Source organism: Pollicipes pollicipes, unplaced genomic scaffold (assembly GCF_011947565.3).
Source record: "Pollicipes pollicipes isolate AB1234 unplaced genomic scaffold, Ppol_2.1 Scaffold_7262;HRSCAF=8765_pilon_pilon_pilon, whole genome shotgun sequence".
In the NCBI taxonomy this organism is placed as follows: Eukaryota; Metazoa; Arthropoda; class Thecostraca; order Pollicipedomorpha; family Pollicipedidae; genus Pollicipes; species Pollicipes pollicipes.
This window is the reverse complement of record NW_023597055.1, coordinates 20,446,472-20,569,150: the sequence shown is the minus strand read 5'-3', so window position 1 is coordinate 20,569,150 and position 122,679 is coordinate 20,446,472. Positions and strand designations below refer to the sequence as shown.

General features: G+C 52.2%; 3 protein-coding genes, 1 long non-coding RNA gene and 1 other non-coding gene across 5 annotated transcripts; 2 read left to right on the top strand and 3 right to left on the bottom strand.

The window, feature by feature from the left end:
* The first annotated feature begins 5,150 nt into the window (after nucleotides 1-5,150).
* On the top strand, nucleotides 5,151-48,801 carry LOC119114292 (peroxidase). The gene is made up of 15 exons (XM_037238489.1): nucleotides 5,151-5,272; nucleotides 15,810-16,467; nucleotides 21,118-21,263; nucleotides 23,635-23,893; nucleotides 24,156-24,361; nucleotides 36,156-36,326; nucleotides 40,735-40,908; nucleotides 41,871-41,989; nucleotides 43,301-43,403; nucleotides 44,946-45,143; nucleotides 45,486-45,622; nucleotides 46,042-46,209; nucleotides 46,640-46,845; nucleotides 47,536-47,705; nucleotides 48,489-48,801. Exons 2-15 carry the CDS (start codon nucleotides 16,313-16,315, stop codon nucleotides 48,692-48,694), a joined length of 2,418 nt encoding a protein of 805 aa, XP_037094384.1. The 5' UTR covers nucleotides 5,151-5,272; nucleotides 15,810-16,312; the 3' UTR covers nucleotides 48,695-48,801.
* Nucleotides 48,802-51,182: 2,381 nt separating this feature from the next.
* On the bottom strand, nucleotides 51,183-80,435 carry LOC119113546 ((E3-independent) E2 ubiquitin-conjugating enzyme). Its single transcript, XM_037237844.1, has 31 exons — nucleotides 79,978-80,435; nucleotides 76,217-76,390; nucleotides 75,225-75,383; nucleotides 73,999-74,133; nucleotides 71,455-71,573; nucleotides 71,087-71,237; nucleotides 71,031-71,055; nucleotides 70,602-70,721; nucleotides 69,766-69,938; nucleotides 69,067-69,145; nucleotides 68,396-68,525; nucleotides 67,889-68,036; nucleotides 67,767-67,801; nucleotides 67,231-67,342; nucleotides 66,506-66,565; nucleotides 65,542-65,660; nucleotides 64,838-65,005; nucleotides 63,874-63,940; nucleotides 63,324-63,359; nucleotides 62,928-62,986; nucleotides 62,576-62,660; nucleotides 61,800-61,896; nucleotides 61,291-61,401; nucleotides 60,740-60,903; nucleotides 56,101-56,222; nucleotides 55,487-55,626; nucleotides 54,612-54,712; nucleotides 53,874-53,974; nucleotides 52,301-52,362; nucleotides 51,984-52,087; nucleotides 51,183-51,383 (listed from the first exon to the last, which is right to left on the bottom strand). Exons 1-31 carry the CDS (start codon nucleotides 80,188-80,190, stop codon nucleotides 51,309-51,311), a joined length of 3,444 nt encoding a protein of 1,147 aa, XP_037093739.1. The 5' UTR covers nucleotides 80,191-80,435; the 3' UTR covers nucleotides 51,183-51,308.
* Nucleotides 58,884-58,955, top strand: TRNAW-CCA (transfer RNA tryptophan (anticodon CCA)). The gene has a single exon. It is a non-coding gene; the product is annotated as a tRNA-Trp (tRNA).
* On the bottom strand, nucleotides 61,341-63,294 carry LOC119114228 (uncharacterized). The gene is made up of 4 exons (XR_005096000.1): nucleotides 63,250-63,294; nucleotides 62,576-62,660; nucleotides 61,800-61,896; nucleotides 61,341-61,401 (listed from the first exon to the last, which is right to left on the bottom strand). It is a non-coding gene; the product is annotated as an uncharacterized LOC119114228 (long non-coding RNA).
* Nucleotides 80,436-81,809: 1,374 nt separating the features above from the next.
* Nucleotides 81,810-87,655, bottom strand: LOC119113780 (protein BUD31 homolog). The gene is made up of 4 exons (XM_037238017.1): nucleotides 87,520-87,655; nucleotides 84,748-84,870; nucleotides 83,328-83,494; nucleotides 81,810-82,561 (listed from the first exon to the last, which is right to left on the bottom strand). Exons 1-4 carry the CDS (start codon nucleotides 87,611-87,613, stop codon nucleotides 82,511-82,513), a joined length of 435 nt encoding a protein of 144 aa, XP_037093912.1. The 5' UTR covers nucleotides 87,614-87,655; the 3' UTR covers nucleotides 81,810-82,510.
* Nucleotides 87,656-122,679: the final 35,024 nt, after the last annotated feature.

Below are 122,679 nucleotides of genomic sequence, written 5' to 3'. Positions count from 1 at the left end.
CACCACCACCCCAACGTTCCACATACACACCCCCACATATACGTCATCGAATCCTTGTGATAACTTGTTGTTGGTATAAAGGTTAGAAATTCACAGCAGTTATTGCACGTAAATTGGAGTGGCTGGTGATACATGCAATTCAGATCTAGGTAGGTTTTCTACTCCTTCGTCATCTTACATATGCTGCCTTCGACCACAAAGACTCAGAAAAAAGTATCGAAGGGTTTTCGCAAACCTATCTCACGCGTAACGAACAGTATGTATCAAACTGGTTTTTCACCCATATAGCCTCAACATCAACATTCAGCTTACTTCGTAGATCATTTCGCAGCATACTTGCATGAACGAAGAACTTAACCAAAAAGAGGACCTGTATATCACCAGTCTTGTATAACTCTGAGTGCACTCTCGTGTCGGATGGCATGACTCGCGCTGCCGCGTTGAACGACGCATTTGCTCTGAAATTTGCTGTTCTCGTGTGCAAAACCCTCCAGGTGCGCCGCGCCACCCAGCCAAAGCACTGAGTCACCTGAGGGTCTCTGAGGCGGCCGCGCGATCCGCGATAACTGTGGTCGGTCCCAACAAGGCCTGTGGGAGTGACAATATCAGTGTATCAGTACGGAGGACTCAGTCGCTCCGCTCACCAATATTTGTAAACTCGCGACAAATTCTGGTTTGTTACCCGGCGAGGTGAAAGCAACCAAACACCATGCCATTTTTCAAGAAAGGCGACAAAAGGGAGCCGTCACGTTATGGAAGCATGTTCCTGCTTTCTCTGTTCGGAAAGCTACTGCAATGGGTTTCGGAGTTGGAACTGCTCCGCTACGTATCGCCTGTGTTGTGTCATCATCAGCATGGTTTTTTTCCCAGGCGTTCGGGTAGCACGAACTTATGTGATGACCTAACGTCTGCTTGGGTGGCCATGTCGGACGGATGCCAAACGGACGTCATTTACATTGATTATAGTTATGCTCATGCTACTATGTGCTGTATGTTATTGTATTTTATCTAAACAGCTTCGATGGTTAGAGGAGCACTGCTCTGTTGGCGTCAACATAAAATGAATTAATTAATAAATAAACTAATGAATAGGAGGAACGAGTCCGGCTGCAAACCGGTTGGCAAACCTTTTATGTGAGACCTTTTTCATTGTTGCTAGCCCATAATCCCGGAGTTCCAAGTACTATAAATCCTGAAGTAAGCTTAAATGATGTTGATTTATGTGAGGCTATTGGGACGGCTGACCTATCTGCATTATTCTTTTATTTATTAACTTTGCATTATTTGCCCCAACTGCCCCGCTAGGCAACTGCTTCATGTGCAACAAGATCATGCTGAAAAGCAATGATTTGTGGAAAAACGTCACGGTTGAGGTAAAATGCTTCTTATCCTACTTTTTGTATGAATTCCGTGCACTGATCACCAAAATCTTTAAAAAGGACTTCGTGAATTCATCTGAATTATTCCTCTACTGTAAGTAACCACCCGACATAGCGGCATCTAACGTAAAAATACATCGTGATATCACTGGTCAAGACTCAAAGTCAAACGTTATAAACCTCCTAACCAGGCACGCAAACACGGACCTCTGGCGGATGCTGCCGTCGGCCGAGCTAATCAGCCGATAGCCCTCAAAACATCAGCTCTCAGAGTCAAACGCCATAGGTGCCCACATTTTCAAAACTATTTGGCGTTACGGATGATCATACTCATTCTGTATTAGCCTTCGTCCTGATAGGAGGGAGGTCGATGCGACCCCTCTTAGGTTTTTGTAGGATTCATCTCAGGCATATTGTGCACGCGCACCCCAAACTTCCAGTACCCTATGGACCTCTATTGCGCGTGTCGTGGCACGAAAATGTTAATTTTTCTGGTATCGGGGCAGCGGCGGTCTTTGAGGCATACTGCACGGCGATCTACGGCCGGCGCGAGCGGCGGACGGGAACCGACAATACCGCAGAACGCAGGCGGTCGGCGACATTGTTTCATTAACGGACCCATATATCATAAATGTATGCTCAATTTTTAAATATGCGCCATCGTTCTCAGAATTGAGCCGGAAACACGCGTGTTTAAGGTGTGTTTCACCACAAAGCATATCGTTCGCGTGATGTAAAGCGGAAAAGTGCGATGCTCTGCAAAATAGGCAGTTGTCCCGGTATAACAGAATCATTTATTGACGCATCAAAACATCAAAACTAGAAGCAATCTCAAGATCACGTTAAGAAAAATTCATTAATGTTTTCCACTAAGCTCTGTATTCATTAGTTTGGAATCGCCAGAGTATAGCGTCAACCTCTATCCGACTCCGGTCACCAGGGGACACAGGGGTTATATATCTGTCAGGGTTATATATCTGTTATATATCTGTCATCGACCCCTCTTATCAGTCCACGTTATGGAAAACGGCGGATCACGGCAAGGGTAAACACAATATTAAATTTATCACTTTTTCAAGCTAAATGATGTACTGTACGCTAGTCATTCTGAAAAAAGCGATCTGAAAACAAGCACATGGGCAGCGTCGTCCCGTAGGAAGTGTGCTATAACCTCGCCTCGGCTTCATCTAGTGTTTCTATTGAATTGGGTCCGTCGGACGACGTAAGCATCCGCGGGAACTCCGTGTTTGCCTGTCTTATGAGGTGGCTTATGACGTTGGTTGACCTTGAGTGTTTTCCGGTGATGCCAACATGTGTTTTACGTCAAAGACCGCGGTGCCAGATGGGAACTTCTAGCAAGTTGAGTATTAGATGATAACTTGACCCACTGATTTTCTCTGCTTTAGTGGAAATTGTATGAACTTAAGAGAATGATTTTAAAAAATTACCCTCAAACAAGACGCTTCTCAAAAACATCCGTGCTTGTGGGTATGGCCTTGTTGCAAATGAAAGCGACATGCTTGTTTGGATATTTCGGAGAATTTATAATGGCATCCTCCCAAAATCAGGAAGGGATGACAATTGATGAGATTCTCCGTCTTATGGCTAATAAGACTGACCTGCTTTTCACTAATTCTATAGGCAAATTATGCGCATCATCCTTCAAGGAAGGTGATATCGAAGGCTGCAGGAAATGTTTCTTCAAACTATGTTAGGATAAAGAACAGCTCACGTTTCATCCGGCGTCAGAGCCCACACAAATCCCATCAGGATATCGAAGACATATTTGAATTTGTGCTAAGGACGGGTCAAGACATTCTAAGTTTAAAGCTCTGCATCTTTCCAATTTCCCACCTTCCTGTTTCCTTCGGCAACAGTGGCGTGATGTGACTCGTCTCCTTGCTACCAGCTCAAAGATGCAAGCCAAAATGGTGCTTCTTATTGCAAGCGTCGCACCCAAAATACAGCGACGAGTTAAGCAAACACCTGCACACAATTCTCAACGAGCTTCCTTCAAACTAGAAGACAACAAACACTGCATCAAACCTGGAGATCATTAGACTGATGGTTTCTTTTTTTGGGGGAGGTACTCGGTTTCATTTTTCCGCTGGTGATGCCACTCAGGTAATTGTTGTACCGCCTTAAATAACTATGTTTTCAGATAAAATGTTCGCCATCCTCACATAACCACTGCCTTTGTGATGGCGTTCCAAAAATATGCACTGATCCTGTCTGATTCCATCAGCTCACTTCTTCCTCCGGCCCCAGTCTCTAATTCAGTGGCGTTGGAATTTACGGAAGCGAACGCACAGCCGCACCAGCAAAGGTGGCGGCTAGCCGGTGCCGTCCGCTTATTATGCAAACACCAGTCAACGACCTACGGCAAGATACTGGCGAGCGTGTGTGCAGACATCGATAGAGGCGTTGGGATGCCTTGAGTAGCTCCTTCGAGAAGTTGAGACGCACTGTCTGTAGGTGGGAGACACCGCAGCAATAATAGGTGGGAGGAAATCCGTCTTCGCAGGCCTGGGTTGGGCCACACGGAAAACACACACACACACACACACACACACACACACACACACACCCACACACACACACACACACACACACACACACACACACAACACACACACCACACACACACACACCACACACACACACACACCACACACCACACACACACATACACACACACACACACAAACGCAAACACACTCACACATACATAGGCACACTATTTTAGCTATTAGCATTATTTCCAACGCTTTTCACAAGCACATTGGTGCATGCAAGACCTTGCTAAGAGTGACGCCTGAACCGGGGCGCCCCTCCTTTCAGGACGCTCCTGGGTGAAATCAATGTCGACGTATCTAAGATCATTTTCCACGCCATATGCTGCATCATATCCCCCGGCTTGCTCCCGAATTCTCCATTGTCCTCATGTAGGCGAAATCTTTATTTAAATCCGTGCCCCATGCAAGACAAGAACGTTTTGTGACAGATACGGGTGCAGCACATGCGGTGCAGTACATTATATCGCGCCGTTTGAACCTACCAGTGCACTGGTAGGCCAAAAATATCTTGCGACGAGACTCTTCTCAAAGTGGGCGTCGGTTTTCCTTCGAAGATACATTATACAAAGATGGTCTTTTCCTGTTGCCTAGTTGCTTGCCATTGGCACAGCACCGACCTAACGTGGGTATTTGACTCTCAGGTGATGCCCACCCTCCCCTCATGTGCTTGGTCGTATGGTTGAGGGCTCGTAACGGTATTCTGTCCCGGGCGGCGGGCCAACGATTCAGAAACTTTTTGCCCGTTCCGTGCGGTGTCATCCAGTACATAGCTCGCCGTGGTCGCCACATCCACAGGCGGTGGCGATGACCGCCGCCCTGATCCGAAGCGGCCACCGAACCCCAGCTCGCCGCCCGTCTCCGATTTCCCCCTGCTCTTCGGTAGAGCTTCACTGTGACCACGCACGTATTGCATGGCCCTCCTGGTGGCAGAGGGGCCGGCAGCGCTCGCCCTCCCAACCTTGCCTCTTTTTAGTCCCGATGGCCCTCGCATCCTACATACCCCACACGCTGCAAGCGCCAAACTTGACACCCCATCAGCCACGGACCGCGCATCAGTGCCCCCCCCCCCCCCAGGTGCCGCTCCTGGCAACGCCCCTGCAGGTCACATGACCTCGGGACACTCGAGACGGCCCGGCCGCGTCGGCGGCCCCGGCAGCCAGGTGGCTCTGCCGCCGGTACGCAGACAGTTGCCGGGCGCGTTCACCGGTGGAGGAGGCGCGAGCGGGTACTGCCGGCGCGCAGGTGTGGCCCTCTCGTCTTGGACGCGGCTGGACCAGCCGCTGTCTTGTAGCGGAGCAGGAGTCCTTGGAGCTCCAGGTAAGCGACAGAATGTGTGTACGATGATGCGTGGAGTATGGACAACACTTGAGCAGGTTTTTGTGGCCGTACTTGGTCAGCGGTGGGTGAAAAATGTTCAGATATTTAGAAAAATGTTGAGATTTAGCAAGAATGCTTGAATATTTGTCTCCAAGCGACAACATCTGGAGGTGGTGCTAATTCCCGTGAAAGCTGTGGTGCAGTCGCGTCGCGGCCATGCCTGCCATACCGCTTACCATGCCATCGTATACCTGCCGTACCACCATTTCTGCTGCCCGCGCGAACGCCGCGAAGTAGCGCAGCCAGAAAAAAAAAACTATCTGGCCATCAGAGGAGCCAGATAAGCTCCAATAGTCAATTTATCTGATATATCCTAGTGTTGACAACTAGCATAAATCTGGGTATCGTGACCAGTAGGCAGGGCCACCGTTGTTGCCCTCGGCATGTAAACCTCTTGTGGATTTCAGAATAAACTTCCCATCGCTGTTGTCCACGCTAGGCTAAACTTCCCATCACTGTTATCGACTCCAGGCCAAACTTTCCATCGCTGTTGTCGACTCCAGGCTAAACTTCCCATCGCTGTTGTCGATTCCAGGTTGAACTTGTCATCGCTGTTGTCGAGCGTGCGTCTCATGCGGCTCCTAACAAAGCATTGGCGCATGGAAGCATCAACGAATCTGACCGTCCATTGTGCAGGGTCTTTTCCGCCTTTTTCCGCTGTGAAGGAAAAGAGCGTATGTTTCATTGGGTCAGAATCGACCTACTTAAATATGTTGATCGATACATAAATATGGCTGCGTTTCATGAAACGTGGTTGAAAGCGATGCACGATTGGTCGAAGTGGGTTATACAATGGGTTATTTTGGGGGTTCGTTTCATAGTTGTTTTTACCGCAGCGGTTTCTACTTGGAACAAAGTCGGAATTGAACAGCGCTCGACGCATACGCTTGAAACCGTACAAATGCTCTTCTATTCTCACTTTTCAAGAGAATGTTCCACATTTGCACGTAATTTTGAACTGAAATAGCCATTTTAAAAGACCATTCGGTGCAGTTCACAGCCCTGCCCCTCTTCAGACCTGAACCCCTCTAGTTTTTGGGCCGCACGTCCGCACAGACTACTTCAGAGATACTATTTCAAGGTCACCCAGTCATCCATGACGCCTTAATCGTGCCATTCAAATCCTGCCATTTCATTAGCCATACGGCGAATAGAGCCGAAAGAATGTAATTGTCGAGTCGTTCATGCCTGGCGTTCGTGAGCACAATTTCCAGATATGACGGGGCGCAGCGACAGCACTGACTGGCTTATGCAAACAGCGTATCAGATGTTTGTAGGGCGTGGAGTGCATTTGCGAGGAAAATATAGATACGGATGTGACAGTGCTGCTAGCCTCATTCCTCGTAACACGACAAGGAGAAAGAAGAGATAAATGTGTGGATTTGACGTCCACATACTTCCATCGAAACAAAGACCAGTAGTAAATTCAAAATTGCCTGCCGATCCCACTCGCTTTTTCACTTCTTTGAGAAACTCGAAAAAGTGAAACTTTTTTGAAACAGTGGCGAAACAGCTTTTACAGGTCACCAACATTCAGGCGATTGAACAGGGAGAGTTTACGCAAGTTTACTTTCGCCTAAGGCTTTTCGAGCACAAGTAAAAAAAAACAGGCGCTCACAGCGACTCCAAATTTTCAGTATCTGTTGGTACATGACTTTAAAATCTGCTGTGCAAATTATTTGACATTTAGACATATTAAGGTTAGCGACTTAGGTCAGGTCGAGGAGGTCAACCTCTCAAAAAGTTCGACCACGCGTAACTTTTTGTGGGTTATTTGCGCGTGCTCAAATTTGGCGCATAATAACACATAATGGTACCGACAATTTTGCATTTTATATTTTTCTGAAGATGCGAGGTCATGCTGCACACATGCTGAGCGCAAAATAGGCAGTCGCTAGCTAATTCCACGGAATGCGAATACTCCACTGAAAGGTTGTTGAGAGTCATGCAATGCCATATGAGGTCTTGCAACAACCAGTGACCTATATTGCCAGTAGCAGAGAGGCTAGATGATAAAGTGCGACGTGTGTAATCACCTCCTGATTGTGTTTGTGAAGCTGAGGACGCCTAATTTCTTGTACCGACGTACCTATTTTCAGTTTGCTACAAATATATTGTCAAACATCAAGGACCGTGTATAGCGTAGACAACAGCTACGCGATCTTAAGTACCTGTGGATGTCCAATACACTATTTCTGACCACAAAAATATTGTACTGAATACATAGCACATAGACCAGGCTAACCCATAAATTTTTCAGCGGGGTGGGCTATGAATTTGACCTAAGGCGACCTCCGATAATCTCTGGTTCAACACAAAGAGTGGTGTTTTTTGTGTCTGGATTAGTTTTGTCCCGTAGCTGCACCTAATATAATGAGCTCAGTCAGAACCGCATGGTGAAAAAGTATGTTCTTGCAGGCCACTGGTGAAATAATTTTTTGAACGGTGACCAAATTTGACCTGACGCACGTGGGGGCTCAGAATGGTCGAAATGAACTGGCCACAGTCTTAACATTTTTCCGTACTTTCAATAAGCGTCTTGACGTGTTAACAAAGGTTTTAACCGCATCAATCGGAACAACCGTTTTTTATTTTTCTTGACCTTTGGTGACCTCACGTTTGACCGAAGGTCAAAATTGGGGTGCCTTCTTCACGATTTGGCGAGACCTTGGAAAATGTATCCTTACGGCATCTGGAAGTTGGAGATCCCAGGGAGAAATCAACCTCGCCCCGACCGGGCGCAGCTGTCTCAGACCCCCGGCCGGGTGCGGGTGAAGAGATCTCGAAAAACGGGGATTATGTCCGAAAAGGGTTGAAGACCTTTTTGTCACGGGCGAGCCGCAAGCTTCAGCCGTCCCAAAGCCGTTAATTTACAGTGAACCTGGGGTCTAAAGCGGTACAGACTGTGGATAGATCGCAACGAATGCATTAAAATGTAGGCACTTACTCTTCTCTTACAAATCCCTTAGGTACCTTGTGCATCCCTTAGGCATTATGCACGCTAGCAACAGGAGTGTGTGATTCCACGCCGGCTGACCCCATTCCCGATAAATGCAGATTAGAATGCTCCACCATATTTAGGAAAACGGGAGGGGTGGTAGTCCATTCATCACATTTTCACGCCCATCGTGTTGTTTTTTTTGCTCGAGAAAGAAGCGTGATCTCATGCTCTACTGCGTGTGCTAATGAAAGCCAACTTTTTGCTTCAACGTAAAAACTTACGCTATCCTGCATTCGCGCTTGGTTCCGTTTACGTCATAGACTGTCACCAGTGCGCCGTCACTGACTTTCGGAACGCACCGAAAAAGAGCGGCACGTTCCGTCGCTGGCCCTGAGGGGTGTGGTGTTATGGGGAGCTGACGTTCGTGGTCCAACCGGTTACACTGGGTCTTAACTGGGGCTTTGTTTGGTGATCAAGGCGAGGATCTGGAGACACACACCACCGACACAGTGGCATCAACCTGCCATCAGGGACAGGGGACGGACACAGGGGGCATCAGGGGCCATGCGCGATGCCCCCAGCATCCTGACGAAGCCCCACTTTCCCTTGTTTGGTCACGTTCTGCCGCCGATGAACAGCGGCTAAGCCAGCTTCACGCTCGGGCTGTATAGTTTCAGGAGGGGGGGGGGGGGGGGGGGGGGCTGCCCGCTTCGCACCCTACCCTTAATCATGTGTTTATTTGCGACTTATGACACCCGAGTCGGCGCTGACTATTCGGGCCACGATTTCCAACCAATTGCAAAAATAGTACGATATGCATATCGCCAAAAGGAACCTCCCTACTTGATGTCTCCTACGGAGTTCAAAGCAACGATCTCGCCTCTGTGGAGCCGGCGATGTCAAAGCGTGGCGGTTATAAAAAGCGCATCTCTTCGCGTGGCGAGGTTATAAAAAGCTCCAGCGTGTGGCGAGACCGACCGTCCCAGCCAGTCAGCAGCCTTGCCACCATGCCAAGGCCCGGAACCACTGCCATCTGTCGGTGGATTTCGACACTACGCATCTCGCGCGCGGCGTGTTGCCGCGACAACGCCGTGACCACGACGTTTGGTCAGGCGCAAGGCTGAATAGGGCTAATGCCGACGAAGAATTGCTTCGCCTAGATTTACTCGCAAGGGTTAGTTGCAGCGCGTAGTTAATTGGTATATATATATATTGCATGACAGAGCGACACTAATATATATATATATATATATATATATATATATATATATATATATACATTAGTGACGCTCCAGCAGAAGAGTGGAAAACAAACTGGACTCGAGTCACGGTGCAGATGACGGATCATCAAGCGAATTTGATGGTCACCTAAGGGAGGCGTCGTGTATTCCCGACGAGCGCGAGCGAAAGTTGCATCATGAACGTCCTTGCCGCGCCCCTGCACATTATAGTTGAAATCGCCACTCCGTACACATGACGAACGAGATGGAGCAATTTATGGCATGTGTCTGTGTGCTTGGCTGCTGGGCTATTTTCCCATGTTGCAATCTGCACTGAGGGGGTAGTTAAGCCCCAGTGGTAGTTAAGAGGCTTTTAACAGGCGAATTAAAACGAGTGCTCATGCATATTTCAAGCCTAGATTTATTTCATGACTTGCGCAGAAATTCATAGGACGAAGTTCTCTGTTTGTCTCTTATCACTAAAGACAAGACAGGGGACGCTTGCTCTGTAAGTGCTTCAACCATAATTTTTGTGGTTTTAATACGAAATATTACTGACTCCCTGTTACAGCTTGTTCCCTCCTGCATGAAACAAGTACAACTTTTAAATTACAAGCATCCGAATGCAAAACAAAATAGACATTTACGGAAAAATAACTCCCTCTTTATATTAGATCTTTAAACTGCAGGTCCTGAACCTTTTGTTTAAAGTTTCCGAACTTCTTATGAAAATATTTCCCATCTTGCATGCTGACTGCAAACGATTCTTTGTATTTGTGTCGGGATGCGGATTTTGGAGTCCTTAGTGCAGTAGATAATTGCTGTTTATTCAGCATGGAAAATTGAACTTGCATGCGTATCTGGCAAAAGACAGGCAAAGATCATGTCGGGTGTCTGATGGAGTTAAACATGTCTGAAGTGGAGGAAATGCTGGTAGTTAACGACTCTTCACGCCCGTTGTGTCGTAAAATCGTTAGATTTTTACATAAACATGACGAATTTCCCTCGATGGCGAGTGACCTGATGTGACTTCGAAATTCTCATTCGCAATGCATGATCGTGGATGTAATAAAATTAGCTCCCACCGACCACCGCCTCGTGTCACTCACAGTTTGGGTTCTGGGCAGATCGTTACGTTAAACAGTTCCGTCATTGTGACTTCGGCATGGAGAATGTGGCCATGAAATTGTGCCTTGGAATGTCCAGATTTTGTGCCCGGTTGTGTGCAGGGCTGAAAAAGGGGCCTTTTCTGTCACCGAAGAAATTCGGAACTGTCTGAATTGTCATCTGGAGTACAATCTTTCAGAAACCGTTGCAGTATATCTCTAAATGCAATAAACCACAAAAAATCAATCGCGCCTATGAACGCTATAAATGTACGGCTAAGGCGTACACTTACAATTATATATATATATATATATATATATATATATATATATATATATATATATATATGCGTAATAAAATTAAATGTACGCCGAAATTCCATTTTAATTGGCCTTGGTCGCCGCGTGGCCTATGGAATGGCAAAATTTGAATTACATTATCATGACGCCATGAGTGCCGAGGCTGCTCTGAAATACTCTCCCCGATGTACCTTCTCCACTTTCGCAAGACGTGTAGCTCATAAACGAGGGCTTAAGATGGACAGAATTGTGAACAGAACCGAAAGGTCTTCAACATGGTCATTTTGGCTGAAAATCCTATATCAGTCTGGAACACTCCCTTTAATGCGCCAAGATTTAGCCCCCTCGGGGTATTTTCGCACACACTTGCTATGATTGTGTTGTGGTCTCTGCTTTGAATCCGTCATGCCCGAGACCTCGAGACCACCGAGACCGCGTCGTACCGCCGCAGCGCGCGAGTACGGACAGCTTCGACGGAGAACCAGAGCCGAAGCCTTGAAAAGCCGAGTTGAGGTGGATAATCTCGCCCGCCGCTCGACGGAATTTGCCTTCAACAAACTGGAGCACTTCCGGGATCCTGCAGATATGCACGAAATTTTACGCAGCGGAACGGTAATATAGCTGTTTGCCATTGTCGACTTCATCCAACGTAAGCCGTAAATGAGAATCAGGTGTGGGTTTCAGTGGTAGAGGTATCCAAATTGCGACATTCGTGTACTACCCCGTCGGTTAATACGCTTAGAATAGGACCGGTCCCGTGGTGCCCGGATCAAAAGGCGCCTAGCCGCGTATCCCTAAAACCTGTCTGGCTGGCTGACTCCGTGTTGACTTCCGTTCGCTCCCTCCGGTAACCATCGGCTTTTAGCCATATACACACCCGTCACCGTGGTCAGAGTCTGATTTCCGGGACACAAGGTTGATAAAACAAAGCAAGTAACTGATTACGTCAATTGAGAACAAATATGAATGTTTGTTCACATTCACGAACGCATCAGCAAATCTTGGCAACAAAATTTAAATACAAATCACTATGTCAGAGTGAGGACGGCCATACGTTGTCCCATGTGTGACGCAACAACATTATAGCTCCCACAGATAAGATAACCAACATAGTGGATTGATCAATTCTCACATTATCGATTTTAAGCATGCACATGTCTGAGTACTCAAATTAATCCAAGTTACTCAGTAAAATACAAATGTGTGAACTGTCGCCCACCTTACATCAGGCTTCAAAGGTCTCAATAAATATTCAGGAATAAGCGGTGGATTAATTTAGCCGATAACTATCGTTGGCTATAGCTTTTAGCAAACAACCAAATGGTATCACTGAGAATGAAATTAGACGTGTTACACGTGTGATGGACCAGGTCTTTTGAGTGGTCTTAAAACGGAAAATCTATCTTATTTAGTGTAACGTTTTGGGAACAAGTCTCCCAAGATTTTGAAAGCACAGAACGCACCCAAACTTTGATATTCACCATTACACCCACCGATAACCCACCCATTTATCGTGTCTAAGGCTTAAGTGTTCAATTACGAAAAGGCAGGACACTGACCTAGGGCTAATCTTTGTGCTTTGATAATTGCAAAGAAGGCACGAATGAAGCTAAGTGTGACTAAGAGAAGCACAGCCAGTAGTATTGTATGGCATCTCTCCAGATGTTTTTCAGGCATTTCTTAGACTTGTTACACGGGCGGGTAGCTTTGCCCATACCAACGATCGTCTGGTACGTGATCATCTTGACGGCGTTCATGGGATTACAGAGCCCGTGAGGGCCGTTACGTCCTGGTGATTTGGTCACGCATTGAGTGGTAATACAGACATGGAGGGGGCACGGACCCCCCCCCCCCCCCGTCAAATAGGCGGCACTCCCCACATGCTCCAAAACCTCTTCTCTGGCCCATTGAAACACTGGCCCATCGCCTCATATTACAGTGATATCAAATAGACAGATACTGAAAATGGCCATCCGCAAAAGCTAGGGTTTTGACATGTTTATCTGACGTGTTAAAGGATTGCGACCTGTCTGCAATAACGTAGTGATACATTTACCTGAACCTTGCTCGGCTGGAGCCCCTTGAGCCCAACATCAAGAGGCCCACCCAGAAAGGAGCCACCGTGCGAAGGGCTCAACAACTGCCTCGATTAAAGGGACGTAACCCATGGCACTTTTGGCTTTGCGCATGCGCATGATCGATTTACAGGGGGCGGCGCCACCCAACGCCGTCCACAGCGTCGGAGTTGCTGTGGAGAGCTGATGGGCACCGGTCTGGCTGCACCCTTCACCACCGCCCGACCATGGTTCGTTGGAAGAGTTCAGGATGTAGAATTACCGTGAAGCATACATTCCCAGACCTGAGGCACCCACTGATTTCGCTCCTGAATTGTTTTTCTGTCAGCTTCTAACGTACATTTCTAGTGTTTCGAGCGTTTCGGCATTTTGCAGCGTCTGTAGCGATGGGTGTTGAGCTTTTCTTGTCATCACATTTAATACCTCCTAGCAAAGGATCCCAGCGACGTCATAATTAAGAAAAACGTTGCCTGTTGCAGAGTAGGGATGACAGGGACGCATATCCTCGATTCATGTGCTTGTGGTGGGGCTTAATGCCACTGGAGCATGTGTTTTTTCCCTTTGTTGGATAACACGGGCCTTAGAGCTATTTGCTGTGACTTAGATTCACTTGGCATAATGGCACTGCTCAGCGCGGAGCAAAAGTCAAAAGCTGCCAATATGCATTTGTCAACGAGATCCAGCGCTGTAAAACATCTGACAGTTCATAATTCACTTAAAATTAAGCACGCTAAGAGAGAAAAGCTGGCGTGAACATGACGGGTGACTCTTCCCACTTCAGGATGCCGATGACCAGCCGAAAGACTGACAGAGCGGGGCCGGCCAGCAGCCGCATCCGAACCCCTAGATGTTGAGCTGTGGGGGTTTCTGAAATGTCTGATATGCAGGAAGAGGAATGAGAGCCTTGGTGCTCTATCCTAACCGACCTGGTGGGGAACAAGGCCTCACTTAACATTTAACCGGCAGCACATGCCGTAAAGAGTTTCCTGAGAAGTGATCAGGTGTGAATGTTGAATAACAGAAAGCCTCGTTGTTAAATGAATCGTTTGCTTTAATACATTTGATAGAGTGACTTCTCATTTTGGGCTACGGACAACTAAAATCCGGGCATGTTTTTCTACATCCTCGTGTGATTCACCTAGTTCGAGTAAAGATGTTGGTCTTGCATCGGGTTAAGAAACAACATTGCTCGAATGAAGCGAAGGAGATGTGCTAAGCCGCTAGTTTTGTGCTAACATGACCATATATGCCAACATGCAGTGTATTTGTAGGCCCGGATTACAAGTGAAAGTTGTGACATGTGTTACAAATGTTGTTGTAAATGTGGTAGACATTCTGTCGTCTTCTCTATAATCAGGCTAAACCTCTAGCAATGGCGATGGCCCTATAATTCTCACAGGGCATGTGTTCCAATACATGTACCGGTGTTGACCTCAGGAGAGCGCGGTGAATGAAGTCACCCAGTTTGGTCCCACGGGAGGAAACCAAGGACGGGATTAGTTACAGAGCTCCACTGAGCTCTCAGTAACAGGGTCATATAGTTCGTAAAGAGTAGATGATCCACTTGCAATCAGAAATATGGCTCCATACGAAACATGACGATGGCGGTGCGAAAGCTTACCCTGCGGGGGCGGGCAAATGAAAGACGTTAGAAGCTGACGGAAAACTGAAGTTTAGAAAACAAACTCAATAAATTTGCAAGTAAGCTGCATATTCTGCATATATTTAATCCCTGAGTACCCAGCTTTCGGTCGATTTGCTCCACTTGGTTGTGGATTTTGATCACCTTCAGCGGACGTTTAAGTTAGCAGCGGAGCCGCGGGTCCCCTGTCCCCTGACCGACCGCATTGTACCCAGCCAGTCCAGCGCGCGTCTCCTGCACCCGGACAAACCCTGTTGTACCCAGCCAGTCCAGCGCTCGTCTCCTGCACCCGGACAGACCCTGTTGTACCCAGCCAGTCCAGCGCTCGTCTCCCGCACCCGGACAGACCATGTTGTACCCAGCAAGTCCAGCGCGCGTCTCCTGCACCCGGACAGACCCTGTTGTGCCCAGCCAGTCCAGCGCTCGTCTCCCGCACCCAGACAGACCCTGTTGTACCCAACCAGTCCAGCGCTCGTCTCCTGCACCCGGACAGACCCTACTATACCCAGACAGTTCAGCGCTCGTCTCCCGCACCCGGTTATGTGTCCGAACATCATATCAAATTACAAAACACATTGGAACACACGCACATCAAGTGGTTTGAAACCATGACAAAATCATGACATCGAATCGTCCTGCTGTCGCTGGGTGGCTGAACAGGTCAGAAGTGATGCATGACCCAAGCTGTTTGTTTAAATCAGGTATTCTTTCTCTGACGAGGTTGGCTTTGAGAACTCGTGAATGACTTTTGTTTGGACATGATTATAGAATCCATGAGTTAGGTCATAACGTAGGAGTTTTTTAGTGTGAGTTTTGCATATTTGGTGTCCTGGCGCTTTCTCCTGCAGGTGCATTGCTATGCACCGGGATGGTGGTCAGTCCAATAAAGGGCCGATTAAATGCACATTAACCTTTTTATATTGCAAAACTTGCTAACATATATATATATATATGTATATATATATATATATATATAGGGTTATACAATATATAACGCTCTTTCGCAATCTATTGCAGAAGAGCGTTAGCCGGTGGAAGCTAAGCTCGAAAGACTTTAGGTCTCCACCTGCAGAGCGAATGAATGGCTTATGCACGCATCACGTCGTAGCTATGAGCGATCTAGAGCAAATGAGATGTGCGTGGTCACCGTTGGATCGTTGCGATTTGTATGCTCACGAGTCTTCTCTTTTCAGATCGTGCATCGCTTCCTCACGTCACCGAAGCCAAAGACAGTACAAACTGAGACACGCCTGCCTCCATCTCGTCCGGTGGACTTCAGCGATCCCTCCTCCAACCGGCGCCTCCGTCCTCTACCTCTCCCTCGCGATCTGTGAAGAACACGCTTTTGGAGCAAGAGCGTGTCCGCAAGCGACCTTGGCAGTGAAGTGGCTGTGAAGTCGTAACGTGGGGTCCCGGACGTCGGCTCCCACGAGGGGGGCGGTGCGGCGGCGCTGCAAGTCTCTGGCGGCGAGCCGTGAGCCAGCGCGTGCCAACGGATCGTGAGCGGGTGCGACGCCGTCGGGCCGCGAACCTCGGTAGCCGCTGACGAGGACTGAACACAGCCCGTTGGGACCTTCCGTAACGGAGCTAGCTAGCGCTCAAACCGAATCCCTGGAGCGACGTGCCGGCGTTGACCGCGGGCAGACGCGAGCAGAACCGTGACGCCGTGACGCCGTGACGCCGTCAAACGTCCGACATGTCGCTGTGGACGTCGAGCGCGGATGAGCCGGTGCCGGGGCCCAGCTGCGAGGAGTCCGAGACTCTTCCGCTGAACCCTCGCCAACAGCAGTTCAACCTGTCCGGCGGCCGGCGGCGACACGGCGGCAAGACGCTGGGCATCGCCATGCTGGGGTGAGTCTCGCCGTCCGGCTGACGGGCTGATCTGCAGGGATGCTCCGGCTGACGGGCTGATCTGCAGAGATGCTCCGGCTGACGGGCTGATCTGCAGGGATGCTCCGGCTGACGGGCTGATCCGCAGGGATGCTCCGGCTGACGGGCTGATCTGCAGAGATGCTCCGGCTGACGGGCCGATCTGCAGAGATGGTCCGATTGACGGGCTGATCTGCAGAGATGCTCCGGCTGACGGGCTGATCTGCAGGGATGCTCCGGCTGACCGGCTGATCTGCAGGGATGCTCCGGCTGACGGGCTGATCTGCAGAGATGCTCCGGCTGACGGGCTGATCTGCAGAGATGGTCCGATTGACGGGCTGATCTGCAGAGATGCTCCGGCTGACGGGCTGATCTGCAGAGATGGTCCGGCTGACGGGCTGATCTGCAGAGATGGTCCGATTGACGGGCTGATCTGTGGGAATGCTCCGGCTGACGGGCTGATCTGCAGGGATGCTCCGGCTGACCGGCTGATCTGCAGGGATGCTCCGGCTGACGGGCTGATCTGCAGAGATACTTCGGCTGACGGGCTGATTTACAGAGATTTACGTCACTTGCTGAGATGATCCTGTTTGTAGACGTCACTTATAGGGACGATCCTCAGTGGCTGACGTCACGTATTGAGGCGATCCTCAGCTGTTGACGTCCCTTGCCGGAACAGTCTTCAGTTGTTGACATACCTGCAAGGACAGTCCTCAACTGTTGATGTCACTTGCAGGGGCAAACCTCAATTTTGATGTCACAATTAAATATTTGGGAACCGAATCACGGCTGATTGTGAACTGCAAAAACAGTTTTCATGTTGAAAAGTGTGGAAAATAGTTTGAAGGGTAGAACTATAACATTGAAGCTCCGCGAAGCATGTAAAAGTTGTTGGAATAATAAAAAATGGTCAATAAAGCATGAAAGAATTAATGTGCGGCGTATAATAAAAGTGTTGAAAGCATACGTCGGAACGATCACTTGTCATCTAAATGAAATTTAAACAAACCGAGGCTTGTCAAGGTTTTGATGGCGCAACGATCACTTGCTAATTCACAGAACACACTGTTTCAGAACACACTGTTCAGAACACACTGTTAATTCACAGAACACGCGCGCCCGGGTGCCCGGATGGATATCATTCGCTCGTGTGAGGGGGTCAATTTGGCCCGGGAGATCTCAGGAATGAAGAGAGCTAGATACACTAAATTCACAGGGTGTGTTGACCTTTACGTGAACTCAATTAGGTGTAAGTTTGAGGTTCCCAGGTCAAGTCTTTTGGGTCAAATAAGGTCAAACAAGGTCAAATTCCAGACTGGACTTCAAGGGCCCCTAGAACCTAGAAACTGTTTCAAGCAAAAGTGAACATGCTCATTAAAGGTCAGTGACCTTGTTTGACCTTTTGAAGGTCATGTTGACCAACATTCATACACGACTGCAATGAGTTTTGCATTTGAATAAGCGACCAAGATTACGCTAGGCAGTATGACTGTTCCTGTCCCTGTTGACCTGGATCATTTTAGGTCAGTGACCTATTACGACCTTTAAGAAGTCCATGGGAGGTGTATAATGCAGTTCCTGTTCTCAATAAATTCGAAATGGGCGCCAGAAAATACCCCATACACCATCCCTAGAGTAATAAAACAGGTTGGTTTTGACCTTGGTCTGACCTTCATAACTGACCTTAGATCAATGTAATCTGCTTATTCAATTGTTGTGTTGCCTAAGAAAGTATTTCAGAGATGTATGGCTTCGTCTAACACTCCGTTGTTGGATCAGATTGAAGGATTCCTTAGAGATTGCGTTCGTTGAAACCATGGCCTGAGTTTGACCTGCTATAGGTCAGCGACCTGACCGGTTACATCTGAATTTTTGATGTCAGACAGTCCGCTATTCAATTGTCTATTGGCGCGGCTACGTCGCGCAGTTCGGAAACCGTTCCGGATAAATTTTCGGTGGTCAATTTGACCGCCCACCCGAGCGCGTGCTGAAGATAAGCTGCCTATAGCCTGACCAGGCTGGCAATGTCGATCGACGAAGTCGATGTACTTATGGTTGCACATGTTTGGGTAGCAACGACCACCAAAAAAACAGCAAACACTCACGTATATGGGAAGATATTGGCCAAATTAAACCGCGCTGTACCACTGCGTAGCATTGGGCATTTATCGGTATCGTTGTGCACCCCTGCGTAGTTTTAGCTATATGTCTGTGTCCTCTGTGTACTCCTGCGTAGGTTGGCTATTTGGCGGTGTCCTCTGTGTACCCCAGCGTAGGTTGGCTATTTGACGGTGTCCTCTGTGTACCCCTGCGTCGGTTGGCTATTTGACGGTGTCCTCTGTGTACCCCTTCGTAGGTTTGTTATTTGACGGTGTCCTCTGCGTATCTCTGCTCAGTTTTGGCTATATGTCTGTGTCCTTTGTTGGTCTTGATCTCTCAATTCGGCCATTTTCATGGCTCTTGGCATAGCCTACAGCTTGTATTCAGAACCGGTTCCTGATGACTTAAGCAGTTTCCTGGTGATGAGAGGCGCACCCATGAGTCGGCTTACACGTAAGGCGTCTGCGCCACACAATTTGTTTTTATCTGCATAGTACAGATTATAAGCCGGGTTACGTGTCGCGCAACCGAGCCAGGACCCCGAGGCGACGCTCCGCCGCGCCAGCCGCCAGGATGTACTCCGAATCGAAATCGATAAACCGGTCCGATGGACCGTGCCTGCGCCAGGATCCTGGTTTAGCCTCCGGCTACAGTAGCAGGACGCGGCAGCGGAGCACGCTACATTAGCAGTACGCTGCAGCGCAGCAGGCGGCAACAGCAACACGTGTTAGCGCAGCACGCAACAACAGCAGCATGCAGCAGCAGCAGGACGATCGCGGCGGCGGCAGCAGGCGATCCATGAACCCGGCCATGCGATCCCAAACCGCGGCCAGGCGATCTGTGAACCGTGGTCGGGCGATCCATGAACCGTGGCCACGCGATCTGTGAACCGTGGTCAGGCGATCCCAAACCGTGGCCAGGCAATCTGTGAACCGTGGCCAGGCAATCCATCAACCGAAGCCGAGTGAAACGTGAACCGTAGCCAGGCGATCCGTGAACCGTAGCCAGGCGATCCGTGAACTGTGGCCAGGCGATCCAACACGTGGCCAGGCAATCTGTGAACCGTGGCCAGGCGATATCAAGCCGTGGCCAGGCAATCCAGGCAAGGCAATGACGTGACCTGTAGCGACCGCCGCCGCCGCCGCCAGGGGACGCTCGCTGGCGGCAGAGGAGCGGCGCCGGCAGGCGCTGGCTCAAGCTCGCGGTGGTCGCCCTGTTGTTGTGCTTGTTGGCGAGTGTGGCCATGTGTGTTGTGCTTGTTGGCGAGTGTAACCATGTTTATAGCCTTATATCTAGTCGAACAGTGTTGCTGGAAACATATGAATGCAGCTGTCCGGCTAATTAGGCGTTTTCGGATGGGTTCGATTCTGCTGCTACTGAGAATAGGGACAGTGTTGGCGGAGGCGCGCCGCACTCCGGGAACGGTCCAGACAGGGTTATGGCATTTAAACAAAGGCTCTATGATAGTTTTTGAGGGAGTTCTGGAGATACGTGATGGGTGCCATATGACCAACGTAGTCGGTGCGCCCCAAAGCCCGAATAATCATCTGTTTGGGAGCACGTATCTCCAGATACGTGCTCCCAAATAGACTGAACTGTGTTGGTGGGAGGAATTTTTAAGGGCTGTGTTGCGGATGCTTTTGTCAACGTATAGCCAGGAGCGTGGTGGGTTTGTCTGCTGGTCGGTGCGTCGGTACGATACGTCGCCCGCGACCTTGTATGTTACACCAATGGGCTCCCATAGGGGTAAGTTTGGCTCTGTGCTAATGACACGTCATGTTCTTTCAAATTAAAAGTCGCCTTGCTTTTGTGAGGATGCAGTGGCGTGGTAGTGGTTGGAAGCGTCATGCAGATTTCGTCGAACGTTTTGTAGGACTGATTCTTGAGAGCGGTGCTTATCATGGATAATTGCACAGGCTCTTACGCAGTCGCGCTAAACGATGCAGTGCAGTTCCGCGGGCGATATTCTGCCGTTTTCTGTCGTCACCACCGCCATCCAGCACCGCCATCAAGGAGGGAGGAATTGTAACCTGCCATGGAGCATTCTGTCGCGGCTGACCTCGCTAGTTTGGGCCTGCTGGCCAGCGGATAACTAACAATATTTAGGGAGCCACCCCAAGCTGCTATGCTGCTAAGACCCATGCTGCTAAGACACGATGAATAGCACACATGGGCTGTCCACATATGGGCTGGAGGGATTCATAGGAGTAAACGACAGGTGGGCCGAAAGTAAGCACACACTTTGCGAGTGATATGAAGCCGTGGAAGAGGGGTATATCTACCACAATTTGAAAACCTCATGCGCCATGGACGTTACCCCCCTGCGCTGGCTGACTTACACGCATTTGGGTCTCTCCGCCCAGAAAAATTCCAGATGTTGGCGCTTTGCTCGTTGAGCCACAGTTGTTGCTTAAAGCCTTATTGTGCTCGGTAAACGTCATTTATCAGTAGTTATGGACATTTTCCATGGTGCTTCTTTTTCCAGGTAGTGTTTTCGTTCACCCTTTGACGGCCTCTGTTTGTGTTCCCCAGGCTGATCACCACTGTGGGCCTGTTCCTGGGGCTGGCATTTGGTCTGACATCGTCACCGAACATGCCGTTGACGCCGCAGGAACAGCAGGCAGACGACACAAACGCCGACTTACTGATGCTGACCAGACGCAGCTGGCCAATCAGAGGTCAGTGGTGGAGCGGCCGTCCAATCAGAGATCGGCAGAGCTGGCAGATTATTGGAGTGGCATGCGAATGGCATATTCCGGTTTTTTAACTGATGGATGCGGATCGAAGACCACTTAATCTGTAAAACGGATTGACTCAACTCAGGGCTGTGTCGGCGGCTAACCAATGGGAGTCCAGTGATATGTATGCTTTCTAATGAGGGAAACAGAATGCATGTGACGGCCAATCAGAGACTGTTGATGCTGCTACCAGCAAGTCACGGGGCATTGATGTGGATGCAACTCGGCCGGGCGGGCGGTACGAGTCGGAGGAGTATTAAGTAGCCACGCTTGACTCGTGCTTAACTCCGGATGCAGTCGCGATCGACTGCGGAATGAACTTACGTTTTGCGGAGCCGGGGTGGACTCGACTCTTACAGCTTATTTTGTGAGAGTCGGATTTGAACCAGCCAAACCATGCACTGCTATATCGACTCAAATATGAATGTGAATAGCATGATACAATAAAAGGCTGGCAGTCCTTTAACATCCGGCCACTTGGGTGGCAGGAATGTCGATATTTGTTCATGCTATTACACCCGCAGCTCGGCGCTCGCTGCCCACTGCCATTTCGTTTGCTCAAATCTGCCAATCAGCATCAAACTGGGCGGTGGTCAATCCAGCATCGAGCTGCTTCAGGCTTGACAAACGAGCCGGGCGGCGGTGATGTCAGATGCCGGTAGTGCTCGCCGCCTGCCACCGGCTGCAGGGTGTCTCACGGAGCTGTGTTTTCCCAAGCACTTTAAAATGGACACGTGACTACCCTTGACATATCAGATCCGGGACGGACCCTGGTATCCTCTGGTATCTGGTATCCGCCAACAGCTGGGACGGGACATCCCAAAGCAGTGCTTAAAAGCGAACCTCAACAGTCTCAACTGCGCTTTCGGTGTGCTGCTGTTCGGGTGCGAAGAAGGAACCGGCAAGTCTTCCATTCTGTCTTCTGGATGAAAGCTGTTGGTTGCGTCCTCATTTATTTTTATCTTCTTTCATCTTATCTTTGTCCACTTTCATTTGCATCCAGCTGCGTCCGTTCCGAAAGTGAGCCAGTCGCCTTTTGTTTAGCTCACAATAGCATTGATGCCGACCTTGGTCAGTATTGATGACGACCGGATTGGATACTGAGCCTCTGGCACTGTTCTCTGAATGTCCCATCATTCAAGAGAGCGGGCTTCGAACCTAAAGTCACATGCTTAAATTGCATTTGACAGCGTTTCCGCTGCGATAAAAGCACGTTTAGTTTTAAGTGGAGTAAGGGAATGTAGGATATACTAGTGTGCATATTACGGACCTTTCGAAGGGGCTCAACGAATTGTGATCATTTAACGAGGTTCATACCGTCACGCAGTAGCCCGTGTGGTCCGGCGCTGTGGGTGCTGTTAACATCACCCGGTCAAACCGCACTCGTCTGGGAAACCAGAGGTACGGGGTTCGATTCCCCGCGGTGCCCGCCCTTCTTGCCAGGGTGAGAGGCAGGCGACGCCATATAGCCTCAGCAGCTGAGTGCGCCGTAAACCCCCAGTGACACACACACACACACACACACGGTCAGACGGCACTCAGTCAGAGCGGTAGCGCTTCCGGGACGTGCGTGACCTCTGGTAGCGTCACCAGCCAACAGCTGACGTATTGGGTCCCTGTCGAGAGTGCTACCGGCCATCAACACTGCTGATGCCTCTTTGTCACCAATAGCGCAGACTCCCCCGATCTTCTAAGGCTACCCGACCCACTCAGTTGTACAAACCCTGACAATAACCCTTGACCCTCACAACTGACGATTGTTGAGCGGCGGTTTAGAACCTGCTGCTGGGCACAACTTGGCCTTCACAACTGACAGCAACTTGGCCTCACACCATAACTGGCATTGCTGATACTGGACTCCTTACCATTCGCTGCTGATGTTTCATCAGTAGAATGTGACCCCTGGCCCCTTTCCACTGCTGTCCATCGTTCACATTTTCCATTTTTACCGGGGCATTTTCCTCCACCCCCGATCCCTGCCCTGACCACTGCTCGTGACCTCTGTCTCTGACCTGTCCTTGCTCCTTGCTGCTAACCTTGGCCCAGCGCGGTCTTTGACCTCTGCTCCTGGACTCTGCCCCTTACCCCTGCCGCCTGGCCTCTACCTTCGGCCTCTGCCCCTTAGCCTCTACCCTTGGCCTATGTCTCGTGGCCTCTGCCCCTTGGCTTCTGCCCATTTGCCTCTGCCCTTTGGCTTCCGCTCTTTGGCCTCTGCCCTTTTGCCTTCACCCCTTGGCCTATGCTCCTTGGCCTCTGCCCCTTAGCCTCTGACCGTGACCTCTGCCCCCGACCTCTGTCCCTGTCCCGACAGAGCCGGACCACCTACTGGGCGCTGTGCAGCCGCTGGAGGTCTCGAAGCCGTACCTGAACTCGGTACGAAACCACAGTCTGCTGCGGCTGCAGCAGCTGCAGCGGCTGGAGCAGCGGCTTGTACGGCAGGACGTGCTGCCGCCGCCCGGCTCGGCCAGCTTCCGACACCAGCAGCTGTTCCTGAAGACGCACGAGACGGCGGTCCGCGGCGCCAGAGACGGCCTGGTGAATGGCTGGGCCGGCAGCCGTATCAAGCATGAGTGAGTGAGGGAGCCAGGGGAAAGGGTTGGGGGGTGGGGTGCAAGGAGGCGGTTGTACCGGCTCAGTGGGAGCTTAGCTGTGTTGGCTGCGACGGCGGTAAAGCATATGGGAGCGAGGGTTCAGAGTGGCTTATGCGGCTTCATCGTCAACGAGCGGTAGTTCGCCGCGAGTGGATCAGCAACGGCGCCCCGTGACGAAGTTGCTCTTGCTCCAGCGTGAGGCCACAGTGCACCCACAGCGTCCGCCCTCCGTGTCCGACAGCCACAACATGACGAGGCGGTGGTTTGAGCGGACGCGTCAGCTGGTGCCGGTGCGACAGCCGGCCTCCTGTCGCGTGCCGCCGCCCACCTGCGACGCCAAGGCGCGCTTCCGCACCGCCGACGGCAGCTGCAACAACCTGCGGCATCCGCGCTGGGGCTCGGCCTTCACCGCCTTCCGGCGCGTCATGTGGCCCGACTACGAGGACGGTGAGTGGCCGCGAGCCAGCCGTGCGCCCTGCGCTGGGCCCGCGGCGACCGATCCGGGGCGTCGCCCTAGACGTCGCGTCTTAGTCGAGCCCGGTGGGGAGAGGCAGACCTGCGGTGTGAGCAAGGCGGTGGCATTGATGGGGGGGGGGGGGGGGTACTTGTTGCTCTGCTTGTGTGATAGGGGTGGGGGTAGGGGATGGGGTTAGGGGTGAGAGACGTATCGTGATGATCTGGTGTTTGTACAGACACTGGTGGGTCGACTGCTTGCAGATTGTGTTGTCCCAAGTCCTCAGTCGCATGATTGTTCTTGCCCCAGAACACAAAAGACTTTGTGATTATAGTAATATATGGGGGTTGTCACACATCTCCGTCGTGAGTAATCAAGCATTGTAGTTTTATTCTAAAACACGTTTTAGCACAGAATGTGCACACATTCCCACAGCGTTCATCAAAGCGTGGTAACGTTAGTGCTTTATATCGGGGTATATGGTTTATTAAATTGGCATCAGTTCTGCCTGCAAAACTTCAACTGTCTACTTCATGCTCAATGTCTGTAACACGCCCTGCTTTGAAGCTGACCGGTCAACGTAGACGGAAAAGTTCGATTGCGCCGGTTGCGTCGGTGAGGAAGAGCTGTTGGGATTACAACGTCAAAATCGTCGCATTTATTGGGAAATGTCATGAATGGGTTTTGCGTCGGCCTCCGTAAAAAGCGACCAAGAACTGGGAGGCGGCCTCATGAATAAATATAATGTGTATTGGGAATTTGACCGCTGGGCGTAACCACCACTTTGGACGGTGGCATCCGGTGTTTCTTAGATAATTTAGTAGACTAATTTTGTTATTGGACCATGGAATGGTGAATACAATAACAACCGTAATTTTAAGTCGTGGTTGCGTCCATGCTGTGACCTGGACATCGGACACGAACAGGAGGTCACTTGGCCAGCTTTGTGAGCGTCACAGAAGGGAAGGCCCGAGTGTGAGCTGGATTGTTTGTGACCCTGCCGGGGAGTGGCATGAGCAGGAGGCGTCCCGCTGATAATCTGTGAGGCTGATAACGGTGAGGCGGTGCCGGCCTCCCTGGAGACGAGATAAGAGATGACACGTGTGAGAGAAGAGACGAGACGGGTGAAATGATGGCGGCCTTTGGTTGGCGGCACGAAAGATCCACCTCTGATCTCTTTGCGCTCGTGTACTATCCTAAATTGGGGCGACAGTCACTCTTCACTATATCACTGTGTCACTACCCTATTCGCTATGTGCCCTATGTTAATGAGAGTGATCGTTTGGATATAACAATATGTGCGCTCATATTTGCTATGTAGTTGCGCAAACCTAACGACAATTGTCTGACCTTTAGATCTCTACATCTCACTGTAGTCTCACATAAGAGCAAAGCTCTGCCCATTGTACCCAAAACCTTTGAGAACAAAATCATGATAGCCATGAACTCAGTGGCAAAGTTATCTGGTCACATAAGTTTACCGATCATAAGTAATATGGTCCGGTTATCATGGGCTTAAATATAAGATTCCCTATGGTTTAGCAACGATAGCCAATGTCACGTGTGCTGCTGGCGTTTTAGTTAATGAATGAGATGCAAAGAATCATCGGCTTGGCACGAAGCAGTTTGACCGCCAAGTATTTTCGAGCTTCGTCGTGGTCCGTGAGGAGTGACTGCAGCAACCATGGGGGGGGGGGGGGGTAACGCAAATATATTGAGGCTAGTCCGCTGTGTCGTAAAGCGTAGGTTACTCACATGTTGGCACTTGCTCACGTAAGAGTCGCACACAATCGCGTGATTGGGCATACGCACATGACGCATTTGCGTGCAACTACGTTCACCACATACTTAAATGTCTGTACCAAGACACAGCTGTATCTAGGCTTTGTAACACCGTGATATTAGACTTCGCAACATTAAAATGCTCACATGCGCTGTTACTGCAACGCTTCTTTGCGGGTCACGTGACACTCGAGAAGTTGATGGTCGAGGCTTCGCCACGGCCGTATGTACGTAAGGTACGCATGCACATGAGGTATAAGGTACGGGGTAAGACACGTCCATAGATATTAGAGACATGCCATCCAGGGCACGTCGAGCTGCTAAGGACCGGGATGGACGCCTCTGAGTCGAGCTGGAGGCCGATGTGCACGGCCCCCAAGACTGGAACCGTTCCGGACCGCCCGTCTGCCCGGCCGGACCGGGCGCCAGACGATGTCCCCGCTGCTGGACGGCTGGCGCAGACACTCGTCGGCCCGCTTGTCTCTGAGCGCTGCAGCCGGCCGTCCAGGCCTCTCTCGTCTTAGCGCGGGACGCGGCGGTCCATGTGGAGGGCCCGGAGCGTGCCGCTAGAGAGGCGACATACACGGGGCACAGCGGCCTGTGTAGAGGGCCCGGAGTGTGCCGCTCGAGAGGCGACATCGACAGAACTCGCCGCCATCACCCTGACGTGAGGATAATCGTGTCGAAAATCGCTTCGGATCGTGAGGGAGAAGTTTTTCAGAGAATTGTTTTCAACCAGTTGATCGAAGGAGTTGATTACCAACAAGCGAAATGGGCCACATTGGATCAGTGAGTCAGCAAAACAACCCGATGACTGACAAAGCTGTTCAATGCCGTAGCCAAGATGCAAACAAAAGTGTGATAGATTCCAATGCATAAAGGCTGCCTCCTTGAATTCTATATTTGTTCAATCAACTTTTAGTAAGGTAGTGCGATGTGTGCATGAAGACAACACTCAGAGCGGGACTGCGTTATTACATGACAATGGCCTGTGAACAGAAATCAAGTTCTGATCAAAAGATCACTCGAGAAATATTTATCAGCGCGTTACTTACACAAGAGAAAAGGTACCATGCAACAGGCTTCACCGCAAACGACCATGTGCGCTTCGAACACATCAAACTGTGCGAATTGTCCGACGTTTAGACTTCTCTTAGTTATGGATGGAGTAAACGTCCTCTCATGCCAGTAGCTTGTGTCGATTTTCTGCCGTTGCCAACACCTTGTTTCATGAATCTTGGACCAGCTGGCGCACATTGACCTGATGGGTTTTTTGTCGTGTGCCGGTGTGAGTTCTGTTTCCGTTGTTTTGCTACAAGAAGGTTCCCGGCTGGTAAGACGCTTGCCGGCCTGCCAGTTCGCGCCCCCTCCCTCCCCCCCTCCCCCCCCACCGCCTCGCCCGGGCGACCTTGACGCCCGGCGTCCGGATCACCAACCTAGACGCCGCCCGCTGGACGGGGTCCCCGAGATCAATGCTGCAACAAAACCATCTTCCGACGGGAGTGCTAGAGCATCACTTCTACTGTCAATGCTTGAGCGCGACATCAGTGCGACACTACGAAACTTATACAACAAAAATGCATATTCGTCATCGTTTTACTGCAGAAACTTGTGCAGGCCTTACTTATGCATGACGTGAGTTCCACTGCAAAGACTCACACGCGACTTTAGTACGACACGACAAAATTATAATTCAAAAACCTGCACCCGTTATTACGTCTACTGCAAAAACGTACACCGTCATTGCTCATACGCAGCATCGTTTCAGCGGCAAATACTCATACGTGACAATAGTGGTACACAATGAAACTTATGCTTCAAAAATGCATAACGTTTATTTTTAACCGCAAAACAGATGTTTTTACGCATACGCAACATTACTTTTGCTGCTAATTTTTGCCGTGGAATGCTAGATGTGTACACCTAGCGTGGGTGTAGGAACAATTCCCAGGCTAGAAGGGTGCCCCAGCTCGGCAATACTGCAACTCCGTATTCGTGGTTCTGGTGCAAAGCTTTTTCTTTTTTATGCTAAGTAATTTTTTGATTCGTTGTGTCTGATTTAATGCGTTTAAGCAAAGGCTGTAGTTTGGGTTGCCAGACCTTGATGACGGGTGTAGCTTTTTAAGTATTAGTTTTGTCGCGCAGCACTAGAGCCTTATATAAGTCACTGTAGTGGAAGTACTATTGCGTTTCAATGAACACCGAACCGCAGCTGTAGTTACGTATTTAGCCGCGGGCCCTGCCCACCCCCATCTTCGATGGGAAGACGTCTCACATTCATTCTATGTATGTTGGAGCAGCTTTGGTCGTCTTTCCCGGATTAGCTCTCAAACTTGTTTTGGAACGCCATGGCAATGCATCAAACGTTTTTTTCAGTGACATTGAGCTATCGCCGTCGTGGGTCTGACGGCCGCAGTGTTTAAGGTAGCAATAATGTACCATCATCATCTAGTGGCCACCCGCACTCCGATTTCTCCATATCAGGTGGTCTCAAGCGTTTGTTCCCTTAAAGCTTTTGGTTTGAGTACTAGCGTCTATTAGCCGTGGATTACGGCCTGGACTGTATTGCACAAATGTCGCATATAAGTATTACCGAAGAAGTAATATTGTTGAGAATTAAAGCCTGTAGGTTTTAAGCAGACGTAATTACCTGCAAAGCTTTTTGAAAAGCAGTTTGCAATTCCCTTCAAAGTATGTTCTCTACCACTATTGTCGACATATAACTCGCTGCGGCGGGATTTAGGTCGCATGTAAGTAGAAACCGCATAAGTCTTTGCTGAAAAAAATAATGACGGCTATATGGTTTTGCAGGATAAGTTTTGTTGTGTGACACTCGTTTCATGTTTGAGTTTTGCAGTAGACATAAAGTCGCGTGTAAGCAAAGATTACAAGTTCTTGCAGGAGATAAATGACGTGTAACAGCTTTGAAATACATATTTTGCCTGTAGCACTTAGTCGTGTATGAATCTTTGCGGTATAAGTAATGTCGCGTTTAAGTAAAGTGCGCGCAAGTTTTTGTGGTAGAAGTACTGTTGCGTATAATTGATGTCGTAGCACTACTGTCGGGGGGAGTTTTTACTGAAGCACTAATGTTGCTGACATCCGCTGGACGGCCAACGTCTATATTACAGTTGGTGACGTTTCCGCTGGACTGAGGTTTACGGTTCACCTTTGTGGGGTGGGGCGTTATTTTTGTATTTATCATCCGCATATGGTAGTTATGGATGTAGTAAATAATGTAGCTACTGTACACGGCTCAAAATGGGCTCAGATGAAGAGTTATAACCGGGCTTCAGAAATGAAGCAAAAGCTTTTGTTTTGATGCTTATCATGTATATCCCTGGTCCAATACGTCCTGCACTTGTCTCGATTAACACCGAACGTGATTTTGCCTTTCGAAAGCCTAACGACATTACATGGGAGCATGACGATTGCCATCTTGTTCACAAATGTGTCGGCAGTTCTGATCACAAACTGGGAGTGAGTGGAGTTCTGAGGCAACTTGAACAGTAAAACAGGACACCATAACCGGCGGCCTGTGATTAACTGGATGAACAGGTGACCGCGCTCCTGCGTACACTCGTTGCATGGTGCCCGTGGCTGGCGAGATTCGCGCCGCTCGTTGTGGGAGAGTCGTGCGCGTCATGGTGTATGAATAGTGAAGTGCATGATGTATACGCCTAATGACCGTTGAGCTATTGCGAAGGAAGGTATGCCATATGGCTGTTTAACAAGGCGTGTGCAATTAAAACCAGCATTCAATTACCACACTTTGCCTCATTTTGCAAATGTTTTGCTGGCCTCTATGGGAGTTAAGAAACTTATTGGGACGAGGTTCAGCATGGATAGGTGTTCTCAAGTAACTCCTCGTAGAGAGCATGTGGTAAAGACAACTTGCATCCCTTCACCTCAGCCATAGCGTCTATCTCCTGACGCTGAGTGGCCTCGCATTAGCTGAAGGGTCGACTAAGTTCTGCTTATTGCACCTTGTGCCAATCCTTCAGAGCCGGCCTCAATGCTTCTCACAGGTGATCAGGAGCGCTACCCGTGGCTCGACCAGATAGTGTTCCACCTGTTTGACAATGCGGAGGCAATGCTCTGCCAGAGCGATCAGTGGTGGAAGCTCCGAGATGCGACCTCGTGCGGGGGTGCTTCGGGTTTTGCGGTCGACTTTGTTCGAGCGCACTCGGACGCGGGGCGCAATGCGAGATAACGACATCGCACGGTGTCGACTGGTGCAGTCGCGGGAGACGGCGGCAGTCACTCGCCCACCACCGGCGTTTGATGTTTGCAGCGGCCTTCTTGACGGCAAACACTCCTGTTGACCGGGGCCTTCGCGAACGCTCTTGTGGTATGGGTATTCGGACCTTTTTCCAATACTCTTGAATCAGCGGCTGCGCGGTCAGTGCTTGAGCTTGCACGTGGGTTGCCCAGCCGTAACCACGGGCGTAGCGCTACGGTCCCAGTGACCGGTCAAGTGCGTTTAATGAGTGCCCGGCCGGTGCAGACCAGGCGGCGGCCGGCCGGCCACAGACCACAGACCACTCGATATCTGTCTGGCCAACCGGCCGGGTTTCCACACCCACAGCCCGACCCCCAGCGCCGACAGCGGAAGGTACCTACACGATCGTGGACGCCCCGCTCCCCTCCCATCACGAGCCTCCAAGCCTTTGCCGGCTGAAGCCGCCGCTGCCCGGCCGGTGGGCCGGGAGTTGCGACATTACCGGGCGTGTGACCTTGACGTGTGACCTTGATATGAGGTGTCGTCTCCTTGGGATCTTGCCGTCAACGGCTCAGCAGTATTGGCGCCGGCAAGGTTGGCTGCATCAATGCAGCTCAGCATTTCCCAATGCGAACAACCCGCACCTGCCAGCCAGCTGTTGAAAGTAATGACGTAAGATTGACTTGTTCAGCTTCATTACCACCGGTACTGATCCGGTAGCGGCGGTGGTGCAGTGGTACCAGATGGCCGCATTGGTCAGCGCGCGCTTGATCACGTGTCAGGACGGCACAGTCAAAGGTCAGATGTCGCAGCAGCCCCAGACTCGCCCTCATCCCTGAGCCGCCATGAACAGTGGCAAGGCACAGACGGTCTGTGACGTAGGAGGGAAGCTGGGGGGTATTTGACCAACGACTTGGGTTTGCAGGCTCCGTGGGGATTAACATTCGGAATACGCCCAAGAGGCCATACGGACAGATTTTGGCCGCTCATGGCTGTCCATATCATCCGACAGTGATGGAAGGAACACGCTTTCTTAGATCCGAGATAGGACTATCAATTTTTTTTCGGGCAGCGCGGTTAAGTCGAATGAAAACCTGAATGGTTAGACTGGTTCATACTCTCGCATGCTGCGTACGTTAAGAGCCGTGGGGACTAGGGACCGAAACAAGTCTTCTGTGATAAGGGCGTGTAATTCTAGTGGTGCACACGTCCTCTCTGGTATGCAGGGAATCACACGTTATGTAACGCAATGCATGAACCTTCTAATGCAGCACATGTCGTGGGCATTCAGAATTTCGAGCAGGACGCCTGAAAAAAACGTATAACTCAGTCAGCCACAAGTATAATGAGTACCAAGACCAAATTGCACGACGTTCGCAAACCAAAATGCTCACGAAATAAGCAGCCTACACAACTATTTGGAGCTCAAGCCATCAAACCCTAGACAATCTTCAATGATGGAAAAAACAAGTTGTGCATCGCGCAGTGATCGCCGTGCATGGTGAAAAATGACATGTAAAACAAGATATGAAAATCGTCCTCAAATTGGTATCAAACAATGTACCCCAAACAGGAAGTCCTCAGCAGCATTCCGAAGCGAATATGTGTTAGGACCTACCATTGGCACCATTCAAGAGCACGCGGTCGGCGGTCCGCCCTCCTCCCTGGCGCTGCGCGAGTGGTGGGCTGCCGCTGGGGAGGCAGGAGTGGACGCACAAGGACCGGTCCTGCAGTGGACGGTGCCACGGATGGCCCCCAGCCGTGCCTCGCCAGAGCGGCCTGTTATGTAACGCTTACGTAAGATGCCAGACTGCTGCAGCCTTTTTGCCGGAAGGGACGGCCGCCCAGCGCGTGCAGACGTTGCGAGGCAAGGTGCACAGAGTGATAACAGATGGGGACGTTTACTGCTGTGTTGACCTCGCTTCTTCGTTGCAGAGGTCCGTGCTGTCCAGTCAGAGAGCTAGCCGGGCTGCTGGCTGTGTCCAGCCTCTTGTTTGCCAAAGTGTGCAGGTTTGCGTATCCGGTAGTGGGGAATGCGCTGATCAGATTCGTGTGTGCCAGCCTCGGTCAAACGCTGGCTGCGGGTTGGTTGGATTCCTGTCTGTTTGAACATGCCGAGGCGAGTGTATTGGACTCAGCGATGATGTGACCCGCGTGGCATGACATGGCCACGTGAACGCTACCTTTTATGTGTGCTGGCATGGACGATGCGCATGTCACGATGCCTTTCAGCGGATTTCTATCGGCCAAACATGAAAAAACTGACAGTTTACTTTGGGCACGTGGCTGCAAGATCCTTGTTTTTTTTTTGCAGGGGGAGGGGACGTCTGCTTTCTATCAACAGCATGTCAGTCGGTGCATTGACCACGTTTGTCACGCACACATATTTGACTAACAAAATTTACGATTTATACCTCTGTAACTTTACCTGTACGGCTGAAACTGAGACTAAGGTGATTTTAAACAAAACTTTTTCCAGTTCACCTCCGGATTCTGCGTGGAGTTAGAATAAAATATAGGATTTTGTGCACTAACAAAGGTATAATACGCGGTAACTAATATTCCTCTGGTCACTTAAATCTCGTCCATGTACAAAAGCCTGTACAATTTCTAAAAAATGGAACGCTTAAGTTCAACATCATGGTGTACAAAATATGTTTGCCAATGGCCATTGGATATGCTCCGCCCGTCGCTGCACTACCGGTGAATGGGGCGCGGTTCCCCACCGGAGTGTTAGGGCGGTGGACTTTCTCCCGCACCGGCGAGGCTGCTCGTGCTATCCCCAGATTGCCCGGTTGAGTTTCTTTTCCCGGGTCACGAGGTGATAAACTGGTGGTCTCACACCAGGGCCAGGGGCAAAACCAAACCCTCGCTGGTTTGAATGACAGTCTTTACGGGCCTGATCCTCGCCGAGTCCTCATCTGCAGTGTTCTTTAGATTCCTGTGGATATGACAGACGGTCCGCGCGGTAGGGTTTGGCGTCAAAAAGGCTGTGAGGCGCCTTCGTCGTTTGCCTATACTCAGCTCACATCCACAAGTTTGGCTGGCAAACCGAAAAATGACCCTAGGCTCACCTGAGGGTATGCGAGATAAGATGAAGCTATTCCAAGTAACTTTTCGCTCAAAGTAGATAAACGTGTCATTATGCATTAAACTGAAAATCGGAAATCAGCCCTTTTGGCTATAGATAGCAGTGCACACCCTCGTTAATGCACAATGATGACGATGCCGTCTCGACATTTGGGGACTTGGGGTCCACATCTAGAAGTCGTTTGAGAACGCCAACATGGTTTGCAGGATTGTATATATATATATATATATATATATATATATATATATATATATATATACATAATGCTGCAAATAATTACTCACGAATCGGCACACATGTATGACATCATTGTTGTAATCTGCGTCTAAAAACATTCCAAAAACTAAGGAACATACAGATTGACAGTTACCTAGCATGACATTGGAAACGCCATTGCTATAAGATATGTAATTTCATTCGAGCACGTTAGCTTATGAATGTAAAACAAAAAGAGGTTCATCGTTTCACTCTTACCTCTATGGTATCTAGTCTCAATTAAGCTGTTTTGAATGCATTAAACACGGTCTTTATCTACATTTTGTGCTCTCAAAATGCGGCACAACGCAGTAATCCATCTGTTGCTTACTTCATTGCTCTAGGCTGCTTTGTTCGAGAGTCATGAATTTTTACACCCCCGTAACCGTGCTAGAGCACTGTGCATTTGCGTCCGCCCAGTGCCTGACCCCGCTCCTGATACCGTCTGTGGACCGCCGAGCACGGCTGAGTAGATGGAGCACGTCGAAGTGGACCCCATGGCGTTTGCAGACGCCCGACCCTGGTCGAGCGTCGGATGTCGTGAGCTCAACTCATGTAGCCGGGAAACCGCGCCGCCAGCTAACCATTGGAGAGCTGAGGGTGCTTGGGCTGCTTGGGCTGCCGCTAACCATCCATCCTTCGCCGGCTATGTGATGTGCAGAGCTGCCGAAACATTAAATTGCGGCATAGCTGACCATTTGGTAAGCCTATTTTATTGCCATTATTATCTCCCGGCCTGGTCCCGCAAGGGAATGCAAGGAAATGACTGTTGCGGTAGCTGGAGGGGATTAAGTTCAGACAGCACGTGACCTCGTTACGCTTTTATGGCTGGTTGTGTGTGGTCGGTAATCATCTAAAGGAGGAAGTCTGTGCAGGAGCGATTTGTGGTTTTCCGCTAATGCATAGCCCTGCAAGTACCTGTATACGATGAAGCATGGGACCGAGCTGTATTTGGCTAAAATAATAAAGGTTCTTTTCTTAATGATATGGAAGCCATATTAGACTTGAACCTTCATATGGTGATGGGGTATGTGTTCAAGTTGATTTTTGAGGACGAGAGGAATGTTTTTCTTCGCTTACAGGGCGCACTGGATATTTTCTTTTTTTGCTACCGCCACATCCGTGACTTTTTATTCTTTAGAGAGGCTTTCATCTGTTAAGTATACGGCGACATTAATTCAACGTAACTAATCCACTTATGCTGGCTATAGTTATTCCTGACCTGGACTGGCGTGGTAGGTTAAGGCCGTGCTTCCGTATCGAAATACACCCGTTCCGTACCGAAAACCATACGCATAGTTTCCATGCGTTAGGTAGCAATTACCAGTAAAGGACAGCGAAGCTACAATATTAATATAATTGAGCCTCACCTCGATCACAAAGAAGGCAAGTCAATGTGTGTCATGCGCGTGGATTCACGACTAAGCGTAAGACCCCAAGTTCCGCAAGTTACCGGCGGTCCCCCGTCCGCACGTGCTCGTCGTGCCCTCCTCCCTCGTTGTTTTTCCTCCTCTGGGACTCTGTACGCTGGGACCACCGTCTATGTGGTGAAAGGTGCGCTGCCGTGACATGCATCCCAGGCTGAGCTATGCTGGCAGTCGGGAGCTTAAGGCAATATCGCTCGGGACAGGCTATCTCGATGGCCACCGAACCGCGTGATGTTTCTGTGTAGGGCAAAGGACACGCCATTAGGGGGTGGGGATGGTTCTCGTTACCAGGTGGTTGACTCTCGTTACTAGGGGACGTCTCTCGTTACTATGTGACGACCTCGTTCCTAGGGTACAACTCCTGTTACTAGGAGACGGCTCTCATCACTGGGGGACGGTTCTCGTTACTAGGGATACGTGGCTCGTTACTCGGGAATGACTCGTTATTGGGGAACGGCTCTCGTTACTAGGGGACGGCTCTCGGGACGGCTCTCGTTACTCAGGAATGACTCGTTGTTGGGGAACGGCTCTCGTTCCTAGGGGACGGTTACGTTATTTGAGGGACGGTTCTCGTTTCTAGGGTGACTGCTCTCGTTTCTAAGGACGACTCTCGTTACCATCGGGACGGATCACGCTATTGGGAGGCCCCCTTTCTAGGGGCAGCTCTCGTTGTCTGCGGTTGCGAGACGCAGACGCTATCTCGGCCTGCGGCTCAGTGAGGCGGCGTTACGGGAGATTGGCGCCCGGCCCGTGCTGCCGCCACCACCTGGCCGCCGCCCGGTCCAGAGGTGTCTGAGCAGCGTCTCACGACCTGTTGCAGGGGTGTCCGACCTGCGCCACCGCCTGTGCTGCCGCCACCGCCTGGCCGCCGCCCGGTCCAGAGATGTCTGGATAGCGTCTCGCGACCTGTTGCAGGGGTGTCCGACCTGCGCCACCGCCCGTTGTCGGGTGTCCGTCCCGCGCCGTCGCCCGTTGCAGGGGTGTCTGACCCGCGCCGTCGCCTGCTGCAGGGGTGTTCTTCCCGCGCGCGGCCGCGGACGGCGGGTACCTGCCGGCGCCGCGTCAGGTGTGCCGCTACGTGTTCACGGACGAGTACCACGGCGACGCGCGGCTCAGCCTCCTCATGATGCAGTGGGGCCAATTCATCGACCATGACGTCACGGCCACGGCCGCCGGCAAAGGTACGCCGAGTCCACCACTCCAGCGTGAGGCCCAAGGTACGCCAAGTCCGCCGCCCGTGCTTAGACCAAAGGTATGCAAAGTCCACCGCCCTGGTGTTAGGCCTGAGGTACGCCGAGTCCGCCGCCCGGCCTTAGACCTAAGGTACGCCGAGTCCACCGCCCTGGTGTTAGGCCTAAGGTACGCGGAGTCCGCCGGCCTCGTGTTAGGCCTAAGGTACGCCGAGTCCACCGCCCGTCCTTAGATCAAAGGTATGCCGAATCCGCCGCCCGTCCTTAGACCAAAAGGTATGCCAAGCCCACCGCCCTGGTGTTAGGCCTGAGGTACGCCGAGTCCGCCACTCGTCCTTAGACCTAAGGTACGCCGAGCCCACCGCCCTGGTGTTAGGCCTAAGGTACGCTGAGTCCGACGCCCTGGTGTTGGCCCTAAGGTACGCCGAGTCCACCACTCCAGCGTTAGGCCCACCCGTCAGTTTGCCCGACTTGATCAAGGGTCCAGAGCCACAGCCACCGGGAAGGTGGGAGCTTCTCGTTCTGGTACGCGTCCAGAGCCACAGCCTCTGCCGGATGTGCCCTGACAGCGCCCCAGAGCCTCGGCCAGGGCACGAGGTGTTTGGAAGCGGCTAGAACGCATGAACAGTACTAATCACACCATATAAAAGTTATAATTTCGAATGTGACCTGCCAAGGCTGTCACTTCCGCGGTTCCTAGATGTGTATCGCAATTGCGATTTGGAGGGGGCTGTTGCGGGTTTTTGCATGAAGCCATTGCCCCGTGTAATTCTAACTTGTTTGATTTCTTGGGGTTTGCTGCCATATCCTTTCACTTTTAGATGTCATGTTCCATGTGCTTTATCATTAGAGATTCTAAGCAACACTCTTCACCATTTGAGGAGGGATTTAAACCGTTGGCAACAATCGCATTTAAAAGACGTGCACCTGGTTCCCTTATGTAAGGTTTAATGCTTGTACCTGGTTCCCTTATGTAAGTTTAATTAAACGACGTTGATTGATTTCGGCCACACCGCGCTACCAGACCAAAATTGGTCGTGTTCTCACTGATCGATGAGTGGTACATTACTGCGGATAATTTTTGAATGCAAGTTGTCACGAAAGGCTTAGGGCTGTCTGTTCGGTTTTTCAGTTCTTCCCGCTTGCCATGCTGCAAGGCGCTTGCAAATCTAAGTAGTATGTGAAAGGCATTTAATCTTCCTTTGTGAATGATCGTTTGCCGCGCCTAGACACTGATCTTGGATATAATGGCGCGCGTCAGAGACTGCCTTACCTCTGCGCTGGCAGTGCAGCACCAGCAGCACCAGCTCACAGTTCTCAGCCGCGCTTGTCTTGACCCTGAGCTGTCACTGCGGCACGAGCTCACAGTTCTCAGCCGCGCTCGTCTTGACCCTGAGCTGTCACTGCGGCACGAGCTCACAGTTCTCAGCCGCGCTTAACTTGACCCTGAGCTGTCACTGCGGCACGAGCTCACAGTTCTCAGCCGCGCTTGTCTTGACCCTGAGCTGTCACTGCGGCACGAGCTCACAGTTCTCCGCCGCGCTCGTCTTGACCCTGAGCTGTCACTGCGGCACCAGCTCACAGTTCTCAGCCGCGCTTGTCTTGACCCTGAGCTGTCACTGCGGCACGAGCTCACAGTTCTCCGCCGCGCTCGTCTTGACCCTGAGCTGTCACTGCGGCACCAGCTCACAGTTCTCAGTCGCGTTAGGCTGGCAGAACGCAGCAACACCATGGGGAGCGCGCTACAGACAGGCGATGTTTGGTGCCCGTAGCCACGACTTGTCAAAAGCATGGCCCTTGTCAAGGAAAGCCGCGCCCGAACGCTGCCTGATGAGACTGCTTAACACAGTAAAGTTTCCAGTCTTGAGCCCACAAAGCAAACTAGCATAGACCAAAGCAGTTGGAAGTTTTGAAAAACAAGGCACTGAAAATTTGTCCTGCGTCCTTACCACACTTACGTGAAGCCACTAGCACTCGCCATGGCCAGAAAACTGCGGCACACTTTATCTAGATAAAGGACAACTAGACGTGCAGTTGTCCGCTTCTTCAGTGTCCCAACCCAGCGCAAGGCGGTTTGAGTCCATAGGAAGGCGTACCCAATACGCACAAAGGTGCCGCTGAAGGTGATGGTGACTACGTCGTGTGTTTCAGGCCAGGGAAATGCCAAAAGAAATTATGATCATGGGTTAAGCATTTTTTTATGCTCACCATGTACAGTTGTGCACTAGGATAATCGCAATGTACGAAATGATGTGAATGATGATGAGCATGTGATAGCAGCCCGCAACCACTACTACGCTCCGTAGTATACTCTCATATACTCTCATATAGTATATGAGAGTATATATACAAAAAGAGTATACGTAGTATACTCTCATACGTAGTATGAGATTTACATTGGGTAGCTCGTACTTATTAGCTGGTCATTTCCACGAACATGACAACGAAATGTGAGTTCCTGAGAAGTTATGAGTTGCGGCGGGGTATGAACAAAGTTTTGAACGCCGGTTTATCAGAAAGCATGACAGCCATTGGCCATGGCTGATAACTTGTGTTATCCTCGTATTTCTTACAGTAGCGATGTTGGCACGGTAGGTAACCTGACTCACGTAAGATCTTTTCAGTATCATGAAATAATGAAATTGTTTTGACGCATTTAAGAGTTGATTATCTGAAAAGTTTACAAAGTCTTATCATGTCCCTGCTTTTACGTTACATTACAGTACAGTATATTCACCATCATCATCTGCATCTGCGCCATGATCGTTATTTTCATCATTATCATCATCGTGATAAAAAGGTGCGTCAAGAAAGTAGATTGTGATTTGTATAGCTATTAAAATATCCAATGTCCAGCTGTTTTATGCGACTTGAACCATACGGCACTGCCATTATCGTGACGTGTTCCCGTAAAGCCATGCTAGGACACCTGACACGTTGTATCGGTTTATTACTGTCAGTCGGCACTTATCCAAAAGTAAAACGCGTCCATACGTATTTATTCATGCCATACTTCATAGTTTTCTCATAGTTCCTAGAGAATGCTACGCATTGTGGACTGGGTCGAGGTTGACCTTGCCTGACAGGTGCACGGGGTCGAATGCGTTAGCAGTGTAGTTTTGACTTCAGGCTAACAGAAGAACAACAATCATAATGGTTAAGAATCCGCGATACAATACATTTCGATACACAAAAGTATTCCTTAATAACAACTGATTTTTTCTACTATCTCAACTGTAAGAACATATCAAATAAGATCACGGAACTAGCAGCACCATTGCACAAAAAAACATTAGCTTACTTTTTCAGAAATGAACACAAGACACAATTTTGCGGAAAGCCCTCGTCAGGTCTTCTGACGAAGTGCACATTTCCAAGCAGAGGTCATCGGTTTTCGACCGATCATGCGTGTGATGTTCGATGCACACTCCAAGCACTTCCAGTGAGCCACTTGGCAGCGGCGCCCCTGCCCCGTCGGGCCACAGGTCCGGGGCTCAGCGGCCTCCCAGCTGCTTATGGAGGTAACTGCTGCGTTTGTCTCACACGTCAGCTGTGTCGCCTTGAAACGCGCCAGCTGAGTGGAGCCCGCTCGGACCGCGTCTGGTGTTTTTGCCGCCCGCCATGCCTATTAATGCAACCGGCACAACTCCGGGCACGGGCGGGTCGTTCCGGCTCCGGCCAGTGGCGGAACCAGGGCGTCGCCGAGGGTCGGACCCAGCCCGTGGTGATCCGTGGCAGGGAATGGGGATACCTTGATTGTCGGGGTCAGGAACTCCGGCTGCCACCAGAACGGTGCATTGCATGTGGAGCAAGTGTTCCGAGGCATCCAAACGCAAAGTGTTGTCGAGGCGGTTTCGGGGCACATGTTCATGTAGCTGGATATCTGAGTGCGCTTCCGCCTCCGATGGCGTCCAGCCATGGCCGCTGCAGAAATCCCGATGGCGGGTCCCCGTGCCGGCAGTGCTGTAAGTGGCCAGGGCCGAACGCATCGGCTGCTGGCGGGGGAGCTCCCGGGCTGGTGGCCGACCGAGACACAACAGCGGCTCCACACATCAGCCAGCGGCTCCAACTGTGCGAGTGGCACTGCATGCCCTCCCAGTCTCGTCAAAACTGCGACTCACGATCGTGCCGCGGCCCGGGAATGACGCGCTAAACTCCCGCCACCACGGGGATGGTCTCTGGGACTGTGACACGGCTGTTCCGCCCACGGAGATGCGTCATTTGTCACAGTTTTCATGATGCTTTATGATAAGGTGTCCTGGACGTAGCAAACTATGCACGTCCTAAAAGCCGATCTCCTGAAGCATAAGCAGCAAATGCGTTCCTGGTGTCTGACCGCTGCTCCGTGCATACGTTATCATCGCCTTCACGCGCCTGTGCTGCCATCTGTTGCCGGCAGCGGACAACGGCGCGCCGATTCGCTGCTGCGGGCCGGAGATTGACCATGACCCGAGTCTGCTGCACCCGGAGTGTATGTCGCTGCTGGTGGGCTTCGACGACCCGCAGTTTGCCGTCTTCAACGTCAGCTGCCTGGACTTCGTGCGGTCGTCGCCGGCACCGCTCTGTCAGTACGGTACGTCCCCCGCCCCCGTCCCTTGTACCCCTCCCCTTCCCCGCTGCGCCCGGGGAAACAGCGGCGCCGGCGACCGCCACCCACGAGAATGTGGCTGCCGGGGCCACGACTGGCTTGCAGTCGCGAAAGTGTGGTTGCCGGGCTTTCTGACAGCCAGAGGTCTGGTTTTCTATTTATTTGAGGGTCCAGTCACGAACTTCCAGGAGGAAATGGATCAAAGTGAGCGAGAAACATGGACCCCAGCTGATGTTGCAAACCTACGCTCCTGACGTAGTCCTGCTACCGCCGGTGCGGCTGCACTGGAGTGTGTAACGTTTGTGGTCATTGCGTGACGTACAATGGAGCGAAGAATGCCATTCATGAGCAGGGTTTTACAGTCATGAAGGTAACAGTGCTGGAGTGCAAGTGGAGTCCACAGCACTCTGTGTATATACTTATACACGCGTGACGTATACACTTGTTTGAAAATGTACGACGGCGTGCATCGTCGGAAACATGAGAGACTTCAGGAATGTCTGGATATTCTGTCACTGAACAGCAGAGAGCCCATGCGACTGTGAGCCCGATGGAGGCCGGGGCAGGATTCAGCTGAAAGGAAGTTTTGCTGTAGGATGTAATCCATTTGTTTCCATAACCATAAACATTTGTGCCATACTGCCCACTGGAAAGTCCCTTGAACTTGCTGCGCGGTCATTTTGTTTCTCGCAATGCGGCCGATCACCAGCTATGCTCGGCTGGCACCATCTTCACAAACCGTTATCAACTGCCCGCCACCCGTCGCCACCTGTCAACACCCGTCATAACGTGTTACCTTCGTCACCACCTGTCAGCACCTGTCAGCACCGGTCGTGCACCTGCCACCACCTTTCACCACATGCCACCATCTGTGACCACCCATCACCACCCGTCACCACCCATCAGCGGTGCACCACCGCCCCCGGTGACCCCGCTCCGTGCTCCAGGCCCCCGGCAGCAGCTGAACCAGATCACCGCCTTCTTGGACGGCTCCAACATCTACGGCTCCGATGACGAGCAGACAAGCTCTCTGCGCGCGCATGCCGGCGGCAGGCTGCGGGTGCAGGTGCGGCCAAACGCTGGCGACATGACATTGCGCGACTGGACGCTAATGACATGACACTGCGGCTGGACGCTGATGACGCGACGCTGCGCAGCTGGACGCTGATGATGCGCCACTGCGCGGCTGGACGCTAATGGCATGCCACTGCGACTAAATGCTGATGACATGACACTGCGCGACTGGGCGCCGATGATGCGACACTGCGCGGCTGGACGCTGATGATGCGACACTGCGCGGCTGGACGCTGATGATGCGCCACTGCCCGGCTGGACGCTGATGACGCGACACTGCGCGGCTGGACGCTATTGACATGACACTGCGGCTAGACGCTGATGACATGACACTGCGCGGCTGGACCCTGATGATAAGACACTGCGCGGTTAGGCGCTCGTGATGCGACACTGCGCGGCTTGACGTTGATGGCGCGACACTGCGCGGCTGGACGCTAATGACATGACACTGCGGCTGGACGCTGATGACATGACACTGTGCGACCGGGCGCTGATGATGCGACACTGCGCGGCAGGATGCTGATGATACGACACTGCGCGGCTGGGCGCTGATGATGCGACACTGCGCGGCTGGACGCTGATGACGCGGCACTGTGTGGCTGGACTCTGATGGCATGACGCTGCAGCTGGACGCTGGTGACATGACACTGTGCGGCTGGACCCTGATGATACGACACTGCGCGGTTAGGCGCTCATGATGCGACACTGCGCGGCTTGACGTTGATGACGCGACACTGCGCGGCTGGACGCTAATGGCATGACACTGCGGCTGGACGCTGATGACATGACACTGTGCGACCGGGCGCTGATGATGCGACACTGCGCGGCTGGACGCTGATGACGCGGCACTGTGTGGCTGGACTCTAATGACATGACACTGCGGCTGGACGCTGATGACATGACACTGTGCGGCTGGCCGCTAATGATGCGCGCTGCGCGGCTGGACGAGGATAGCACGCTTGTGTACAGATGGCTCGGTCTACAGCGCGCGTTGGCTTAGGAGCATGGGACAGGGAGCCATCAATGCTGTGGACAACTGCGAATCATGAAAGACATGAAAGACATGCATGGCATGGGCAACACATGGTCAGTGGTGGTCATTGGCATGCCATGTATTCAAAGAGAACATCGTGCTTTTCGATCACGTCCGTTTGCATCGCTCTCACGATCGATGGAAAGTAAGCTGAATGAGGTTCACGGCAGAAGCTCGTTCCCACCGAATTTGATCCTGATCGGCGCAAGGCATGTGCTGGTTCTGATTGGCCGATATCAATTGTTTGAGACTCTGATTGACTGAACACAGACCACTGAGGATGGCCGTGAGCTGCTACCGATCAGCGCCGACCCGAAAGACGGCTGCAACCGCAACGCCTCGATGGCGGTCAACCAGTACTGTTTCCGCTCAGGTAAGGCCCATGGGCTTCGATGGCGGTAAACCAGTACAGTTTCCGCTCGGGTAGGGCCCATGGGCCTCGATGGCGGTAAACCAGTACTGTTTGCGCTCAGGCAAGGAGCAGGGGCTACGATAGCGGTCAACCAGTACTGTTTCCGGTTGGGTAAAGGCAAGCGCTTCGGTGGCGGTCAACCAGTACTGCTTCTGCTCAGGTAAGGGTCTAAGGGTTCGATGGCGGTAAACCAGTACTGTTTCCGCTCAGGTAAAGGTCAAGGGCTTCGATGACGGTCACCCCAGTCCCGTTCCTGCTCTGGTAAGGGTCTAGGGCCCAGCCCGACGTCGGCCGCCGGCAGCAGCGCTACGCATTCCTGAATGGCCTGCCTTTACCCAGGAGCTGGAGGTTGTGCAGGTCCGGACTCTTATCAGATATTTCTTTTTCTGGCGAAGGCTCAACAAGAATTATGTTGTTTATTTGTTTCCTTCCAGCCTGCCATAAACATTCTCAGTGAATTCATTCAACTTCTGTTATAGGGTCATTAGCTACCGAGACATCTCGTCTTTCTGCGTACTGCTCTAGTCTGTTCATGCTGAAGACAGTTGACTACAGCGCGCTTGGCATCGTTTGATTTGGTCACATGTTCCCAGGGCACTTGTAGCGGCATCTAAAGATTAGTATCGAAGCGGGATTTACGAGGCTCGATGGATGAGCGGGGGCGGAGTGATACGCCAGGTTTTACCACAGGCTTTAATTGTACTGCCGATGGCGTACCGAGTCGACCTTGGCGCTTTCCATTAGACGTTTCAAAAAGTTAGCTTTAATAGGAGCTACTCATTTGAATTTTCGGGCTTGTCACCTTTGTGGAACTGGCTCCTAATATGTCATACAGTGATGGCAAACGTTCACCCTGTCACCGTTGACAGATGATGGGCACTGGTACCGGCACGAGACGGAAACCGTCATCGCTACCCAATTATGATATCGTGTCCATTAGCTTGTAATGGGATTATTATCATTATAGGTGATAAGTCCGAAGCGGTCACCAGGTGACCTGGACAGCTGTCAGGTGACCTGGCCAGCTGTTGGATGACCTTTACCCCGACGACCTGGCCGGTCAGCGGTTGCAAGTTGGCCTGTTTCGAATCAGAATGACTCACACGCGACTGCTTAGCGTATAATACTCTACAAAGCTGCTGCTGGTCTCAATGATCATCTAATTCCATGCGTTGCGAAGGGCATGTTGAGTCTCATTCTCTCGAGATGCTTAACAGCTGCCCCGAATATGCGCACGCACTCTGCATCCGCTCGCGCGAAATGCGCCGCTCCGCCCTTGCCAGACGTCTTCGTCGCAACCCCAGCTGACCCGTGACTCTGTGACCCCGTAACTTCCGCAACCCCGCGGTCTCGCGTGGCCGCAGGCGACTCGTGTGTTAACCGGCAAATCTCACCCCGTGACCCCCGTGGCTCCCGTGACCTGTGACCTCGCGTGGCCGCAGGCGACGCGTGTGTCAACGAGCAAATCTCACCCCGTGACTCCGTGACCTCGCATGGCCCCAGGTGACGCGCGCGTCAACGAGCAGATCTCGCTGACGGCGACGCACACGCAGTGGGTGCGTCAGCACAACCTGGTGGCCGACGAGCTGGCCGACATCAACCCGCACTGGGACGACGAGCGGACGTTCCAGGAGAGCCGGCGCATCATCGCGGCCATGATGCAGCACATCACGGCCGCCGAGTACCTGCCGCTGCTGCTCGGTACGGCTGGCGGGGCGGCGCCGGCGGCGGGACGGCAGCGCCCCAGCCCCGCCAGCCTCGGCGGCGGCTGTCGGGGTCGAGGCACGGGAAGGAGAGGGGGAGGGGGGGGGGGGGGGGGGGGGGGGGGGGGGAGGGGGAAGGGGGCAGCGCGATGAGAGAAGCGGGATTCAGACCTCTATAGCGGCTGTCGTGAGATGGGATGGGTGTGGGGATAGACATGGCTGTTGTGAAGCAGGCACAGAGGCAGCGTGTGTGTGGTCTATATGGAAATAGCTTGACGATGTGCAGGATAGCTGGGTCATTATGATCGTATCGTTACTGACCTGTCCGCCCTTGCCTCAGGTGAAAAGCTGGCTCGCTCTGCCGGTCTGCTCCCGCTCAAGGAGGGCTACTTCTACGGCTACTCCAACACCACCGACCCCACCATCGCCAATGTGTTCGCAACCGCCGCCTTCCGGTTCGGTCACAGCCAGATCCAGGTACGCTCTGAGGCCCGCACACCAGTAGCCGGGTAGTTAGAATTTAGGGCGCGAGATCGAACGATGTTTGGTTCGATTCCCGTCGCGGAAGCATTTCACTGACTTCGGCATACGCCAGTGGGAGGCACCGCAATGCATCAGAACCCATTCACTCAGCTGAGTAACCTCATAGGTACCATGCTCACGCTGCGTCCAGCAGATCGGCGCCAAGACAGCAGATGGATCCGCATTATCAGAGCTAGCCCCCCCCCAGGCTAGCCGCGGCGCATCCGTGACGACAGAAGCCGCCCGCACGTGTGACCTGTGCCGGCATGTGATCCGGGTGTGCCGGGACATCGTGCGGGTGTGAACCGGGGCGCGTCAAATGGCTGCGCGCCGCACGCCCGCCACTGACCGCTGGTTGCGTTCGTCGCGGGCAGGGTCTGATCAAGATGATGGGTGCGTTCGACAAAACCGAGGACTTCACGCAGCTGCACCGGCTGTTCTTCAACCCGACGCGGCTGTACCAGACGAGCAAGATGGACGCGCTGACGCGGGGTCAGCTCAACACGTGCAGCAGGGCGGCGGACGCTCACCTCACCAGCCAGGTCGGTCCGCCGCGCGCGGATCAGCACGGCGGGCGAACACGGGGAGCGTCGCAGCGCGGGGTGAACGTGTCTGACGCGTCAATACTAAGCTGTGCGTGCGACAGTTGGTGCTGGGCGTGTTTGCGTATCCACACTGTAATCGGGAGAAGCTGCGACGCACTCTATCAAATCGAGTGTCGAGAAACGCTGAGAGCACGTTAACGCCACGCAGATGACTCAGAGCTACTGGTAGTTTATTTCGGAGGCGAATGTGGGGGACCGACCGCTCGTTTTGTTCGGTGTTGACCCGTGACGTGCTTGCCGCTGGCGGCCGCCGACTGCAGCCTCTGCACCGTCACGCCCTGCGACTTGTCGCGCCCCGGCGCACCCCGTCCACCGCCGCGGGCGCCCCACGCGCCGCCGCCGGCGCTGACGCCAGACCCGTGCCCAGATCACGATGCACCTCTTCGAGCCGGATTCCGCGCCGACCGGGCTCGACCTGGGCGCCATCAACGTGCAGCGGGGTCGGGACCACGGCCTGCCGCCCTACAACGCGTGGCGGCGCCACTGTGGCCTGCAGCCGCTCGCCGACTTCGCCGCTCTCCGCCAGATGGCGCTGCAGCCGGCGCAGGTCGACCGGGTGGAGGAGCTGTACAGGTGCTCACGGCCGGACACAGGACGTGCTCCGGGGCGTGCTCCAGGACGTGCTCCGGGGCGTACTCCGAGGCGTGCTCTGGGGCGTGCTCCGGGGTGTGCTCCGGGGTGTGCTCCGGGGCGTGCTCCGGACGAGGAGGGACGGGAGGAAAGCGGACGGTCTTGACCGTGTCGGAAAGTTTGGGTGCGAACCGTTATGGGGCCTTGGATCTATGGGACTGAACAAAGCTCGGAACCTCCGTACTTTTTTCGTGGGGAGGTGATCTTGCACTGAATCTTCGTCAACGCGTCGACAGGAATGGCCCGATTGTGTTAATGTGGATGTGACATTACGCTATCCTACAAATCAATATCGCTGGTGTTAGCTTCTAGTAGGACACTTCGCTTACCGCGCCTCCGGGGTACTTCTATGACCGTGGTAGAAGTTTGCACTGTATTTCGCAATATTGACTGTTGGTGTGACTGACTGTTGACTGTTCGTGCTTTGCTATGTTCGCGTTGAAACCCAGTTGATCACATCGCACTTCAAGCCTGGCTAACATCGACATAGCTCACTCCACACGTTGATTTGTTTCTATGTTTCCTGATGCGTTTAGGTACAGTGACGAAAACCACACAGTGCGGCAGGGTATCGGATCAAAAGCCACCATTGCTGTGTATCTTGAGCGAGCGCGTCCGCATCTGCCCATCCAGGTCAATCGACCACGTGGACCTATACGTGGGCGGCCTGCTGGAGCCGCCGCTGGAGGGCGCTGCCATCGGGCCGACCTTCGCCTGTCTGCTCACCGACCAGTTCGTGCGCATGAAGACGGGCGACCGGTTCTGGTACGAGACCGGCGACCCCCTGCTGCGCTTCTCGCCCGGTGAGTGTACCCCGAGGAGCCGGCGGCCACGACGCCGCCGCAGGGGGACGCATGCTCGGCGCCCCGGCTCGCTGAACACCATCATCTCGTGCTTCTCGCTTGGCACTGCTCGCGTTGAGGGTGTGGTGTCAGCGCGGGCCGGGGCGGTGTGCTGTACCCCGATGAGAACTGCCGAGGTTAAATAACAATTATATTGAACATCCGCAGACCATAGCTGTCAAGGTCACCGAGATGACACCATACCTTTATATAAACCGGGGACACTGGTTTTGGAACGAGCGCGTGGGGCCGACGTCGTTATGTTAACGAAGCCATATACCATAGATGTTTGCCCAAAATGCATAGTTGTTGTATATCCCTGTTGTAATCTGTATTCGTTGTACTGTATCACTGTTGTAAATCACTGTTGTACTGATGCGTTTGGATAGATTTCGTGTCACTGCAATGCACGGTCTCCTGCGTATGAGGTTGTAAACCTGCCAAATGATCAGGAAAATTTGACCTATGACCTGACATAATGGAGTCGGTCATTGGCCAGCCAACGTATAACTTGCCACCAATCGCGAGATCTCGTTGAGACCAATCCACTAGGTTTTTTCTAAGCTCATCTTCATGAGTTTTGAAGCGGCAGGGGTCGCATCGCCCCCCCCTCTATCTGTCCGCGCTATGAATAACAGCAGCTCTGGGAGAGGGTGGGCGTGAAGACAAAAGTGGTCCTAACTGTGCAGTGAATGCGATCAGAATGTCGTGAAGCCGTTAACCGACTGTCTCGTCGCCGTTTAGACCAGCTGCGCCAGATTCGGCGCGCCAACCTGGCCCGCGTTCTGTGTGACACGTCCGACCGGCTGGAGAAGGCGCAGCCGCGGCCGCTGCTGCTGCCATCTGCCGACAACGCGCCAAAGCCGTGCGGCTCGCTGGCGCTGCCCGTGATGGATCTCTCTTACTGGGAGGAGCCGGCGCCGCGCGCCACGACCTGCAGCTCCTGCTGACCACGTGACCTGGGTGGCACCCCAGTGGGGCGCGGCACGCGGCGTGGTGCGGTGGACGCATCTGGCTGCCATCGATGACTCACTTATGACTCGCGGGGAGGGGGCGAGGAGGGGAGGGGAGGGGGACTTGCAGCACAGGTACCGCCGTGAATAGAGCCGGGAGAAACAGCGCCATAACACGAGCATTCGTCCCCACCTCTGGTGCAGACGCCCACTCGGTAGCGGCCTGAAGGCGCTCCGGTACCCGGTCTTCCTCAGCAGCCGGTGCTGGTGTAGCATTCCTCCCGCGTATACCGCATATCCCGGCGTATCTTTCAGTGGTCCGAGATTTGTCACTGGCTCTATTGGGGCTGCAGTCTTTCGTCGAGACGTTGCCGTTGGACGCTGGTTGCCGGGAAGTAAACCTATCGAAATGTGACCACCTGGGCATGCCGTGCCCACAAAAGCCGCGTAGGACGTTGAACCTGCGGTGCAATGCGCAGACACACTGCCAGATTTTTGTTCGATGCAGCTGTTTGTACGAGATTGAAATCATACGTTGTTGATTTGTGTCATCAGTTTCAGCGGACTCGCCTGCTTTTTCCCTCTGGTCTGTGCAGGAAGCTCACGGACGCGCGGTCGTTTTGTTACCCTTCGAGCAATACTGCAGCGACGGTTGATGGCAGTTGTCCATCATTCCTCTTCTCCAGACGGGTGTGTTCGGCCCAGTTCCGGCAAGTCGAGCGGGCAGATGAAATGCACATTGTGTTATTGCAGTGGCAACGATACTGCATGCGAATCAGCGCGCTGTCTTGATATGATATTATGTCCATGGCCGTGTTCCCGCCATGTTCTTTCGGTTAGCGATGTGCCTGAACGCCCCAATACACAAACACTAATTGTGATAAGCTCGGGTGCTTCTGTTTTTGCCAGCTCGCGGGTCTCACGGCGTGAGGTCCACCGTCCCGAGCCGCGGCTCCAGCGCGGGAGCAGGCTGCGCGGCCGGCCGGTGTGACCGTGGTGCAGGCCAGCGAGGCGGCGGACAGGGGCGGCCCCCTCGGTCGGAGGGTCGCGGGCGGCGACGCCAGAGGGGGCGGGAAGGCGGGGCGGCGGACAGGGGCGGCCCCCTCGGGCGGAGGGTCACGGGCGGCGACGCCAGGGAAGGCAGAACCTCCCCCTCGGGCAGAGGGTCGCGGGCGGCGACGCCAGGGAAGGCAAGACGGCGGACTGGGACGGCCCGCTCGGTCGGAGGGTCGCGGGCGGCGACGCCAGGAAAGGCAGGACGGCCCACTCGGTCGGAGGGTCGCGGGCGGCGACGCCAGGGAAGGTGGGACAGCGGACTGGGACAGCCGCTCGGTCGGAGGGTCGCGGGCGCCGACGCCAGGGAAGGCAGGACAGCGGACTGGGACGGCCGCGGGCGCCGACGCCAGGGAAGGCAGGACAGCGAACTGGGACGGCCGCTCGGTCGGACGGTCGCAGGCGCCGACGCCAGGGAAGGCAGGACAGCGGACTGGGACGGCCGCTCGTTCGGAGGGTCGCGGGCGGCAACGCCAGGGAAGGCGGGGCGGCGGACTGGGACGACCCCCTCGGTCAGTGTCGCCAGGCGCCAGGCGAGGTGGCGGGAGTCGACCACCAGGCTGGCACGAGCCGGGAGCAGGGCGGGCATCGACCAGTGTTGTCAGTGAGCGGCCAGGATTTTGATATGGGAAAATGGTCCAGTTTCATTTCTTCAAGTCACTGGCACTTAACTGTCTACAGTTACTAACGGTACAACCGATGAGTTTCAATCAAATCTTTCACGTGATATGAATTATTCCTCCCCGCGATTTGTGTGTCTGCTAGGTTTACTCGGTCCTCCGAGGGCGCAAACTGACCGTCAGCTGTCAGCTTGCAAACCTTCCGGAATTTTGTTAATGGCGCACTAAGTACCGTCAGCTGTGTCTCCCAGCACGACGAACCTAGTGTCTGTTCCCAGACCCCTCCTCCGCATCCAGCAGAGCGAACAAACAGCGGGCAAGCTTAACAGGTTTATTCGCAATAAGATTACACCGCGGCGATTAAAACGCGCGAGTGCGCGCACCGCCCGTCCTCACTTCATGATTCGCCGAACCAAGAGCACCACACACGTTCAGTAGTGAAGCCCAGGCCGCAGCCGGGCGCGAACCAGGCGCGGTCGCAGCCAGCGCGAGCGCATGGCGCGCGCCGCGTTTTGGCGCCAGCGCCAGACTCTGCCGCGGCCACCGGCGGGCCCCAGCGTCGAGCGAGAGTCGACACTCAACGGCCGGTCCGCTCGCCCCTGTCAGGGGCAGAGGATCCGGTTCCGCCATGCGCTCTCGGCCCTCCGCCGCGCGCGCCGGCGGCCGCCGTCCACGCGGCGGCGCATCCACGCGATCAAGTGACGCGTCCACACGGCCGCTCAGCTCCACACGTCCACACCGCGGCGGCGCTGGCCGGCCGCCGCGGTGTCTCAGCCGCGCAGGGTGTGGAGGGAGCGCGTGTGTGAGGGGGGGGGGGGGGGGCAAACCGAACAGCACAAGAACACGCGGCGCGCGCGCCCGCCGCCCGCCGCCGTGGGCGCCGCACCAATCCGTCAGTGGAATCATTGGTTACAAAGGGCCCTAGTGCGCCACCAAGGCTAACTGGAGGCGGCGTCGGCCGGCGGCGGCGGCTGCGGGGCGGCGCCGTCCCGAACGCCGTACTCCTGCAGCGTCTGAAACGAGCGCCGTCGTCAGGGCGGCCGAGCTCCGCGGACGGGGAGGCGTCCCAGCCCGAGAGCTGGGTCAGCCAGCCGTTCTGTGAGCGCAGTGACCGAGGCGGGAGCGGTCGGAGGCCAGTGCGAGCCGCCACGCAGGGTCAGCGGCCGAGCGGGAAAACGGCAACCTGGGCTTCGGGCGCCGCCCTCCGTCGGCCATTGTGAAGCCGATCCCTCACCAAGACATCACAATACCGTGGGATCCACCAATACCAAACGATCAATGCTTCACACCCATCCACCCCAGGGTGTTACACGTATCCGGTTCACACCATTACTGCCGCTGCGGCGAACGGCGCCACATCCGAGGAGTCATTCAACCTAGTTACATGAAACACACGGCCTGCTATATTATTCCCACGGCGGCTTCGTGACTCCATGCCGCACACTGCCATCCTCGGGGCCGGCTCCTCAGACATTTGCCTATCACAACTATGGCACCAGGGACTCTCCACACACGCCACGGCAGCTTATTATGCTTCTCCGCGCCCACACAATGCGGGGGCCGGGGCCGGGGCACCGCAGTCTCGTCCGCCTCACCCGGCGTCGACAGCTCACCTGTTCGAACGTCTTGAGCGCCTTACGCAGCGTGATGCCGAAGCCGCGGGAGGCCGGCAGCAGCGGGAAGTCAGGACGGTCAAACTCGGCAGGCTTGCCTTCTGCTGCCGGGCGTGCATGCGGGGGAGGGGGGAGGGGGGTCAGAGGTCAGCCGCCGGCCAGCATGCTCCCACCGGAAGCGGCGGGGCCGGGTTTGCTCAGTCTCAGCAACACACATGTAACGAACAGCGACGAACCCGTGCCAGACCACCTTATCGAGCGTTGTACCCAGCCCTTATCCCCGGAGCCACACTGGGACAGGTCGACAGCAAACTCACCAGTCGTCGGTGTGCCGCCCGCCTCCGACACCTCCAGCCAGTGCCGCAGACGCGCGATCAGCCTGAGGCAGATCAGGTGACATCGATCCAGGTCACGCCGGGTCAGGCAACGTCAGCCCAAATTGGGTTAGGTTCCGTAAGGTCGGTCGGGCCAGGTCAGATGACCTCATGGGGAGGGCGCAGGGGACCGGAGTGACGCTCGAGCCGGCACCAGACGGCGGGACCCCCACGGCGGACACCTGCAGGGGAGCCGGCATCCCCACCCGACACGTGACAGGCGACGCTCAGAAGCACACGGCATTGACTCAAACGGCGCACAGATGTCACACATTAGCCACAATACCACGAAAGTGGTGCCAGCAGTGCAGGTGGTTGCTGATCACTTATGACTGACATGCATGTCTGACCGGCTGTCCGTCCTCGATCAATCAACTCACACCAAACGCTTTCTCATTGGCATCACCCATTGATGGTGTTTCCCGACAAAACAAAACAACCACACAAGCATGGCTGAGCCGTGCATTTGACCCCGATATTTGAGAGGAGACTGACCAGGCTAGCAGTGGCCTGCGCCTGACTAGTGAGGCTAGCAGTGGCCTGCACCTGAGTAGTGACCGGGGCTAGCAGTGGTCTGCGCCTGAGCGGTGACCGGGGCTAGTAGTGGTCTGCGCCTGAGCGGTGACCGGGGCTAGTAGTGGTCTGCGCCTGGGTAGTGACCGGGGCTAGCAGTGGCCTGCGCCTGAGTAGTGACCGGGGCTAGTAGTGGCCTGCGCCTGGGTAGTGACTGGGGCTAGTAGTGGCCTGCGCCTGGGTAGTGACCGGGGCTAGCAGTGGTCTGCGCCTGGGTAGTGACCGGGGCTAGCAGTGGTCTGCGCCTGGGTAGTGACCGGGGCTAGTAGTGGCCTGCGCCTGGGTAGTGACCGGGGCTAGTAGTGGCCTGCGCCTGGGTAGTGACCGGGGCTAGCAGTGGTCTGCGCCTGGGTAGTGACCGGGGCTAGCAGTGGTCTGCGCCTGGGTAGTGACCGGGGCTAGCAGTGGTCTGCGCCTGGGTAGTGACCGGGGCTAGTAGTGGCCTGCGCCTGGGTAGTGACCGGGGCTAGTAGTGGCCTGCGCCTGGGTAGTGACCGGGGCTAGCAGTGGTCTGCGCCTGGGTAGTGACTGGGGCTAGCAGTGGTCTGCGCCTGGGTAGTGACCGGGGCTAGCAGTGGTCTGCGCCTGGGTAGTGACCGGGGCTAGCAGTGGTCTGCGCCTGGGTAGTGACCGGGGCTAGCAGTGGTCTGCGCCTGGGTAGTGACCGGGGCTAGCAGTGGTCTGCGCCTGGGTAGTGACCGGGGCTAGCAGTGGTCTGCGCCTGAGTGGTGACCGGGCTAGTAGTAGTCTGCGCCTGGGGTAGTGACCGGGGCTAGCGTGTGACCTGCGCCTGGGTAGTGACCGGGGCTAGCAGTGGCCTGCGCCTGAGTGGTGACCGGGGCTAGCGGTGGTCTGCGCCTGGGTAGTGACCGGGGCTAGCAGTGGCCTGCGCCTGGGTAGTGACCGGGGCTAGCAGTGGCCTGCGCCTGGGTAGTGCACTGACCTGTGTGCGCGAGTCCGCATGTGCTCTCCGACCTCCTCTACGAACACACACGGCGGGTTCTTCAGGATCTCTGTCAGAGACTGCACCAGCTTCAGGATCACCTGCGGACGAGCGGTGCTGCTAATCACGTGTGAAGTGTGACAGTGCGACGCAGTGTAGAGTGAGTGGACCAACATCCAAAGTGACGCGGCCCGGAGTGCATTAACACCCATAGTGTGATTTTTAATGGATCATGCCAAGATACAAACACTGCAACCACCCGCAGCCGGGCGAACCGGCTCCACGATCACCGGCGAGGCACGGGGTGCGACTGGTAACACGCGCGCTGACACACTGACCGCTGTGCGTGTGTCAGAGTCTGAGGAAACTTCGATGCTGGGGTCTCGGCTTATACCATCTCTTTCGCAGGCAAAATCTGAAGCGCAATGACGCCCTCAAGGTGGCACTTGTGACTTAAAGCGCTGGTGGAACTAGGCACGCTTTCCTTAAACACACCACCCACATCCCACTCCCACCCTTCACCCACCCACGACTCTTCTCCGTTCGGGTATACGAGGATGGTCGGCATGACCTTGAACAACCGTTATGTTACGTTGTCATCAATTCAGAACAGTCACTAGGGCCAACACTCCATGGCCTACAAAACTTCTCTGGGCGGGAACTGAACTCACACCCACCCATCCGCAGCCGGCCGCCTCACACCACACGGTCGCCGCCACCTGTGGTCCGCCAACTGACCATTTCGTTGTAAAGCCGGCTGTTCTCGGCGCCCTGCTGCGAGCCGCGCTGTTTCTCGTAGCCGGCTTCGTTGTAGTATGGCTCCGACGCCAGGATTAGACCTGTCGGCCGATGCGGGGTGCTCGTGGTCGCTGCGGCCGCACAGAACTAGGCGCCAACCGGACACGGCCGCACCGAACTAGACGCCGACCGGACACGGCCGCACAGAACTAGGCGCCGGCCGGACACGGCCGCACCGACCTAGACGCCGACCGGACACGGCCGCACCGACCTAGACGCCGACCGGACACGGCCGCACAGAACTAGGCACCGATCGGACACGGCCGCATCGAACTAGACGCCGGCCGGACACGGCCGTACCGAACTAGACGCCGACCGGATACGGCTGCACTGAACTAGGCGCCGACTGGACACGGCAGCACCTAACTAGACGCCGACCGGACGCCGCAGCACGGAACTAAACGCTGACCACACACGGCAGCACTGAACTAGACGCTGACCAGACACGGCCGCACAGAACTAGACGCTGACTGAACAAGGCAGCACAGAGCCCGGCACACCAGTCGCTGACTTCTGTGGCATCGAGTAGCATCGCGGGAATGCACCACGGCGTCGAAAGCTGAATAGCATCATAACACACGTCACAATTTATGGGTACTATCAACGCATGCAATGACGCGGGTTCCATGGATACTGTATTTTCGTGGACACCGGGGGCCGTGAAAGTCCCAAGCGTCAGGAATCGAACCAGAGCCTTCATACACAGCGCTCAGCGCAATACGCGCACAGAAACAGTAGCATAACCGCACGCTCGGACCCCACGATGCACCAGCATCATTAGTGACGTGCTGGCGGAGGCACGCCACGCGACTGACCTTGTATGGAGACGAGCACCTGCATGAGGCTGGAGGAGGACGACCAGACCTCCGATCCGCGGCCGCCCCACGTACCCAGCAGCGAGACGCACACCTTGCCGTCCTCGTACAGGTTCGGGTTCAGCCGGTCCGAGCAGTAGCTGGGGCAGCAGGCAGTAGACGTCCATAACACAGCCCAGCGGCACAACGCCACACACGGCCCGCGATCAGCTCGTGACACGACTTCAATGACCGCCGCCAGGCTCCGCCGCTCGGGGCTCCCGGGCTTCACGCCATGGGGTCATGACGTCAGAGCGAGACAGCGCAAATAAAGGATGCTGCCTATCACGTATAGAAACGGCCTGTCGGGGCTGGTCATTGCACTACATGATAACAATCCTGACACATGATCGCAAGCGAAGAGACTAGGCCATCTGAGTACACACCTTCGCATAGCGACCGGATCACTTGCGACACACTGCGAATGCAGCGCGACATGAAAGAGCCGACGCCTGAGGGCTCTCAGACCAAGACGCCCATCTGTGCGGGCTCTTCGACAAAAACACACATAAAAAACACCTCCGAGACCGGGAGGTCGGTTCAGGAACACCGCGCCGCCGCCAGGCACCGCTGACCTGATGTAGTGGAAAATGGGCGGACTGCGCGGATAGTCCTGCGACAGCTGCACCTCGAAGAAGAACAGGCCGTCCTCGTATGGGGTGCGGCGCGGCCCAGTGATCATCACCGAGTACAGGTCCTGAGAGGTGAGGTCAGCATGGGGTCAGCAGAGGTCGGCATGGGGTCAGCGAAGGTCAGCACAGGGACAGCGGAGGTCAGCACGGGGTCAGCGCAGGTCAACACGGGGCCAGCGGAGGTCGGCACTGGTTCAGCGCATGTGCTCGGGGCCGCTGTTGGCGGTCCTTACGACGGAACACGGTACAGCAAACACCAGGGAAACGGGTACGGGTCCCGACAACAGGACACAGCTGGTCACATGGCACCGCCGTACTGTAAGAAATAGGCTGCGCAAAGGATGCTATTACGGCACTATCCCAAATGATGCACCACATGACAATGATGTGAGCGCAATGTGGCGCCGCCGAGAACAGGTAACGACAACACAAATGGGTTTAGCGAACGGCCAGGACAGCTACAGACAAGAGCCTCAAAGCATCACGAGAATACCAGTCACGAAAAATAAGTCACCGGTATCATGAAAAGGTATCATGTGGAAAGGTATCATCAAGGAACCATTATTGTGTCGAGAAAATAATTACGATATATGTAACGCATCTGATCCGACCTCGATAACTGAAAGCATAATGGAAACAGAACCGTCTGAACGTGGCGTGCGTGAGCCCGAACATGGACTGGAAACTGACATGATAGAACTCGCGCGACTAACAACTGATTGTGGTGAAGTCCTGAGCGCAAGCCCTCCGACGCAAATATTCGGGGCTGGCAGCACGGGCACGGGCGTCACGCGGTCAGGTGACGGAGCCATGGTCCCGACGTCTCACGCCAATGCGTCACACTACACTACACTAGTACACACACGCCACCGCCAGTAGCAGCAGTGTCGTCCATGCAGCTGTTTTTAAGGCCTAAGCCGGACATTATCAGGACATAGAATCGCGAGGGCTTCAGAGCACAGTTCGGGTCCACCCCGCCCCAGCTCAACTCCAAATGCATATGAATCTAACTGCCGGGCGGAGCAACGCAAATCGGCGGATGCCGTAAATAAACGAGTGCCGTCCAAACCGAGAGATTTGCTCCTCCCGGATGCATGATGCGGCATGGTTCGTTGTTCAGAGACGAGGCGGGAGCCACGCAAATCGGCGTGATGTGTCTCACCGAACTTTCTCCCCCTAAGAAAATCCTGGCCGCCGCCTCTGCTGCTGGCGGAACACGTGCCACGAGTTCCGCCAGCAGAAGAGGCGGGGGGACAGGGGCAAGCCCTCTTCCCAAAGTTTGTAAGATGTAAAATCTCACCTGAGACGGCGCTCTGTACACCCACCGATGGTCTCACAAGATTTGATCAGCGCACTGACATTGCACACGACGATGCGTTTTTGAGGCTTTTGATTGACGCTACACACAACTTGATCTGACCAGTCTATAAGACTTAAGTACCTAAGTAGTACATAAGGCCGTGGTCCCGTGCGCACAACGCTTCTAGTCGTAGGTGCTCTTTTGTCTCCCCTGTTTTGGGGAGGGAAGTGTTGGCGGTGTTGCGATTGTGTTGTGCTGTTGCTCTGTTATATGATCATTTGGTGGGCCACGTCGCATGCGCCTGGGCAGTCGCGTCGATTAGTCTTGTTGACGCCTACGTGGTGTACGTTACGCAGCCCGTAGTCCACGCCTAGACAACAAAATTTGCTACACTTCGTTCGAACTTCGAAGGGGGCGTGAGCGCGTGGAGCCCCATGGGAACCACTACCGCGTGGACACGACACGTCGGGACCCCCATGTCCGAGTAGCGCCAAAGAGCCCCGACCTGGAAACAGGAGCGGCCGTAGCACCCCAATTGCTATCACCTTTTGAGAGGCCCCTTTTCCTAAACTTATAGCACAGAAGCTAACCGTAGAGTACCAAAAACTCCGATAAATGAGGCCCCCAAACCTGAGGTACAGAGCAATAAATCGAGCTCAGAAGACACTGTTCCGCATCAAGAGGCCCGTTTTCTGCACTACGAGACCGCCTTAATAAAAAAGTAGCTCATGCTCTAGATCAGGAGGCTCCTGTTGTGCTAAGAAGGCCCCGTTACGAGCTAGAAGGCCCCACTCCGGATAAGAAGGCACCCTTCATCTTCGGGAGGCCCCATTTCTAGAAACAGGAGGCCCTTAATGCATCAGAACGCTGAGGTTCTGGATAAGGATTCCCTGTTTGGAAAAACGAGGCCGCTTGGCTAAATTTCGGGCCTCCTTCGTAAATTGGAAGCATCCTGTCCCAGAATAGGACGCCCCTCTTTGATTCAGGGGCCCTTTTCTGCAACAGGAGGCTACCGAGGCTACCTTTACACTACCGAGACCCTTTACTGGATCGCCAGAAGGACCCATTCGGAATTTTTAATTGAAACTGTTTTACTTAGATATAATAGGCCGTAGCAGTTAATTAAACAAGGACATGCCTTCGGCACCCCTGCCTCTTGAATACGACGCTGGCCAGGAGTGAGGATGTCCTATTTCGTCCAGGAGGCCCCATGAAAATTCGTGGCGCCGCCTCTCCTTACACAGATCTGGACTGGGGAAATTAGATCCGTATAGCAGTGTTTTCAACTTTGAAAAGAGCACCAAAACGCAAAATTTTCACGCACCTAACATCCATTTTTTTCAACCATTTTCATTTCAACATCCACGCTGGGCGCGGAACTTCTGTTGCACCGATGGGAAGGTAAATTTGCCCGCCCCGGTCCACCGACTCCGTGGCGCAACGGTAGCGCGTCTGACTCCAGATCAGAAGGTTGCGTGTTCAAATCACGTCGGGGTCAGGAACCTTTTCACAGAAATAATGCCCGCAAAGGATCTACCAGACGGATTCTACACGCGCGGTTCTTACTTTCTAAATAAGGCGATCCTTCGGGGCCACGCTAGACACATCATTTCATTAAATTTGAAAATAACTACTGGGCACAGGTGTTGAACGTGATGCCCTTAAGGTGTACCTCGAGTGTTCCCTAACCGACTGTGACAATGCACAGAGACGACGGTTTCCGAAATCCTGTTGGCTAAAAAGGTATACTCCAGCTCTACAAAGACGACGGATTAGCTATGCACCACGACATGGCTACATAACAACTGTTATGTAGCCTAACTGAGCTTGCTGCAACATCCTTGTTCACGGACTGACATGTGCACCACATGCCATCATGAAGCTACATCCCCTGTATCCAACAAAACAGGCTCCACTGCGAACGCTGTATACCCCATCGCGCACACAGCAAAAGTTTGTGGAGTTGACTACTTACTGGACCAAGATTCACGTGTTTCTCTTCTTGCTTAAATCAAAATGTTTGGCACCCTCACAAAATTTTATCCACCACTGAACACCAATAACACACAAAACACCATGAGAAAAAAATAAGACAATAAAAAAACAAACAAAAAACAGGTGGTTCAGCTCGTGAACAGTTTGAGCAGCTTCTACACATCCAGATGTCATCCGCTATTGACAGCCCAACCAGGGGTGTCAATTTCTGCAAATTATTGGGGGGGGGGGCAAAAGAAGACCTGACAACCTACAACCAACCTGTTTTTTCTCACGGGATTTATCCCGCGTTATTTTAATAAAACGCAATAAATATTTCTAATCTTTGTAAACTTATAAGTCTTTAATCTACGCAGCATAGAAGTCAGACAGGGATGGATCCAGGGAGCAGACACCGGACGCACGCGTCTCTTCTGATCGGCACGTGAAGGCGCCCCTTTAGAGGCCACCTTAGGGCGCGATGACGCTCTTCTGTGGCGGTCATGGGAGGCGGCAGGCATTTTGGTCGTGGGGGACGGGGACGGGTTTAGCCACGGAGGACTTAGGTCATTCCCATATTCCAGAGCTTTTCACTTTAACCTCACAAACCGTTGCGTATCTTACGACACTAGGTATGCGAAGTTTATTGCATTGTTTATCCGCTCAGCTATTACGATTTTATCTTGACGTGAGAGCATCCATGACTTTTTGTTATGAAAGTAGTACCAGAAGCCACCACGCAGAAAGATCAAATGAAGATAGCTGTTGTGTTATGATCATCTTTTACCCACGTTGTTTGTAGTATTCCAGTCAAAAACATTGAGAGGGAGGGGGAGGGGGCAAGCCAGCATTGGGGGCCCAACTCCACATTGGGAGGGGGTCAGGGCCCTAAAAAGGACACAAATCGAAACCTGTGGGCCCAAATCGATCCAGGACCCAGTGCAGCTCATAACAGGGTAGTGCTGATCAGGATGTGTGATTCACATCCCAGACATAGTCCAGCTATAGCGGGCCTTAAATGAGTTAACATACAACTCATGTGCATTTCAAATTATTTGAAGATGATTCTCCCAGACAAGGTGGAATTAGCTGATGCCGTGCAGTTTCCCATCGCTCGATATGCATATTTCTAACTGCGTGATGATGGTGTTCTCTGGCAGGGTGTTAATCAGGACGCACATCTCGATCACAAGCAGATAACATCCACCGACCACAGCCTCCTCGAACTGCCTGATGCTGAAAGCCTCAGACAGGGCCGTGGCCAAGGTGTGAGTGTCATAAGTCACAAGGAAGCTTATCATCACTTACAATTCGCTCCTCGAATCCCTTGACGATAATGCCGTCGGGCAGGGCCCTGGTCAGGATGCGGATCTCGCGCCGGACGGCCCGCATGAAGGCGGGCGGTTCCACAGGCTGGAACAGGCTGACCTTGAACTTGTGCGCGTCCGGCACCGAAGGCAGGGTCGTGAACTCTGCAACACAGCGTCCATGACCTGAACACCGGGCTCAATCAGGGACTTTGCACCGGTGCCGGGTCATCGACCTCAGAACGGGGTCCCCATAAGGGCTGCAACCATAGAGCTGAAACCAGTAAGCGTTCAAAAGGCGGCTGCGACACTTACGGTTGAGATAATCGATCTCGATGTCAAATTCAAATATCCACCCTCAGTAAGAGACAAGACCGGTGACTTCAGCGGGGGGTTGCAACCAAAGGGACATATCAAGGTCAAGTCCGATGAATCCCTCCCATGACCGTGGCCAAACTGCATTTGACTTCGGTGCCAGTAATCCGTGACCCCTGCCACTTCAGCTTCGGCACCATACACGCTCCTCGGCGCACGCCGTCGGCGCTGACTGACCTTGACTGTGACCTTCTGCGGCGCCTCCAGCCGCGTCCCCGGCGGCGTCTGTCGGCGGCGTGACCTTCACCTCGTCCGGCGACAGCAGCTCGGCATCTTCGCCGCCCTCTCCTGCGGCGCCGGGGCGAGGGTCACCCACGCGCACCGCCGACCCGTCCCAGCACGCAAAGTATACCACAGCACAGCAGCAAGCCACACGGAAAACGGCAACGCGCTGGCTGTCTAAGCGACTTGTGCTATCTAGTCTCCGATATTACGAGATTCGGGATTTGAGAGCGACTAGGGACCGCTACCTGATCAATGAACAAGACGTACAATCAATCAGAATATAAAACTCTATAACCCTCCGATCGCAATGGTCTACGATTGCCCGCAGTCTGGAATGCCATCAATGCCAGTCCAGAACAGCTGATCAAGTGACAGATAGACGACAGACACCACAGCCGGCCCCGGGCCCGGCCCCGGCCCCGGCCCCGGCGGCGGCGGTGGCGGCCGGGCCGCTCCCATACCGTCGGTGCGCGCGTCGCCGTTGATGCCGGAGTCGTCCGCCGCCGGGCTGGCGCCGTCCAGCGCCCCGCCGCTGAGGGAGATGCCGTACCGACGCACCTGGCGGCGGCCGGGGCCACGGTCAGCACGCCGCGGGTGGGTGGAGCGACACCCCGGGTGGGTACTACGAACACCCCGGCGACACCGCGGGTAGGTAGCGCGATAGCTCGACGACGCCGCGGGTGGGTAGAGCGACACCCCGGAGACGCCGTGGGCGGGTAGAGCGACATCCCAACTGCGCCGCGGGTGGGTGAAGCGACACCCCGGCGCGCGGCCCGAGGACGCACGCGGCGGATTATCCGCTGACGGTACGTGTGGCACAAGTCGACACGTTTAAATAAAGCTGACCATAATATCACTCGTTAGGGACATCACTGACGAGGCAGCGTCCCGTCCAACCACGCTGCCTTTGCAAACATCTGCTAAGTTTGCTTGTTTAACTTTACACGTGAACACATCGTCCCCGATCCCTGAGCCCAGGCCCAGGCGTGACCCAGACAGGACCCTCGTGCATGACCCAGTCAGGGCCTCCATGCATGACCCAGCCAGAATGTTCAGACGCAACCTCCCAAGACCTTCAGGTGTGACGTTTCCGGACACGCAAACATGAACCGACCATAACCCCGAGATGTGACCCTGCTGGGCCCTCCCACACGACCTCGCCGCGACCTGCGCCTCCGCACCCGTCGGCGCCTCCACCCTGGCCCCGCCCGCGAGGGGAAGGGGGAGGGGCACTCACCACTTCCTCATGAGCCAGCAGCAGTTGAGCCTTGAGCTTGGCGCAGAACTGGGCGCACTCGTTCATGCCGGCTCCCTCCGGCGGGCTGGCGCGGGCGAGACAGACAGATCAGCCAGCTGACACGGCCAACGGCGGTCAACGCTGTGCGCCGCGCACAGCGGCACCAGCCGTCACCGGGCCGCACCAGCACCGGCGGCGGTCCGGCCGGAGGAGCGGCACCAGCCGTCACCGGGTCACACCAGCACCAACTGGCCCGAAAGCCCACACAAGTATAGCCAGACAGCTGGTGAACAAAAACGCTGTGGGTCTGTTCGAGCAACATCGGTTCCTGCTGCTTATTAGCGCACGTAACATATAGGAGGACATTAGCGTCACCAGCTCCAGGTGGGAGCCGAGGACGGGGACAAACTCCTGCGACGAGCTGATACACAGAGTTAACTTAGGAGGTACGGCCTGCTGTGTTTCGCCGGCTTCTGGTGGGCGCGATTTCACTTGGACGCGATTCCGGCGCCAGTCGGAGCAAGAATCCCCGGCGCTAGCGACTCCAGTGGCCGCCAGACCATCCGCCGACGGCTAGACGGCCAGACCACCAAGCCAACCAACCGCTGACGGCCAGACGGCAGACCACCAGGCAAACCGCTGACGGCCAGACCGCCGGACCGCGCCGGACTGACCTGGCCGTCTCCTGGTTCGGCGCGTCGCCGCCAGGGGCGTCACCGTCGGCCAGCCGGCAGGGCGCCGTCACCTCGCGCTGCGCGGCGAACGCCCGGCTCCGCTCGCGGATCTGGCGGCGGTCAGGTCAGCTCAGGTCAGCTCAGGTCAGGGCGCTGCACAGGGGACGGCCTCGTCACGCACCCCACTGCTCCCCGCGCGGAGCGCACGCGCTTACAGCGCTCTCTATGGCTTCCACAGCCTGGCCCACCACGCGATCAGATGATCACGTGTTGGGCCAGCCTGATTCTATTGGTTCCGTACAATACTGCGTTGGATACAGCGCCAATATAGTACCAATGAATAGCGATTTTAAACACCTGGCACAAAGTATAACACAACAGCTTAATCAAATGTCCGCGCACGCCTGGCACAACAGGTAACACCTTGACATTCTAATCAAATTCGCACGACGGAGATACAACACCCGAGTAGCCTGCCCGACATCGGCCGGGGGGCGGGCGGGGGTAGGGGGGAGTGGAGGAGACCCGTATGTAGGCCGGCTTCACCTGGCCAACCAAACCGACGGAATGGGCTGGGGGGGGGGGGGGTTAAGGGGGGGGGGGTACCATGTTGTCCAGCCTCACCTGGCCAACCAGACCGCCGAAGTGGGTGTCACCGAAGAACGACGTGTCCATCAGCTTGTCCAGGAACCTGAGGAAAGAGCAAGAGGCTTGACACCAGCAGTCACACACACGGCTACGACACCGATTCGACGAGGGCGGTGTTTGCTTGCAACACAAAATTGGCGGACGGGCAAATCAATCTGATCAGACACACTCAAATGCGCTGACAGACGCGACCGGCTCACCACCGGCGGACACCTGACAACCGCCACGCTCCTTGACACAGTGTCAGACTGACAGTGACGTCTCCGCTGCATACACGCACTCGCAACACTGCACACTGTCTGCCCAATGACGGCGCCAGTCCGGCCGGCCAGGCCGGAGGGGTCTGTAAACGACGGCAACATACCCGGCCTCCTCCCACCACGCGCGTAACCACGGGGGTCGGGCAGCGAGACAAACCGTCTCAATTTGTATACAGTGCAATTTTCTCTCCATCAAATATGTCCGGACATTTTCGCGTCTTTCCATTCACAATGCCACTTTTAGATAAGCTTGTCCACCACACCCAAGCCTGATTCCCCCCCCCCCCCCCCTCCATCTCAGAGCCGTGATTACACCCATACCTCCGACCGCACATCGAACTGACGCACCGTAGCAGCAGCCAGAGGCCTGTGACCACGAGGTTCCCGTGGCACTGCGACAGCGGCCCAGTCGTTCTACCACGGAGGATGTTTACCCAAAGTTCTTGTGGTCCCCAGCAGAAGCCTCAGCCTTCATTTCACACGCGATGCAAACGCATACGTGCCATGAGCCTGGAGAAGTTCCCTTCCCTCGCGCATCGGCGCTTACAGTCACCTAATGCCTGTCTACATCGAGGCTGTATCCCTCCGCCTCAGACGCGGAGATGCACGCTCTACAGGGTGTCCCGACAATATCCCCCTCCCCGCTCGATCCTCCGACGGAGGGCGGGCAGACCCCGCACCTGCTGTTCTTGTGTATCTCCAGCAGCTGCTTCATGATGAGCGGACTCTGCAGGGCCGAGTTGAGCGTGAAGATCTCCTCCAGCCGCGTCATGGCCACGCGGATCTTCTCGATGATGGCGGCCAGCTTCGGCTTCAGCCTCTCGTCCGGCAGCTGCTCCTGGTCAGAGCTGCCGGCCGGGTCACCACCGGTCAGGTCAGGTCACCAGGCCCGCGTCGGGTCAGCTCACCAGGCCCGTGTCAGATCAGGTCACAAAGCCCACATCAGGTCAACTCACCGGGCCCGCGTCGGGCCATGTCACCGGGCCTGCGACAAGTCAAATCACCAGGCCCATGTCAGATCAGGTCACAAGGCTTAATTCAGATCAGGTCACAACGTCCACGTCAGGTCGGGTCACCGCAACCGCGTCACGGGCCAAGTCACCTAGACGAGTGCCCACTGCAACGACACGCTGCCGCGCCACTGACCTGGGGTGGTCAATGGGGTACCTCGCACCCGCCACGCCGTTCGCTCGCCCGATACCACGCACTAAACGGCCCGATACCACGCACAGAAGGCGGTTCTGAACGCCACGGTGTCAGCGCTGTGAATCAGAAACGCGCCCCTTTGTGATGCCGCCCTCGTGGGGTGACGAGGAGCTCTCGGCGCGTGGTGGCGGAGGCCGGCCACCCATACCCTTCCCCTCCCCACCCCCACCACACTCACCCGACGTCACCGGCCACCATCGACTCCTCCGACTGCGTCTCCCACTCGGCCGACTCGGTTGACTCGGCCGAGTCGCCGTTGTCCCACAGCTCGCCCTCGTCCGAGTCGTACTCGCCCACCTGGTGGAGTCGGGGACACGGTTCAGTCTGGATGGACGCGGGTCAGTTCTGAGCAGGTCAGCTTGAGACGCGGGTCAGTCTGAGACAGACGCGGGTCAGTCTGAGACGGGTGCGGACCAGTTGAGACGGGTCCAGTCAGCCTGAGACGGACGAGGGCCATCTGAGACAGACGAGGTCAGTATGAGACGGGTGCGGACCAGCCTGAGACGGACGCGGGTCAGCATGAGACAGGTGCAAGCCAGTTTGAGACGGGTGCGGGTCAGCCTGAGATGGACGCGGGTCAGTCTAAGATGGACGAGGGTCGGTCTGAGCAGGTCATCTTGGGAGAGACGCGGGTCAGTCTGAGACGGAGGCGGGTCAGTCTGAGACAGACGCGAGGCAGTCTGAGACGGACACGGATCAGCCTAGCCTGAGACGGACACGGGTCAGTCTGAGGCGGACGCGGGTCAGTCTAAGGATGTCTGTTTCCGAGCCAATCTCAACCATTAGCTAAGTTTTTCCCCAACGCCACCCCCTAGCACGTACTGTGACATCACCCCACACGCGCTAGAACCCAACAGGGCGAGGCGGGGAAGATCGCGGGAGCGGTGGCACGAGACGTCCTGCTCATCTTACAGAGCTCTTACTTCCCAATCTACTGCGCCCATTCAGCGCGGGACATCTCAGCACACAGTCTACAACCACATGATCCAGCGGCAACAGTGAATTGGATGTGTCAGGGCCGGAGTCCCGGTCAGATCCACACGCTGGTGGCTGCACGTAGGCCACGTCCCGCGCCTGCGGCAACACGCTGGGACGGGCTGAGGTAACCAGCGCCAGTCACGCGGCCCAGACCGGCTCCTTACCCGGAACAGGTCTTGCGGGTAGCAGTTGGAGCTGCTGCCGTCCGCCCACCACACCTTGACCTGAGGCAGGGCGGCACCGGTCAGCGCCAGATCACAACACCCAGGTCGAGTCAGGTCAGGGCAGGTCAGACGGCCCGCAGCTCAGTGCGGTGGCACTCAGACTTGACCCCAGTCGGGTTGAGGTTTGACTGAGGCCAAGGTTGGGGTTAGCATATGGGGTTGAGGAGGTTGGAGGTTAGAGGTTGGGGGGAGGGGGGTTGGGAATTGCAGGGGTGGGCGCCATCAGGCTTCTGTGCTAGGAAGGAGCAATCAAAGCACAGGGGAAACTGGAACTGGAGACAAGTAGAAAACTGAGCCGACCCAGTTACAAACAACGGCGGATTACTCATTCACAGGAGAGGAGCATAAACAGTCAGTACTTCATGACTGTTTAACATGTGCTTCTATAAAAAACCTGAGGATGCAATCAACTAGAGAGCAGTTTCCACCACGTCCGCACATCGCCGGCTTCGTCCAACGACGAGGGCGATGACGTTGCTCAAAATTCAAAAGCGACAATAGGTCAGACTACTTCAGCTGTCATGTTCACGTTTGGACTGAAACACACCAACAGGAGGATACGGGCGTGGTGGAAGCCAAAAGGGGGAAATCTGCCCGCCACCACCCACGCACCCCACACCCGGCGCTGCCTGCGCCACCACTCCACAGCTGTGGTTCTCACTCACCTCGCCAGATGTCAGCACGTCGAGCACTTGGCCGGCGTGAGCGCAGCCGGGCGGCGCTGGTGAGCCGGCCGCCGGCAGGGGGACAGGCCCGTTCGTCTGGGGCTCCGGATCGCTGCCGACAGAAGACCGAGGCAGCGGTCAGTGTTGGGGGCGGGGGGGATGGCGGTTGCCGCGAGACGCGCTGACGGCCGGCGCTGCGTGATCAGGCGACGCCAGATGGCGGGCCAGCCCGAGGGAACACACCGCGGCGGAGATCCCGGAACAGGCCGAGGCCTCGTCCAGCGACCTGACACCCACCCGGGCTCTCTGAGAGCATGACAGACCGCTGACACCGTCGCGCGGAGACAATGACGGCGGCAGCCATCCGCGCCTCAGTCCGGGAGTCGAGCCAGAACGAGCGAAAGCCGGGCACCAACCGCTTATGAACCCCACTCCAGCCCTGTCTGGCTCATCGACGCCATTCTGATCCCAAAATCACCTCTGCAAAACATTCACCCATGCCCCTTTCATGAGGGGGAAGGCGAGACCCCACGCACCGTTCTCTGCCGTCCTGCGGCTGCGGCGCGGTCGCCTCGGGCTGCTGCTCGGCGGCGCCCGCCGGCGGCTCCGGCTGGCTCTGCTGTTCGTCGGCCGGCGACAGCGGCGGCGCGGCGTCGGCCTCGTCGCCGGAGCCCTGCTCGGGCGAGGGCGGCGGCAGGCGCGTCTGAGGCGATACGCTGATCACCACTGTGCCCGGCCGGTAGCGGAAGTCCGGGTGGTCGGAGAGATCGTACACGCTGGCCTCGGTCCGACGCAGGATCTGCGGGCTGGTCACGCACAGAGCCCGTCACACACTGGACCAGACAGCAGTGGGGCGGGGCGGGGCGGGGCGGGTGCAGAGCGAGGGCGGAGCGGGCAGAACGGGCGTTCACGCCGTGTACCAATAACCAGGGGACAGGTATGCCTCCGCCTGCGCAGCTCGCTCCGTGGTCGATACGCCCTTCACAATTGACACGCAGTGTTTCCATGCGCGAGACAACAACGCAGCGCTCACACCGCGCCCACATTTTCGGAGACCGTCGCCGCATGTGAAGCCCGCCTCACGTGATCTCTTCACAGCTCCTCCTCGCCCCCGTCCCTCCCCCCCCCCCCCCGACCTAGGGTGGCGAGAGTCGGCCGGTCTCACCTCGCCTGGCTGCCGAAGATGTAGATCTGGTACCAGTTGACCTGGGCGGTGCGGCCGGCGTGGTCCACCCGCTGCACCACGCCGTACTCGGAGGGGCCCGCCTCCGTCTTCTGCTCCACCACGTAGTCACCTGCCAGCGGCGCCGGCCCAGCCGTTAGATCCGGGTATTCCGGTGGCCAGTCAGAGCGCGTGGCACAACTGACGGGAGTCACACGGTCCTTCACAAGCCAGCGCAACAAGGCCAGCAACGACACTGATAGCTGGAACAGCCCACCCAAACCACTGAGGCCGACAAGAGCGGACACCACCGCAAAAGAGCGACTTCGATTGTGACACCTGACTAACGACAGCCACCACGGCCGTGTTGTACAGCACCCAGAATCTCAAGAGGCCTCCACCACCCTTACTAACAAATGTAAGCCTTCACCCATGACTGTCACCGCATGGTACCAGCCGGTCAAAACGCCACAAGTTTCATCCCTTAACTGGCCACTCATACATCAGACTTCAACGGGCATTGTCCGGCCATCCGTGGAGTCTGGCCTCTCCACCGAGCGGCTGCGCCGGAGCCGTGAAGCGAACCTGGGGCTGAGGATTGGGGTTCTGACTGGGGCTCGGGGCTGGCACTCGGGACTCGGGACTCGGGGACGACCGCACACCGGCCCACTCACCGGGGAAAAACTCGTGCTCGTCCAGGTGATGGGACGGGTGCAGGCTGATGGAGGGCAGCTCCTCCTCCACTGTGCCGTCCTGCGGAATGCCCCGGTCAGGTCAGCTCAGCTCACCACAGCTAAGGTCAGGTCATCTCAGGCTAGGTCATCTCAGGTGAGGTGAGGTCAGGTGCATCCACTTCAGGTCCGATTCGGTGAGATTAGTCCGGGTCAGGTCAGGTCAGGTCAAGCCTGCCCAGCTCAAGCCGCGTCAAGTCAGATACATCTACGTCAGGTCAGATCGCATGAGATTCGTTCAGTTCAGGTCAGAATGTGTTCTCAGGTCATCCCCACAGTTAAACTATGAAAGTTTGGGTCAGGACAACATAAGGTTCGTGTTGGCTCACGCCATACCGGAGCAGGTCGTGGCACACACCATGTGGAGAGCCCGAGCCTAGCACGCAGAGCAATGACGGCAGTCAACTATCGGAGACTGGCAGCAGAGCCTCGCCCGACATTCGACGCACTGATAAACCGCCGGAGTACCGGCAGGTTGTTAGCCTTGCTCCGAGCCATGGCGCGGACCATGTGGGTCGAGTCACATATGCAGACAACATTGATTGTCGCGATCACACCGCGGTGCCATCTACAAACTAAGTAGTTAGCAGGCTCCGTGGGTGGCTGGCGCATTCGCGGAGACAAGTCGCTTCGCTAACCCACCTGCCAAACGACGGTCACCCAAGAGACGGTCTTCACCGTCTCCACCACAAGTGTGTCACCGGCACTAAAGCTTCGCGTTTCGTACACAGGATGCCGACACGGTCGAGAGCGTTTCAGCTTGCGCTTCTTCATGATGTGCGTTTTCAGAGATGGACCGCGACGCGTGCGCTTGCCTGCCGGTGCAACTCACCCCGTCAACGCCATCTGCCAGCCGTACCCAACATTTAGAAGCCAACCACGATCATTCCACATGTCCTGACACCGCCTAAAGCTGGCTCCCACCCTCGGAACCCGCGCCAGTCGCAAAGCCCGGCGAGAGCCGCATCAGCGCGACGACGTCCTCCCCATACCAGCCCACGTGGGCACGCCAGCGAGGCCCAGTGTCCGCCGCTCGGGTCTTGCCGGAGACGGTCAGTAGCGGTGAGAGGGCGTGGACTAGCCCCTGGCACGGAGCGCGCGGGGTGCTGGTGCTAGTTCGCGCGCGGACCCGCGCCGTACAGAGTTAAGGTGTAGATGCATGGCTGCCAACCAGTGGAGTGCACCGACAGATACAGCCTGCGGAACATGACGGCAAGGACAAAGTGTAGGGGTAGGGCACAGAGATGAGGTGCAGGGGCGGGTGCAGGGGCAAGTGCAGGGGTGGGGTGCAGTGGTGGAGTGCGGGGGGTGCGGGGGTGAAGTGCAGTGGTGGAGTGCAGGGGGTGCAGGGGTGGGCTGCAGATGGTGCAGGGATGATGTACAGGGGCGTGGCGCAGCAGTGGCCTGCAGTGACGGGTTGCGGTGGAAGGGTGCAGGGGTGGGGTACAGTGCCAGGCGAGCCGGACAGAGCGCCGCACCTGCCGAGCCCACGCTGCTGTAGCTGCTGACGCTGCCCATCTCGTCGTCAAGCGGCTCGCCGCCGTTGGGCAGACCCGCGCTGGCCGCCGGCGCCGCCGCCGCCGCACCAGCCACCGGCGCTGTCAACACGGTCCGGACACAGGTCAGAGTCACAGGTCAGGGTCACAGGCCGGTCACAGGACAGGGTTGCAAGTCATATCAGGTCACAAGTCAGGTCAGAGTTCAGGTCAGATGTCTGGGCACAGGGCGCATATCAGGTCACAAGTCAGGTTACAAGTCAGGTCAGAGCTCAGGTCGAAGGCCTGGGTCGGGATGCGGTCCGCTCACACCGGATCACGACCAGCAACAGTCAATGACGAGGCTCGCGTGGCGGATATGCAGCCCCAGCCCAGTTGACCTCAGCAGGCGCCGCGGCCGTCGGCTCTCACCGCTCATCTCCGCCGGAGGCTGCGCCACGCGGACCGGCGGCGGCCGGAGGCCGGGCCGCCGTCGGCCGCTTGCCCGCCTTCAGGGTGTCCTTCTCCAGCCGCTTCCACTCGTCGAGCGACATGACCAGGTCGTCCTCCCTCAGTCGGTACGTGTTCATGTCGCCCAGCTGGAGGGTACACGGCTCGAAGACATTCAACATGCGCACTCTGCCGGCAGAACAAGGATCAGGGTTAGCGCCTTTTAGGCCACGCCCAAGGCGAACGCTTGCTCCTCTTTCCCGTACATAACCGGCGGGACGTCCGTAAATGTTGCTGGAACATGCTGGGGTTGATAAATAACCTCCTTCCCCAGCATCTCCCCTCAGTCCCGCTGTCCTCTGCGTCTCAGCGCCCATCCCCGCCAGCACCCCATCGCGCCTCTCACCGTTTGAGATCGTCACCGGTGATGACGTAGGCCGGCTGATCCAGGCTACCCTCTGACGTCACGGCACGACACTGCCAGTGCACGTTCAGTGACGTCACCCGGTACCGCGTCACCGTCACCTGGCGGACGGGCGTGGCGTCGGTCACATGCACATATCGCGTCCGTCACACGGACTATGACGTCAATCATACGGATGCATGACACCAATCACATGGAAGTATGACGTCATTCACACGGGTGTATGACACCAATCACACGGAAGTATGACACCAATCACACGGATGTATGACACCATTCACACGGACGTATGCCATTCGCACGGCTGTATAACACCAATCACACGGACGGACGGTGCCATTCATACGGCTGTATGACACCAATCACACGGAAGTATGCCGTCATTCACACGGGTGTATGGCAAGAATCACGCGGACGTATGACGCCATTCACACAGGTTCATGACACCAATCACACGAAAGTATGACACTAACCACGCGGACGTATGCAGTTAGGCCTATCGCTGCGTGACGTCAGTCACACGGCTGTATGACGTCAGTCACATGGCTGTACGGCGCCAGTCGCGCATAGGCAGACGGTCCGGTGGGAGTGCTGGTCCCACAGGGGCGGGCCTGAGGTGGGCGCGAGGCCTGACACACACGCCGGCGCGCCCGCCAGCGCTCGGCCGGAAGGCGTGGGCGCGTGGCGAGCCGACCGGCGCGCGCTCAGGTGCCGGCCCGGCGCGCAAGGTCGGCCGGACGCCTGCTGTCAGTGGCACGGGTCAACAGCGTCGGCCGCACACCCATCGTTCGGAGGCCGTGTCCAGCGGGGAGTCACAGCCGTGTCCGGCGGAGAGTCAAGGCCGTGCCCGGCGGGTTGTCAGCGCCGCTCGCCGGTGGCTCTTCGGCAGACTGAATCGATAGCAGTCGGCATGGCAAGGCGCTGCCATTGGTGGAAAGCACTGCACCGACACTGGTTGCGACGACTGACTGCGCAAAAAAAAAAAACAACAGAAAATAACGGCCGTTTACTTATCATATGAATGCTACCGCCGAAACGAAAACCTCTGTGCCTAACGAATTTAACACTGCCAAGCGTCTTCATCGTCTAACAACGCCAAACAGCCCCCCTCCCTCCCCGACAGATGACGTCACACCCGGGTCCAGCGAAACGTCGCGGTTTAGACGGGGTGAGAGGGGAGGGGGGGGGGACGCGGCGCGCCCCACAGCGTTGACGCTTGACAGCGGACCGGAGCAGCTCGATACCGGCCTGCGCGGCGCCGGCTCCCGGTCTGTTTGTGGCGTGCTCTGCCCGCCCCGCCAATGGGAGAAACAGAGAGATGGCTGGAGCTATTTTCGAGACCTCATCCAGGATGTACTGCGCCTGCCTTGGATGGGCCGGGCGATCCTTAACACGCAAAGCCTGCATTAACACAAGCTGCGCGTGCGCGTCCTTGACTAAAGTCACTCCAAAACATAGTATCAATCCTCCAAGTCAGCTCCTATTTGCAGGGACGCCTGGCCTGGGAGAGTGCCACAGGAGCGTATTGGCGCACCACAGTACGTCAAAGATCTGATGACGCTCAACGGCAAATCTGCACCCACGTCCTCAATGTCATGAAAGGTAGCCGTGGGTCCATTCGTGGCCCACGCCTATGTCAGTATTCCCTGCACAAGTTGTGGCGTGGCATGGCGGCTGCCGGACGGCAAATGGACCAATCATCGTTCCTCATTACTCATTCCCTCCGGACCTCGGCCGTTTGGGACACCGCACCAGCCTGCAGTGCCGGACTAAGGCAACGAGCCGGCTTTACCCGTCTCCCCCTCCCCCGCGGCTGTTTATGGCGTGCGAGTCCAGCCCCCAGACGCGATGGCACCAGACGCGAAGCACGCTGCCATCAGCCTCCTATGCGGCAGTGGCCACAAGTTGAGAACCGAGGTCCGAGCAAGCCCCCGGCTCAGCCCAGGTTCAGCACGGCTCCATTTCCACTCGCCACTCTCGACTCTGGCCGGGTCGGCATGATCTCGGTGTCCCCTCACCGCCCCCAGCCGGGGGGGGGGGGGGGGGGGGGGGGAGCGTTGCCGCAGTGCGGCAGGTGTGTCAACACTGACAGCTGACCGACGTACCACTGCCCCGCCCCCCACCCCCACCCGGTCCCGGCCGGGCGGGACGAGGAGAGGGGAGGAAGATAGTGACGGCGGGAAAAGTGTCCACAAGCGCGGGGGGGGGGGGGCAGTCCACCCAAATGGGGAGAACACTGTCCACAGGCGGGGATACAGCGTCCACATTCCCTGCATACTGAAAGCGGTTCATATTGCGTTGAACGCATTTGGATGGGCTGGCCACTAGTGATATTCTAGTGAGTCGAAGAACGCGAGAGTACGGAAATGGAGCCGATGAAGAAAACAAGTCTCATTAAAAAGAACAAAACAAGGAACTTAAAATCGCTGGTCATGGTGGACAGTGGACTTGCGGAGAAAACGACTGACACAAAACACCCACAAACTTCGCACGTGACGGACAAACCGCCGCAGCGTCACCACCGACCTTGACCAGTCTGTTGCGTTTCTCCTTGAGCGCCTGCGTGTCCTTGTTGCAGGTGAGCCAGCGGGCCGGCTCGAAGGTGCGCATCGGGCCCTGCAGCTTCTGACCCGGGTAGAACCAGACGCGGAACTCCGAGTCCTGCGGCACCGGTCGGCCGGGCCGGTTAGGGCGGGGTACACTCACACCCAGGTGGGAAGCATACGACAGTCACACGTGTATACCGGGCATCAGTGATTACGCCTGACGAGAACCTGACCACTGCTTCAGCCTGATTTGTCATTAAACTGCGATATATAAGACGACTGCTGGGCACATGCCAGTTTGCAGTCGCCTGCCGTTTGTGGGCGCGTTAAGTGCATGACCGCTCTGGGCGATCTTCGGCATCAGAAATGACACATCGTTAGATAGAAGGCGCTGGCATGTGGCGGATCACTGAGTTCAGCTTGTGTCTCGGGTGGAAGCCTGAGATATGTCAGCTGATCACCCCTCACGCCAGTCACAAGGTGACAGCCTGAGATATGTCAGCTGATCACCCCTCATGGCGGTCACGCTTTGACCGTAGCGGACTTCGGCCTCCGCCAGACCCTTACGCCATCCACTTCAAATAGCAGGGAAGGTGTGCTCCGACGACAGAATGTTCTAATGCATGCCTGCCGTTGCCTATGCAGTGCGCTTTGCGCGAAGCAGAGTAACAATGATACGGTCGTAAGACTGACCGTCAGGAATCGTGTCTGGATACAAACTCAGGTCGTGCTGGCAGTTATTCAGAGGCCAGGAGCGCTGTTCATCTTAGGATCAATATTGGCTGCATTCAAATTTTGCATAACACGCGAGTCGTGCGTAACTGATGGGGTGCTCCTGACTCTAACAACGGGCCGCCAGTGAAGGGTAACCCCCTGGCCCTATCGGTGAAGTGGCTCGTACACCGTTCATGTATCGCCGTCTGCAGATAACCCTCCCCCCCCCCCCCGCCAGCGTAGCGCGCCACCGGACGTACATATGACCCCTGCCATAGGCCCCCCCGCAGTAAGGCGCACCTGAACACAGCCCCTGTTCCGTCCGTACAGTGCGAGCATACCCTGACACCGAGAGCGACGCCGGCAAGCTCGACTTCAAACACAGTACGGACTGCGTCAAAACTGCGCTGAGAACTTGCCGTTGATAAGTGCAAGCCACACGCGTTGGACCGGCGCGCGCAGGGGCCGTCTGAGGGGCGGTGGTTAACTGACCGTGAGCCGGCGGCCGCTGGGGTCGTCCAGCTCGGCCGCCTCCTCGTCGGTGAGCACGCACACGGAGCCGTCGGTGAACTGGAGCTCCACGTCCGACGTCACGGAGTTGATGATGCCCACCCAGGCGTCCATGCAGACGGCGATGTCCGGCGCGAACTCCTGCCAAGCACCGCGGCGTCAGGTCACCAGTCACCACCGACAGAGGTCACTGGTCACTGGCTGACAGAGGCCACCGGTCATCACCGACAAAGGTCACCGGTCACTGGCTGACGGAGGTCACTGGTCACCAGGTGACAGAGGCCAAAGGTCACCAGCTAACAGCGGTTACCGGTCACCAGCTAACGGAGGTCACCAGTCATCAGCTGTCAAGGTCACTCGTCACCATCCGACAAAGGTTACCCGCCACCAGCCAACAGAGGTCACTGGTCACTGGCTGACAGAGGTCACCGATCACCAGCTGACAGAGGTCACCAGTCACCAGCTGACAGAGGTCACCAGTCACCATCCGGCCGTCACCGGAAGTCGTCACCGGCCGACGGTGGATGGGTCGGCAGTCACCAGTTATCGGCCGAATACGCCGCGCGGGTCGGGTCAGTGTCATGCAGCCGGCGACGCGTTGGTGGCTTGTGCGACCAACTCGACCCCCGGTGTGGTATGAAAGAGACAAGCTGCCTCTGGCACATGGGTAGAATGGAGCACAAATGGAACATGGCCACTCCACGCTCACCACGCGATAAACGTAGATACCAGGCTTACCGAGTTAACTATCCTTTAACAGTTCGCGCGATAAGCAACTGCACGTAACCAGGTTTCAACAGGCACCACTGCAGACAGCTGAATATAAGCAGGCTTCAACTGGCACCATTACATGTACCGAAAGCACGACACTCCCAACAACGATAAACACCGGTGACACGTTCTGTTCTGACGGGCGGCTGTCAGCAGCGCGCCGCTGCCGGACCCGAGGCCGGCCGGCCGGCGTCGCGTCTGACCTCGAGGGGGGTCAGCTCGTCGCTGGCCACGTTGTAGATGACCTGGCGGGTGCCGACCACCTGGACGGTGGCCTTCATGGTGATGGCGCGACAGTAACCGCGCTGCGTGTCCTGGCCGGGCACCAGGCGGCGCACTATGTCGCCCGGCATCAGACAGCGGTCCGACAGGCCCACCTGCCGACGTGAGGGGGGGGGGGCGGTTAGAGGGCGGGGAGGGGGACTGTGGGGGGGGGGGGGGGGAGGGTGATCATGGCAGACGCAGATGCGCTGACAATCAAGAGCAATCACAAACAAACACAGTTTAAGATATCAGTAGGGGGCGCAAAATAATATTACCCAGCAAAAGACAGCAGTGAGAAGCACCTGCCTTTGGTGTGGGGGAGACACGGTGAGAAAGGTCGGTCATAAATTATGTTAAAATGGATGGGGAGTAAGATATTGGTGGTGCTCAACAAAAGCATAATAACGGAGCGAGAGGGAACAGTGTAATGTTACATGCAAATGTTGGTTTCGAATCATGTAAAATCTTTCAAATGGATGTTTCTGAAGCTAGATTTCATTTTATTCCCCTCATGACAAGGAACATGCCCTTCATTGTTTCGCATTGCTAGCTCAACGAGATGCCAAGTGGCCGCTGGCTTTCGAACAAGTCACGTTAACACACAGCACAACGCGGGGATGGTGTGGGAGGATCGTCTGGCATAGCCAGTGCATAACCAGGGGCACATTAAAAACTGCCAAAATACCTCATATACTCTATGAACAGTTCCAGACAAGACCCCTGTGCTTGGACAGCAGGACACTAGAATCACCCAGGGGATGGGGGCCGGCCAGGAACAGACACTCCGACCATCACAGGGAGACACAGCTAGCAGCATCAAACAGCAGTATTACGCACCCACCTGGAAGGGGGGTGGGGGTCGGGCAGCCAAACAGGGGACCAGGGTCAGCCAGCAGCTCGACAGATCCCTCTGAGTGTGTTGGAGGTGACCCAACAGGGATGCTAGGACCAGCATCAGGCCAATAGGTCCACCAACTGAGGACCTAGTGAGGGAGTACATGACAGGCACCTTTGTGAGTGTGTAATTCAAATTGTGATCAGAGGTAGGACCAACAAATATGTAGCTGGTAAGCCAGCACAGCTGACAGGTTGAGAATGAGCCTGAATACTCTCCAGATGTTGATATATTGGTGTGTGATGTCCTTGCCAGGTTCTTCACTTTGCTGATGTCTGGTGTCAACATGGCAGCTCATGGCCTAACAGCCAAGCCAGAAACCAACTCAGCATTTCAAACTCATAAAAAAATACACATCTGGATGTTCACTTCCAGAAGCAGCATTCTGTTGTCATCGAGTGAGCAGCATACAGTAAAGATATGCTTAAAGCCAAAAGCAATAACAAGAATGATGCTACATCCTAACTCCCTCAGTTACCATCTTTAAGTCCATTTTACATGCAGGTGCCTACATCACTACTGCCTGCAATGCTAACATTGCATCAGGTAAGAACAACATGATAGTTAGATGCTGCTAGGGCAGAACAAAAATTAGTTGAAAGGACTTACAAACATCCTAAGATGGCTCTGGTCCCTGTCACCAGGCAAGCTCAAGGCTGGCACAACAAATGTGGTGACCATGCTTTAGGTTAATGTGACCATTTCCTTAAACATCTTTTTATCTAAATTATAATGATCCCCCAACAAAAACTACTGTAAGCTTGGGAATCAGCTGCTCATCACAATTCATGTCAGTTTATCTGATGCATGAACCAATGTGTTCATAATTGCCTCATATCAGGGAAGTAACAAATCCTCTTAATTGTAAAAGGGTTAGACCACCTTATGCTATGATAATGTTAGATCAGCACAGGTTCTTTCCTCCCTTCTGAATGTAACTCTACCTGAAACTCCCATATACAATTTGGGCATTGAAAGATGTCTCATACACTGCACAATACTAATATGGTTGACTGCATGTAAGAAACCTATACAGGTACTTCCCACCCCAAATTAGCTCCCCCACACCCATACTTCCACCTATGAAAGCCCTTGTTGCTGCAGCAGCAGCCAGGGTTGTAAAACAGCAGCCTATTGCTATCTGGTGTTGTGCTACAGTCAACTGGTGCAGTTTATGACAGCACTGGGCATACCCTAAAGAGATTTGCTCTCTATGGCCTAACATGCTAAAAAATATCAGACACAAGCAAATAGGAATGGAGTGCCTGGAACTGGTTAAGACTGGATAGGTCTAGATGAGACTGCACAGGACCAGATCAACCCAATAAAACCAGACAGGATCAGATGGGATGAATGGAATTGTGCAGAACCACCTGGGACCAGACAGCACAAGTCAGGATCAGATGGGTCTGGATGGGACCAGGCAGGACTGAACAGGATGGCATATGGCTAGGCTGGGCTGAGTCTGCATAAGAGGCTCCATTATGCAAAGCTGATACCTTTTTTTGAACACAGCTTTTAAGGTGAGCCCAGTGCAGCCAACCTCATCTGATACCACCCAGATGAGGTCTGGTCCAGTTGATCTTTCCACATCTAGAAAAATAAATTTAATGGATCATTTAACTAATACATGTCTCATGGGTTAAATGAACAGAATACACCAGCTGGGTCCAGCACAACACTAGCAGGTATACATCTGCTGTGTTGAAATCTTAGTAACTGTACACATACAAACCAGAGTAACAGCTTATCATAGAATGGAAAGAAGTGCTGATTCAGGGCATTGAGGACATGTCTGTGATAATGGCATGTGTACAAATGCATTGGTATTACTTTTTGTTACACTAGAAAATTTCTAGTATCAAGAGTGTGGGGTTTTGCAGTATGGGTATAGGCTCTTCTGGGATCAGTCAGGGTTATTTGAACTCCACAAGTTTTGAGCAGATTGGCTATTTTTGTGTTAGCCATGTAAAACAGCACCAAAATGCATGCAGATACCAACAGCATTTAAGGTGCAATCAGTTGTATATGTGGCCTTACATATAATTCTCCACAAATAGGGGCTGTGCCCAGTAATACTGACAAAATTTGCCAGAAAATATAGCATTTGACATATTCCTGCCACAAAAAAACACTGAATATGTGGTTAAACATAGTAAATAATCATCAGGACCATCAATGATAACAAGAAGCAACATAAATTATAACCATTAGCACCATCACCATCTTAGCAAAAACATGTCTGACATTTTCAGCTTTATTGCCAAATACCTGAAATTGTGCACATGTGCATCCAATTGGCTTCAAGCTAAATGCACTTACTGTGTGTTTAATTATTGCTTGAAACTATTTATGTGTATTTCTGTATGTATTTCTGCACTCTGTGTCAATAGCCAGACTGCAAGAACACATTTTGTACCAAACTTGCCCGGAATAGTAGGAGCATCACAGGAAAATTTCAGTGTGTGCGCAGAATACATCAGAGAGCTTACACATTTGATGCCCAGTCACTACCAGTCTGTGCAACAAAGCCAATCTTACAGGGAATTCATGTGTTGTAAGGGTGATTTGAGAAAAAAACACAGATGTGTTTTATAAGCCCCATGTTTTCATAAAACATCACACAGGCCAGAAACTCACATGGGCTAGTATGAGGTTCAGCACACCAATGCCTGTAAGTGTGCAGGGCATGGATGGATTATCTGTAGGCTGGAATTATGGCTCTGACAGTGTAGGCACTATCAATGAAGTATAAACAATTTTGTGAGTGACAACAGACCTTTAAGACTTGTGTTTCTAGCTTACCTTCTTCTCATGGACGACATTTTCTTCACCTCGTGGGTGCCAGGCAACCAGAATGTGTCCATTCTTCACCTTTTCCATCTCTTCTGATCCAGACTCTTCCTCATCAGTATCAACGTCCGCATTTTGAAGAACCATCCCAAACTCAAGGTTTCCTTTCTTTGTGATGCGATACACTTCATCTTCATAAAAGTAAATGCATTCATTTGCTGCCATCACGTCTAAGAATGTCGCAACTTGCAAAATAACTTAGTCCCACGCCTGGCTTCTACGCCCACAGCTGCGCAAGATTCGAGGCACCAACTCACGACGTCGGTCACGAACCCGCTATCGGTAACCGTCTTCGAATAATCGGATCAATCGAACAAGAACGGGCAATTCAGTTCATATGGTGGGGTGTGCAGAAAGCACATCGATCTAGCCTGTGCGCTACAATGATCAGGGTGCGCAATGCGCTAATGTTTTAGCTATCGCATAACGCAATGCGGAGGTTCTGACGCAGAAGAGACATATGTGACTATATTGTCTCGCATTCATCTTGCGCATTTCAAGGCCACTAAGAGATACCGTAGCAAAATATGAGTGCTGCCATGAAATGAGCTGAAGATAAAATGCGAACCACATTCCTGTCTCGTACCTTTGTTACACTCCCTAAGTGCATCTTAGACGCAGGGGGTCCGCGCAAACTAGGTAAGCCAGCATATCCCTTGCACCAGACCACAATTCAACATTATCAGAACGCTCCTGTGCCAAGAGGCATCAGCCTGGAAGCATCTCTCTATTATGTATATATATACTCCCGGATCTACTGCATGGAATGACGACGCTCGAAAAATCATCGCAAAGAATGCCTATGCTGCTGTTCTTCTTTTAATGAGTGAGGATCCGCCTTCATCCCCATAGCATGGTCAGGAGTGACGCCACTGACATCTATGGGGGAGCAGATCCAGGAGCATCCTAAGCAGATTTGAGGGACTAAATCCGAACCAATACCCCCCCCCCCAAAAAAAAAACCTTCGGATGACACCCTCTTCTTAACAGACTTACAAACTACACGGTATGTAAACCCGCCGGCATACACGCCCCCCCCCCCCCCTTGAATGTGCGAGGACAGGACAACGTTTGCCGCCTACAGAAATAGTAGAGGTGGCCAATTATCTAACCCCGCCCCCCTCCTGACGGTGTCGGCCCTGCACCAATACAATTCTAGACCTCCATACCACCATTAACAAACATCACCAGTGGGCACTCCCGGAGGCCTTGCGCGAGTTCGCATTCCGAGCGCAGATCATCTGGCAGGTTTTCCTAGCGTAGATATGCAGGGCGGTAAGATTTCTGAGCGTAGATAATCCGGAAGAAGCCCTTCCGGCAGCCGGTTCCCCAAAGTTGACCTACCACCTCCCACCCGTGTCAGCCTCAAGGTACTGCCAGCATGTGGGGAAGCCGTTATGCGAGTGTGTTGGCCGCGTTGGTCAGTCAGCCATTCTGCGTAGCCTGCTGAAGGCAGCGGCGTGGGAACTGAGCTGGAAGCGGAGGTTTCATTCGCTCCAAGTGGTGCACCTCGTGCCGCCAGCGACGCCCGCCATAGAACTGTGGCTCAAGATCAGGTGTTGTTTTCCAAAATCAGTTGGGGTTGGGGAGGGGGGGGGGGGGCTGAATCCGCCAAAAATAAACACCACCTCCGTTTTCAAGCGAGGTTTATTTTGTGTCCAGATTTGACTTCCTTTCGCAATTTGGACGGCTGACAACAAAATCCAACATCCGGGTGCCGAGGGTGGGTGGGACACCTCCAACGGAAAACAAAACCACACCCCTGATCAAGATTCGGAGACAACTTATGCTTGTGTCTTTCAAGTGACATGTATTTCACAGCAAAAGACCACCAAGCTTGGCCGTTTGCCGCGGTGGACGCAAGCATATGCCATGCACTGCAAGAATATGCCGGTATAGCACGGGGGCGAACGGGATGCCGTTTACATTCACAGGTGGAGAAGTTGAACAGCCACTGAGCCCACGCAAAGATGATCATCATGGATCCCTTCAGCGGCTCAGGCACAGGATGATGGGAGCGCCCATCAACAATCATCAGCGTCACACTTTCCACAACAGTTATTTTCTTCCAGACTTCCCGGGAGGCACATTGCGTGACTTCCTTTTCTCCTGTCCCAATGGGGTGTCCCATTCCACACGGAGGGGATAGAGACGCTCGCGAAAGCTTCCCGCCTGTCGCTTCCCACGTGTCCCATCGCCGCAGCTGCTCACCGTCCTCTGTGAGACACACAACTGCCACGTGACTTGAGGCTTCTCCCATGCGGTCACAGGCTCATCAGCGTCCATCACGAGCCAGCGAGACCACCGCTCCCACGTCAGCCTTCGCCCCTACGTGGGAGGCGGAGGAGGGCCGGCGGCCGTCCAGTGGCAGTCGCCTGAGGGCAGCGGTCCGCCCCGCCCAGCCAGCCGGCTGGGGAAAGCGGTCCTCCCTCGCCCCGGCGTCGGTCACGGTGCGGGTGATGATGATGGCGACCGTGCTAGAGGCCTAGCCGGAACAGCCGCGACAGCCGCAGTGTATGCACTCCACCACACGGCCCTGCAATACAGACGGATCGGTGTGAAAGTGCGGCCTGCGGCACAGACTCACACGACCGTCACAACACGGGCTGTGACAGAGTGACGACCGTCACAACACGGGGCTGTAGCGGACTGACATCATCGCAACACGGGATATGATGACTGACGCCGGTCACAAAATGCGCCCTGACGGACAGACGACGGTCACAGCACGGGCTGTGACGGATTGACGACGGTCACACCACGAGCTGTGACGGTCTGACAACCGTCACAGGGCAGGTCGTGACGGGATGCCGATTGTTGAGACATGCGGCCGGTCATCAAAACACGGCACCTCAGCGGACGGTCTTCTAAACAAGCAATTCAGCAGGTACGACAGCAACAAGCCACTGCACAGACGCCACGAAGGAAGCACCAGCAACGTCAACTTTATTCATCCCATAGCTCGTCAACACGTTAGCGCTACAACCCTTGCCATCGTAAACTTGCACACTATCATTTCAGACTGCTTTCCGTTGTACGTGCGTGCGATAAAGAGACTTCAACTAGCGTCATTGACAAGACGTCCGGAGAGCTGTCAATTGTTGGATGACATCGATACAATTGTGACAGCCGAAGTTCAGAACCTTACACGACCACGACAATATAGCATGACACAAATCTGCGCTGTGCTTTCCGATATGTGGTAAGATCGCACCGCCAGACCCCGCCCAACAGAAGACCACCGGCTGGTGAGACGAACTGAGACCAGCCACAGCCGTCGCCACCCTGGCGTCGCGTCTCACCTCCTCCAGCTTCGCCTTGGGCACGCGGCAGATGCAGTTGGTGGCGAAGTTGGTGTCGCGCGTCTGGATGCAGCGCAGGCAGCACAGGTTCTCGTAGCCCTGCTTCTTCCACTTGGCAATCAGGTTGCCGTCGGCCATCTTCTCCTTCAGGCAGTAGTCGTAGAGCTCTGCGAAGCACCGTTCTCATGTGAGGCCACCGTAAGGGTTTCAACTGCGGTGCGCGAACCGTCAGGGCCTGCGGGGGAGGGGGCACTCTGTACTCTACGTGAAGGAGCTGCATCTTTGTCACAACTTCTTGCCCCTTATCACGACACTAATGTAATTTAGAAGTAACGACACATATCGGAGTGATTTAACCTTTCCAGCACAAAAGAACCGCCATCGAAATCAGACGAGTTGTTGGATCTGGGATCACGTTAGATTACCCAGCTCCGCCCTCGACACGCTCCAGTATCTTTGGTATAACCTTATGAGGCAGCAGGGATGCAGCTGAGGAAGAGCCACGGAGTTAGCAAACTCCCCCTCCTGAGCCAACAAGATTAAATAGATGCTGGCACTTTAGCAGGAATTTGATTCAAGTTTGCAGGATTTTGGAGATAATTTAACACCTTCCGACAAACATTTCAGTTACACGCCTGACAGTCACAGAGTTAGCTAGCTGTCCTCTCATTATGGAAAAATGTAACTCCTGTGGTCCTTACCGCCGCCACCCCTGTTGGACGACCAGGTTAGTGAGTTCCTTATGGTCGACTGACTGATTACTGGACTTTTCGGGCGTATCGACAGTTCAGGTCATCTCAACACGACTTCACCCATCCATGAGTTTCTCAGGGATTAACATTCCAGCTTGCTTCCCGTTCACGGCGCACTGCTCAACTGCAATCCAGCCGTTCCATATGTCGAGCCAAAGTTGGGCCAGCTGGGCTGCACGAAGCCTGTTGTGACAACCATCTCACATCAAGTCACCTTATGGCGGCACGGACCCACCTCAGCAAGCATGAGCTCCGCTGGATGGGCCGAGTGACAGCCATCTTGTATCAAGTCACCTAATATCGGCATATACCCACCTTAGCAAGCACAGACTCCGCTGGACGGGCCGACCGACTCGGGATGGGGAAGGGGGGGGGGGGGGGAGCAACGATTCTGCGAAGTTCGGGCTTGCTAGGCTAGGTTTAACTTGGCATTATAGGTGGCGAGCACACAGAAGTGGTACCTTAATGATGACCCTGTTTCAGTCCGTAGCGGTACAAAAGCGCATTCTGCCCAGCGTCATTCTTTTACGCTGACTTACACGCAGGTAAAATCGACTGACAGCGTTCGGTCCAAGCGTCATGCTGAATACACGGATCCCTTCGGCGCGACCCGAGCGACCGGCAGGGCAAACTCGGCCACCGCCATTCAGCCCGCAGACGGCACGCACCTCTGGAGATGGCCTTGCGGCGGTAGAAGAGGTCGAAGATGTAGCGGGACTTTTGATGGTGGATCTTGAAGATGGGCCAGAGCGACTCGACCTTTCGCTTGCCCTCGTGCGGCTCCGTCTCAGCTGGGGAAGAAATTGACGTTGACATTGACGTTGATGTGTATTTGGATAATTCCGAATAAACTTCGGGCTATTACTATCCATCGTCGGCACGTAAATAGACGATTCAAAGGTCAAGACGACAGAGACAGAAATACGACACACAAAAACGCAATGAAACAAACGCAAAAGCAGACCAGTCAAAACTCCGCCGCACAGACGGGTCATGGCACCTTCAGAAGTCCCGCAAGAGGTTTCTTCACATGCTTTGGGGGCCACACAATCAGGGGGAGTCGAAGATAGCCCGGTAGTTCGCTATTCATCTTGGGTGCGCGAATAGAAAAACGTCGTTTCTCCATTTCAGCACGCGAACGAGGCATAAACAGATTACTCGAATGGAATATCTCGTGGTTGAGAGTGAGGACAGGCGGCGATGACAATATCTTGTCATTGTTAGGAGAGGCGCTCAGATTTAAGCGTTCCCCTTATGCGCCAATCCACTCATCATATTATGTAATGCTTAATGTCCGTGATAAAAATAAACACCAAATCGAATCAAAGGGTGGTGGGATACCTGCTTAGATCTGCAGCGGAGGCCAGCCAAGTCTCTGACGTAGGTCCGATACATGATCACACTTTTTGTGGCCGGAAATGAGTTAAGTAGCAAAAAAAAAAAAAAAAGCGTCACAGAAACGCTACTCCTAATGTTTTGGAACGCAAGCAGCAAGGAAAGAGACCAATGTAGCTCAGCATGAAGATTGCGTTGACAGCCGATGCTGTACAGATACTACGATACCTATGGGACATACACTCATTTTCTGAGTGGCTTGAAAACGTGCAGTCTCCTGGTAAGGTGAGAAGGGGCCTCAGCCCCGAACTTTGAGAAAAAGTGGGCCAAATCTGGGCAGAAACCAGTCTGTTGGCGTTTCCCTGGGGCGTCTGTCTCCATATGGCACTGTGTTCCTCTCCCCCAACCGGAACCTTTTTAACGGAACTACGCCCCTGGTGGCTTGATTAATCGTCTAAAACAGCCTTCAGAGAATTGTGTAACGTTTCGATCAGTGAATACTAGCTTCTGGCTAGAAAAAAAACATTTTGCCGACTGATGGAGACACGTTCTAAATAGCGACGGCTGATCTTGCACTGGGGTTTCGAAGGCGGCTTGGATGTGACTTGACTATGACACGGAACAACAACAATCATCAAGCCAACTTCCTGATTGTTATATTACCACACCATCGTTTAATGAACGTGATGTGCGTCGCTGCCCACCCCTTTATGACACGCCGATGACTGCACAGGTCATACCAGCTCCCAGCTGTCACGACGCAACTGAGGTTTGAGCCCTGGCGTCGACGTGGGAGCCGAGGGCAATTACCACCTGGCCAATACGCTTCTTAACGCGCGTCCGGGTGGCCGGCTGGATACCCTTCGCTCCGGTGGGGGGGGGGGGGGGGGAGGGCAAATTGACCCCCTGAGATCTCAGGAACTACGGGAGCTAGAGACACCAAATTCACAAGGTGCATTGGCCTGTATGTCGACTCACTTGGGTCGAGGTCTGAGGTTCCTTGGTCATGACATTCGGGTCAAATAAGGTCAAACAATGTCAAACTTCAGGTTGGTGTCCCAAGTGCACCCAGAACCTAGACACCTGTCCTTAGCAAAAGGTCACATGCCCATTTCAGATCAGTGACCCTTTCTAACCTTTTAAAGCTCATGGTGATCAAAATTATATGAAACTGCTTTGAGTTTTTCATTTGAAAATGCAATGAAGACTGCACAAGGCAGCATGTTCCTAAAAAAGGCTTCAACTGGGTGATTTTGGGTTGACCTATTCTGACCTTTAAAAAGTCCATGGAAGATATAAAATGTGGTTCCTTTTATCAATAAATTCGAAATGTGCACCTGAAACTATCCCTGTACAGCAAGCCCTACAGAAACAAAACAGTTTGGTTTTGACCTTCATCTGACCCTCATACCTGACCCTGGGTCAACAGAACCCACTCATGCAATGGTTGTGTTGCCAAAGAAAGTATCTCAGAGATGTATGGCTTCATCTAACACTTTACTGTTGCATCAGATTGGATGATTCCTACAGATTGACTTTGTGGAATCCATGGCCTGACTTTGACATACTGTATATCAGCAATCTTACAAGATGTATGTAAATTTTTACACCACATGATCCACTATTCAAATGTCTATATGTCTGCAAAATTTGGTTAGGTTAAGACACAGTGTTCAGAAGCCATTTTGGAAAAACCTTTGGGGAGGGGTCAAGTTGCACCCACCCGAGCATGTGCTAATAACCATTGATGCCTTTACTGCATTGAGGAATCGGCAGCCACCAATGTGAAGCCATGCTTGTGCACATCTGCCACATACCTCAGCTACATATCTCTCCACATCACAGGACTTGTAAACCACTAAGGGATGGCCAACAAGCTCCCCTTCCTTTGCAGGTCATGTGAATTTGTCACCATGGGGATCAGATGATAGCAGGCCCCAAATGCTGCTATTCATGAAGGCTGCTTAAATCACCATGAATCCAGGTGGCAGAGCACATGGCAGAAGTAGATGCACTGTCCACTCCAGACCTATCACATCAAGTACTTCCCATCACCCCATGACCACAATGTACACTACCACAGCCATTCTGAGGCTATTACTCACCCTCCCTCATCTTCTGATCGAGCTCATCCAGTGTTGGCTCTATCAGCTCCCATCCCTCTGGTGGTGGCTTCCTGCTCCGCTTCACTTTCGGCATCCTCTCAAGCTGGGGCTAAGTCAGATCCTAGAGCTGCCCCTGTCAGCAGAGGGAAGATAGCAGCTCTGTCAATATGAATCACAAGTCAACTGCAAGCTTCTGCTTGGCCCCCAAGGCTGAGATACTTCACATCATTATTAATATGGATAATCAAGGAGACATGACTCAATGGCTGCTACCATCTTGCCTTAAGTGATTCATTCAGCCTCTATTAAGCGCAACACATCACTGTGCAACTACATGACATCAGTTCACTCTGGCACTGGATCAGCAGGAAATTAGTCCTTAGAACACATTACCAAAATCAAGCACTTTGAGGAAAATCCTGTCTCTGCTAAAAGTATGAGTATCTGGCTACTCCTTGATACCAGACATGCCACATTTAGCTTGCAAATCATGTTTCCTTATATATCATGGTGGCAGAGGTGCTTCAATGAGAAACAAAAGACAAAGCTCCGATTTGGGATATGTCCTTGACTAGATATCCCTTACACCAGTCAAGAATCATATGTGCACCATGTTATGGTGCAGCAGGAGCTTGTTGAAGTTGAAAACCCATGACCATGCTGGAAGTTTAAAACTGCAATCAATAAATATCACCCTCTGAGCACCATATTTACATTCAGTACAATATCTGATTTCCCTCTTTTGTGTACTGTGGCTTGCATAACTTGGCGGTTGGCAACCTTCGACAGCAAGAAAGAGGGACAAATATTTGTCCATATTGCAATTCTTACTGGATATGCTGATGCTGATTATGTTGGTGAGGACACACCATTCATCTTTTCACATTCATACATATGTATGTATATATATATATATATATATATATATATATATATAATCTTTGCACATTTCAAGCAAGCAGTCATTTCAATCACCAAGCACTTGCTCTTTGCTTTTCAACATTACACATTTAGAATGCACATCTAAAAGTCCAAGTCACGTCTCATTAATACAGGGTCTGATTGAAAGTGAAAAGTAAAATACCGTTTACAACTGAAACCTACCTTTCCTCCAGCACTCGATCGCGATGGCTACACGATCAATGCCCAGCACCACTTAAATGCAACTCAATACGCTAAATGTGGACGCCTCGCGACTGATATACGCTCAACGGTAAACGTTGTTCCAGCAGGGCCGTAGAACGCACGCGTAGAACTATCGCCCTGCCTAGCACCAAGTGATCACACCTGCCGTGCTGCGCCTCGCGATCAACAACTTAGAATGCCGACAGAAGTGTGAATATGGCAGCACAATATGGGTGCCGAATCTGAAAGTTTTTCCGTCTCGACCGTTTCAGTGGCATGGATCGATTTCAACCTCGCTATCTTCCAATCCAACTTTCAAAGACTAAGATCCGTTTGTTACAGCTAGTGTGCTGATTTGCTTTGCTCTGGTGTTTTTAATATACAGGGAGATCATAAGTACATCGCAGACTTCGGGAGCAAATGCTTTGCGGTGCACTTGTCCAAGACCGAGATCCCGTTTTCGAGCCCGGGAGCAGAACTGGAGAATGGCGGTCGCCTCTTTACCGAGCGAATGCAGGTAGGCTCACAGACGGCAGAAGTCCTCCAGCCGCTCTGTGGTCATCGCGGACCTGATTGACGTCGCCACGGGGTCAACGCACCCGAACAGCCGCCCCGGCTCGGCCGTCCACACCGGTAGTGCGGCAAACACCCGGATGAGGCCGTAAATATTGCAAAGCAGGAAGTCCGGGCACTTGACTCGTGTCTGTATCACATATCTTAGCAGCTCCCTCTTTTCTTTCCACATTACCAGCCAGATGTGTTTGGTCTCAACGGCTGGTTCGGGGCCCAGAAACCACGCATACTATGCCACGGTCGGCTTCCTTGCTGTCCAGTTCTTGATACTTGCCGGGAGCAAGCCACAGAGTTTGAGCGACTGCTGCTGCAGCTGCCGAATCTGGCATGGAGCTGGATGAGGACACTATCTAGCATGGGGATGAGGCAGCTCCCCCCCCCCCCCCTGAAGTACTCTGCAGGATCCCGACAATCGCCTGCGTTGGACCGGTACACCGAACTTGACGTAAAGCGGCGGAGGGCGATATCGACTCCAAGGACTCGAGCTGCTTCACCCGCCATACCCATCACGGACACAAACTTCTTATCTGGCTTTTCTCTCCATCCCTGTATTAGCCTGATACAATCATCAATGTGTTCTTCAGCCTCTATAACGTTCAAGTCCTTGGCCTGGAGTATACGGGCGACTGGTTGCACCACAAAAGCTCCAGCTTCCAGCGCCCTACAGTGCCACCGAGAAATTCTGCACAGGCGTTGTGCGCGTCAGTCTCAGGGGCGTTCTGCCGTGCTTCTGAAGAAGAACACACTCTTATCTTCGTCAGGGAGGGGACCGCTGCCGTCAGCAGCTGGCAGATGCACGTCCCTGCCTTGTGACGCTCCAGACAGCGCGTAGTGCATAGCGTGATAAGCCTCTTTGGACTTTCTTTAGGGCGGCACCTTCTTGACGGCCTTCTTCAGCGCTTTGAAGTGCTTTCCGTGAATGGAAAAAGATGGCTTTATCTCCCAAGCTGCTGCTGAAGCACAAACTAAGTGCATGCATCGCACAGTGGAAAAAGCTCGCAGAGGTCGTTGTCGCGTCCGAGCACAGCTGCTGCTCCCACATTCTCACTAGCCATTGCTGGAGCTTCGTCGAACCCGCAGCCGGTCATCTTCTCTGTGCCGTCCGCCAGTCTGAGGTCTGCAACTTTTTTTAGAGCTGCACACTCCATCCTGCTATGACGCGTACCAACAGGCGATTGCCATCTGTTCGCGGCCAGTTCGGTCAGCCTTTTCATCCAACAGTACTTTGAAGAAGCTGTCTCCCACTGTTCGTCTGGTGCGCTTTGTGATGCAGGTGGCGGCGCAGTCAAGTGTCTCGTTTTGAGGAGTTAACTATTGCTGGGAAAATCATAGACGTAGGAACGTTCCAAGGAGGGGGGGGGAGGGGGGCAGGCTCAGGGTATACTCCAGAAACATTTTTTGGGAAGCAAACCCGCTGACCGGGGGAGGGGGAGGGGGGGCAGAGACGAAGGTTATTGTCCGCTCTTAATCCACATGCCATATTTTGGGAATGATTGGATGTCATTGTTGCTATGCTAGATATACATATGCAACTGTTTCTCAGTCTGCTGTACGATCTTGCCTTTTCGACTCATATACGTCAATTAGTACTTCCCAGGATTTTTTTGTCCATTTTGGCATTGTTTTCCCTGGGGACGCGAAATTCTACGAGCGGGTAGGCATTTTGGGTCATTGAGGAAGCACCTTCCTCCACAGGGAAGATGCCAAAATACGACCTTGACATAGGCTGGTCGAAATTTTGAATGCAAATCGATGGCCTGTAGTGCGTCTGGATTTCTATGCTCCTAGATTTCGCGATGGACTTTTCTAAAATTAAGTTTCTGGAGTTTTCCAGAGCGAACTTATTTTTTAGAAATAAGATTTGCCGTACCATTTCAGGCGGAATCGAATTCGGAAGTTTCAAATACTAGCTGCCAAGAAATATGGTGACAAAAATCATAGACCTGTTTTTTCCTATAAAAGTCACAGCATTAGGGCTCCTTTGCCATGTATCCTTTGCCTGAGCCCTGCTCCCGTCCGCTGTTGGCAGCCACTGCTCTCGCCCGGCTGTCCCCCCCCCCCCCCCCCTCCTCCCGCGAACTGATTTTGTAATGATCGTATGGCTGCTTTCTGCATATTTATACATCAAAATTGTACTACATATTGGTGTGTGAAACATGTATCGGACTCCTGCAGCAGTACCTTTTCCGGATGAACTTCCCTTGCGCCGCACCACCACCGAAAAATATTTCGGGAAGCTGCCTGCTTTAGACATAAATTGGTCCGGCGGATATTTCATTGCTCTTCTTTTAGCTTAGCCGGCTTGATCTACTTTTGTATGCAGGTATGGGCGTACCCAGAACGTTGTCAAGGGGAGCACAGGGTTGAAAGAAGCCTCCCTGATGATGAACATCCAAAAAATATATCCAGATACAAATTAGTTGTCAACAAGGGACAAGGTTATCATGGTTGTTTTGTTAGTTTTACCTTGTAACTGGAACAGAAACAGATACCAGAAGCTACCGCGAAATACATTGTTTACATTTTCAAGTCAATAAGCTGCAGAAATAGGCGCTAAGCGACTACATGAAATAAACCATCGGCGCTCTCAATTTAAAGTGTTTCAGCAGACTTTTTCCTAGCCGATGAAATTCATAAGCTTTGTCAAATTTGTCTATGGGCTCTACTCCCATATTAAGGACACCGCGAAGGTAGATACATATCGAAATGTGTGAAAAATGTGCATCAGCACTGTTAAGCTATGCTTGCCTGGCAATGTTCAACAATGGGTCTGAATCGGTTAGGGATACAAATTATGTGACGTAGTTTTGAGCATGTGCACTCGCAAATCTTGGCAACAAAAACCTCGATGCCAGGCGTTGCAGTCTCGATAGGCCGTGCAGCGTTGGTCCAGTGGCTTACATTGAGCTGTGGCCAACGAGTGGAAACAAATGATGATGTTTCTGAAAGAAGCACTTTTGAACTCGTGGGAAATAAAACATTACACTCAGGAGGTAGTCTGGGTGTATACTTCACCTGCGCGCTTTTTAGATTGCCGACAAGATCGGATTGGCCTTTATAGCACCACGAAGTGGTGCTGGGATGTGGTGATGGAACTGGGAAAGTAAAGGCAGACTCTTCATCATTTGTGGTGTTGTTGTGACAGCTAATCGGACAGATTAATCACGGCACCCGCCATCTGATGTGGCATGAAGTGACCAACGCCGTTCGGCTGCAGCTCAGGCCATCGCAGTCCGTGCTCCCGAGATTGCGGGCGAGCATATTCAAACATTTTGATGTAACTTATTTCAATACTCTTTATCATTTCTTATATATATATATATATATATATATATATATATATATATACTTATTTCAATACTAGTGCGGTATGTAGCCAACGTGCTCCATTACGGCTGTCGGCTGCTTTCCCAGTGCGTGTGCTTGCAAGCTGTTGACCGACCGCCTGCTATCGCACGCAATGATCCTGCTTCTGGTTTTGTCACCCTGTCCACCAGTGACGCCCTGGTGAAGGCGTGTATCGTGCTAGAGGTCGGGCACATCCACAACACCAACTAAAACTCCGCTGCCGAACATGCTGTGGCCAAGTCGAGCGGTGAGCTGAAGCGGACAAACTCCGAGGGCGGGGGGAGGGTTGGGGGGGGGGGGGGGCGTCTCTACATCAGCCTTCAGCATCGCCACATCGCGGCTCAGCTACAGTCTTCGCCGCGGGGCCTGTCTGTTCCTAAAATGCTCTGCTCTCGCGACCAGTGCGCTCACTTCGCTTCCGCCATTTCCAATTGCGACCCCACCGCCACGCAGCGCTCCTCCCGGGTGCAGAACAACCATAGCAACCACGCTTTAAAGACAGTTTCCCAATCCGCTTACCACCTGTCGACATGCTGTATTTGTTAAATCGACAGCCATACTCGAGGTGGCTTTTCAGGTTTCGGCTCGTTACAATGTTTGCTAGCTTTGGATCTTTGCATGACCCACTCACCTATTACAACACATTACAGCAAAAGATAAGAGGCGGTGCTAAGAAATGTACTATTCAATATTATCTTGCATCTAGCGTACGTGACGATAATATGCGGTACGCTAAGTGCGATGCGATGAAATACGAAGCTATAAAATTAGTAATAGGTTGGAACGATGAATCCAAGAAATGTTGCTATTAGCGACAGTGTGCGAAGCCCAGCGCACACGAAAAAAGATGGATGCAAATAAATTGTAAACACATGGGACACGTGCTGACATGCACCGATCATACACGTCCATACAAATGGCATACAATCACACAGGTAAGTAAGGTGTATCTACGCGCCTGCCGAAATGGGAAAAGGTTTATTGGGGGACCATTTCACCCACCTTGGCATTGATGACGTCATAGAAACATCATACGATCGCCGTCATATTACAGGCTGTTTTCTGCTCATGGTTGGCTTATAGCTTGAAGCCACTTGGACCCACTCTGCGTCGGGTGGGTGAATGAAAAGGCAGGTGTTCTAGTCAATGACGTACTACGAACTGGTATATCGTTTCAAATCGGCCTCGGCAGGAGACTAGGATGATTCTTCACAATTCTTAGATGTTTGCAGTTGATGTCATCATTACCATTGGCTCTTAATGCTGGTTTTCTGCCAATTGTACTGAACTCTTATAAATGCACAAACCATCAATGCACTCGTACCCAGTCAGCTCATATACCAAAAATATATTGACGACACGTATGATATCAACACCCTCTCCCACTCGAGTTCAAATGTTCGGGATGAAACTCATTTGCTGCCATGTTTGTCGTCCGTGAAGATTAAATGTCAGCAAATCCTACCCATTCGATACCGAAGACACAGCAGACGTTCACTTAGTACATGCAGGAATGAAAAGGGGCTTTTTTGCAAACAGCGAGATCTGGAACCGCCTCAGTTGTCACCTGGAGCCAGAAACTATTGCGGTATAACAATAAACGTGATAAACCACATAAACGTAGACAAGTGAAATACAATGCAAGATAACTATCAAACCATTGATTTCAGGTGTCAATTTGCATTCGATTTATCATTTGCTGGTCTTAAACTTAACTTATGAACTATTAAACTTAAAACTTAACTATTAAACTTAACTAAACTTAACCAATGAAATTATCAGATACAGGCATATTTAACATAACCAGCGTGAATGCATGTAGTTTCCTATTCAGTTCTCGGTGTCGTGCCTCCAAAACAAGGATGTTTTTTCCTATTGTTATTTACCATTTGTCATTATTTTTGGTGAAAACCATTGATTATGGTTAAGCCCCCGCTTATTTTGAGAAACTCTATTCCAGCCCCCAACACTGAAAAGAAAGTGCGTCACATCTTCGGAGAAAACTGTATTAAGCGCATTTTCGAGGCAGGCTCAGACAATTTTTCTTCCTGCGTCCCACCCTCTCCCTCATATCTATGCATGTAAAAAACTGCACTCCCGTAGCTCTACATTTGCCAATCATATGGTTTTAGAAGCACCTAAAACAAAGTCATGTTTGGTTCCGCGACGTCATTATGTAATCAGCTTGAAGCAGTAGCGACCTTCACTATCTTTGTGTTCACTGGTATTACCGGTGCAGGCCTCGGACTCCCTTACATGATCTCAAGTAAGTAGTGCGAAACCCATGCATAAGTGGTATCGGTGGCCACAAACATTTATGAGTACTTCTACCACCTTCACCTGATATCATATACAATATAACGACATTTAAAAGCGTTTTATATAACGCCTGGCTACCGGTCAGGACGTTAAGTCTGAGGTGTGACGGGCAGTGTCAGAGGCCTACACTAGCGAGGCTCGGCTGTTCCTGTCAGCAGCAAAAAGCCGCGGATAAATCCTTGACATGCGTCGCTCCAACGTCTTTCGTTGACCTCTGAAGCTACAGCTCGGGTATTCACAAGCAACACGTTTACTAGATTGGCAGGGCTTTTTCACGCTATTACCAGGGACGCTCTCCATGGCGGATCCCTAGAAAAAAAAAACGCACAGCGCCTGGACGACGGCAGCTGCCGCAGCTGCGCCAGACATGACGGCAGCTACCGCAGCCGCAATTCGTGCGCGCAGCGAGCCGCAAAATCCGGCCGCTAATCTACGAAAGGAAAGGCTAGGTTCTCGCTTATGGCTATGTTGAGGCTAGGTTCTCGCTTAATGTAATTATTGGACCGCACTGTCACTAGTTTGAACCGCACAGAGATTCATCAGTTGTACAGCTTAAGCTGTTCCTGCTAAAAAGAACGGCATCACAGATACATATCGCGAACTGCACCCCGGTTTGGCTGCGGAGCCGAGCCGAGGGACCGAGCACTGTCGGTCCCGCGCACAGGTACGGACCGAGCACAGCCGTGCCCTGCAGGCAGGCACAGACCGAGCGCTGCAGAATGTAGACAGACACGGAACGACAATGACACATTTGGTGCGCAGCTGGCGCATCCAAGGACAATAAAGTGCAGCAGACAACGGTCTCCGCGAGATTGCCACGGATTCGTTTCACGGGCGGCGGCAGGACCACGGATTGAGAGGTTGTATAAGATCGAAATGCATTGCAATGGCTCACCGCCGGGGTATCACTTTCTAAAATCGTTTGAAGAGGGGGGGGGGGAGGGGAGAAGGTAGCGGGAGGAAGCTCAGTCGAAAAGTTCGACCCAGCCCGCCCCAAAACCCGAACCCTCGCTAGAATGACTTCCCATTCCAAGTTAATGTCACCTGCCTTGTTGAGAAAGGCTTAGAATTGGGTATAATTCACGGAAAAGGTATCTTAGGAAATATTTAAAAGGAATGTTGCTGATCGCGTTGCATAACCACCACATGTAACCATCACATGTGACCAGTACACCTGCTACTGTAAGGAAAAAATGCAATAACTTACCTGGGTCACCCTGCACTTCTAAAAGATGCCACACAGTACACTTATTTTCCGTAATTCAGGTGTGATTCACTTAAAAAACAAACGTTTCAAACTTTTGCAGAACGACTTAACGTACGAAGGAGTTTGCACGACACGAACATTAGATACCTACAGGATGCAATTTCGCACAAAACATAAGGCTGATAGTGGCTAGGTACCTTGTACCTAGCAGGGATGTAATTTTGTAAAGCATTGGGGGCCGAACACCGACAACATACCTACCATTTGCTATCACCGCATTTAGCTGTCTTAAAGAAAGCCAACTTCTGTCTTTAAATTGTCTTTAAGTTGTCTTCACGTATCATCTATAAAATATAATTAATTTAAGCAGCTTAATAGTCATGAAGGGTTTGGTCCAGGAGGCAGACATTAGACCCACGTGCTCTTTCTAACCGACAAGTGAAGTCGCCCCTTTAAAGTCCGCCTTAGTGCACCGAAGGCGCTCGTCTATGGCGACCGTAGTGGGCGACGAGTAGTTTGGTTGTGGGTGACGCGGACAGGATTAACCATGAAGGAATTAGGCCGTCCCTGTACTTCAGAGTTTTTCAATTTAACATGCGCCCGGGTGGCCGGTTGGATTCCCTCGCCCGGGTGGGGGCCGGTTGGACCCCTCCTGAAATCTCAGGAACTAAGAGAGCCGAAGACACCAAATTCACAGGGTGTGTTTGTCTGTACGTAAAACTTAGGTCAAAGTTGGAGGTTCCTATGTCATGAGCTTCTGGTTAAGGAAGTTCAAACAATGTCAAACTCCAAGTTGGTCTCCAAAGTGTCCCCAGAACCTAGATACCTGCTTAAAGCAAAAGATCACATACTCATTTAAGTTCAGTGACCTTGTTTGACTCTTCGAATGCCATGGTGACCAAAATCATACAAGACTACTTGAGTTTTGCAGTTGAATAAGCGACAATGATTACGCTAAGAAGCACGTAAAAAATCTTGACCTGGGTCATTTTAGGTCAGTGACTTAGTATGAACTTTAAGAAGTCCATGGAAGATGTCTAATGCGGTTCCTGTCATCACTGAAGTCGAAATAAGCACCAGAAACTACCCCATACAGCAAGCCGTAGAGCAATAGAACAGGTTGGTTTTGACTTGGCATGACCCTCATACCTGACCCTAGGTCAGTGTCATGGTCATTCCATTGTTGCTTTGCCTAAGAAAGTATCTCAGAGATGTATGGCTCCCTCCAACACTCCGTTGTTCCACCAAATTGAGCGACTCCCAGGAAATTGACTTCGCTGAATCCATGGCCTGATTTTGGCCGACCGTAGGTCAGCGATCTTGCAAGGTGCGTCTAAATTTTTTTATACCTTACGATCTGCTGTTCAATTTTCTACAGCTGTGCAAAAGTTGGCGCGGCTATACCGCGTCGTTCGGAAGCCACTCCGGAAAATCCCTGGGGGGATGGGGGGGGGGTAGGCAATTTGACCCCCCCACTCGGGCGCGTGTTAATAGTAACGTTAATATTCTTTTTGCCCAATTTTACTTTCAAACTTGCCCTACACGCTTTGAGGCACTGGCCACTGTGTTGTAAAATGTCTAGCTGGGATCTTTTATTATCATTTTCAGGGAATTCACCGATTCGGATTTAACTTCAGACTGCGAGAGAAGCGCATCGCCGAGTGTCTTCGGACAAAATCCAAGGACAAAAGGAAAACTGAAGTAAAGTGGATAACTTCGCCGTGCGGCTTGGCCGTCAAATCCGGTACCTGGATCCCCACCTCTCCATGAAATGTTTCTCGTATATTGCTGTGTACCTATCAACACTAAAACCCTCACACTCCTCGTAATTAAAGTTGCAGTTGCTCTCACCGCCAGAAAATGGTAACAGCTGAGCGGATAAATGATGCGATTATGCTTACAAACCCATGGTTATAAGAAACCCAAAGAGCTACGAGATAATAGTGGCATGCATTTTTCGGAGTTTAACTACGCATGCCTACTTCCAAGATCGCGGGGGATATCTTTGGACACAAATAGTGATGTAGCAGCTAAAGGACGTTGCCTGTCTACGAACCCCTTAGCCGCAACAGGAAAAATGCTCGCACAAAGAGCCATACTGCCGCGAAAACACACCGATCGTTGTTGATCAGTTCCGCCTTTGGTAGAGCGTTGAAGTAATGCCGAACACATTCGTGATATGGCGAAAGGCGTGATGGAGGGTTCGCCTTCAGGGACAAGTGCTTATGTGCAAAGCAGAATGGGCCCTTTAAACCTGCATTACAAAAATGGGATGGGTATTGGGGGAGTGCGAGTTATTAATTTCTTCAACAAGGAATTCGATTCTAAATCTAAGCCAGCAAATTTGTCATGCTTTGTGTTGTGCGTTGCATATCCCATTCGATTGCTGATATACGTTTTAAACTAACGATACCGCAGCAAAATTAACATCATCTTAACATATTTTGAGGTCCCATAAGACCATACAGCAAGGAATTTCGAGTTTCAAAAACATCGTGTTAGGTTCGTAGCCTTGCATGGGTAGCAGAACAGAACATCGCATGGGATGCAAGTCCGTACCAGACCCATGAACCAGTGTCGTCAGTATCATGTTTATATTGCAGAGAAATGCGTGTGTACAAATCACGCAACTAGTGTGTAATTTGGAGCATGGAAACTAAGAATCAACTAGGTGTAGCTTGACCTATGATGAGCTTGACTGTAAGAGTAGCACGCACGGACGGGGAACACCACCATGCGTAGACAGTAGCGTAGGGGGTCCGCGCAGATGCCTGCGTGCAGCTGTTTGTGTCGGTGGTGCAACCCCTTGTTGGATGTTGGGCCAACCGGCCAGGGCTGGCCGGTCTTCGGTCGGTCCGGGCCGGTCCGGGCCGCCGGCTCGGGTCACCTTGCCCGGGGCGTCGCGCCGCACTCAGCCCCGCGTGGCGCGTGATCATTGGTGCGTGCCCATATGACCTGTGTCGGGGTCGGGTCGCAGGGCCGCGGGGAGCGGGACTGCTGGAAGAGAACAGGGCGAGTGCGGAGATTCTCGAGATGTCGGCAGCCAGCGGAGCGGAGACTTGTTGAACTCACAAGTTGGATGCATGACGAGCCGTGTCATCACACGATCTCGGCCGGGTTTAAGGTAGCACACAGCGACAGGCGCCGATACCATGCGGGCAAAGTGTATGTGAGTAGATGCGAATAGTTGTGCTCGTTGAACACGAATTGCCGCGAGTCAGAACTAAGGATAAAGTTAGACCAGTCACCTACCGCTACCGAGAAATGTCTCTTGAGTGCCTGGTGGCAATGCTCTGTGTGGGACAATACAGCGATGGCATGCAATGGAATGTGGCATGGTATCCCTGGAAAAGCTACATTTATCCGCTTTTTAGGTCCTCCATCTGAAAGGTGCCTGTTTTGTTGGCCTGACTGGGCGCATATATTTTTAGGCCTGCAGCCGAGCGGTACAGACGTAAGCGGGACATCGCTGTTTTATAAGGAGACGTGACGGCCATGGTACTTCCGCTAGTGGTGCTGTATGTAAGCTAAACACTATCATGGTGGGATATGCCTACAGGCTTCTGCGGCTTTTGTGACGATAAACAGGTGTGTTCCTCCCTATCATGGCGACGTGTTATTGCTGTTTCGGCCAAGGTTTCTGTTTGTTTTTACAGTCTTCCTTTGTTTTCCACCGCATCTCGTGTTTTCTTCTCTCCTTTGTCTAGACATTGGCTGTGCATTTACTGGTAATCATATTTTTGTAAACTTGGAATCCGGTCGTATGATTTTCTGGATGAAAAGGGAATGCCGGCTCCGACGCAAAGTGGGCCCCAGTTTCATATATTTGTGTCCGATTGTTTGTGCATGCACAGAAACCAATCACACAAACGGGTGGAACAAGTATTCACCTTAACACAGGTTTCAAGCCCAAAAGGGAATCATTTGATCAGTGCCGTTACACCAAGATGCCCCAACCAACGGCAACACATGAGACCCTATTCCCGCCGCACGACAAACTTGCGAATGTCAGCACGTTGCTGCCGACCGTGAGCAGGGGGCGGCACAGCCGCTGGCTGACGGCTTGTCATCAGGCGGCGTCTTTAGAGGCATCGGAGAATCCACCTGGAAGGAGCATGTGGGAAGAGCTTGTAGTTGATGATGGTGCACGTCTGGAAGGGATGGCAAGCGGGCAGGCAGGGCACGCGGCATATGCCATTGCAGCACTTCCGGGGATGGCGACATTGGTAGTCGTGGAAGCACTCCGGTATCACTTTGCTTAAAGGACGGATGATGATCAGCAGCTTCGGGCAGCTTCCCGGTCTCCCAGCCTCTGGAAAAAGAGAAGGCAGGTTGAAATCCTACCCACTGGTGCAGGAAACTGCAGCGGGTAATACAAATGGCGATCAAATTTGTCCCCTGTTTGGTAAGCTAGAATCAGAGAAAACTATCTGTTGCTATAGAAACAGACTTAGGGCTTCTGGCGTCATCAAAAAGGTATGCGAATACAAATCCGCGCGATGTAGTTGCAGCCTGGCTGCCTAGATCAGACATGTGCTGTTGGGAAAGTAAATTACCAACAATGCTTCTTTAGAAGTGTGATGATTTTTTTAGATGGGTTTTTGGGCCCACCACCGGCACAGCTGGTGAAATGTATTGCAATTATTGCTTTAGGACCAGAGTATTCACGACGCATAGCCGGTGCAAGGACCTTAACTCGGTCAGCCCTATAGAGAAGCTCTAACCGAAGAAAAGGTTTTGTCCAGATATCTTAACTTAAGCCGCATAACTTCCTAACCCGGCCGCGCTATGCCAGCACCGATCGCCCAGTCACCGCTCTCAACGAACCACATAATTGAGCAGTTACTTGAACTCGGGTCCACGTGGTATGCTCTTCCCCACTGGTTAGATCCGGGGTCCATCCAACCGGGTTGCGAATAAGGGAACCCGGGCCTCTCGATAATGGTGTTTTTTTCCGATGAGGGCCCACGACTTTCATTGAAGAAGCCGAAGTCATGAAAACTCAGCGGTATTACCACGATTTTGCAACAACATTCGTCGCACTCTGTGATATGTTGGCCTACCTTTCCCTTCATTTTCACGTCCCGCATCCCTGCATGCTCCCTCAACGCAGCTCTAACCTGATGACAAAACACCGAACTCAACAAGAGCTGTGCTCTCCATCCATGTCTACTCACCTACGGGGCTGCCCACCAGCACCAACGCCAGGACCAATGCTGCGGTGATGAGCTTCATAGTTGTGGCGTCCTCTTGTTGACTTCACAGCTGTCCATGTCCTTTTATATGTGCGAGTAGGCGGTATTTCTGACACGGATCGCTGTCAACACTGCGACATTTGTCAAGTAAAAGACAAGCAAAAACAAAAACAACGGCGAAAGGTCACGACCTTTTAAACGACGGCAGCCGTGGTGCGACCTTTAGAAGGTGTTGTGAGGCACGTGACAAGGACCCGTCACGGTGTGCTTGTTTGTTAGCGCTTGAAAAAACGACGGCTGAACGTATGTTTACATAACATACGCTTTGGATTTTTGTTGATGAGACAAATGTTACTCACATCAAGACATCGTCATGTATCCCCAAAGCCCGATTACCTACGTTTATCGTTGCCAGTCTCTCAATTGCTGGCACATGTCCAAAATACGCTTGAGCCTCCCACCTTCTTGATGGGGAAGTATTCATGGTTCATGACGAACCTGTGTGTATTTGCCAAGAGTTGTCCTAGAAACCTGTTCTTGACAGCACGGTCCCTGAAACAGCAGAAACCCAGAGACCAGCCTGGAAAGATGTTGACAGCATGGGCCAGGATCTAGCAGAGTGGAACGGAGAGGATCCGGAAATAACGAGGGTCCAACTTGGATCCATCTCCATGAGTACAAAAAGAAGAAATGTTTGGCCTGCATGAGCCCGATATATCCAGTATAAGCCAGGATATAAACCAATTTATTGGATGGTTTTATCAAGAGCCTTAGTCCAATGCGGTCCAGGATCCATGTCGATCAAATCGTTTAGAAAGAGCCACGATCTGCTCTGCAATTCTCGTAAGACAATTGGGACCTGGTAAGCACTTGGGCCCCTATTACGCAAAAACTAGCTGAAATGGGAATCCCAACCTAGTTAAGCAATGCATACAGTTCAAAGATATACAGCCGTAGCTGTACCGGGTAAAAGTGATTTTTCGGCTTTGCGTTTTAACTAATTTTCTGATAAAAACAATGTGCAATCTTATGATAATTGTAGTTCTTATTTCTGTCCTTGGACGAAATAAGCGCATGATTCTCAACTATCAAGCACGTTTAGTTTTCGTATAACCTGTTGCAGGCGTTTCTTGCGTTGTACAAATAATGCTGTAAAAACCAAGCCACTTCACTAATTTTTGACTGTCCACTGCTGGTCTGCGCTGAAAGCGAACTGCCAGCCGCTTGTCTGCACTGAAAGCGAACTGCCAGGCGCTTGTTTGCATTAAAAGCGGACAAGTACGCGTGACTTTGTAATGCTTTATTGCCATTTTCGTGAGTCCTATGTGATTTTTCTGTCCTATTATATGTTCCGAATGCTCCCCTACCATAGTCAGTTTAGGACATTAGATATTTGTGACATATTAACACGCGCATGGATTGCCGGTTGGATACTCCTCGCTCGAGCGGGGTTTATTTGGACCCGGTCCTGAGGTCTGTGGAACTTTGAGGGCTAGAGACACTAAATTCACAGGGTGTGTTGACCTGTATGTGCACCAACTTAGATCAAAGCCCAAGGTTCCTAGGTCATGACCTTTGGGTCACATGGGGTCATACAACGGCGAATTACAAGTTGGTTTCCGAAGGGCTCCGGAACCTAGATAGCTGTTCTAAACAAAAAGTCACAGGCTCATCTAAGGTCAGTGATCTTGTTTAACCTTTTGAAGGTCATAGTGACCAAAATAAAACAAGACTGCCTTGAGTTTTGCATTTGGATAAGCGATAAAGATTAGCCGGGCAGTGTGTTTCTTAAAACATAATGTTGACCTGGATCATTCTGAGTAAGTAACCTATTCTGATCTTTGGAAATCTATGGAAGTTGCATAATGAGGTTTCTGTTATCAATAAATTCGAAATGAACACCAGAAAGTACCCCGTACACCCAGTCCTAGAGTAAAAAACGAGGTTGATTTTGACCTTGGTCTCACCTTTACCCCTGACCATAGGTCAATATAACTTGTTCGTTCAATTGTTTTGCTGCCTCAGAAAGTATCTCAGAGATGTATGGCTTTGTCTTGCACTCCGTTGATGGATCAGAATGAATTATTCGGTGGAAGTTACTTTCGCTGAAACCTTGGCCCGACTTAACCTACCTCCCATGCCTCCCTACCAGATCGATGTACTTACCATAGGTCAGCGTCCTTCCATAGTCCGTACATCCAAATTAGTGGTGCCAGGCGATCTGCTTTTCAGTTGCCTGCAGGTACGCACAATTTGGCGTGCCTACACCGGGCCGTTCGGAAACCTTTTAAAAAAGCTTTCGGTGCGGTCAGCTTGACCCCCCACCCGAGCTTGTGCTAAAGCTATAAATGGCTAAAGCTGAAACAAAATTTGAATTGTTGTGTTTGTGTATCAGATGTCCATATTGTCTTGGAATGTGTCGTTGGCTCTGGCCAATGCCAACCACCTGGCGCCTTTACAGTCATGCTCCTTCTATTGCTAACCAGGGACAATTGCTGCCAACTCCAAACGCACCACAGCATCGTCCGCGGATCTTCCGCGCTTGTCTTTTAGAGCTCCTACTCCTTGACCACGGAAGCCAGGCGCGCTTTGCTCTAAGTCCATCGGATGGGGCCCTGCAGACGCAGAGACGTCCGGGCTCCGGCGTGCTCCAGCGTCACCATCCATTCAGCGAGTCCTGTTAAAAAGACTCGTTTCGGCCAAATTTCTTGATGATATCCCCGACCCTCCGCAAGGCCTTCGGCTCCTCCTTGCAGACCAGGTTTCTGCCGTGGGCCGACGAACACTGCTCGCGACTCCACCGCCTTCACTCTGGCCTGTGCTGTTTTGAATGCGCCGGTCATGTTGGCAGCGCCGTCGTAGCACTGGCCAGAACTCGGTTCATGGGAAGGTGAAGGTCCATGTCAGTTTAAGGTCAGCTTGATAAGTCCAATGAACGCCTCGCTAAAGTCCAGCACCTCCGTGACAAGCGGAAGCAGGTGACATCATGCTCATGCCCCGTTATGTCTGCCGTCTCGTCGACGACGGTTGCGAAGGCTTAAGCATCGCCACGCTTTTTCTTCGTCCACCACCCTGCGGATCACGTTGTGAAGCAAACACCGCTGCACCTCTTCTCACGCCTCCAGGCCGGTGATGTGCATCTGGCCCTCCTTGCGCCGGGCGCGCGACAGCACTCCATCACGGGATCGTTCTTTCCCACGGTCGTCAAAAGCTGGACTGCTCTTCCGGTCTCCTCGTCGCGGCCGCTGAGGGGTCGGGCGCTGCTTTGAGCAGACAACAGCACCAAATATCTGTCCTGTATATAAATAAAAACCCAGAACCTGTCGCACCCCCCCCCCCCCCCCCCGTCCGGCTCCACGGCCGTGGCGACATGGCGGGCGTTCCCACGCCATCTGGTCCGCTGGCAGTAGCCAGTCTTTGCACGGCAAGCTGGTGACAGCCGCTGGCTTCGCGGGTTCGAAAGCACTCCAGCGTCTGCTTCCACGCACAAGATGCTAGAGCTGTATAGACATCGTCACGCTGTGTGGCGCTTCCCGAAGGCCTGGACACGGCTTCGAGGCATTTTTGGCAGAGGACACCCTCTAAACGTGTGATGTGCAACTGCATCATGAGACGACCATGCCCTACGGTAAACTGTGCCGAAACACTACCTGTTTTCCATGTACCCTGCTAGTCTTAACGGCGCTGCCACTAGGTTTGGAAAGGTGAGACGATGTCAAGGCAGTGCTGGCACCAAACATCAAGATCAGATGCCTCGGCGTGATCACTGGTGCGATAAAACAGATCAGATGGATCCGTTGATGAATATGGTACCGTGACGAATTCCAGTTATATTCATTATACAGTTATATATATATATATATATATATATATATATATATATAATATAAGACAATATACAGTTAATATTCAAGGGTACACTGACTCAGGGTTATGGATTTTTACATCACACGGACGGAAGGTTTTTGAATTTTTTACACGGACAGTGGGCCTATTTTATCGAATATTTCATGCTTGTGTATGCTTATGTGTACACACACACACACACACACACACACACACACACACACACACACACACACGCACACACACACACACATATATATATATATATACATATATATATACATATATATACACGTGTGCACGTGCGTAAGTGCGTGGGTGCATGCTAACATGTGTGTGCGCGTGCGCGCGTGCGTGTGTGTGTGTGTGTGCGTGTGCGTGTGCGTGTGTGTGTGTGTGTGTGTGTGTGTGTGTGTGTGTGTGTGTGTGTGTGTGTGTGTGTGTGTGTGTGTGTGTGTGTGTGTGTGTGTGTGTGTGTGTGTGTGTGTGTGTGTGTGTGTGTGTGTGTGTGTGTGTGTGTGCGTGTGCTGTGTGTGTGTGTGTGTGTGTGTGTCGTGTGTGTTGTGTGTGTATTGTGTGTATTGTGTGTGTTCGTGTGTGTACGATGCAGTAAATTTAGGGCACCTAGGGCCATAGACACGCGAAGGTTTGTCAGGTTTAGGCAAAAAGCTCTAGAGTACAAAGATGGCTTTAACCGCTCATGCCTAGCCCTTTCCCATTCCCCTAGAACCAACATACGTGCCGTCTCCCATGGCCGTCACAAAAGAACGTTTTGAGCGCCCGATGGCGGCCTTCATGGGGGCACCTTCACTTGCCAATCACAAGGGGTGCTTGCATCCAGTGCCTGCTTCATGCATCCAACCGCGCATGGCTTTAAAATGGTAAAGTGCGCTAAATTCGATGAGCAAAAAACGGGCGATAGTATGTTATCGGTCCTTCGGTCGGCTACCCTCCCCATAATTTACAAAACTCCATATCCCTGATCCACATATCACAAATGTACTCTCGTCTGGCATGCCCATTTGCACCTTCTTTCTCGGAAATACACAATGCGTGCACCTGTTAATGCTTTTTATAAAGCCAGGGGATGGAGGTCGCATCACCCATCCCCCTATCAAACCGTGTTAAGAAAGACAACATCTAAGGGTGAGGGTTGAAGAGTCAGATCAGGCCATTTGTGTTTTGTGGGAGAAATGGTAAGCCTTTTCCACCTCAGAGGTAATTGTAATCATTGGAGTACATTGCCACTCGTATGAAACGCAAAGATATTCTTCAGTTGTACGAAAATACCTAGCATGTTTAAAGCTGCTTTTCAGGGGGGAGTAAGTTTCCATTTTAATGTGATGCCGGAAGCTTCCTGACAGAAGCCATTAGAATTAAGTGTAACTCAAGCGAAAAATCATCATAGAAAAATGTCGCTAACCCGGCTGTATATCCATGCAAGCCACGACTATACGTATAGGAATGAACATCCCTTAGTTTTTATCGCGGTCACCCTGTTCGTTAAAAATATACCGCATATTGCAGGCAACTGTTCTTTATCCCAATCCGGGTGTAAGCCTTTGAAAAAACTTGTCAAACATTGCAGAATACCATGCAATATGAAGGAGTTAGCATGACAAAACTTTAGGTACCTATGGTACGCAAATTGGAACAAAATAAGCATGACGCTAATAGTGATGTGTTTAGGTACTTTCTACCTACCAGGGTTACTAATTTTGTCAAATTCCGGTGGGGTAGGGGGAGGGTGAACCTAAGTCCCGATGACCTACCCATTCATTCGTTGCCTCACTGGACTTCGACGAAATTTTGATGAAAGGCAATATGTATTTTTAATTCGTGCATAAGCTATAGATAAGTTTTTAATCTAAGGAGGATAATAATCGTGTAGGGTTCTATGCAGGAGGCAGGCACTGGACCCACGTGCCTCTTCTGATCGACAAGAGAAGGCACCCCTTTTATAGGCCGCTTTAGGGCGCTCTTCTGTGACGGCCATGGTAGGTGGCACGTATTTTGGTGGTGGGGAACGCGGGTAGGGTTAGCGGTGAAGGAATTAGGTCATCTCTGCACCTCAGAGCTATTCAGTTTATTCTCGCGAAATTTTACATGTCTTAGGACTCTTGGTGTGTATAGGTTATTGCTTCGCCTATTCGCTCAGCTGTTACGAACTTTTCTGGTGATGATAGTAACCATTGGTGAAAACGTCGCCTTTTCTGTCATCGAAGAATGTTGGAACCAGCTTTATTATCACTTGCAACGAAGTCCTTCAGGAACTTTGCAATATAACTCTAAATACGATATGCCACAAAAAGTGCAATGCCGTCCAACCATCAAACATTTTTTTGTTTGATGGCTGGACAACATCGGGAACAAACAAACGTTTCAGAAGTTAATGCGCACTTAAAGAAACATCTTCTGGCTATCAAACACTGAATAATTGTTGGGACTAAGCTTATAAAATTATGAGATCAAGGACATACTTAATATAAGCAGCATAGAGTCGTGCAGTTTCCTATTCGGCTGAGGGGGGGGGGGGGGGAGATTGTGCCTCCTAACCAGTGACGAAGCTTCCGATTTCTAGCATTTCTGATCTATTTATTTCATTGATTTCATCCTTCAGGCTTCAGCCCCCCAAAACTAATGTTGATTAAAAATACTACTGCTCCCAACTCTGAAAAGAAAGTGCGTCAACTTTAAGGAGTAAGATGCCTTAAGTGCATTTCGGAGGCATGGTCAGACATTTTTCTTTCTGCCCCCTCCCCTCCCTTGCCACAAAACTTTTGAAATGGTAGTTTTGTAGCAATGCATTTACCGATAACATGTTTCTCCAAGCATCTGGAACAATATCACTTTTGCTTTTTCTAACGTCATCGTGCAATTCGGCTGGAAGCGCTGACATCTTTGGATAATCATTACTGGTGCGGAAATTCCACACCCTGACATCGTCCCAATTAGTTAGTGCGTTATCCATGCCATATTGGCAGTAATAGATGCAAAAATCATTTTTAGCATCTCTAGCACTTTCATTTAGCTCTATATTTAACATGATAACAAGTAAAAAGCGTTTTATCTCATCCCTCTTCACCGATCGCAGGTGTCTAAATGCAACCGCCATTGTGAGAGAGCTATATCAGCGATGTTCAGCATCTGATTTCAAAGCTGCTGTTTTTCTCAGCAACAGAAAACTGCGAATGAATCTTTGACACGTGTCGCTTCGACGTCCTCCGTTGACCTCTGAAGCTGCAGTTCGGGTACCCAGACGCAACGAGATTCCAATTCGCTCACCCGCTGCGGGGTGGGTTCAAATCGCTTCAGACCTTTGCTATTTTTCCTTCACAGTTACAGCCTGCAGCGGTATTTATAAATAAAAAATAGCGAGCGTGGTGTCAGCGGTCTTGTTATAGGACAGTTGACGTCAGAGAGCAAGACGAACGGTGCCGAGCTGTGCGGCACGCTAATTTTTCGCAACTTAATTCTGCCGTTGCCTGGAATTGCGCGATCAGCTGGTAGGGGTCAAGGGTCACATAACCAGCACTGCTTGGCGTGAGTTCTGATCCCAGAAATTCATCAATTTAAAAATCTCGGATCAAATTTTAAAAAGGCAGCCGAGAATCGTGTGTTAAGCCCAATCCCCTACTACGTGGCGAGCTTTCAAGCCCATCTCTCTCGAATGGCGCGACACTTTAATACAGCGCTGTAGCAGGCTGATCACCTTCGTCGCGTGATGCGGTGGACAGCCAACATTCTTCTAATTAGTAATAAATCCAGGAATTTGTTTTTCATGCAATTAGTATGTGAAGTGAGTCTTGCCTGATTAAACCTGTGAAATGCAGCTGACCGGAAGGGCACTGGAAAAACTACTGCGTCACCACTGATCTGTGACGTCAGCAGTCATCTAGTTTAAGCTGTAGAATATTTCTGCAACCTGCTAAAAACCATCCTGATTCAGGCATCTATGTTTGGCGATATCTTGTGGCTTAATTTGCTTCGACAACGGAACGTCAACGTCTCTAGCTGTGGCTTACGCATGCTCACGCTTGAAGCGTTACCGAGTACGAACCAAACACTAAACTTTGGGCTTAGTCTCGCTGGGTTCGTCTGTTTTTAAATATGGCCTGGTCTGTTGTGATTTGGCTCTATTTTCGCCGTTTTATCACCAAATGCTTCTGTGCCACCGAACACTGTCCGGTAAACCAGACGCTTTTTCACTCTGACAGAATTTGCGACTTTTTGTTATGAGGGAAGAAGGGGGTCTAGCGTTGGTATGTACACAGCAATATACAACAAACATTCTATGGGGAGGTTATCATCCAGCCACAGTAACATCCGGATCCAGCTATCAGGATTGCGGGCCAAACCATCCGGCCTAATGACACGGGCTATTTCTTTTTTTGCCCTTGAATGAGGTCTATGGCTACGCGGCGATGCACTGCTCCCTTGCAGTCTAACCCGAGTCGGTGAATTCCCTAAAAATGATAAAAGACCGCAGGTAAATATTGTTGTACCGAATAACCAAAGGATTGCAGATGAAAGCTCGAGCTTTCTCGAAGTGTAGGGCAGGTTTAAAAGGAAAAATGCGAAAAAATGATACGTTACTATAGTTACAAAATAAATATATTTATACAAAACAAACAAAATTATATAAAATAAACATTAGTAATAATGGCGGCATGCATTTATCAGTATTAGACTCGTTCTGGTGGGTGGGTGTCAAACTAATACTTCCCCGAAAGTTTTTCCAGCATGATTTCTGAAGAGCGTCGCGTAGCCACGCCGAACTCTGCATAGCTACACAGATTTAAATAGCGGATCTTTGAATGTAAAAATTGCATGCACCATGTAAGGTTGCTGTCCTATGACGGGTCAAAGTCAGGCCATGGCACGCAGCGAGGGGCATTTCTAGGAAATCGCTTAACATGATGCAATAACGGAGCATTGGGACGACTGATAGCAACGAACAACGGAACAATACACCAATGTAATCTAGATTTACGGATTCACAAATACATAGACCCACCAATCGAATTATGGACAACTGAATTGACCTCGGATCAGGTGTGAAAATCAGAAGAAGGTCAAGGCTGACCTGCCGTTTTACCCGGTAACATCGCTCTTTGCGGATGCTCTCTGGTGCTTATTTCAAATTTGTATTTCGTAACCTTGACCTCATAAAGGTCAAAGAAAATCACTGACACTAGTGTTTTTTCGTTTAAAACAGGCATCCATCTTCACGGCGGGTGCATGAGGAGGTCCAAAGGCACATGAAACACCATCCTAGAGCTTGTTGCTTTGGCCTTATTTAACGTCAAAGTCATGACCCAGGAGCCTAAATTTGGACACAAGTGAGTTCTCATAAAAGGCAATCGACCATGTAGACTTCGTTTTCTAGCTATCATATTGTTGAGATCTTAGGGGGTCAAAGTAGCCTCCCTTCACGAGAGCAAAGGGAATGCAACCAGCCACTGGGACGCGTGTTAACTATGTATGACCACTTCCTACGTCGCAGGTGATGTCTTCGGATACAGTGATGCGGTTATCAGGAAACACTGCCTTTCTACGAGCCCGTTCGTTGCAACAGGCGAAATGTTCGCAAAAAATTTCATCGCCCGGAAAACTCACCAGCCGTCACTGCCAAGTTCCAGCATTGGCCTAATTGGCCATTGCTGAAGTCATGTTGACCACATTCATAAGGTGGCAAAACGCGTCGTGGATGGGGCGTCTTCCAGGACAAGTGTTCCTCTACGGCTCACAAAAGAGAGTCATTTGGGTGATGACAGGCCACACAGTGTCAGCCTGTTTATAGGGCAGCTGGAAGTCGCGTAGTAGCATGTCACGCCCCCTGCCATTGCAAAAGCTTCTTTACAAAAATGCGTTCATTGTTCAGTGTATGCAATAAACCATTCTTAGCACATCAGAGTCAATTCTGTGTGGGGAAGGTTTTCGTTATCTGTTTTGTGGGCTATATATCTAGTTACATATATGAAGCTATATTTTAAACTAGCGATACCGCACCATAAGTAGAATAATGCCATTTTTTCATGAGACCATACAGCAAACAATTTTGGATTCAAATAAATTCATGTTGGGTTCGTAGCCTTCCATGGGCAGCAGGCAAAACACCGTTTGGCATGCATGTCTCTGCGGGGTCCATTAATCCTTGTCATCAATATCATGTTTAGTATGCAGAAAACGCGTCTGGGCTTTCGTTTTGACGGGCACCCAACGCGCCATATAGAGCAGTAACACAGGAAGGTGGGCCTGTCCGGTGAAAGGAAAGCAACAGAAAAGTTATATAGCTGTTGTGTAGTATGGATAGTGGAAGGTAGGAGTCAGCCTTGCTCAGCTTGACCTATGATGACTGTGGGATGTAAAAGTAGCACCCTCAGACACAGAGAGCCGCCACGTGTAGACAGTAGCATATCCAGACAGGGCGCGCCGTCGTGTGTAGTCAGTAGTACACACAGATAGGGAACGCCGCCATGTGTAGACAGAAGCCCACCCAAACAGGAAGCGCCGCCACGTGTGTTGAGTGTATGGGAATACAGATCAATGGTTACATTCGTAAAACACGAATAACCGGGAATCAAAACTGAGTCACAACTGAGGGTCGACTTAGACCAGTCACCTGCGGTTACCTCAACATGCCGCTTGAGTGTCTTGGAGCAACAATGGGCGTAAGGCAATGCGGCGATCAGTGCAATACAAATCAAATTGCAATCAATGCGGCATGGTATCCAGGAAATGGTACAGATATCCACTTTATGGCTCCTTTATCTAAAAGGGGCCTGAATGTTTGGCCTAACTAACCCATTATGTATTAAGCGTGCAGCCGAACTATGCGAACGTTTACCGAACATCGCTTTTGGGGGTGAACCGCGACATTCATGATACTAACACAAATCGTGCTGTCTATAGACGAATAATTTTCATGGAAGAGTAAGCCTAACTCCTCTTGAAGCCAGCGTAGCGATGAATATTTGTGTTCCTCCGTGTCCTGGCAATGTGTTCTTGCTGTTGTGGCGATCTGTAATTATTTGTTTTTACGGTCTTCCCTTATATTCTACCGCAACTACCGCAACTAAGATGTCTCTCGTTTCATATATTTACGTCCAATTTCTTGCGCCTGCACAAAAACCAAGCACGCAGACGGGTGGAACAATTGCTCACCTTTATCCAGATTTCAAGTCCAAAAGGGAATCATTTGACCAGTGCCGTTACACCAAGATGCTCCAGCCGACGGCTACACATGAGACCCTGTTCCCACAGTACGACAAACTTGCAAATGTTAGCGCGTTTCTACCGACCGTGAGACGGGGGCGGCACAGCTGCTGGCCGACGGCTCGTCCTCAGGGGCGTCTTTAGAGGCATCGGAGAATCCACCTGGAAGGAGCATGTGGGAAGAGCTTGTAGTTGATGATGGTGCACGTCCGGGGGAAACGGCAAGCGGGCAGGCAGGGCACGCGGCACACGCCCTTGCAGCACTTCAGGTGATGGTGACATTGGTCGTCGTGGTAGCACCGCGGTATTCTACTCAGAGGACGTATAACGATCAGCAGCTTCGGGCAGCTCCCCGGCTTCGGCCTAATAGCCTCTGGAAAAAGAGAAGGCAGGTTGGTATCCCACCCACTGGTGCAGGAACTGCAGTGGGTATTACAAATGGCGGTCAAATTTGTCCCCTGTTTGTTAGGCTAGAATCGGAGAAAACTATCTGTTGCTATAGAAACAGACTTAGGGCTTCTGGCGTCATCAAGAAGGTATGCGAATACAAATCCGCGATGTAGTTGCAGCCTGGCTGCCTAGATCACACATGTGCTGTTGGGAAAGTAAATTACCAACAATGCTTCTTTAGAAGTGTGATGACTTCATTTAGATGGGTTTCTGGGCCCACCACCTACTCTAAGCAGTACTTTTGCCTGAGCCACGACTCCACTATCCCATCATGAAATAGTGGGTCAGCAGCACAGTTTCCCGGCGAAAGTTTGGCGTTCCACATTTGCTCGGCTCGTTCCGTCCCTCCTCTGACGTCACTTAACCTTAAGCCTATCTCGTGCCACGGCCTGCCGGCCATCCCAATCCAGGAAAACAACTAGCGCCTAAGGCCATATGAACCCATTCTGCATTGGGTGGGTTAATAAAAAATCAGGTGCCCTAGCCACTGAAGTTTTTGCAGTTGGCATGTCGTTTTAAAGTGACCTCAGCAGGAGTCTAGCCTGATTTTTCATGATCCTTAAAAGTCTGCATTTGCTACCATTATTACCAATGGCTTTTAATGACGGTCTCACTGCGCTGAACTCTTACAAATATACGAGCCATCAATGTGCTCCTACCCAATCAGCTTAGACATCTGAAATATTATGACAACACATATCTGCAGTGGGTGACACTAATCATCTTCCAACCAGCTTAAAATTTCGGGCTGAGACTCATTTGCCGTCATGTTTGTCGTTGGTGAAGAATGAATGCTAGCAATTCCTACCCATTCAGTATCCAAACCAAGGCAAACGTTCCACTCGATGTAAATGTTGGCCATTTTTTGCGTTGCTGAAAAACTGGTGAAATGTATTGCAATTGCTTCTTTGGGATCAGAGTATTCACTACGCATAGCTGTTGCAAGGGCCTTAACTTGGTCAGACCAATAGAGAAGCTCTAACCGAAGAACATATTTTGTCCAGATATCTTAACTTCAGCCGCATAACCTAACCCGGCCACGCTATGCCAGCACCGATCGCCCAGTCACCGCTCTCAACGAACCAAATAATTGAGCAGTTACTTGAACCCGAGTCCACGTGATATTCTCTTCCCCACTGGTTAGATCCGGGGCTCCTCCAACTGAGTTACGAAAAAGGGACTCGAGCCGCTCGATAAATCGTGCTTTTTCCAATGAGGACCCACGAGTTGCATTGAAGAAGCCGAAGTCATGAAAACTCGGTGGTATTACCACGAATTTGTTACAACATTCGTCGCACTCTGTGATATGTTGTCCTACCTTTCCCTTCATTTTCACGTGCAGCATCCCTGCATGCTCCCTCAACGCAGCTCTAACCTGATGACAAAACACCGAACTCAACAAGAGCTGTGCTCTCCATCCATGTCCACTCACCTACGGGGCTGCTCACCAACACCAACGCCAGGACCAGTGCTGCGGTGATGAGCTTCATAGTTGTGGGCTTCTCTTGTTGACTTCACAGTTGTCCATGTCCTTTTATATGTGCGAGTAGGTGGTATTGCTGACACGGATCGCTGTCGTCACTGCGACCTTTGTCAAGCAAAAGACAAGCACAAACAAAAACAACGGCGAAAGGTCACGACCTTTTAAACGACGGTAACCATGGCGCGACCTTTAGAGGGTGTTGTGAGGCACGTGGCAAGGACCCGTCACGGTGTGCTTTTTTGTTAGCGCTTGAAAAAACGACGGCCGAACGTGTGTTTAAACAACGTACGTTTTACATTTTTGTTGATGAGACAAATGTGGCTCACATCAAGACATCGCCATATATCCCCAAAGCGCGATTACCTACGTTTATCGTTGCCAGTCTCTCAATTGCTGGCAAATGTCCAAAATATGCTTGAGCCTCCCATCTCCTTGATGGGGAAGTATTCATAGTTCATGACGAACCTGTGTGTGTATATGCCAAGAGTTGTCCTAGAAACCTGTTCTTGATAGCACGGTCCCTGAAACAGAAGAACCCAGAGACCAGCCTGGAAAGATGCTGACAGCATGGGCCAGGATCTAGCAGGGTGGAACGGAGAGGGTCCGGAAAGAACGAGGGTCCAGCTTGGCTCCATGTCGAGGTGCACAAAAAGAAGTAATGTTGGGCCTGTATTAGCCCGATGTATCCAGTATAAGCCAGGATGTAAACTAATCTATTGAATGGTTTTATCAAGAGCCTTAGTCTAATGCGGTCCAGGATATAGGTCGATCAAATCATTCAGAAAGAGCCACGATCTGCTCTGCAATTCTCGTAAGACAATTGGGACCTGGGAAGCACTTGGGCACCTATTACGCAAAAACTAGCTGAGATAGAAATCCCAATCTAGTTGCATAACGTTGCAATGCATAACGTTCAAAGATGTACAAGCGTAGCTGTATCGGGTAAGAGTGATGTTTCGGCATCGCGTTGTGACCAATTTTTTGAAAAAAATGCAATGTGGAGTCTTATGATAATTGTATTTCTTATTTCTGTACTTGGACGAAATGAGCGCATACTTCTCAACTATCAAGCGCATACAGTTTCCGCATAACCTGTTGCAGGTGCTTCTTGTGTTGTACAAATAATGCTGAAAAACAGAGCCACTTCACTAATTGCTGACTGCCAACTTCTGGTCTGCGCTGAAAGCGAGCTGCCAGCCGCTTGTCTGCACTGAAAGCCAACTGCCAAGCGCTTGTCTGCACTGATAGCGAACACGGTCTACGGACTGCCAGGACATAGGTGAATCGGTTTACTTTGCATATGTACGCATGACTTTGTAATACTTTCTTGCCATCTTCGTGAGTCCTATGCGATTTTTTGTCCTTTAATATATGCTCCTAAACCTCCCCTACCATAGTCAATTTAGGACCTTAGATACTTATGGCACATTAACACGCGCCCGGGTGGTCAGCTGGATACCCCTCGCTCTGTCGGAGGTCAGTTTGACACCCTCACCTGAGATCTCAGAAACTTGGAGGGCTAGAGATACTCAACTCATAAGGTGTGTGGCCTATGGCAGGTCAAAGTCAAGCCATGACACGCAGCGAAGAGCATTTCTACGAAATCGTTATCGATTCCCTAGGTTTAGGATTGATTCGTAGGGAATCAGTTGCTTGGTTTTTGTGGTTTTTTTTTTGCTGATGACATGGACCGCGACAGTCATGTTTCATGGTCTTTGGAAAGGTCAGTGTAAGTCACCAACCTAAAATGACCCACGTCAACATTTTTTTAGCAACATTGCGCTTAGCGTAATCCTTGGTGTTTATTTGAATAGCAGAATGGGAACAATCTCGTAGGTATTTCGTAACCTTGACCTTATGAAGGTCAAACAAGATCACTGTCAGCATGGATTTTTCGTATAGAGCAGGTATCCATCTTCACGGTGGGTGCATGAGGAGGTCTCAAGGCACGCAGAACACTAACCTTGAGTTTATTGCCTTTGACCTTATTTGACGTCATGGTCGCGACGTAGGGACATCAAATTTGAACAAAAGTGAGTTCTCATCAAGCATACTACCACGTAGACTTCGTTTTCTAGCTATCATATTTGTCGAGATCTTAGGGAGTCCAATTAACCGCCCTTCACCCGAGCAAAGGGTATGCGACCAGCCACCGTGACGCGTGTTAACTATGCATGGTCACCTCCTACAGCGTAGGTGATATCTTTGGGCACAAATAGTGATGTGGCAGCCAACAAACACTGCCTTTCCACGAGCCCGTGCATTGCAACAGGCGTAATGTTCGCAAAAAACTGCACCGCCACGAAAACACCAACCGTCGTTGCCAAATTCCAGCATTGGTAGAGTTGCGAAGTCATACTGACCACATTCGTGATGTGGCCGAACGCGTCGTGGAGGGTGTGCCCTCCAGGACAAGCGTTTCTGCACGGCTCACCAAAAAGGGTCATTTGGGTGATGACAGACCAGACAACGTTAGCCTGTTTACAGGGCAGCTGGGAGCCGTGTAATTGCATGTCACGCGGTATACCCTGACATTATAAATGCTTCTTTACAAACATGTGACGATTGTTTAAAGTATATGCAAGAAACCATCGTAAGTACAAAATCAGAGTCAATTCTGTGTTAGCAAGGTTTTTGTTACCTGTTTTGTGCGTTGTATATCTAGCTCCATATGTGAAGCTATATTTTGAACTTGCGATACCACACCATGAATAGCATGATGCTATTTTGTTTTGGTCATGAGACCATAAAGTAAACAATTTTGGATTGAAATAAACTCATGTTAGGTTCGTAGCCGTCCATGCGAACTAGACAAAACACCGTTTGGCATGCATGTCTCTGCGAGACCCATTCATCAGTGTCGTCAATATCATGTTTAGCATGCAGAAAAAGGCGTCTGGGCTTTTGTTTGGACGGGCAACCAACGCGCCATACAAAGAGCAGTAACACAAGAAGGTGGGCCTGTCTTGTAAACGGAAAACAGCCGAAAAGTTATATAGCTGCTGTGTAGTATCGATAGTAAAAGCTAGGAATCAGCCTTGCCCAGCTTGACCTACGATGACTGTAGGATGCAAAAGTAGCACCCTTAGATAGGGAGAGCTGCCACGTGTAGGCAGTAGCACACATCAACAGAAAACGCCGCCACGTATGTAGAGTGCATGCGAGTACAGACCGGTGGTTATGTTCGTAGAACACGAATAACCGGGAGTCAGACCTAAGTCACAACAAGGGGTCCATTCAGACCAGCCACCTGCGGCTACGTCAAAATGTCTCTTGAGTGTCTTGGAGCAACACTGTGCCTAAGGCAATGCGGTGATCAGTGCAATAAAAGTCAAATAGCTATAAAAAAAATGTGGCATAGTATCCAGGAAATGCTACAGTTATCCACTTTATGGCTCCTCCATCTAAAAGGTGCCTGAATTGTTGGCATAACTAACCCTTTATGTATTGAGAGTGCAACCGAACAATGCGAACGTTTGGCGAACATTTCTGTTTGGAGCGTACCGCGACGATCATGATAATGACGCAGATCGTGCTATCTACAGACGAATAATTTTCACCGAAAAGTACGCCTAACTCCTCTTGAAGCTACTGCAACGATGAATATTTGTGTTCCTCCGTGTCATGACAATGTGGTCTTGCTGGTGTAGCGTTCGGTAACTATTTGTTTTTACATTCTTCCTTTGTTTTCTACAGCATCTCGCGTTACCTTTTCTCATTCGTCTAGACATTAGCTGTACATTTGTGGGTAATTATATTTTTAAAGCTTGGAATCCGTTTATATTTTTGTCAGAGTAGAAAGTGTGTGCCAGCTTCGACGCAGAGATGTCTCCAGTTTCATATATTTACGTCCAATTTCTTGCGTCTGCACAAAAACCAAGCACACGAACGGGTGAAACAATTGTTCACCTTTCCCCAGATTTCGAGTCCAAATGGGAATCATTTGATCAGTGCCGTTACACCAAGATATCCCCGCCGACGGCAACACATGAGGCCCTTTTCCCACAGTACGACAAACTTGCGAATGTTAGCGCGTTTCTGCCGACCCCGAGACGGGGACGGCACAGCCGCTGGCCGACGGCTCGTCCTCAGGCGGCGTCTTTAGAGGCATTTGAGAATCCACCTGGATGGAACATGTGGGAAGAGCTTGTAGTTGATGATGGTGCACGTCCGGGGGAAACGGCAAGCGGGCAGGCAGGGCACGCGGCACACGCCCTTGCAGCACTTCAGGTGATGGCGACATTGGTAGTCGTGGTAGCACCGCGGTATTCTACTCAGAGGACGTATGATGATCAGCAGCTTCGGGCAGCTCCCCGGCTTCGGCCTAATAGCCTCTGGAAAAAGAGAAGGCAGGTTGGTATCCCACCCACTGGTGCAGGAACTGCGGTGGGTATTACAAATGGCGGTCAAATTTGTCCCCTGTTTGGTAGGCTAGAATCGGAGAAAACTATCTGTTGCTATAGAAACAGACTTAGGGCTTCTGGCGTCATCAAGAAGGTATGCGAATACAAATCCGCGATGTAGTTGCAGCCTGGCTGCCTAGATCACACATGTGCTGTTGGGAAGGGAAATTACCAACAATGCTTCTTTAGAAGTGTGATGACTTCATTTAGATGGGTTTCTTGGCCTACCACCTACTCTAAGCAGTACTTTTGCCTGAGCCACGACTCCACTATCCCATCATGAAATAGTGGGTCAACAGCATAGTTTCCCGGCAAAAGTTTGGCGTTCCACATGTGCTCGGCTCGTTCCGTCCCTCCTCTGACGTCACTTAACCTTAAGCCCATCTCGCGCCACGGCCTGCCGGCCATCCCAACCACAGGCAAACAACTAGCGCCTAAGGCCATATGAACCCATTCTGCATTGGGTGGGTGAATAAAAAATCAGGTGCCCTAGCCACTGAAGTTTTTGCAGTTGGCATATCGTTTTAAAGTGACCTCAGGAGGAGTCTAGCCTGATTTTTCATGATCCTTAAAAGTCTGCATTTGTTACCATTATCACCAATGGCTTTTAATGACGGTCTCACTGCACTGAACTCTTAGAAATATACGAGCCATCAATGTGCTCCTACCCAATCAGCTTGGACATCTGAAATATTATGACAACACGTATCCGCAGTGGGTGACACAAGTCATCTACCAACCAGCTTAAAATTTCGGGCTGAGACTCATTTGCTGTCATGTTTGTTGTTGATGAAGAATGAATGCTAGCATTTCCTACCCATTCAGTATCCAAACCGAAGCAAACGTTCCCCTCGCTGTAAATGTTGGTCATTTTTTGCGTTGCTGAAAAGCTGGTGAAATGTATTGCAATTATTACTTTAGGACCAGAGTATTCACTACGCATAGCTGTTGCAAGGGCCTTAACTTGGCCAGCCCAATAGAGAAGCTCTAACCGAAGAACATATTTTGTTCAGATATCTTAACTTCAGCCGCATAACCTAACCCGGCCACGCTATGCCAGCACCGATCGCCCAGTCACCGCTCTCAACGAACCAAATAATTGAGCAGTTACTTGAACCCGAGTCCACGTGATATTCTCTTCCCCACTGGTTAGATCCGGGGCTCCTCCAACTGAGTTAAGAAAAAGGGACTCGAGCCGCTCGATAAATCGTGCTTTTTTCCAATGAGGACCCACGAGTTGCATTGAAGAAGCCGAAGTCATGAAAACTCGGTGGTATTACCACGATTTTGTACCAACATTCGTCGCACCCTGTGATATGTTATCCTACCTTTCCTTTCATTTTCACGTCCAGAATCCCTGCATGCTCCCTCAACGCAGCTCTAACCTGATGGCAAAACACCGAACTCAACAAGAGCTTTGCTCTCCCTCCATCTCCACTCACCTACGGGGCTGCTCACCAGCACCAACGCCAGGACCAGTGCTGCGGTGATGAGCTTCATAGCTGTGGGCTTCTCTCGTTGACTTCACAGTTGTCCATGTCCTTTTATATGTGCGAGTAGGCGGCATTACTGACACGGATGGCTGTCGTCACGGCGACATTTGCCTGTCATCCACTGGTGGCAGGCAGGTCATGCCGGGTGTATGCGGTGTATGCACCAGGCGGCGGTCAGCTGTGACGGCGGTACGTGGACAAGCAAAAACAAAAACAACGGCGAAAGGTCACGACCTTTTAAACAACGGCAGCCATGGCGCAACCTTTGGAAGGTGTTGTGAGGCACGTGGCAAGGACCCGTCACGGTGTGCTTTTTTGTTAGCGCTTGAAAAAACGACGGCTGAACGTGTGTTTAAACAACGTGCGTTTCATATTTTGGTTGATGAGACTAATGGGACTCACATCAAGACATCGTCAGGTATGCCCAAAGCGCGATTACCTACGTTTATCGTTACCAGTCTCTCAATTGCTGGCAAACGTCCAAAATATGCTTGAGGCTCCCACCTTCTTGATGGGACAACATCGATAATTAATGAAGAAACTGTGCGTATTTGTCAAGAGTTTTCCTAGACACACGTTCTTGACAGCCCGGTCCCTGAAACAGCAGAAGCGCAGAGACCAGCCTGGAAAGATGCTGACAGCATGGGCCAGGATCTAGCAGGGTGGAACGGGGAGGGTCTGGAAAGAACGAGGTTCCAACTTGGATCCATCTCGAGGAGTACAAAAAGAAGTAATGTTTGGCTTGCATGAGCCCGATGTATCCAGTATAAGCCAGGATGTAAACTAATCTATTTAACGGCTTTATCAAGAGCCTTAGTCTAATGCAGTCCAGGATCTAGGTCGATCAAATAATTCAGAAAGAGCCACGACCTACTCTGCAATTCTCGTAAGACAATTAGGACCTGGTAAGCACTTGGGCACCTATTACGCAAAACTAGCTGAAATGGGAATCCAATCTAGTTAAGCAACGTATACCGTTCAAAGATGTACAACCGTAGCTGTACCGGGTAAGAGTGATGTTTCGGTTTTACGTTTTAAACAATTTTTTAAAGCAATGTGCAATCTTATGATAATTGTATTTCTTATTTCTGTACTTGGACGAAATGTGCGCATACTTCCCAACTATCAAGCATATATAGTTTCCGTGTGAGCTGTTGCAGGTGCTTCTTGTGTTGTACAAATAATGCTGTAAAAAGCAAGCCGCTTCACTAATTGCTGACTGCCAGCTTCTGGTCTGCGCTGAAAGCGAACTGCCAACCGCTTGTCTGCACTGAAGCGAATACTGTCTACGGACTACCAACATGTAGATGAATCGGTTTACTTTGCATAAGTACGCGCGACCTTGTGATACTTTCTTGCCATCTTCGTGAGTCCTGCATGATTTTTCCGTCCTATTATATGCTCCCAAAGCTCCCCTACCATAGTCAGTTCAGGACCTTAGACTCTTGTGGCATATTAACGCCAGCCCGGGTGGCCAGCTGGACACCCCTCGCTCGAGCGGGGGTCAATTTGACACCCTCCCCTGAGATCTCAGGAACTTAGAGGGCTAGAGATACTCAATTCACAGGGTGTATGGCCTATGGCAGGTCAAAGTCATGGCAAAGCCATGGCACGCAGCGAAGGGCATTTCTACGAAATCGCTAACGATTCCCTAGGTTGAGGATTGATTTGTAGGGAATCAGTAGCTTGTTTTTTTGCTGATGACATGGACCACGACAGTCATGTTTCATGGTCTTTGTAATGGTCAGTGTAAGTCACTTACCGAAAATGACCCACATCAACATTTTTTTTTAGGAGCGTTGCGTTTAGCGTAATCCATGGTGTTTATTTGAATAGCAGAATAGAAACAATCTCATAGATATGTCGTAACCTTGATCTTATGAAGGTCAAACAAGATCACTGACAGCAAGGATTTTTCGTAAAGAGCAGGTATCCATCTTCACGGTGGGTGCATGAGGAGGTCTCAAGGCACATAGAACACCATCGTAGAGCGTATTGCCTTTGACCTTATTTGACGTCACGGTCGTGACTTAGGAACATCAAATTTGAACAAAAGTGAGCGCTCATCAAAGCATACTACCATGTAGACTTTGTTTTCTAGCTATCATATTGGTTAAGATCTTAGGGAGTCAAATTAACCTCCCTTCACCCGAGTAAAGGGTATGCGACCAGCCATTGGGACGCGTGTTAACTATGCATGGCCACCTCCTACAGCGTAGGTGATATCTTTGGGCACAAATAGTGATGTGGCAGTCAACAAACACTGCCTTTCTACGACCCCGCGCATTGCAACAGGCGAAATGTTCGCAAAAAACTGCATCACTGTGAAAACACACCAACCGTCGTTTCCAACTTCCAGCATTGGTAGAGTTCTGAAGTCATGCTGACCACATTCGTGACGTGGCCATACGCGTCGTGGAGGGTGCGCCTTCCAGGACAAGCATTTCTGTACGGCTCACCAAAAAGGGTCATTTGGGTGATGACAGTCCGGACAGCGTCA

What these genes read in the sequence shown, in the direction of transcription:
- LOC119114292 (XM_037238489.1), top strand. Translation starts at nt 16,313, where the DNA reads ATGTCGCTGTGGACGTCGAGCGCGGATGAGCCGGTGCCGGGGCCCAGC. An exon ending in CCAGTACTGTTTCCGCTCAG is followed by an intron (nt 43,404 to 44,945) that starts GTAAGGCCCATG and finishes GCATGGCCCCAG; the next exon opens with GTGACGCGCGCGTCAACGAG. An exon ending in CGGGTGGAGGAGCTGTACAG is followed by an intron (nt 46,846 to 47,535) that starts GTGCTCACGGCC and finishes CTGCCCATCCAG; the next exon opens with GTCAATCGACCACGTGGACC.
- LOC119113546 (XM_037237844.1), bottom strand. Translation starts at nt 80,190, where the DNA reads ATGGCAGCAAATGAATGCATTTACTTTTATGAAGATGAAGTGTATCGC. An exon ending in CGAGCACGAGTTTTTCCCCG is followed by an intron (nt 68,526 to 69,066) that starts GTGAGTGGGCCG and finishes CGCCGCTGGCAG; the next exon opens with GTGACTACGTGGTGGAGCAG. An exon ending in ATGGTGGCCGGTGACGTCGG is followed by an intron (nt 65,006 to 65,541) that starts GTGAGTGTGGTG and finishes CCCGGCCGGCAG; the next exon opens with CTCTGACCAGGAGCAGCTGC.
- LOC119113780 (XM_037238017.1), bottom strand. Translation starts at nt 87,613, where the DNA reads ATGCCGAAAGTGAAGCGGAGCAGGAAGCCACCACCAGAGGGATGGGAG. An exon ending in CCGCAAGGCCATCTCCAGAG is followed by an intron (nt 83,495 to 84,747) that starts GTGCGTGCCGTC and finishes GGTGCTTCGCAG; the next exon opens with AGCTCTACGACTACTGCCTG. An exon ending in CCAAGGCGAAGCTGGAGGAG is followed by an intron (nt 82,562 to 83,327) that starts GTGAGACGCGAC and finishes TCTGTATTGCAG; the next exon opens with GGCCGTGTGGTGGAGTGCAT.